General features: G+C 52.9%; 1 protein-coding gene across 1 annotated transcript; it reads right to left on the bottom strand.

Moving 5' to 3' along the window:
• Positions 1–20,056: 20,056 nt before the first annotated feature.
• Positions 20,057–76,747, bottom strand: LOC141976832 (maestro heat-like repeat-containing protein family member 7). Its single transcript, XM_074937996.1, has 6 exons — positions 76,672–76,747; positions 57,081–57,190; positions 55,821–55,970; positions 55,356–55,510; positions 54,849–54,975; positions 20,057–20,197 (listed from the first exon to the last, which is right to left on the bottom strand). Exons 1-6 carry the CDS (start codon positions 76,745–76,747, stop codon positions 20,057–20,059), a joined length of 759 nt encoding a protein of 252 aa, XP_074794097.1.
• Between the last annotated feature and the right edge of the window lie 65,933 nt (positions 76,748–142,680).

Here is a 142,680-nt window from a genome sequence, read left to right on the forward strand (position 1 = left end):
AGCAAAAGAGGAGCAAAAGATCTGTCAATCCCATCCCAGAAAAGAAAACCAGTGTTAAAGAAAGACTTTAAAATAACAGGACAGTTTAGGAACTCCCTGCAAAAGGACAGGCTAAACCAAAGCAGTTTGGCTTATCAAATTGCAAATGGTGTTCCCAAGGGGACCACTGAGACAGAGATAATGGAAACTGTAATCAGGGCAGTTTGCCCAGGATTGCGCTTCAGGAGCTAGCTGGAGTGAAAAACTAAGCTGAGCCTGCCAAAATTGTGTACCCCCTTTCCCAGATCATTGATGAATATGTTGAACAGCACTGGTCCCAGTACAGATCCCTGGGGACCTTGCTATTTACCTCTCTCCACTCCGAAAACTGACCATTTATTTATTTAGTAGACTAAATCTGCGATGCACAATCCTTCACAGTTAACAGAGATAATAATGTGCTAACCTACATCTCCACCGCTGCCAGGCTGAACCCCATAGTGCACCGGTGGGTTGCAGAATTAGCTGACTTTAACTTCATACAGTAGAAAACCTGAGTTATGAACATCAGAGTTATGAACTGACCAGCCAACCATGCACCTTATTTGGAACCTGAAGTACACAATCAGGCAGCAGCAACAGAGAGAGAAAAAACAAATACAGTACAGTAGTGTATTAAACATAAACTGCTAAAAAAATAAAGGGAAAGCAGGATTTTTCTTCTGCATAGTAAAGTTTCAAAGCTCTATTAAGTCAATGCTCAGTTGTAAACTTTTGAAAGAACAACCATAACATTTTGTTCAGCATTACGAACATTTCAGAGTTACGAACAACCTCCTTTCCCAAGGTGTTCGTAACTCTGAGGTTCTACTGTAGTTAAATATCATCTAGGGAAATCTAATGCTTTATCAGGAATTCCCCTTGATAGTGACAGGATGCACAGAAGAGACGAACACAGGTGTTGTTAAAGCAGTCAAACTCCTTGGATATACAAACTGATGGCAAGGTGTCCAGGTTAGTAGTTATTACTACCAATCCTTTGGCAGTAGAAGTCTCCTTCATGGGCATTACATCCACCATAAAACTTATTCCAGGAGAAGACATTTTGGCAACTCAGAAGAAAGATCCAGCTATTGCTAAAATGCTTCAGTATAAGTTTTTGGGGCACAAACCAAATAACCAAGAGAACACAGGAGGATGTTGTACATCGAACATTGTGTCACTAGAGTTTGTATGTGCACCAAGCAAAAGAAACCTCACCAGTGTACCAGATTTCATCTAACTACCATAGTTACAACAAGTACCGGGGGTAGCCGTGTTAGTCTGTATCCACAAAAACAACAAGGAGTCTGGTGGCACCTTACTTACTTAGTTACAACAGAAGCATTTGTACTTGTACCATAGGCTTCTTCCATCTAGGAAGAAGCAAAGAAAGATAGGAATACATCTGAGCCTCGGTGGATCACTTTACTTGGTTTGTCAAAGTCTACCCTACCACCAAAAAGTCAGGAAAGACAGTGACAGACAAGATCTTCAATTAGTTTGTTTTAAGATTTGATTTCCCCAAAAGAATCCATCATCAATAAGGAGCAGAGTTTGAAAATAGTTTTTTTTTTTTCCAAAGGGTAGAGTACTACAGTAAGATTTAAACTTCTCCCATAACCCCATACCACCCACAGGGCAATGGGCAAGTCGAAAGGCTGAATCAAATTCTGCTGGCTACATTGATAACCTTGCCAGAAGAACAAAAATCAGACTGGAAGGACTCCCTTAATAAGACCATAAGACCATCTATGCCTATAACTGTACACAAAATGATGCTACGAGTTCCCACCCTTCTATTTATTATCTTGAAGATAATCACATTTGTCTATTGTCATTGCATTTGGTCAACCTGTGAACTCTGAATCTGCACCTAGGAACCATAAAGAATATGCTGAGACACAGAAACAGCAATTGAAAGACGTTTATGAACTGGCCTCAATATGTTCTCAAAACTCTGCTATTCGTGGTACGAATCATTATGGTCAGAAAGCGTACGGTGCTGCCCTCTGGCCGGGGGACAGGAGTACTTGTCAGGAAGGGGACCAGGCAAACTAACATCCTATTGGGAAGATAAAATTCATGTTAGAAGATGAAAGGAAAGGGGAGAGTTCACAGAGTAAAGGCAGAAGGTGGAGAAGGAGGTGGTAGAGTTTGTCACCACAAGTTTTTGCTTCTCTGGGTTTTCTTGCCCTTGGAGATGACACTGTGCTGCACAGCGCCACGGCAGAAGATGCAGAGATCAAGGGAAATAAGCAAAACTGGAATCTAAGGGCGAGTCTCTGCTAGAAGCGCTACAGCGGCACAGAGGCACCGATGCAGCTGCTCCACTGTGGCGCGTCTGGTGAAGATGCTCTATGCTGATGGGAGAGCGCTCTCCTGTCAGCGTAATAAGTCCACCCCTGCGAGAGGCAGTAGCTATGTCGGCGGGAGAGCACTGTCTACACAGGGGGTTAAGGTCGGTATAACTATGTCACTGAGAGGGTGTGGATTAATCACACCCCTGAGTGACGTAAGTGATACTGAAGGAGGCTGTAGTGTAGACCAAGCCTCTCTAAGGACAGAATTTGGACTCCAGTGATTGTGATCGTGAGAGCGAAGACAAACAACATGGTACCCATGGCGTGGTGACTCTGAATTCAGAGGCAGAAACATTCCTTCCACGGCTGGGAAATGGGGGTGTTGTTGATCTTGTAAACTTGAAGACAGATGACTAGTCTGATGTGACATCCACATCAGCCAATGAAAGACATGAATGGCTAAATGTGACCATGGACCCGGAAACCATCAGTGCACAAGAAGACAGATCTCGAGAACAACCCATTGTCACATGAGGTCCTCTGACTAGAGAGGGAAGAGCCCCCCAGACACTGACCTATGAACCTACTCATCAGTGTCTAATTCCAGCTACTGGTGAATGCACCATGGCTTTATCCTTGTGTTTACATGCTGTACCTAGTACCTATTCCTGTATCTTCTCCTGCATTCTCTCCAAGATTAATGTAAATGAAGAGACATTGGCTTCTGGTTTCGATATTGCTCTACAAAAGGGGTCAATAGCGCTACATAGTTAGTTTTATGTTTCTTGAGTAGATGTTTTTTATGTCTAATGACTTTGTGTTACATGGTTATACCGCTTACCACGTGGGAGCTGGTATCTCATAAGATCTGAGGATTTCTGGGGATTTAAACTGTTCAGAACTGGCGATTTGGTTGGGCAATGGAACAAGCCTTGACACAGACATTTCCTGCTTAATGTGAATTAAACCAAAGAGATATGCAAAAGTTTCCAGATCTGATGAAAAAGGAGCAAGACAAAAGCTCATCTGAGACCAAAAGCACGAGCTTGTGGAAGTCGTAGGTGTCTGCTAATAAGCCAAATGGCTGGACGGAATGTTTTATATTTTGTTAATGGGAATATCTGGGGGATATTATATTTCCACAGGAGGAGTGTAGCACTGATACGGGAATGTCAGGGTTCTACATACCTGCATCCTGTATCTCTAAGGCTGTGCCCTGTCCCTTTAAGGGTTTGGAGATCTGCTAGCGAGGCTAAAGAGGAACAGTGGGGATGCAAGCTGCACCCCCAGGAGGGTTTCTGTCGTTCTCCGGGGGACCCAGCGGGTTGCAGCTTGCGTTTGTTTGGGGAGTTGGACATTAAGTTTAATAAAATTCCATTTTTAAAACCATCCCTGGTCTGCAGTGTAACACATGCTCTGACCACCAGACCCCTACAGTCCCAGATCCAGCAGAGTTGGGGGTAACAGCTTGCACCCAGATTCTGGTCTGGTCAGATTGGTGGAATTAACACAGCTCATCCCCCCAGTTCCCCTGGGTGTCCCCTGTGCAGCACAGAGACGTGGGCAGCAGTTTATGGGGATGTGGTTTGTTGGGAGTGGCAGGGACCTTGGTTTGCTCTCAGTGAGCATCGCAGGCTCCCTGTGCCTGCAGCCCCCTGCTCAGTTCCTCATTTGAGCTCCTGGGGCATCAGGCTCCATGGAGCTGGGGACTGGGGTATTTGGAGCAGCACTGAGGGGTCCCTCACTGTCCCATCATGTGGTGTGAGCTCACTGCCCTTTTTCTCCATGAGTGCCAGCTTGGGCGAGGGTCTGAGGCCAGCACTTGTGTCAGTGGGGCAGGATCGGAGACAAGGGTGAGTTGGCTGTTCAGGCAGCATGAGAGGCTGGGAGCTGAGTACCAAAGGGGCCAGAGGGCTGGGGGAACATTTGTATTAATAATGGGGAGCTGAGTCAGGGAAAAGAGGAGCTGAGACCTGAACCTTCACTCCAAAATGGAAACAATATCCTGGACCCTGATCAGGTTGCCCGGGGTCAAGCCAGAGTCACCCATCGCCTGCAAAGGCAACAGGGCTAGATTCTGATCTCAGCTCCCCTCAGGTCATTCTGGAGTCCCTGACGGCTGCAGTTAGATCAGGGGCTACATTCGCATCTTTCATCCCAGAGTAAATAAAAATAAATATTGCAACCTAGTCAGGGTAATTGGATATTCGACCTTGTTTTGACCGATTAAAATGTGACTAGGGTTGCCAGGTACCCAATTTCCAACCAGAAAGTCTTTTCAAAAAGGGGACTTGGCAGTGTCCAGTCAGATGTACTGACCAGACACCAATAGTCTGGTTACTGCGGGCGGGAAGGGAGAGGTGCTGGGTCATCAACCCGAGCCAGACCCCGCTCAGCTGGGGCCGCCTCCTACCTGCATCTGGGCAGGCAGGAGACTTCATGTCAGGCTGCAGCTCCGTGACAGAGGGATCCCAGTGGGAGTGGAGAAGGGAAGTGGAGAGGAGAGGAGCCAGCTACAAGGAAGGGGGAGGAGAGAGAGCAGCGAGGGGGGGGATGGGCAGGAGAGGAGCAAACAGGGGTAGGGGCTTGAGGGAAAGGATGGGGCAGGGGCGGGGTCTTGTGAAAAGCGGTGGGAAAGGGGCAGGGACTTTGGGAAAGAGGCAGGGAAGGAAGGTCCGGTTGTCTGCAAATAGAAAGTTGGCAACCCTAAATGTGACCCATGCTGGGGCGTGGTTTAAGATGTATCAGATGCCCCCAAAACACAAAATTCAGCAAATTGTGAAAGTGGCTTCTTCAGCTAAACCCCCGTCCTGGTTATCAGTGGACGTGAAAGCAGAAATAACAAATGATAATATTAAACAACTAGGAAATGGGGAACTTCATCTCAATAGGTGCAACTGAGGAGTTAGGAATTGTAGACACTTGATAAGAAAAATCTAACAATATCAATGAAAAATCGATGGCATTTTAGGATAAGGACAATAAGGAGTTCTTGAAACATATGGAAAACAAAATATCCTAGCAATCAGTTTTAGTGCAGTTGGAGATGAGGATGGTACAACTGTAAATCATGATGCAGAAAAAGGAGAAGTGTTACAAATATTTCTGTTCTGTATTTGGGAAGCAGTGGAATGACGTATCCATATCCTACAGTAATAGTGAAATACTTTCTATTCCAGCTGCACCTAGCGAGGATGTTAAACATCAACTATTAGAATGCAACACTTTTGAAAGGTATAACAAGATGCATTGGCTGGAAGTTGAAGCCAAACAAATTCAGACTGAAAATACAGCAACAATTTGTTAAGAGAGAGAGTAATTAACACTGGAACAATGGACCAGAGGACATACTGGATTCTCCATCCGAAGACAGCCGACCTGACAAACTTTGGATTGGATACCACACAGTCATTTTACAAGGATGAACATGGGGGTGTAGGATGTTCCCCCGAGGTACAGAGCATCACCCCCCACCCCACACCAGCTCGTGCTGCCATGGCTCAGCAGTGTTGGGAAGAACAATTCTGCCCCCGATGGCCTGAGGGGCAGCTCCATAGGTAGGGGCAGGAGCCACCCAGGGGATATATAGGGCAGAGAATGCTCTGGAAATTCTGGGAGGATTCTGGGGGCTCTTCAGAGACTGGGGTGCTGGGAGACACTCCCTCCCACCCAGGCTGAGGAGAGGTGATGGAGGGGGGGTGGAGAAAAATCCTCCTGGTGACCCAGCAGAGCCCAGGAGAGCTGGGGAGAAGGTCCGAGGGGGCAGATGGGATCCAGGACAGTAGGGTCCATCCCTACAGAGATGGGATCAGCTACTGGGGAGGGGGTGAGAGCTGGGGGAGGGAGCCGGGTGATGTATAAAGTGGGGGACCCTACTGCAGGGACTGAGACAACAGAGAACTGAAGCTCCAGAGAGAGACCAGGACAGACACCCCGGGGTTGGGGGAGCAGTAAATGACTTTATTTCAGTGCCAGGGGCCAGACCTCATGTCCCCATGCACAGGGGGCCAGTCACTCTATCTCAGGAGCTGGGATTCTGCAGGATGGGGTGCTGGGGAGCCTTGCCCTGCTGGGAGATAACATCTCTGAGCCACCCCTTCTGGCTGGGACCCTGCTCTGCTTTGGGGGAAACAATTCCCCTGTACACAGAGGCTCCTGGCTCTTTTCTCCCCTGGGGGTTGGGGTCCTGGCTCCCAGCCCCGCCTGGCAATGCGGAGGGAGGGATTGCAGGGTTCTCGGGTGCTCTGTGTGCGGGACAGGTTGTGTGCTGGAATCCCTGCACTGCAATGGCAGTGTCGGTGCCCATCCAGGAAGGGCTGTCTCCGGCTCTTCTTTGCCCCATCCCATTCCCAAGTGGGTGCTGGGTCGTGCTCACACATTGGCCGAGGTGGCTGTTTTCCCTGGAGGTGACAGATTGGCTGCATGTGCACGGAGAGCCACATGTTGGGCTGGACGGTGCCGGGCTCAGGCCAGCAGATCCCTTCTGGTATCAGATTTCAGAGTAGCAGCCGTGTCAGTCGGTATCTGCAAAAAGAAAAGGAGGACTTGTGGCACCTTAGAGACTAACCAATTTATTTGAGCATAAGCTTTCGTGAGCTACAGCTCACTTCATCGGATGCTTATGCTTAAATAAATTGGTTAGTCTCTAAGGTGCCACAAGTACTCCTTTTCTTTTTTCTCGTATCAGAGTGATTCCTGAGTCTGGGGAGAAATGGCCCCGGCATTAACATGTCCCCGAGGTGTCTCCTGTCCCCTTCTCCCTGCACCCAGATCCCCTGCCCCACGCTCCCCCCAGCAGACAGGACACTGGGCTGAACAGACCCAGTATGGCCATTCTTATGATCAGGGAATCTCGCTCTGCTCCACCCCCCTAGTCTGACATTGGCTCCGGGGCATACTCAGGGATCCGGCTCATCCCCTGAGGTTGGGAAGCAAATGCTCTGGCTAAGGAAGCACTAACGGCCTTCCCTCATCTTCTCAGGTCATATCCCCAGCAGGGAGCAGGAGGAGCAGGGAATCTGGCAGGGAAGGGGTTATTTATTGAGGGGGCCCTATACAGCGCCCAGCCCCCCACACCCCACCCTGGGCTTCCCACAGACATAGGCAGCACCTTCCCTGCACGGGGCTCTGCTACGGCCCTGCTTCCCCACCTCCTGGGGCCCTGGCAGGTGCTCCCTTAGCTGGTGACACAGGGGCTGGTGTGCTTGGTGCCGGGGGTCGAGAGTTTGCTCCCAAGGGTCCAGCTGTTGAGTTGGGAGCACCATGGAATAAATGTGAGATTCCCTGAAGCAGGGATTTCCTGGGGGAAGGGAGAGTGGCTTTTCTGCCCTGTGGAGACCTCCAAGCAGATAGGGCTCTTTCCCTAGGGAGATCTTTGTCTCTGCATGGCTGGATCCAGGCTCCCCTGTAAGCACAGAGAGACGGCGGGTTAGAGGGGCCAGTGTCACCCCACAGGCCCAAGCCCCCTGACTGGGATGGGATTGAGGGGAGGGGAGGACAAGACAGCTGCCCAGGGTGGGTAGGTTTCCAGGGGCTGAAGAGGTGGGAGCTGCTGACCAGAAAGAGACCTAGTGTCTGTGTGCACTGCCCCCCATCCCTCCACCCGCCACCACAGACCTACCCACCTGGGGCACTCAGAGTGGGGTAGGGCCAGGCATTGGGGTGGCTCCAGCTCACAGTGGGAAGGGGCATCTCTGGACATCACACACCCTTCATAGCAGCCTCAGTGTGTGCAGGGGACACCCTGGTCTGACTCCTCCCCCCACTGACAGGTGGTACAGGAGCTGGGCCAGCTGCCCAAGGGTTATGTGCAGATGAGGTACCCCCATGTTCAGAGGGGCTTGGCAGACTTGGGGGGCCTTGGGGCCTTGGGGCCTTGTCCTGGGGTGGGGGAAGGGATAAGAGAGGGGGGTCATGTCACCTGGAGTCTCCTTCCAGCAGTAACCAGCCTCGGCCATGATCAGCACCAGGGCCAGCAGAACCCCGGAGACCAGACCCAGACGGAGGATGTTGCCCCAGGTGAAATCCAGGCGCCTCGTGAGGGCTGTGGAGTTCTTGGAAGTATCAGGGCTGGATTCTGAACTCAGCTCCTCCAGGGTTAATCCAGAGTCACCCTCTGACAGCAATGGGTTGAGGGCCGGATTCTGATCCATTACCCCTGGATCTAGCTACCCATCTAGCTATTTAATGAAGGATAGATGGAAGAGGCCAGCTGGGCAGCCTCTGAGCCCCAACTCCTCTTTGCGCCCCCAGAACAGGAACAGACCTGAAAGACCTCTCTGCTCTGCAGCTAACCCTGGGGTCAGGGATCCCGCCTCCGCCTCCCTCAGATCTAGAGTTGCCCCTTTCATCTGTGATTCCACAGAGTCCCCATCCCATAAGAACATAAGAGTGGCCATACTATGTAAGACCAAAGGTCCATCTAGCCCAGTAACCTGTCTTCGGACAGTGGCCAATGCCAGGTGCCCCGGAAGGAATGAACAGAACAGGTAATCAACAAGTGACCCATCCCATGTCACCCATTCCCAGCTTCTGGCAAACAGAGGCTAGGGACACTATTCCTGCCCATCTTGGCTAATAGCCATGGATGGGACTATCCTCCATCAATTTATCTAGGGGGTTTCTTGGAACCCTGTTATAGTCTTGGACTTCACAACATCGTCTGGCAAAGAGTTCCACAGGTTGGCTGTGTGTTGTGTGAAGAAGTACCTTCCTTTCGTTTGCTTTAAACCCGCTGCCTACTAATTTCATTTGGTGACCCCTGGTTCTTGTGTTATGAGAAGGAGTAAATAACACTGCCTTATTTACTTTCTCCGCACCAGTCATGATTTTACAGACCTCTACCACCACCCTCCCCCCCGTTAGTTGTCTCTTTTCCAAGCTGAAAAGTCCCTGTCTTATTAATCTTCATATGGAACTGTTCCATGCCCCCCAATCATTTTTATTGCCCTTTTCTGTACCTTTTCCAATTCCAGCATATCTTTTTTGATATGGGGCAATGACATCTGCACACAGTATTCAAGATGTGGGCATACCATGGATTTATAGAGGGGCAATATGATATTTTCTGTCTTATTATCTATCCCTTTCTTAATGATTCCCTAAATTCTGTTCACATTTTTGACTGCCGCTGCACATTGAGTGGATATTTTCAAAGAACTATCCACAGTGACTCTACGATCTCTTTCCTGAATGATAACAGTTAATTTAGACCCCACCATTTTATATGTATAGTTTGGATTATGTTTTCCAATGAGCATTACTTTGCATTTCTCAACATGGAATTTCATCTGCCATTTTGTTGCCCAGACACCCAGTTTTGTGAGATCCCTTTGTAACTCTTAATGGTCCGCTTGGGACTTAACTATCTTGAGTCGTTTTGTGTCATCTTCAAATTTTGCCACCTCACTGTTTACCCCTTTTCCCAAATCATTGATGAATATGTTGAATAATATTGGTCCCAGTACACATCCCTGGGAGACACCACTATTTACTCTCTCCATTCTGATAATTGACCATTTATTCCTACCCTTTGTTTCCTATCTCTTAACCAGTTACTGATCCAGGAGAGGACCTTCCCTCTTATGCCATGAGAACTTACTTTGCTTAAAAGCCTTTGGTGAGGGAACTTGTGAAAGGCTTTCTCAAAATCTAATTACACTATACCCACTGGATCACCCTTGTCCACATGCTTGTGGACCCCTTCAAAGCATTGTAGTAGATTCCTGAGGCATGATTTCCCCACTCAGGTACCTGTCCGTGTGGTCCCCGGGCTGATTGGATATGGTGATGTTTCAAGCCCAGTGAGGTTGTTTCCACCTGTAGGTTTAGAATGAGAGCCTGTCAGGGCAGGGGATGAAATGGGCAATCAGGGGGAGCTAAGAGGTAGAAAAAGCGACTCAGCAATTGGGCCCCTCCCCCCTCGACTCAGTCTTTATGGTCACTCTAACCTCCAGGGGGTTAGTGGATTTGATCAGCTGGGGAAGGGACTGGTTCTGCAGCTGCTGGCCCTGACTTCTCTGGGCATACTCTGATAGGGAGCATCCCCCTGGGAAAAGCCTCACTGTTCTGCAGCTTGCCCTGGGGGCAGGGTTCCCCCTTCCCTCTGCCTTACATCAACAGCTGCTGCTGCAGCTTCCCCCGGCTGCATGACAAATCCACTGATTTCCTGATCCCACACTGGGCATCCCCTCTGTAAGGCCCCAGGCAGATCCTGGCTGTGAGCATCTCCTTGGGGCATAGACTCTGTGAAGGCTGGGCTGGTTACAGGGCTGAGAGCGGGGACTCCAAACCAGGCCCCTCACCTCTCACCACCAGCTCCACATGGTCACTGGGATCTGACCAGATGAAGGCTTGTGATGTGCTGCCATAACGTCAGGTGTAGCTCCTGCTGTCATCCTGTATAACACTGCGAATGGGAAACGCAGTCATGTCTGCAGGACTTTCCATGTGATGCAGCGTGGCGTGGTCTCCTCCTTTGTACAGAACAACCCTCAGCCCTGGTACCTACACTCACGCTGGATGGTCACGGTGCACCCCATGGCCATTAGCTCCCTGGGGCTCACAGAGATGGAGGGTTTGGGATAGAACTCTGCATGCACAAAGACACAGGACTTCTATGGGGGAGACATATACCCTTGCTCCTCAGTCTGTCTGTCTGTCATTTGATCTCTCTGTGCCCAGCCCCAGGGCATTCAGCTGCCTCCCCTTGTCTAATATTCCCTGCATTATAAACCCAGCAACAGCACAGGTCTGTGGAGTTCTTGGAAGTATCTGGGCTGGATTCTGATCTCAGTTCTGCCAGTATAAATCTGGAGTTACCTCGTGACTGCAGTGGGGTCAGAGATGGATTCTGATCCATTGCCCCATATCTATCTATCTCTCTACCTACCTACCTACCTACCTATTGATCTATTAATGAATGCAACTCTGACAAGGTAGGAGCTGGCTGGGCAGCCCCTAAGTCCCGACTCCCCTATGCATCCCCAGATCAGAAGCAGCCAAGGAAAGCATCCCCCTATGAAAGGCCTCCCTGCTCTGCGGCACTCCCAGGGGCAGGGATCCTCCCTCTCCCCCCCAAATCTATAAGGTACCCCATTAATCTGTGATTCCACAAAGTCCCCATTGAGGCCCCACTTTACCTGTGTGTGTAGTCCCCGGGCTGGCTGGAGTCGATGATGTTTCAAGCCCACTGGAGTAGTTTCTACCTGTGTGAGTACAATGAGAGTCTGTTGGGGCAGGAGGTGAAATGGGCACCCAGGGGGAGTGACAAGATGGAAACAATGACTCAGCAATTGAGACTCTCCCTGCCACAGCTCAGGATTTATGGTCCCTGTAATATTCAGGGGGGTTAGTGGATATTATCAGCTGGGGAGGGTGCCGTGCCGGTGCTGCAGTCGCTGGGCCCTGACTTCTATGTGTGTCCCCAGAGAAGAAGCATCCCCCTGGGAAGCTCTGCAGCTCTCCATGGGGGCAGGGATCCCCCTTCTCTCCCCCAGATCTATAAGGTACCCCATTAATCTGTGATTCCAGAGAGTTCCCATCAAGGCCCCACTTTACCTGTGTGTGTGGTCCCCAGGCTGGCTGGAGTCAGTGATGTTTCAAGCCCACTGGAGTTGTTTCTTCCTGTGGGATTAGAATGAGAGTCTGTTGGGGCAGGGGGTGAAATGGGCACCCAGGGGGAGTGACAAGGTGGAAACAATGACTCAGCAATTGGGACTCTCCCCCCACAGCTCAAGATTTATGGTCACTGTAATCTCCAGGGAGGGTGCAGTGCCGATGCTGTAGTCACCGGGGCCTGACTTCTGTGTGTGTCCCCAGAGAAGGAGCATCCTCCTGGGAAGCTCTGCAGCTCCCCCTGGGGGAAGGGTTCCCCCCTGCCTCTGCCAGATCAACAGCTATTGCTCCCCCTTCATTGGACAAGTCACCCATCATATTATCTCATGCCTAGCTAGGCATCCCCTTGGATCCAGGGATAAGGAAATGTTGTTAGCCTCATTGGATGTGTGATGCATTTGAACGCATTGCTCAGAGTGTTCAATCTGTTTATGTGAAATTGCAGTTATAGGTTCTTATGTAAGCAGGCTCTGAATGAGCTTTCCCAACACCTAGTGATGAGCTGGGGAGAAGACATCAGGAACTGACCATGTTTGAATAGACACACCCACTCTGCCTAGGTGAGCAACATGATGGGGCTGCTTTGCCCAAATGATCACTTTTATCTGGTGTTGGATTGCAAATCGCTTTGTTATTGAGGAGGCCGAGGTAATAAAGTGTGGTTATCCTTTTGTGAATCAAAGGGAGCAGAACTGGCCTTGGTATGCCATGCATGAGGGGGTCACTCTCAAGTTAACTGCACTCAATAAGCAGGAGGTAGGGGTGCCAAAGGCCAGTGGAGATGTGAGAGGGTATTTGTGCCCATCTGGCTTTACGTGCCATTTGACTCTGCACTGTTTAATAACAGAGCTTCTTAAGGCCCAGTTGAGAGTCTCTTGGTTTGGATCACTCGAGCTGACATCACTGATAGCCCAGTCTAAATATGAAGCCTTAGGTCCGTTGTGGGACAGTGTCTCTGGTGAACGAGGTTGCCTCGCTAACTGCTGGAATCACTGAGCATTGGAATTGCTGAGAGCTGAGTTAAGTGGTGGAACTTCAAAACATCCCAGAGGTTGCAGTGGAGAGGGCCGTGGCAGGGTGACTGGTGGCAGAGCGCCGGAGAGTGGCAGAGGGAACACTGGGGGGTGGCTGGCGGTGCAGTCAATGAAGGTGGAGTGGCCGGCTATGGAGTGAACAAAGGCAGACAGTGATGCAGAGTGAACAGCGGCACAGCGACGGCTGCCGAATCACTGCTCAGTGCTGCCCCCCCCGCTTCCCCCGGGGTGGGAGGTTAACTCACGCAAACACACCTCCAAACACTGGGTTTTCACTGACCAAGGACAACTGTGAGTGGGGTGCGGTGGAGGGAGAGAGGACTGGCGTGTTAAAGGGACATTTGTTTGTCGGACTGTCACACTGCAAGGTGAGAGACTGAGGAAACGGATGCTGCCAATGTACTCTGGGGTGGGTGTTTTATTCATGGTCAGATGTTTTCAAATCATGCTTGTGGTGTTTTCCCAAGTAATGCCAGGTTCCTTTCCCCTTTTATTCAAAGTTTTCTCTTCTATACATGTACTTAGTGCTTGTGAGAGGAGAAGTACTGGCTCTTAGAGGTACCAAGTGGGGGGTGTAATTTTTTTCAGATTACTGGGTGTGGACTCGAGCTGGTTCTGTGTTGTGTTGTCAAAAGGAACCCAGCCCTGGTTGCTGCTGACTCCCCCCGGCAGAAGGGTTACACCTAAGCAGTTGCTTATGTTGAATTTGCAGTTATATGGGGTTACGTTTTTTCTCTATGCAGTGCAGAATCAGTCACTGTGCGCACATGTCTGTGTTTCTAATCCATTACTATGCTAGGCCCACAATACACAGTGTGACTAGAGGCCAGCAGCACTGTATGTAATATTCCCTAAGAGATGTGGTCACCTTAAGATGAACCTAATTCGCTCCGTCAGTGTGGTGGTGTGATCCCTCCTTCTAGGGTTTTGGAAAATTGTGATTCTTTTCCTCTGGTGTTTTGAGAAAGACTTGATAGTGATCAACGGGGCTTTTGGTTTTGCTCAGTGATGATTTGGTCTGAGAGAAGCTAGATTAAGGGCTGAGCCTTCGTTATTGTTGGACAGAATTGCTGTCCAGACAGTGCAGAAACGGCAGCAGGAGCTGGAGCTCTGCACTACCCAGTGAAATCACTGAGGGTTTGTCTACAGACTCAGGCTTGTGCTTCGGCCCTAACAATGGCTGTGTAGACATTCCTACTCAGGCTCCGAAACCTGGGCTCCAGTCCCAGTAGGAACAACTACATGGCTATTTTTTGTACCATAATGAGAGCCCCAGTCTGTAGACCTGGGCTTTGAGATTTGTGGCTGCTGGTATTTTTTGCAATGTAGCCATAACCTAAGAGCTGAGAACACTTGGGGCTGGACCAGTGCAGAAACTTCAGAAGGTGACAGCAGTGTGCAGTGGCAGAGTGGGCAGTGACCAGAGTGGGCAGAGGTATCATTTGATTTTCCTGCATTCCTCCCCTAAGGCTGGAGCTGAATGCACCTAACGGCACCCCTAGACCCTAGGACTTCACTTATGGTGGACAGAAACTAAGAGTGCAGTGTCATGGACAGAAAGGGGAGTGGTGTGTTAACAGGACATTTGTCCGCTGGTCTTTCAGAAAGGGGGAAACTGAGGCAAAGCCACTGCTCCACCTGGGGCCAGGGATTTACTTGTTGTTTGCATACGTTTGAGTCATTGTTGTCATGTTTTCTCAAATTAATGCCATTCTTCCTTCTCCCCTTAATAAAATATTTCTTTTGTCGCACACAGACTCAGTGCTTGCAAGACAGGAAGTATTGCTTCTTAGAAACACCCAGGGCTGGTGTTTAGTTTTCCCGGATTTCTGGGTGGGAGCTCAAGCCAGTGTTGTGTTGTAATTTTGAGAGGAACCCCTATATATTGAAGCCAGAGCTGGAACTGGAAGAAGGGTTACATATGTATTGCAGAGGAGTTTAATCTCCTCCTTTCTACAGAACAACCCTTATGCCCTGGCACCAACTCTTTCAGAGGATGGTCACAGCTCCTCCCAGGGCCATCATCCGCCCTGGGGCTCACAGAGATGGTGGGTTTTGCATAGAGCTCTGCATGCACAAAGACACAGGACTTCAAAGCGGGAGACACAAACCCTGTCCCTCAATCTGTCCTTCTGTCCCACAGAGGGGTATTCTGGTGCCTCCCCTTGTCTAATGTCCCCTTGGTAATAAATCCAGTGACAACACAGGTCTGTGGAGTTCTTGGAACTGGCGGTCTTGGGTTCTGATCTCATCTCCCCCAGGGTAAAACGAGAGAAACCCGCTGAGTGCAATGGGGTGAGGGCCAGATTCTGATACATTACCCTGAATCTATCTATCTATCTATCTATCTCTCTATCTATCTATCTATCTATCTAATGAACACAGTTCAGATAAGGCAGCTGCTGGCTGGGGAGCCTCCTCTGTGCAGCCTTAGATCAGGGTAAGCCTGGGGAATTTAGGAAAGACCTCCCTGCTCTGCAGCTAGCCCCTCCATCCCAAATCTAAAGGTGCTCCTTTAATCTGAGATTCCACAGAGTCCCCATCCCAGCCCCGGTACCTGTCCATGTGGTCCCTGGGCTGGATGGAGCTGGTGATGTTTCAAGCCCAGTGGGGTGGCAGCTTGGGAAAGACAGGGCCGCACCTTCCTGGGGGCCACCGACTCAGCCGTGCCCTGTGCCATCCTGCTGGAACTGGCCACGGCCTTGGACGCGAAGCTGCTGAAGGCCAAGGAGCAGGTGAGAGCTTCCCAGGTTGGGGGTTCTACTCTTGTCTTGGGGAAAGGAATGGAGTCTAGTGTGTAAAACCGGGGGGGATGGGAGCCAGGACTCCTGGGTTCTATCTCTGGCTCTGGGAGGGGAATGGGGTCTAGTGGTTAGAGCATGGGAGCTGGGAGCCAGGACTCCTGGGTTCTATCCCGAGCTCTGCTGCTGTCCTGGGTGCAGTCCCCTCACCTGTCCAGCAGTGCCAGGTGTTGAGTGAGCCCCGTGTTTCTCCCCAGGGCTCTGAGGTGACGCTGCAGCTGCTGTTCCTGGACAGCAAGGAGGCCTTCGGGGAGTGGAGTGAGAGGGATTCCCTGTACGGGGCTGTCCATGGCCAAGGCTCAGCACCAGCCGGGCACCAGCCAGCTCCAGGCTATGGTGAGAGCCGCCCGCCTGCCCCTCTGGGGAGTTCTGCCTGGGGGATCTTTCAGGCTGAAGGGAGATGGTGGGGGTGCCTCTCCGGGGTAGGCAGGGGGCTCAATCTGTCTGCACTGGATCTTGTACCAATCCCTACCTCAGATCCTCCTGGGGTGACTGGGCCCCTACAGATTTAACCCCTCGTTGCCTCCTTGCAGAGCCTGTTTATCTTGCTGGACCTGCTGGGGGCCCACCACCCGACCATCCAGAACCACTTCCCCTTCACCGCCTCCTGGTTCGACCGGCTCGTTGGCATCGATAGCAAACCTTCCTTTCTTCCAGGGGTGGGAGGGGGCTTGCCCCCCCAGGCACCTGTAGTGGGACAGCTACTTCCTCTCCCCCCCACCCAAGTCCTGATGGTCCTGCGTCTGTCTGACAATGAATAAAGGTGCCTGGATTCTAGCCCCAACTCTGGGAGGGGAGTGGGGTCTAGTGGTTAGAGCAGGGGGGCTGGGAACCAGGACTCCTGGGTTCTATCCCCAGCTGTGGGACAGAGCTGGGAGTTGGGGATTCAGTCCCCAGGGCTGTTGACCTGGCATCTTTCACCAACACTTTATTTCCCTCAAACACGACTTGTCAGGTTTGAAATCCCCCCTCCCTCCCCGGCAGCGTCTCCATGTCCTCAGGGAGCTCTGTTGTGAGCAGCCAGGTGTAGCCCCCTGTGGGGCTCGTTCTGCCGTGCCCCCAGCCTGGCAGGTCCCAGGAACCAGCCCATTCCTCACTCTCTTCTCTGTGTCGCCCAGAGAAGCGTCTGCACCGGGTGGGCCTGCTGCAGTCCCACCCCCGGGAGCAGACGTACTTCCAGAGGGAGCCTGTCTATGGGCCTGTCGAAGTGGACCACGTCCCCTTCCTTCGCAAAGGTACCTGTCCTGCCCCTCGCTACCGGGCGTCCAGGCGCAGAGCAGTGTGGGATGGACAGCTGGGGAGGCCTCCCCGGGGGAGCCAGGGCAGAATGTGTGCAGACAAAGCATGGTGAGACTCCCCCAGGCTCCCACACAAGCCTGACCTCATGAGTGGAGCAAGGGACTGAGACCTGGGTTCAGATCCTGGCTTTGCCACTGCCCTGCTGGGTGACTTTGCTGCTCTCTTCCTCAGTTTCCCCATCTGTGAAGTGGGGGGAATCACTCTGACCCCCTTTGTAAAGTGCTTTGGGATCCCCTGAGGACAAGGGCTATGCAAGAGCTAGGTGTTATTTACAGGGGTAACATGCTTTATAGATGATGTTTGCCTGCCTGGCACGCTTCACCCCAGAGGTGACTGCATTTTGAACTTAGGCTCTGGGATCCTTGGGGGTGAAGGACTTTATAAACACATCATTGCTATCTAGTCACTTGGCCCTGACTCGCTTGATGTCTCTGGCCAATCTGGTTCCCATAATGCACCTGGCCAGCTGCTCGTTGCAAGGTCAGGGGAGCACATGGCTCCTAGATGTAAAGTCAGGTCGTGCCTGAGGGCCTGGCTCCATCTACTGAGACAGTGTGTGGGTTTAGAATGTCACACGTCGCCCTCTAGTGGCTGGGCCACATGGGGATAATAGTCTACTACTGCTGACAATAGTGGAATTACTCTTGTAGCTCCAGCAGTAGAGGCTGGTGCTTGCAGTGATGCAGATCCTGGGTTGGATCCCTGCTGACTATCCATGTATCTATCTGGCCGTAGGAGTGCCGGTGCTGCACCTCATCGCCACCCCCTTCCCGTGGGTCTGGCACACGATGGAGGACACGGAGCAGAACCTGCACCCCCCGACTGTGGAGAACCTCTGCAAGATCCTGGCTGCCTTCCTGGCTGAGGGAACCAACTTCCTGTGGCTGTGACTACCCAGAGCCTCCCCAGGCGAGGGAACCAACCCCTCCCTGGGCCTTACAGGATCCTTTACCCTTCCTGGGCCGAGCTCCATGGGGCCAGCAGCCAAAACACCCTAGGGACCAGGCAAAGTGGCTTGGGGGGCCCGCGCTGTGGCCGCCCCTCAGGGTCTTGGGGAGGTGTTACAATGCTGGGAGGATGGGAAGGGAGATTGTGCTGAGTCTTTTCCGGGGCTGCAGCAGGGCTGTGGCTGGCCCAGAAGTGAAACCTCTTGCTTGAACCCCTTGAGCCCCTTCCTGGGCTTTACATGCCCTCCAGAGCTCCAGCCGCCAGGGCCTGGACTAGCCTCTTCCCAACGGGGAGTCTGGATCCCAGCTGGTCGCGTCCCCCGGGGTCCACGGCTCAGAAGCAGGAATAACTAGGCTGAACCTGGACTGTGCCAGGGGCAGGACACCGGGGGTTGCGGGGGGGCCAGACCTGCACTCTCTGCAGCACGGCCTCCAGCTGCCAGCCCACCAGGGGTTGCTCCTGTTTACGGGGCCCGTCCAGCCCTGGGGTGCTGGGCTCCCAGCCTTGCTCGGGGGCTGCTCCACAGCGACTCTCGTAACAAAGAGCTGCCCTGTCAGTGCTGCTGCCCCCTTCCCACATGCTGGGCAGCCCTGGGCACTGTGGGGCTGGGACACTGCTCCTGGCATGGCTGTTCCCTCCGCACCGGCCACTCCTGACAGTCTCCAGCTGCAGCCCCAGCTCCCATCAGCAGGTGCAAACCCCAGCTCCCCTCCCCTTCCTTCAGCTCAGGGCTGCCGGGCCTGACTGTGTGTGACCCATGCGGAACCAACGCCCCCTTGGTTTCGCTCCAACTCCTCCCTCTGGATTGAGAGGCAGCACAGCCTGGTGGGCAGAGCACTTGACTGCACCCATGGGATCTGTTCCACGCTCTGCCACTAACTGGCCCTGTGAGTTTGGGTAAAACCCTTTTCCCCTCCCTGTGCCTCAGTTTCCCCTTCCATCCTTTGTCTAATTAGACTGTGAGCTCTTTAGGGCAGGGACTGTCTGTCTCATGTTCTGTGTGTATAGCACCTAGCCCAAGGGGGCTTCTTAGTGCTAATCTGACAGACCATAATCACACCCTCTCAGCTCACCCAGCCCAGCCCAGCGGCAGGGTGGTGGTGGTTATGGTTTAACAGGAGATGAACTGATTCCCGGCGCTTCAACTTTTCATGTGTTAGAAGCTGGTTTATTTTCACTTCTCAGTAGCTCCCAAGCAAAGCAAGCGCTAAGCTGCAGGGGCGCTGGGTTAAAGGCAAATTGCACTTGAATTAAAAACCCCTTTGTGGAACTCTGTGACCCACCCGACAGGTACTTCCCAGGCACCTGCTGTGTGAAGATCCAAACACTTTGCCCCCCTCAGTGAGAGAGGCTCGCGGGAATGGATTGTCGGGGCGAAAGGGTCAAGGGCTGAAAGCTTTGAGAGCCAGACCCTGCGGGGGCCAGGCAGAGCCGAGTGTCAGGGCTTGGGGACACTTGGGTTCCCTTTGTGGGGGGGTTAAATAGAGACCGATTTCTGGGGGATTCCAGATGAAATCTTTGTTGTAGATCTCAGGGGAGCTGGGGGCAGAGGCGGATTTGACTCTGGAATTGATAATTGCTCAGACATTTCACACGGGAATGGAGGCGACGTTTCCTGAGCTGCCCAGGGATTGGCAGGGCCATCGCCACAGAGCTCGGCTGAGACTTGGCCCCACCCCCCTGGACGCTGTAAGACCCTGGGCCTGGCTGTGGGTGGACCCGGGCTAAGCTGACATGCCCATTGCGGGCGGAAGCGAGGGGCTAGGCCTGGCATCTGCCAAAGGAAGCAGCCTGGGGGAGGCAGGTGGCTCCCAGGTGCCATTAGAAATCTGAGCCCCCGGGGGGGGCAGCAGAGCCCAGGGGAGATGGGAGCATAACCCCAACTCTCAGAGCCCTGCTCTCCGGGCCCTAGGAGGCAGCAGGTGGGCGAGAAGCGGGAGGCTGCCCCCTGCTGGGGGGCAGAGGTGCTGCTCGAGCAGGCAGAAGCTGTGGGCGGGGTCAGCGATGGGTGCAGGGGCTGCCCTGAGGCTGCAGGGACTCAGGCTTCAAACTCAGGCCACTGGCTTATGGCCTCGTAGAGGGCGTCCCCAGGGCACTGGGTTGACTTCACGTCGCGATGCCCCTTCAGGGTGTAGCTTTCGCTCAGGAAGCCCCCGGAGACAGCACATTGGATCAGGCTCTTGGCAACGGTCAGGGTGGTGTTGTCAGGGGCTGTTTCTGCAGGACACCAGCAGCCCCCTGTTAATTTCACACCCGCCCCTGGCCCCTCTCTGCTGCTCAGGGGATGTGAATGTGGCCTGAGTAAATAAACACTCTCTAGCCACGTTCTTGATTGGCCATGTCAGTGTCTCCCGCCCCCCCCCCACCATTGTGTTTGGTAATGCGTCTCCCCGCCTCCACACACACATTTGCTTCGCCACGCTCCCCCTCCCCCTCCCTTTCCTGACCCTGTGCCCCAGCCCAGTGCCCCACCGTGGTGGAACCAAGAGCAGCTGTGAACTTCCTAGTTCCCCTGGGGGCCTAGCAGGGAAATCCGTACAGACGGGACCCACGTACTGGAGAAGCTGCCCAGGAAGCTGATTCCCAGTGACTTATTTTTCCAGTTCTTGGCATGGGCCCCCATGGTGCTCCAACCTCTGCCCTCCTAGACTCTGTCATCTTCGCCGATCAGGAAGCTGCAGGCAGAGCGCAGTGTGAGACCTGCACAGGCATGTCGGCCGCACCCTCCCCTCCCCATCGCTCTTGGCAGCTCCCCCAGGGTCATCGCTGGCCCGGCCCGGGTTTGAACCTGGGACCATCAGAGCTAGAAGCTCAATCCTCTGCCATGGAGCTAAAGACCCACTGAGGAAAAGGACTGGAATGGAGGGGCCCGAACCTGTATTGCACTGTTTGGCCATTAGGTGGCGCTGTGTGTAACACCCCTTTGGAAGGCACCGAGGGCCCCACCTGGACGGAGCTGGGGGTGGAGTGAGGGCTGTAGCGGGCCCAGATGTGGGGCAGGAGAACAGCACTGGGAGCCGCTGCCCTGCTGGAAATTCCCAGCTGGGTTTCCATCTCCTGACATCACCAACTCAAAACATTTCACGGAGCAAAATCTCTGGCCAGGTTTTCGTTGCGGGGCGTCAGGCCAGCTGCAGGGAAACGTGCCAATAACGCTGGCATGGGGCGGTGTCACAGAGGCCTTTGCTGGCCCCCACCCCACCCCATTGCCACGGCTCCAGCCCCACACACAAATGCTGTAGGAGTGTAACTGTACCAGGCTAGTTAACACATTACAGCCCCGGTGGGGGTACAATCCTCGGTGCTTACGGTGACAGCACTGCCGAGAACACATGTTAAACCAATCAGCGAACCCACCCGCCTGCTAATGGGCTTACCAGGGATCCCTCCCCTGACTCCAGCCAGGGCTCCAGCCGGGGTGCAGCCCGTCAAAGCCACCCACGGGCTTTTCAGTGCTTCCAAGCTCAGCACAGCTTCTGCTGCGAACATGACCCCTGGGAATCTGTGAGTGCCGCAGGCCGGTCCCTCGATCTGGGAACAGGTCATTCGCAGCCAGTGTCTCGCTCCCCAGGGCGTCGCTTCGAAAGGCTGGGGCCAGAGGTGGGAATTTGCATCCCCGCCTTGGCTGGTCGGTCATTTTACAAGTGTCCTGTGATGGTCCTGACCCTTCCCAGGGTTTGCTGGAGTCATGTCTCCCCCAGAGGAATCACGTCCCATTCCCCCAGACTCCAGACCCATTTACATTTGTAATACAATGAACTCCGGAAATACTCACACTTCGTCCAACCTGCTTTGTGCAGGGTCTGGGAGGAAACTGCTGTCTGTGGCCCATCTCCCCCTACAGAAGTGGGTGGAACCAAGTGCTGTCCGGCACCCTTGGGGAACCCATTGACTTAGTGCCTGGACATGTTTCTCCTCTGCCTGGCATTTCTGCTATGGCCTGTCACAATGTCACGTTTTGACGTTACATTGAAGAAGCATTCTGCCATCACGCCAGCACCCGGCCTTCACAAACCCGCCCAGTCGGCTGGCAGTCTCCTGCCCCAGTTCTCTCTAGAGTCCCTGGGCCGATCTCTCCCACGCCCCTCCTGACTCAGGGTACCCCCAAACCTTTTCCTTCCAGCATGCAGTTCATTTTCTTAACTTCTGACACGGCTCAGCTGCATTATTAACGATGAGGCTTGTCCTGCTCCATCACATCCTCCGGGTCCTCCTTGCACTCAGCCGACTTCCCTGGTGCTCCCAGTGTCTCCGCAGCCAATTGCTCCTGTGCTGGCCGATGAGCACTTCCACCATCCTCCGCCCGTTTCTGACAACCCCACGTCTGCACCGTCTCCTCAGCTCCTTCCCATCGCCCGCCTTCCCCTTTCCTTGTGGCGCTCGCCAGCCGCTCGTTGACTTCCCCATTCTGCGGCTTCCCTTTCTGAGCATTTTCTGTCACTTTCTTAAGCTTCTGATTAAAAGCCTCTCGCACCTGATGCTGAGCTGCCGCCCCAGGTCACACTTTCCCCTCCACTCTCTGGTCAGCCTCAGAGACAAGCAGCGCACACGTGTGATCCCACGGGCCGGCCAGACGCAGTGCGGCCCCAGAACCTGCATGCATAACAGCACATTTCTTTACAAACAATCCAAGCCCTCCTTTACTATTTCGGCCATTCTTTGCCCGCATTTTACTTTTGATGGAGTTAACGTTTTGCTGGATCTAGTCTTACATCTCTTTTTCAAACTTTTCCCCTCCCCTGTAGGCCCCTAGACCGTCCCAGCCAGAGTCTCCACACACGGCTAGGTCTTTACTCCCGACACAGAGGTTGTGACCCTGCCCGGTCCGGTTCCAGCCGGTAAACTTGGGTTGGAGGATCCCCCAGGGAAGCAGATTTATTACCAATTCAGCTTCGATCTTACTTCCTGCTTAAAGAGACCTCAAGGACCCAAGCCCCGGCCAGTATTTATTAGTTATTAGTACAGCTCTCAAACAGAAAGGCAGATCCATTACCAAGTCTGCTGAACCAAATTTTGCAGCCGTTGACGTAAACGACAGACTGATCCCCGTGATGTCTTTTGCCACGGCTTGCATACAGCCTTGCATTGGGAAAGAGGAAGAGATAAGCTGGAACTAAGTTACCTATAAGTAGTCCAAGCTGTATGCAAGCCGTGGCAAAAGACATCACGGGGATCAGTCTGTCGCCTGCAAAATTTGTGTCTGGTAAATATCATAGACTTCCCAGCACACAATCACACATCTGCTGCTTAAGCATAAACTTTTACCATCACTATGTTATTTATACATTTCCATTTGTTTGTGGTTAGTACATTTCTCGCACAGTTGCGTGGCAACGCAAATAACAGGGCGCTAGGCTACAAATTTTAGCAAACTGGCATTTTTCACAGCCTGTGAGAGTTTAGCAGCATTCCCAAAGCATCTTGGGAGTCTGGGTCACCAGTTGGCCTGAGGTCTGATAGTAATTTGGCCTCTACCAGTCAACAAACCTTTGTACTGGTATAATGGCATCCCCATGGATGGGGTGGGGGGGTGTTGTAATGTTTTAAGTAGACCGGTCCAGTTAAAGTCCTCAGGCTTTTGCATACAGACATGGGCGGCCTGTGGAGTGACCTTGGTTGAGTCACGTCCCCCTTGTGTGCCTCAGTTTCCCCATCTATAAAGTGGGGATAATGATGCCAACTTCCTTTGTGAAGGGCGTTGAGATCTGCTGGAGAAAGGGGCTAGCTCAGGGCCAGGTGTTATAACTGGGGAGCAAGAGGGTCTGTCGCTGCCCCAGGCAGGTCGTGGAAGCTTCGTGGAGCGGAGAGATGGTGGCAGCCATGGGTAGCAGAGGGCGCTGTGCTGGCCTCCAGTGGGGCAGGTTGGTGGCAGAAGGGGAGGTCTCTCCAGAATCCAGCAACGCACCCAACAGCCACGTGCCCTGATGCCTGACCCCATTGTCATCACCCCCAGCACGGCCCCCAGCACCTCTCTCATGTGTGTCGGGGGGGGAGGGGATTTCTGCTTGGGCTGCCCCGACGCGCTGGTGCTTAAACTCCAAAAGGAAGCTTACAAGCAGTGGAAATTTGGACAGATGACTAGGGAGGAGTATAAAAATATTGCTTGGGTATGCAGGGGTGTAATCAGGAAGGCCAAGGCACAACTGGAGTTGCAGCTAGCAAGGGATGTGAAGGGTAAGAAGAAGGGTTTCTACGGGAATGTTAGCAACAAGAAGAAGGTCAGGGAATGTGTGGGCCCCTTCCTGAAAGTGGGAGGCAGCCTAGTGACACATGATGTGCAAGAAGGTGAAGTACTCAATGCTTTATTTGCCTCAGTCTTCACAGACAAGGTCAGCTCCCAGACTGCTGCACTGGGCAACACAGTATGGGGAGGAGGTGAGCAGTGCTCAGTGCTGAAAGAACAGGTTAAGTACTATTTAGAAAAGCGGGACGTGCACAAGCCCATGGGTCCAGATCTAATGCATCCAAGGGTGCTGAGGGACTTGGCTGATGTGATTGCAGAGACATTGGCCATTATCTTTGAAAACGCATGGTGATCGGGGGAGGTCCCGGACGATTGGAAAAAGACAAATATAGTGCCCATCTTTAAAAAAGGGAAAAAAGAGAACCCGGGGAATTACAGACTGGTCAGCCTCACTTCAGTCCCCAGCAAAATCTTGGAGCAGGTCCACAAGGGATCCATTTTGAACCACTTGGAGAAGAGGAAGGTGATAAGGACCAGTCAACGTGGATTCACCAAGGGCAAGTCATGCCTTCTATGATGAGATAACTAGCTCTGTGGATATGGGGAAAGTGGTGGTTGTGATAAATCTTGACTTTAGCAAAGCTTTTGATACGGTCTCCCAAAGTATTACTGCCAGCAAGTTAAAAAAGTATGGATTGGATGAATGGACTATAAGGTGGATAGAAAGCTGGCTAGATTGTCAGGCTCAATGGGTAGTGATCAACAGCTTGATGTCTAGCTGGAAGCCGGTATCAAGCGGTGTGCCCCAGGGGTCGGTCCTGGGGCCGGTTTTGTTCAACATCTTTATCAATGATCTGGATAATGGGATTAATTGCACCTTCAGCAAACTCACAGATGACACTAAGCTGGGGGAAGAGGTAGATACACTGGAGGGTAGGGATAGGGTCCAGAGTGACCTAGACAAATTGGAGGATTGGGCCAAAAGAAATCTGATGAGGTTCAACAAGGACAAGTGCAGAGTCCTGCACTTAGGACGGAAGAATCCCAGGCACTGCTACAGGCTGGGGACCGATTGGCTAAGCGGCAGTTCTGCAGAAAAGGACCTGGGGATTACAGTGGACGAGAAGCTGGATATGAGTAGCAGAGCGCCCTTGTTGCCAAGAAGGCCAAAGGCATATTGGGCTGCATTAGTAGGAGTGTTGCCAGCAGATCGAGGGAAGGGATTATTCCCCTCTATTCGGCACTGGTGAGGCCACATCTGGAGTATTGCGTCCAGTTTTGATCCCCCCACTACAGAAGGGATGTGGACAAATTGGAGACAGTCCAGCAGAGGGCAATGAAAATGATTGAAAATGAAAACAGGGCACATGACGCACGAGGAGAGGCTGAAGGAACTGGGGTTATTTAGTCTGCAGAAGAGAAAAATGAGTGGGGATTTGATAGCAGCCTTCAACTACCTGAAGTGGGGCTCCAAAGAGGATGGAGCTCGGCTGTTCTCAGTGGTGGCAGATGACAGAACAAGGAGCAATGGTCTCAAGTTGCAGTGCGGGAAATCTAGGTTGGATATTAGGAAACACTCTTTCACTAGGAGGTTGGTGAAGCACTGGAATGGGTTAACTAGGGAGGTGGTGGAATCTCCATCCTTAGAAGTTTTTAAGGCCTGGCTTGACAACGCCCTGGCTGGGATGATTTAGTTCGGGTTAGTCCTGCTTTGAGCAGGGGGTTGGACTAGATGACCTCCTGAGGTCTCTTCCAACCCTGATATTCTGTGATTCTATGAAATGCAAGTGGTGCAAAATAATGGTGAGATGGCACCCTGGTGATGCAAATCCAAGGCAGCATCCACGCTGGGGCGGTCAATCTGAGCCAGGGGTGGTGGGTTTTGTGATATGGTGAGATATCCAGGTAGGGATTTCCTATCCCTTTTCCAGGGCTGGGATAGAACCCAGGAGTCCTGGCTCCCAGCCCCCCATTCTAACCACTAGACCCCACTGTCATGGGGCCCCCTGGCGATGCTCTGGAACTGCTCCAGACCAAGCCAGTCATGACTCTGGGGAAGTCTCCTTTCTGTGAGCAGCCGGTCTTCAAGACACACAGCTCACACAACTTCCACCTTCCTGGGTCTGACCTCGGAGCATTCAGCATCCTCTGCCCCTCTGTGCACTTCCTGGGGAAGTCAGAGGGTCCTGCCCCACAACTTCGCAGTCAGATGTGACTCTCAGCCAGCCAGTAAAACAGAGGTTTATTAGACGACAGGAACATGATCTAACACAGAGCTTGTAGGTGCAGAGAACAGAACCCCTCAGCTGGATCCATTTTGGGCGGCAGTGAGCCAGAGAACCACATCTGCACTTCACTCAATGTCTCCAGCCCCCGCCCTCCTCTGGGCTTTCTCCCTTTCCCAGGCCAGGAGGTCACCGGATTCCTTTGTTCTCCAACCCTTTCGCTCTCACCTTGCAGGGGGGAAGGGCCCAGGCCATCAGTTGCCAGGAAACAGGGTTTCAGCCATTCTCTGTGTCCAGACCCCTGCACACTCCTGCCCTCTAGGGCTCTGCAATCATCATACACCCTTATCCCACCATCTAGATATTTAAGAACTGCCTAGGGGAAACTGAGGCACCCCCACAATATTCAGAGGAAACATTAAGAACAGTCCCGCTTCAACACACCTACTCCCCTTCCAGGGCTGGTGATGGAACCCAAGGGTCCCAAGCTGCCGGGTGCTTTGGCCATGGGGTGTAAAACGGTCCCGTCTCTACTTCCTCTCCCACCGCTGCAACGGTGCAGAAGCTGCTTTAATAGCAGCCTCCCCCCGACCCCCCCCCACCACGCCCAACTGAGTCCCAGGCCTTGCTAACGCTCAGTGCCACGGCAGCCCCAGGAGATGATTGCTGCGGGGGTCTCGGCCCAGGGGGAGGCAGTGACTCCTAGAAGCAGGGAGAGCAGCAGCACTGTAGATCAGGGAGGTCTGGCAATGCCAGTGGCTGTCTGGGGTCTGGCAGCCCTGGCACTCAGAGCAGATTGTCAAAGGCCAAACCCTCTCACCACCGGCTCTGTCGCTCCCCCTTGCTTTCGGTCTGTCTTAGGCACCATCCTGGCCCTCATCCCCCTGGCATTCGAGCACTGCCCAACCTCGATTGCATTTATTCTAACTGCCCCCTGCAGGGCAGGGCCTGGCTGCTACCCCCACTGTACAGACAGGGAACCGCTGCAGAGAGAGAATAAGGGACTTGCTCGAAGACAAACAGAGCATCTGTGGCAGAGGTGGGAAATGAACATGGGTCTCCTGGGTCCCAGGATGGCACCTTCTCTTCCAACCTCCTGCCCCCTTCGTCCCTGGTTCAGTGGGAGCTGTGGGAGCTCTCTGGGGCACAGGAGCTGGCTGGTGCCCAGATGGAGCTACGTTGCCTATTGCACAGATCTCGCTTTTCCCGAACATTGAAGATGCTGCTTCAACCATACCAGGGCCCATCAGGATCCTTGCAGCTGGTCTGTGCTAAATTGTGAACTGTGCCCTGGCCTCCCCAAGCAGGACAATGGGAGAGGGTGGGGCTGGCCCAAGGCCCTGCTGGATTACGGCTCATGCATACGGAGTACCAGTGCTACAGAGCTCTGTGCCAGGACGGCGCTTTGTGGGGGGTTCGCAGCTCCTCTCTCCAAGGCTGTGTGGGAGCAGCCGCTGCAGAGAATCCCAGGCCTGATTCCCCCCACGCTGGGTCTCCTGAATGGCCCGTGCCCTGGGGGGCTCCATTCCTCACCCAGTGTCTCCTGCTGACTCTCCAGCAGCTGCACGGCAGGTGTCCGAAGACACCACTAGTCCTCTCCAGAGCTCAGGGGGACTGGCCTGGCATCGGACTGTCCTGGCTAAATGGAACAATGGCTCCGGGCAGCCGGAGAATGCCTGTTCCCCCGGCAACCTCAGTGCCATTCCCTCTGAAAGTGATGGTGTCAACGAAGGTGCTGGAGGTGGTCAGGCCTCGTGGTTGGAGCTGGACTCAGGAGGCCGGGGCGTGGGTGGAGCGAGGCTGGAGCGAGAGCAGGGCTGGAGCAGGACCAGGAGCAGGGCTGGAGCAGCCTAAGACTGTTGCCAATGTCAGGCAGGAGCGAGATCTTGGCCCTGGAGTCCTGTTGAGCAGACTGAGCTGCTGCTGTGAGACTGAAATACTTGCTCCGGGAGTCACGGGCCTGTTCCTGGCTTGTGGATTGGCGGGAGCCCGGCACAGGAGGGACTCAGGCCTGACACATGGCTCCAGGGGGCAGTTGGCTCCCGGCCTCGCTGGGCAGTGACAGGCCAGGTGCAGGGGGCCAGGCGCAGCACCGGGGAGGACATTGGGGAGGCAGGAGCACTGAGGTGGGGCTGAGCGGGCAGGTGCTGAGGAGTTGCGGCCGGCTGGCCAGCAGGGAGGAGGAGCAGCACCCAGCTGTGGAGGGCCTGGCTGAAGTGGCACTTTGTGATCTGTTGCAGGCGGGAGCTGGCTCCCCACATCCGAACGCTCTGCAGCGCAGGCGGATTCACATCTAAACCCAGATCTGGCTCCCAATTCACAGCTGGCCCCTCCCCCCGATCTGGAGTGGCTGAGACTCCAGCGCTCTGTGGAAGAGGCCAACAAATGCCAGCTCCTGGGGTGGGCTTCCCCCAGAGACAATCCCATGCTGGGAAGGGAGGTTCCAAGAGCCGGCAGCTCCACCACTCACACTCCCAGCTTCCTGGGATGAGCCAGGAGCAGAGCTCCGGGTAGCACGCAAAGCCTGGATCAGCACCCCCAGGCCTGCGAGGGACCCGCACTGTCTGGGGGTGTTTGATTTCACAAGAGAGGGGGGTTTCCCACAGACTCTTCAACTCCCTCACCTCTCATGCTTGTTCCCATTTGCCTTTCAGCACCCCCACATGGCCCATGTTGGCCACCAGCTACCTCCTGGTCTGGGCACTTACCTGGCCCCATCATGCCAGTGGCTGAGCACATGGGTGTTGTTGTATTTAGGCTCTCAACCTCCCCTGCAGAGCAGGGACCTGCTCTCTCTAGTTAGCAGGGACCTGCTCTCCCTACTTACTGTTATGCCAGGCACCCCAGGACATTATCACCAGCCCGTTCCCAGTCTTGGCATGGTAGTACATTTCCTTCCCAGTCCCCGTCCCCTGGCATTAATCCCGGGACTCCGCACTGGGGATGTGCACCTGGCAGCACGCAGCCTCCTGAGAACACACAGGCCAGGGTGCAGGGCGAGGGCTCCCAGCGAGAAATGGCAGGAGGGCAATGCTGGGAACCCCCAGGCCGTCTTCAGCTCAAGCATGAGGGCACCCCAGCATCCTGGAGAGCATGAATCTAGCTTCAGCTCAGCCTTTATGTCCCCCCATTCTCTGTGCTAGATGGTTGGTCTCCCGGAGGGACGAAAGTGCCCATCAGGAGTTCCTGGCTTATCCAACGTCAGTTTCCCGCTCTTGTGAAAAGAACAGTGACTTCGCCTACACAAGATCTGGTGTTCTTCAGGCTGGGCTGGGCCTGTACACGTTCCCCTGTAGGGGTGTGTGCACCCAGGGCCCGTGAGTCGCAGACGTTTGCCAACGAACATTTGCCAACAGACGTTTGCCCCCTGCTCTCCCCGTGTGCTCAGGGACCACCATCAAAAGGGCACGTCTGCCACCTCCCTCTCAAGTCCTTCGCACCTGCATACTGCCAGGGGAACCTCCCCATTTCTACTGAGGCCTCAGGGACAGGGTTTATGATGAACCGGCTGGAGTTGATCTCCCGCCTCTCCCCCCACGCCGCGTGTTGCACCCCTACGGCTAGCTGGGGTTCCAAACTGACGCTCCCCGGTTTGAGCCCCTGCCTAGCCAGGCCCTGTTCCCTCCCCCCAGGCAGTTGTTGGCCCTGATCTCCTGCAGGCAGCCATGACACACAGGTGCTTGGGGGCTTGAGAGAAGGGCTATCACCAGCTGAATGACCCCTGCCTGTACGGTGGGGACTGAGGTGCCCCACAAGTCCTGTGCTATGCTGAGTCTGGGGAGATGGGCAGGTTCAGCCTCATTAGAAGGGATCGGCCAGACAGAAAGGCAGAATCGGGTCCCTGCACAGAGCCCCTCTACTACCTGCCTGTGTCCTAACCACCAGGACAGTGGCCAATCCCACCTTCAGGTCAGGTTCCAGTGTCGGGCCCTGTCCATACCCACAGCGTGTGGCAACCAGCATGCGCTGATAGACTCCGGTACATGCAGTAAGTTCACAGACACTAGAAACTGCCTAACACCAGGCTGGGGGCTGGGGATGTGTAGGGTACAGAGCACAGCACCCCCTAAGGCCGGGCGGGAGGGCTGGGAAATGCATATGATACAGAGCACAACGCCCTCTAACACCTGGCAGGGGGGCTGAGAGATGGGGGGTGTAGGGTACAGAGCACAGCACCCCCTAAGGCCGGGCAGGAGGGCTGGGAAATGCATATGATACAGAGCACAGCGCCCTCTAACACCAGGCGGGGGGCTGAGAGATGGGGGGTGTAGGGTACAGAGCACAGCGCCCCCTAACCCCGGTCAGTGGGCCTGGAAGCTGGGGGAATATGTAGGATCCGGAGCACAGCATCCCCTAACACCAGGCTGGGGGGCAGGGAGAGGGGGGATATGTGGGGTACAGAGCACAGCACCCCCTCACACCAGGACACGAGGTCTCGTCCGTCTCAGGGCGGAAATGATCACACCCTTCGAATGGGGGATCTGCCACGGGCACTGGCAGGAGTGCGCTGCTTTACATTAAGCTTCTTTGGCTGATGGGCGAACCTCACCCCGCCCTGCGTTTCGAGTGTGAACAGCTGTCGATGGAAACCCAGACGGCAGAGATGGAGCAGGACTAACCAGGATCACTGAGTCTTGCTCTCACCCCGTGTCTACACTGTACAAGGGTGGGAAATAGCAGGTGCCTTTTCTTGCCCTGATACGATTTTGGAGATGCCGACGCTAGCGACAGCTTTCTCCCTGTGTGGGTTGTGGGATCCAGGGGAGCCGTCTGTGTGCTCTGTACAGGACAAGGCGTATAGATCGTTTATACCTCAATGTATCACTGTAAATACAGTTATTTAATATATCAAATAAAAGCAGAACAATACATCAAAAAGCATCAAAATGAAACAGAGGATTGCTATGTACAGGGGGGATTGCTATGTACAGGGGGGATTGCACGTGACTAGTTAACTGCTCGAGAGCTTTCATCACCGTGTACTTTCTGACAGGTTTCCGCGCCCTGTGTAGGGTTTACGTCCCGCCCTCCATCCCCATTTCCGGTCGTGTACGTTTTTGGCGCCGTCGGCCCTTTTGAACATTTCTTTTGTATTGTTTTCTGTGTTTGGCCGGGGGAAGGTTGCGTTCTTGTGTTTTGACATATTTAGAGAAAAAGTATGAACAAGTAGAAAGAAAGGCTGTAAGGGGTTCGCGGCTCCCTCCCTGTCCAACAGGGTGGGAGACCACGCCCCTTGCTACGATACTTCTGGGGTACCTTGGTTCAGGGGAAAATTAGCCCAGTGTTAATGGTTCAGGCCTGCAGTCAGGCCGAGCAATGGTAGAGAGTCTGTTTGCTAGGGCCCTCATTCAGGGCAGGGCTGCAGTCGAGTAGGGGCTCTGGCCTACAGTCAGGCAGGCAGAGCAGCAGATGGTCCATTTGCCTGGCCCTTGATCAGGGCGGGGCAGCAATCAAGTAGGGGGGCTCTGGCCTACAGTCCGGCAGAGCCGTCGCCGTCTAGGGGAGGTTAGCTCTCTGGTGGGAGAGTCAGCACAACCATCTGGCGTCCTGATTCAGGCGGGTGCCAGACCAATCAGGCCTCCTGACAACCAGGTGGGGAGCCTGCCACTCCTGACGGTGGGGTGGCGGTGGTAGGGGAACCCAGGCCTTCCCGCTCCACTGCGTCCCCACCCAGGGCCCTAAACAGCAGCGGAGTGGTCTGCCACTGGGTCAGAGGAGAAAATCCGATCGCAACACGCTGGCCGGCTTGTAGTCAGTAACACAGCTGAACCCAATTCGGCTGCCCTGGGCTCCTTCCTACACACCCATTCCGTGGGTACAGGGGTTCCAGGGTTGTTGTTCGCTTCGCTGGGGTAGACGGCTAGTGGCAGCCCCACCAGCTGCTTGGAGTCCCCGGCGTCTGGCAGCTCCGGCAGCCCCTCTGGCTCTCTGTCAGGATAGCGCTCTCCATTAGGGGAGCAGGGAAGAGACGTCCTGCTCCTCCAGCAGCTCTCCCCCAACTCAGCTGAAGGGGCGGCCTTTTATAGTTCCGCTTCCTGTCCCGCCCCTCTGCTTCCGGCAGGGTGGCATGCGGTGGGAGACAAGCCTGCTTTCTGCAACCCTCCTGCCCCCAACAACCCACTTCAGCGAGTCCCAAAATCAAATCCACTTACCAGGGGCCTCCTCTCCTCTTTGCGCTTCGCCAACATCCGGGGTAGAAAAGAGCTCCTGGCCGCATGCATCTCTGACCTCCGAGTCATCTTCTGCCTCTGGGTCCCCCTCCACATCCTCCTCCAAGATTTCCTCCTCCTGGCTCAGTCCACTCTCGACTGACACGCGAGCCACCCAAGTATCCACAGTGGTGTTCGCAATGGAGGTGGGGTCGCCGCGGAGTATCATGTCCAGCTCTTTGGAGAACCGGCAGCTCATAGGCGCAGCACCGGAGTGGCGGTTTGCCTCCTGCACCCTGTGGTCGGCGTTCCCCAGCTCCTTCACTTTGATCCTGAACTGCCGTGTGTCCCGGTCATCGCCCCTTTTTGTCACGCATCGTGAAATCTGTCCGTAGGTGTAATGATGCTGGTTCTGGTGGGACCCAACTGAGAGTGCCAGTTCAGGACAAACTGCTTCAAGCAGGGCAGTTACAGCCGAAGGCTGGGGGTTTTCCACCTCTAAGGCAAACCAAACCAGCCAAACAGAGCAGACTTTGGTCTCACCCCACTGGCTCACCACAAGTCACACAAGCAATTCCCTTAGACGCTCCAGTTTCCCAGTATCACCAATTGTTATGGGGACAAATGGTTATGAAAACCAATACCCCAGGAAAAGAAAAAAGGCTCTCTTGATCCCAAAGGACCAAGCCCAAGACCCAGGTCAATATACAAATCAGATCTTGTCCCAAATCACGCTGTTGCCAATCCTTTAGACTCTAAAATCTAAAGGTTTGTTCATAAAAGGAAGAAGCTATAGATGAGAGGTAGAATTGGTGAAATGGAATCAATGACATACAGTCATGGCCAAGTTCTTGGTTCAGGCTTGCGGCAGTGACAGAATAAACTGCAGGTTCAAATCAAGTCTCTGGAGAACATACTCAGCTGGGATGCATCTTTCAGTTCTTCTTTCAAAGCTTCAGTGTAGCAAAGTCCCTCCAGAGGGATGAAGCAGGACTGAAGACAAGATGGAGGAGCTGCAGCAGCTTTTTATATTCTCTTGCCATGTGGTCTTTTTTTCTTTGTCCCAAGACAAGCTGTCCATCACGTGGCCTGGAAAAACCTCCGAGTTCTGTCCATAGGCAGGTTCCTGCACACTGTGCTGAGTCCCAAGGCTTCTCTGCCTTCTCTCAATGGGTCAACTGTGTAGCTGATGGTCCTTAATCGGCCATCAAGCAGGCTACGCATTGCATCCGATGAAGTGAGCTGTAGCTCACGAAAGCTTATCCTCAAATAAATTTGTTAGTCTCTAAGGGCCACAAGTCCTCCTTTTGAACTTGTCTGGGGTGGCACCCAGAAGCATAGTACAAGTTTGAACCACAGACAGTATAGAGTCAATACTTATAACTTAAAATACAAAAATGACACAAGCATATAGAGAGCATAATCATAACCAGCAAACCATAACCTTGCCTTAGACACCTTATTTGACCCCCCTTTATACAAGATTTGGTGCCACTACAGGACCTTGGTTGCAACAATGATCTATATGGTCCCAGTTCAAGTCAATAACGTCACAGTTGGTATCATAATTGCTACATCCGGAGTGAAGCTGGGACTGTACAGCCTCCTCTCCCCAAATGCTGATGAGGTCCAGCAGCTCGGCATAGCTCCAAGCAGGTGGATCGCCTGGTGCGTGGAGCAGGCCTGGCCACCTGGAAAGATGCGCTGCACGCATCACCGAGCAAACAGGAAGGGGACTTTCAAAATGGCAAAGGAGTTTACCGAGTGGGGATGATGGATGGTCACCTGAGGGCCGGGCAGTAGAGTTCAAACCGATGACCAGAGAGGCGAGAGCAGGCATTGTGGGACACCTCCCGGAGGCCAATCGCAGCGCCGTAATCGACCTCGGTGTCTACACTGGCACCGCAGCCCTGTAGCCCCGGTGCAGAAAGTTTTTTAAACTGGGCAGTGCTTTTTTTAAAGCTCTGCAACTGCCCTGTTTCCGCGCCCTGAGTGGCATGGCCGTGCGTACACCTCACCAGTTGCAGCGCAGAAAGCTGCTTTACCGCACTGCAACTTGCCAGCGTAGACAGGACCTAAGGAAACAGTGCCATGACTTTAAACCTCCTGTTTACCGGAAAAAAACAAGGATGTGTTTTGGAGTGGAATAAAAATGTACATTTTAAAAATGCTGTAACAGTTTTAACACACGATGAAAGTTATATTAAGCTTATTAAACATTTTAGATTTTTGTTGCATTATCAGAATGCTTTTGTTCTTAAATGTTTGCAGCCCACGGGCTGAGACATAAATACATGTTTCTGTGTTTGTTTTGGGTCTAGAAGCTGTATTAAAAGTAATGCTTTATAAAAACAAAAAGGCTTTTTCATTTGTACTTTGTGTTTCTAAGAAGACAAAAAGCATTTTAGTAATAAGTTTGACAGGGGCATTTTTGAATTAGCCAGTTTGTTTTCAAAAGATGTCTAGCTACCATTAAGCAAAAGCCAGGGCCGTAACGTTAATTAAAGGAAAGAGGCATGTAGATTTCAAAGCCTCCTGGTTACAGAAATGGGAATGGCCAGATCACCATTTACAAAATCTTTTTATTAACTCTTTAAATAAACTTACTATATAAAAGAATACAAAAAGAGACCCAAACCAAAACAGTTTTACCTTTAAATTGTAAAGAAAGCTTTAAAAATCAGGGTACTGTTAAAACCTTCATGTTGTTAAGGTTTGGATTTAGACAAAAAAGAAGAAAAAGCAGCTGATGTGAAAAAGTTCTGACAGAGATAAGGGGCTTGTTCTGTTCCCAACATACACACACATACGTTCTTCTTCTTTTCTCATGTTTTTTTGAAATGTAAACCAGGACAAACAAGTTTGCTTTAGGCCTGTTATATAAAATCTGCATGAAGCAGGATTTAAAAATAGCTGCCTTCCCCTGTTTAGCTCGCATGTCCTGTGACCAAAGTTGTTTCACTGTAAAGATGGCCAGAACATGTATGAATTTAAAACAAACAAGAACCCACAGCAGATTGCTTTTCAAAAGACACCCTTTGAACTTATTAAGAGTGTAAAATAAAGAAGCATCTCGGGGTTAAAACCACAAGCAGTTTACAAAAGTAATTTGTTAAAGTTAAATTAAGTTTTTATTGACTTAGGGATTTTAGTATGATTGTTTGTTGCATTGTTGCATTATCAGACTGTCTTTGCTTCTAAATGTTTGCAGTCCGTGTGCTGAGACCCAGGTACAAGCTCTTTTTTAACTGTTTAAATGGACTTAATATATCAAAGAATGCAAAAAGAGAAAGTTGGGGGTTTTTTTGTTGTTACCTTGAAATTGTAAAGAAAGCTTTAAAAATCAGGGTACAGTTAAAAACCTCACGTTTTGAAAGTATGGATTTCTACAAAACACAAGAAAAAGCAGCTTATGTGAACCAGTTAGCTTTTTTTTTTAAACCAGAGATAAGGTATTTGTCGCCCCCCTTCCCGCCCCCCCCCCCGCCCGCCCCAAACACATTTTTCTTTTCTAGTGATTTTTTAAGTGTAAACCAAAGGCCAAATTTGACCTATTTGAAGCAGGCCCTTCTGTTTTTAAATTTCTTTTGCAGCAAAGGCAGAGGATCAAAACTAAATGTAAACCTAAAGGGCTGCCAAGTTTTACTGAACACTAGTAAGATCAACACCTGTTTACAGGAACGTTAATGGTAAAGAGAAAGCAATATTACCATTCACAATCTATTTAACACATTTGTAACCCTTGAAATGAACTCCCTTGTTCTGTAGTGAAATAAAGAGGCCCCTTTGTAACACGAACTGGTTTAAACTCTTCAGAAGGTGTCGACACTGCCCACGTTAAATCGCTGCCGCGACAACGCTTTAAGGTGGCAGTGTCCTCGCGGCTCCAGCTCAGGAGGGTGTTTTTTCACACCCCTGAGCGGTGCAAGTTTCAGCGCTGTAAGTGGCAGTGTAGACAAGCCCTAATTAAACTGTGAAATTTTAAAATAGGGAACACTCTCTAAAAACCCCTAAATTTATTTTTGTTGTTTGTCAGCCCCAGTGGGAAAAGTCCCATAAAATTTAAAAGGCCTTAAAGCCAATGGGGTTATCTATCTATCTATCTATCTATCTATCTATCTAGTGGGAAAGGTGCTTGGGGCCTGTTTTTTTAGCTAAGAATAAGGCAGTTAAAGGGGGTGGGTAGTGAGGGGAGGGGCGGGGAGGGGAGGGAGAGGGCTCTTGTTTAAAAATCTTGGGTTGATAGGATTGGTTCAGGAAAATGCATTCTATGATGCAGCTGTAGAACAGTTTCTGATTGGTCCGCCCGAGAGGCAGAGATAACCATGCTGGGGGCTGTGAGCCTTGGGAGCTCCCTCTTTTCCCGGGGGCAGTCGCAAGGGAAGAATTAGTAGGGGAAGCAAAAGTGGATGGGAACCTGGGAGGCAGTGACCATGAGATGGTCGAGTTCAGGATCCTGACACAAGGAAGAAAGGAAAGCAGCAGAATATGGACCCTGGACTTGAGAAAAGCAGACTTTGACTCCCTCAGGGAACTGATGGGCAAGATCCCCTGGAAGAATAACATGAGGGGGAAAGGAGTCCAGGAGAGCTGGCTGTATTTTAAAGAATCCTTATTGAGGCTACAGGGACAAACCGTCCCGATGTGTAGAAAGAATAGTAAATATGGCAGGCGACCAGCTTGGCTTAACAGTGAAATCCTTGCTCATCTTAAATACAAAAAAGAAGCTTACAAGAAGTGGAAGATTGGACAAATGACCAGGGAGGAGTACAAAAATATTGCTTGGGCATGCAGGAGTGAAATCAGGAAGGCCAAATCACACCTGGAGTTGCAGCTAGCAAGAGATGTTAAGAGTAACAAGAAGGGTTTCTTCAGGTATGTTAGCAACAAGAAGAAAGTCAAGGAAAGTGTGGGCCCCTTATTGAATGAGGGAGGCAACCTAGTGACAAAGGATGTGGAAAAAGCTAATGTACTCAATGCTTTTTTTGCCTCTGTCTTCACGAACAAGGTCAGCTCCTAGACTACTGCACTGGGCAGCACAGCATGGGGAGGAGGTGACCAGCCCTCTGTGGAGAAAGAAGTGGTTCCGGACTATTTAGCAAAGCTGGACGAGCACACGTCCATGGGGCTGGATGCGTTGCACCCGAGAGTCCTAAAGGTGTTGGCGGATGTGATTGCAGAGCCATTGGCTATTATCTTTGAAAACTCATGGCGATCGGGGGAAGTCCCGGACGACAGGAAAAAGGCTAATGTAGTGTCCATCTTTAAAAAAGGGAAGAAGGAGGATCCTGGGAACTACAGGCCAGTCAGCCTCACCTCAGTCCCTGGAAAAATCGTGGAGCACGTCCTCAAGGAATCAATTCTGAAGCACTTAGAGGAGAGGAAAGGAAAGTGATCAGGAACAGTCAGCATGGATTCACCAAGGGCAAGTCATGCCTGACTAATCTAATTGCCTTCTATGAGGCGATAACTGGCTCTGTGGATGAGGGGAAAGCGGTGGACGTGTTGTTCCTTGACTTTAGCAAAGCTTTTGACACTGTCTCTCACAATATTCGTGCCAGCAAGTTAAAGAAGTATGGGCTGGATGAATGGACTATAATGTGGATAGAAAGCTGGCTAGATTGTCGGGCTCAATGGGTAGTCCTCAATGGCTCCATGTCTAGTTGGCAGCCGGTATCAAGTGGAGTGCCCCAAGGGTGGGTCCTGGGGCCGGTTTTGTTCAATATCTTCATAAATGATCTGGAGGATGGTGTGGATTGCACCCTCAGCAAGTCTGCAGATGAGACTAAACTGGGAGGAGAGGTAGATACGCTGGAGGGTAGGGATAGGATACAGAGGGCCCTAGACAAATTGGAGGATTGGGCCAAAAGAAATCTGATGAGGTTCAGCAAGGAGAAGTGCAGAGTCCTGCACTTAGGACGGAAGAACCCAATGCACCGCTACAGACTAGGGACTGAATGGCTAGGCAGCAGTTCTGCAGAAAAGGACCTAGGGGTGACAGTGGACAAGAAGCTGGATATGAGTCAACAGTGTGCCCTTGTTGCCAAGAAGGCCAATGGCATTTTGGGATGTATAAGTAGGGGCATTGCCAGCAGATCGAGGGACGTGATCGTTCCCCTCTATTCGACATTGGTGAGGCCTCATCTGGAGTACTGTGTCCAGTTTTGGGCTCCACACTACAAGAAGGATGTGGAAAAATTGGAAAGAGTCCAGCGGAGGGCAACAAAAATGATTAGGGGACTGGAACACATGACTTTTGAGGAGAGGCTGAGGGAACTGGGGATGTTTAGTCTACGGAAGAGAAGAATGAGGGGGGATTTGATAGCTGCTTTCAACTACCTGAAAGGGGGTTCCAAAGAGGATGGCTCTAGACTGTTCTCAGTGATAGCAGATGACAGAACAAGGAGTAATGGTCTCAAGTTGCAGTGGGGGAGATTTAGGTTGGATATTAGGAAAAACTTTTTCACTAGGAGGGTGGTGAAACACTGGAATGTGTTACCTAGGGAGGTGGTGGAATCTCCTTCCTTAGAAGTTTTTAAGGTCAGGCTTGACAAAGCCCTGGCTGGGATGATTTAATTGGGGATCGGTCCTCCTTTGAGCAGGGGATTGGACTAGATGACCTCCTCAGGTCCCTTCCAACCCTGATATTCTATGATTCTATGATTCTATGAAGGGTACGTTCTCTTCCGCCTCCCCTCCGCCCCTCCTGCAGCTCGCTATACTTTCCTTGCATAATGACAGGTTTCAGAGTAGCAGCTGTGTTAGTCTGTATTCGCAAAAAGAAAAGGAGGACTTGTGGCACCTTAGAGACCAATATATTTATTTGAGCAAAAGCTTTCATGGGCTACAGCTCACTTCATCGGATGCTCATGAAAGCTTATGCTCAGATAAATTTGTTAGTCTCTAAGGTGCAACAAGAACTCCTTTTCTTTATACTTTCCTTGTCTCACTAACCAAAAAGGATCTCTTCCTGTTTTCTGTACTCTCCTTCTCTGAGCCCTGGTCTACACTAGGACTTTAGGTCGAATTTAGCAGCGTTAAATAGATGTAAACCTGCACCCGTCCACACGATGAAGCCCTTTATTTCGACTTAAAGGGCTCTTAAAATTGATTTCCGTACTCCACCCCTGACAAGTGGATTAGCGCTTAAATTGGCCTTGCCGGGTCGAATTTGGGGTACTGTGGACACAATTCGACGGTATTGGCCTCCGGGAGCTATCCCAGAGTGCTCCATTGTGACCGCTCTGGACAGCACTCTCAACTCAGATGCACTGGCCAGGTAGACAGGAAAAGAACTGCGAACTTTTGAATCTCATTTCCTGTTTGGCCAGCGTGGGAAGCTGCAGGTGACCATGCAGAGCTCATCAGCAGAGGTGACCATGATGGAGTCCCAGAATCGCAAAAGAGCTCCAGCATGGACTGAACGGGAGGTACGGGATCTGATCGCTGTATGGGGAGAGGAATCCGTGCTATCAGAACTCCGTTCCAGTTTTCGAAATGCCAAAACCTTTGTCAAAATCTCCCAGGGCATGAAGGACAGAGGCCATAACAGGGACCCGAAGCAGTGCCGCGTGAAACTGAAGGAGCTGAGGCAAGCCTACCAGAAAACCAGAGAGGTCAACGGCCGCTCCGGGTCAGAGCCCCAAACATGCCGCTTCTATGATGAGCTGCATGCCATTTTAGGGGGTTCAGCCACCACTACCCCAGCCGTGTTCTTTGACTCCTTCAATGGAGATGGAGGCAATACGGAAACAGGTTTTGGGGACGAAGAAGATGATGATGATGATGAGGTTGTAGATAGCCCACAGCAAGCAAGCGGAGAAACCGGTTTTCCCGACAGCCAGGAAATGTTTCTCACCCTGGACCTGGAGCCAGTACCCCCCGAACCCATCCAAGGCTGCCTCCTGGACCCAGCAGGCGGAGAAGGGACCTCCGGTGAGTGTACCTTTTAAAATACTATACATGGTTTAAAAGCAAGCATGTGAAAGGATTAATTTGCCCTGGCATTCGCGGCTCTCCTGGATGTACTCCCAAAGCCTTTGCAAAAGGTTTCTGGGGAGGGCAGCCTTATTGCGTCCTTCATGGTAGGACACTTTACCACTCCAGGCCAGTAACACGTACTCAGGAATCATTGTACAACAAAGCATTGCAGTGTATGTTTGCTGGCGTTCAAACAACATCCGTTCTTTATCTCTCTGTGTTATCCTCAGGAGAGTGAGATATCATTCATGGTCACGTGGTTGAAATAGGGTGCTTTTCTTCAGGGGACACTCAGAGGAGCCCGTTCCTGCTGGGCTGTTTGCCTGTGGCTGAACAGATATGTTCCCTGCTGTTAGCCACGGGGAGGGGGGAGGGTTGAGGGGGTAGCCACGTGGTGGGGGGAGGCAAAATGCGACCTTGTAACGAAAGCACATGTGCTATGTATGTAATGTTAACAGCAAGGTTTACCCTGAAAGACTGTAGCCACTGTTTTCTAAAATGTGTCTTTTTGAATACCGCTGTCCCTTTTTTTTTCTCCACCAGCTGCTTGTGTTTCTATGATCACAGGATCTTCTCCTTCCCAGAGGCTAGTGAAGATTAGAAAGAAAAAAAAATCGCACTCATGATGAAATGTTCTCTGAGCTCATGCGGTCCTCCCACACTGACAGAGCACAGACGAATGCGTGGAGGCAAATAATGTCAGAGTGCAGGAAAGCACAAAATGACCGGGAGGAGAGGTGGCGGGCTGAAGAGAGTAAGTGGCAGGCTGAAGAGAGTAAGTGGCGGGCTGAAGACAGGGCTGAAGCTCAAATGTGGCAGCAGCGTGATGAGAGGAGGCAGGATTCAATGCTGAGGCTGCTGGAGGATCAAACCAGTATGCTCCAGTGTATGGTTGAGCTGCAGCAAAGGCAGCTGGAGCACAGACTGCCACTACAGCCCCTGTGCAACCAACCGCCCTCCTCCCCCAGTTCCTTAGCCTCCACACCCAGACGCTCAAGAACACGGTGGGGGGGCCACCGGCCAACCAGCCACTCCACCACAGAGGATTGCCCCAAAAAAAGAAGGCTGGCATTCAATAAATTTTAAAGTTGTAAACTTTTAAAGTGTGTGCCTAAAGTGCTGTGTGGCATTTTCCTTCCCTCCTCCACCACCCCTCCTGGGCTACCTTGGTAGTCATCCCCCTATTTGTGTGATGAATGAATAAAGAATGCATGAATGTGAAGCAACAATGACTTTATTGCCTCTGCAAGTGGTGATCGAAGGGAGGAGGGGAGGGTGGTTAGCTTACAGGGAAGTAGAGTGAACCAAGGGGTGGGGGGTTTCATCAAGGAGAAACAAAGAGAACTTTCACACCGTAGCCTGGCCAGTCATGAAACTGGTTTTCAAAGCTTCTCTGATGCGTACCGCGCCCTCCTGTGCTCTTCTAACTGCCCTGGTGTCTGGCTGCCCGTAACCAGCAGCCAGGCAATTTGCCTCAACCTCCCACCCCGCCATAAACGTCTCCCCCTTACTCTCACAGATATTGTGGAGCACACAGCAAGCAGTAATAACAGTGGGAATATTGGTTTCGCTGAGGTCTAAGTGAGTCAGTAAACTGCGCCAGCGCGCCTTTAAACGTCCAAATGCACATTCTACCACCATTCTGCACTTGCTCAGCCTGTAGCTGAACAGCTCCTGACTACTGTCCAGGCTGCCTGTGTACGGCTTCATGAGCCAATGCATAAAGGGGTAGGCTGGGTCCCCAAGGATACATATAGGCATTTCAACGTCCCCAACAGTTATTTTCTGGTCTGGGAATAAAGTCCCTTCCTGCAGCTTTTGAAACAGACCAGAGTTCCTGAAGATGTGAGCGTCATGTACCTTTCCCGGCCATCCCATGTTGATGTTGGTGAAACGTCCCTTGTGATCCACCAGAGCTTGCAGCGCTATTGAAAAGTACCCCTTGCGGTTTATGTACTCGCCAGCTTGGTGCTCCGGTGCCAAGATAGGGATATGGGTTCCGTCTATGGCCCCACCACAGTTTGGGAATCCCATTGCAGCAAAGCCATCCACTATGACCTGCACTTTTCCCAGGGTCACTACCCTTGATATTAGCAGATCTTTGATTGCGTGGGCTACTTGCATCACAGCAGCCCCCACAGTAGATTTGCCCACTCCAAATTGATTCCCAACTGACCGGTAGCTGTCTGGCGTTGCAAGCTTCCACAGGGCTGTCGCCACTCGCTTCTCAACTGTGAGGGCTGCTCTCATCTTGGTATTCATGCGCTTCAGGGCAGGGGAAAGCAAGTCACAAAGTTTCATGAAAGTGCCCTTACGCATGCGAAAGTTTCGCAGCCACTGGGAATCGTCCCAGACCTGCAACACTATGCGGTCCCACCAGTCTGTGCTTGTTTCCTGAGCACAGAATCGGCGTTCCACAGCATGAACCTGCCCCATTAGCACCATGATGCATGCATTGGCACGGCCCATGCTTTCAGAGAAATCTGTGTCCATGTCCTGATCACTCACACGACCGTGCTGACGTCGCCTCCTCGCCCGGTATCGCTCTGCCAGGTTCTGGTGCTGCATATAGTGCTGGATAATGCGTGTGGTGTTTAATGTGCTCCTAATTGCCAAAGTGAGCTGAGCGGCCTCCATGCTTCCCTTGGTATGGCGTCCGCACAGAAAAAAGGCGCGGAACGATTGTCTGCCATTGCTGTGACGGAGGGAGGGGCTACTGACGACACGGCTTACAGGGTTGGCTTCAGGGAGCTAAAATCGGCAAAGGGGGTGGCTTTACATCAAGGAGTATTTCAGGCAGGACTTCACGGAGGGTTCCAATAAGAAATGGTGCACCTAAGTTATTGTTCTTATTGGAACAAGGAGGTTAGTCTGGCCTCTGATTGATACATGGCTAGATTTACCTCGCTGCACCGTCTCTGTGAGTGACTGCAGTGTGACCTAGAGGAATGAGTCCCTTATAAAAGGCCGGGCCTCCAGCTCAGATGGGAGAGAGCTGCCAGATGAGCAGCACGTCTCTTCCCCGCTGTGGAAGCACAGACCTAACGGAGAGTGCTATCCTGACAGAGACCCAGAGGGGTTGCCAGATACCAGGGACACTGAGAAGCTGTTGGGGTTGCCACTCACTGTCCTCCCCCAAAGCTCGTTGTTGCCAGCGGGGAAAGGGCTGGGGGGAGTCCTCCTCTCTGGCCCCTATCCCGGAGCAGCCTGCCTGCACCCCAACTCATCCCCAGCCCTGCCCCACTCCAGAGCCCACACCCCCAGCCAGAGCTTTCACCTCTCCACCACACCCTCAACCCTCACCCTGAGCCCCTCCAACACCCCAAACACCTTATCCCCAGTCCTAGCCAGAGCCCTCATCCCTCCATACTCCAACCCTCTGCCCCAGCCCTGAGCCCCCTCCAACACCACAAACCCCTCATCTCCAGCCCTAGACAGAGCCCTCATCCCCCCATACCCCAACCCTCTGCCCCAGCCCTGAGCCTCTTCCAACACCACAAACCCCTCATCTCCAGCCCTAGACAGAGCCCTCATCTCATAGAATCATAGAATATCAGGGTTGGAAGGGACCTCAGGAGGTCATCTAGTCCAACCCCCTGCTCAAAGCAGGACCAATCCCCAATTAAATCATCCCAGCCAGGGCTTTGTCAAGCCTGACCTTAAAAACTTCTAAGGAAGGAGATTCTACCACCTCCCTAGGTAACACATTCCAGTGTTTCACCACCCTCTTGGTGAAAAAGTTTTTCCTAATATCCAACCTAAACCTCCCCCACTGCAACTTGAGACCATTACTCCTTGTCCTGTCCTCTTCTACCACTGAGAATAGTCTAGAACCATCCTCTCTGGAACCACCTCTCAGGTAGTTGAAAGCAGCTATCAAATCCCCCCTCATTCTTCTCTTCTGCAGACTAAACAATCCCAGTTCCCTCAGCCTCTCCTCATAAGTCATGTGTTCCAGACCCCTAATCATTTTTGTTGCCCTTTGCTGGACTCTCTCCAATTTATCCACATCCTTCTTGTAGTGTGGGGCCCAAAACTGGACACAGTACTCCAGATGAGGCCTCACCAATGTCGAATAGAGGGGAACGATCACGTCCCTCGATCTGCTCGCTATGCCCCTACTTATAAATCCCAAAATGCCATTGGCCTTCTTGGCAACAAGGGCACACTGCTGACTCATTTCCAGCTTCTTGTCCACTGTCACCCCTAGGTCCTTTTCTGCAGAACTGCTGCCTAGCCATTCAGTCCCTAGTCTGTAGCGGTGCATTGTGTTCTTCCTTCCTAAGTGCAGGACCCTGCACTTATCCTTATTGAACCTCATCAGATTTCTTTTGGCCCAATCCTCCAATTTGTCTAGGTCCCTCTGTATCCTATCCCTGCCGTCCAGCATATCTACCACTCCTCCTAGTTTAGTATCATCCACAAATTTGCTGAGGGTGCAATCCACACCATCCTCCAGATCATTTATGAAGATATTGAACAAAACCGGTCCCAGGACCGACCCCTGGGGCACTCCACTTGACACCGGCTGCCACTCCCTACATTCCAACCCTCTGCCCCAGCCCTGAGCCCCCTCCAACACCACAAACCCCTCATCTCCAGCCCTAGACAGAGCTCTCATCCCCCCATACCCCAACCCTCTGCCCCAGCCCTGAGCCCCCTCCAACACCACAAACCCCTCATCTCCAGCCCTAGACAGAGCCCTCATCCCCCCACACCCCAACCCTCTGCCCCAGCCCTGAGCCCCTTCCAACACCACAAACCCCTCATCTCCAGCCCTAAACAGAGCCCTCATCTCCCTACATTCCAACCCTCTGCCCCAGCCCTGAGCCTCTCTAACCCCCCAAACCTCCCAGCCCCAAACAGAACCCTTACCCCCTACACCCCGACTCTTGCCCTGAGCACCTCCCAAACCCCTCAGCCCTGCACCCCCTCCCTCTGCACCCCCTCCCATCTCCAAACTCCCTCCCAGAGCCTGCAGCCTGCACCCCAATACTCTGCCTAAGCCTAGGGCCTGCACCCCAGACGTCCTTCCTCACCCAAACTCCCACCTGGAGCCTTGGGGAGGTGGGGGGCCAAGTAGGGGCGGGTTCTGGGCACCACCAAAATTTCTACAAACCTGCCACCCCTGAACCCATGTACACACAGAATGGGTGTGTAGCAAGGAGCCTAGGGCAGCTGAATCGGTTCAGCTGTGTTACTGACTACAAGCCGGCCAGTGTGTTGCTGTCGGATTTTCCCCACTGACGCAGTGGCGGACCGCTCCACGGCTGTTAGGGCCCTGGGTTGGGACGCAGTGGAGTGAGGGGGCCTGAGTTCCCCTACCACCGCCACCCCACCGTCAGGAGTAGCAGCCTCCCCACTTGGTTGTCAGGAGGCCTGATTGGTCTGGCACCCGCCTGAATCAGGACGCCAGACGGTTGTGCTGACTCTCCCACCAGAGAGCTAACCTCCCCCAGGCTGCGACAGCTCCGCCGGACTGTAGGCCAGAGCCCCCCTACTTGATTGCTGCCCCGCCCTGATGAAGGGCCAGGCAAATGGACCTTCTGCTGCTCTGCCTGCCTGACTGTAGGCCACAGCCCCTACTCGACAGCAGCCCTGTCCTGAATGAGGGCCCCGGGCAAACAGACTCTCTACCGTTGGTCGGCCGGACTGCAGGCCAGAGCCATGAACACTGAGCTATTTCCCCTGAACCAAGGTACCCCGGAAGTATCGTAGCGAGGGGCATGGTCTCCCACCCAGACAGATGGGGAGGGAGCCGCGAACCCCCTACAGCCTCTCTTTCTACTTGTTCATACTTTTTCTCTAAATATGTCAAAACACAGCACGCTGTTAGGGCCCTGGGCGGGGACGCAGTGGAGCGGGAGGACCTGGGTTCCCCTATCCCCGCCACCGCACCGTCAGGAGTGGCAGCCTACTTGATCGCTGCCCCGCCCTGATCAAGGGCCAGGCAAATGGACCTTCTGCTGCTCTGCCTGCCTGACTGTAGCACAAGCACGCAACCTTCCCCCGGCCAAACACAGAAAAATAATACAAAATAAATGTTCAGAAGGGCCGATGGTGCCAAAAATGTACACGACCGGAAACGGGGACGGAGGGCGGGATGTAAACTCTACACGGGGCATGGAAACCTGTCAAAAAGTACATGGTGATAAAAGCTATTGAGCGGTTAACTACTCACGTGGCTGGGCAGGGCAGGCGGCCAATGGGGAGAAGGCCATGGTCCGGCACGATGTGTTCCACCCTGCTCCAGGCGGGCTCTGGTGCACCAAACCCCCAGAGTAGGGAGGCTGGCTTTTACTCAGGGAGCTGGGCAGCTTCAATGACTGGGTTCTCCCTTGTATGCATCAGTCTCATCCTGTGCAAGAGTGTCCGTAGGCTGGTGCGGGCTGGACGATGTTTCTTGCAGGCATTGAGGATGAGCATTGTCTGCAAAGCCAGGCACCTGACAGAGGACTTGCTGTCCTGCTGCAAGCCTTTGAGGACTAAGATTGAAAGGAAGGAAATGGAGGTCAGAGCCATGGTGCTCTGGAAAGCCCTGGCACACCAAGCCAGGGCTGTACCTCTCAGCCCGTGACAAGAAGGCAGCAGGCTGGGAGGCGGGAGGCAGGGGACTAGCAGGAACAACCACCAACCCTCACTTAACATCCCCACTGCCCTCCATAGCTGGGGGAGCAAAAAAGACACAGGCAAGAAGTCACAATGAACCCCATTCACTCACTATTTCCAGGACTTCCCCGTCCCTGCAGGATCTCATGGCCTCATCCCTGCCTGTATTTACACTCCCCCTTCCCCCCAGTGCACAGATGGGCACTCAAGCCCAGAGAGGGGGAGATTCACAAAGGGGGCTTGGGCATTGTTAGGCTACGCCTAACTTCCGGTGCCCTGCTGCCCTCCAGGAAATGCCGAGGAGGGAGCTCAGCCATTCTCTAGCTCTGGTTAGGGCCCAGCTGTGAAACTGCTCTGGGAGTGAGGAGCCTGAGCTATGTCACCCCCCCTCCCGTCCCCCTTTTCCCCAAATGTGGGGAAATGTGGAGGAGACGCTGCTCTGCCCTGCGCTGGCCCAGGGGTCCGGGCATGCAGCAGGGAGGTAGATGACCGGACGTCACCTCAGTCTCCTTTGGAGCAGTGGCTTGACACCAGGCACCCCACCTGGAGGTGACTGCAACAAACCCTGGGCTAGTGAGTGCAAGGGGGGGAGGCAGGACCCCACCCTTGCTGTGTTGCGGGGGCGGGGGGGGGGCAATCGTCTGCGAAGGCCAGCCAGCTCAGGCCCAGTTTGGGGATTTGCCAGGCCACAGCTCTGAGGTCAGGGCTAAGTGCCTGGGCACATGCCAACCACCAGACACCACAGGGTGAGGGGGAAGCTGATTGGGGGTTTGGGGATCTACATTTTGCAACCCTTTGTGGCTCTCGCCCAAGATCACATTGCTGGCGTCGGAGATTGAACCCAGCCCGTGGCCCTGGGCCATTCGTCCCTCTAGCGCTCAGTGCTCAAGGCAGATACCACTCACCATTGCAGATGGCCTCCAACTTCTCCTGGCTCTGCTGGTCCAGCTGCCGGGCAGTGAGCCCTACACACACAAACAGCTCATTACATCCCTGCGTCCCCAGAGAGGGTGTCAAAGCCTCTGTCACCCTCCAAGCAGTGGGGCTTTCCCCTGCCCCTTGTTGTCCAGGACGCACTCCTGAGTCCCCAGGGGAAAGGGCGAGTCCCCAGGAATGGCTGTGGGGCTGGTTGCCAAAGGAGAGCATAGCGCCTTGAGGTTCCACTACCAAGAGCCCATGGTGGCGTGGGGGGAGTGGGGGATGGGGACTGCATGGGGAGCAGTGGAGTTCGAGGGGGCCCATCAGCCGATCAGGGCAGTTTGGGGTGAGCTTGCTCCTGCGGGTTTCTGACACCCCTGAGCCTTCATTCGGCAATCAGGAGCCCAGGGGTTACTTCTCGCTGCCGGCAGGGACTGAGGAGAGCCTGGGACTGGATCCAGCCCCTCTGCTTAAGGGACCCCTCTGCTCTGTGGTTACCTAGAAACCTGATGGCCGCTTCTCGAATGGGAGCCTGCGGGTTTTCCACAAAGGCCATGGCCTGGCAGAGGAAGGTTTCTGCCCTCCCCTTGTAGCACGCCACCTAGGAGCCAGAACAAGGGAGCACAAGGTTATTAAAGGCCTTTCCATCCTGCAGGCCAGGTTCCAGATCTGTGGAGTGTCCTGCTTTCAGCCCTCTTTCCTGTGCCGGGGGGATCACGCAGAGGGACTACAGCCAGGGCCAGGTGTGGTCCCGGGGCTGGGGCTCGGTGTGGGCACGGAGCCGGGCAATGGAGGGCTCCCTCACCAGGCAGTCACAGCCTCGCCAAAGCTCCTTCTTCTGGACGAGAGCACCGAGCTGGCTCCACCTGAGGAATTCCAGAGCACTCCTGAGGGTGTCCCAACACACCTGTAAAACAAGAGGGGTCGGGGCGAGCCGGCCACGGTTACGGGAGCTGGAAGCCAGGGCCGTCCCTCGGCATACGCGGCTGCATAGGGGATTATGAAATTTGGGGCACCAAATTGCCCTAAATTTCATGGTGCCCCTAGGCGGCTGCATGCTGCACATGCAGCAGCCCCAGCCCCAGCGACCCGCCCTATACCTCGGCCAGCCCCGCCGCGGGCTGCGCCCACTACAAAGGGCAGGGCCGTCCCTGGGGGGGCCTGGACAACTCCCTCCGCCCTGCCTCTTCCCCTTCCCCCCTGCTCCGTCCCCAGCCCGCCCCCATTCCACCTCTTCTCTGCAAGCCTCTTCCCCCAGTGACCCCACATTCACTGGCAGTGGCAGGAAGTGGAGCAACCCGGTCCCAGCCCGCTCTACTCCAAAGGATTGCCCCCCGCACTCACCGGCGGTGGGAAGCGGAGTGCCGCAGCTGGGAGCTGGCAGAGTAGAGCGGACTGGGGCCAGGCTGCTCCGCTTCCCGCTGCTGTCAGTGAGTGTGTGTGTGGGAGGGATCCCTTTCCCCAAAGCCCCTCCCTCGAGCGACACAGCTGGAGCCGGGGCAAGGGAAGCAGAGCGGGCTACTCCCAGCTCTCCTCTAATCCCCCAGGACACTCTGGCCTGTGGGCCCCCCAAAAGTGGCCCCACACAGCTCCTGCCTCCCAGACCCTGGTCGGGGGGAGGGGGAGGCCTGGGACCCCACACAGCCCCACTGCGGGAGGGCTGGATAGGGCACCCAAATGGCTAGGGACAGCCCAGCTGGAAGCCACTAACATAGTTACTGGAGGCCGTGTGTGCTGAACGGTTCCCGGCCCGCGGCTGCTTGTGGAAGGGCGGAGGTGTGGCTAAGGCAATGGCTGGAGACCTGACTCAATTCCCAGCTCTTCCTGCAGGAACTCAGGCAAGTTGCTTCGGCCCAGGGCTACAAAGGGATTTAGGTGCCTAATGCCCATGGGCATTCAATACTTTTGAGGCACTAGGCCTCACACTGTGCCTTAGTTCCCCACCTCCTGGGGGGTAGGAGGGTGAATTCATTACTGCTGGGAGCATTTGGCTCCCAAGTGATGGGGACCATGAGAGCGAGCGTGGGCACAGGCACCTGGGGCAGGGCGGACGGGGGGCTTGGGCATGTCATGGCTAGTAAGACCTGACCGGGCTGCTTGGCCAAGGGCACATTGGGTCTTGGGCACCATCCAGAGGCTGGGTAGCTCTGCTCCGGGTAGAGACCATGGCCAGGGTTGTGCTCTTCCCACCAGCACAGCCAGGGGAATGTGCAGAGGCCAGTGGCTGTAGGAGAGGTGAGCTGACCCCTCCGCCCACCCATTCTCTCAGCCTGGCTGCAGCGGGGGAGTGTTGGGCTCAGAGGAGGCAGGGAAGACTCAGCAGTTGAGTGAGGCGCCATGGTCATGGAGCTACTGGACTCAACGTTCAAGTGATTTTGAGCACCTGATTGTCACAGCACTGAGCACCTGCCCTCTGCCGGCCAGACCCTTGAAAGGGGGGTGTCACATGTTGCCCCCCCCAACAAATTACTGGTCACTCTGTAACGATCTCAGCTGCAGGCTCCAGCTCGTGGCCTCACCTGGGACACATTGGGACGCTCATCATGCAGCAGGAGGAGCAGCGGGACCAGGCTCCGGAGGACGAGCTCCTTCATCTTCCTCCTGCTGGGCCCCCTTACAAGCTCCAGCAGGTGTTTAAAGAGGGCGATGGAGAGCACCCGGAGTTTGCTGGACTCCTGCAAGAGAGGATGTGGGGAGGAGACGCTGTGACGGTCAAGCTCACCCAGCAGGGTGAGCGCTCACTGTGACAGAGATGTCTGCCCTGCAGGGGGTATTGCTAACTCACCCCCAGTCACAGGCACAGCTGGGGGCCAGAGTCTCATGGGCATAGCGCCACTGAAGGCAATAGAGATGCAGGTTTCCACCAGCTCAGGGGCTGGCCTGGTATCTTCTTGGCCAGAAAACCTGTTCTGTTCCCCCCGGGCCCCACAGGGTTTTCGTTTAAAGGCTCACCCCAGGGCGAGATCCTGCATCTTCAGTCTGGGCTGCCCTGTCCCTTCGGTCAGCTGGGGATCCAGGAGACCCTGGGAACAGCTTTAGCTGGGCCTGTGCCACTACTAAATAAAGAGCGGCCGGGTCCCAGCAGAGTTCGGGAGGGCTGAGGGTACGATTTAGCCTTGTGAGAGCTGGGGAGGTGGGTGGTCCCAGGAGCCCCCACTGGGATGTTACCCCTGGAAGGCAGTAATGGATGGGTCCCTTTCTCCCGCCCACTTTGCTGGCTCTCGCCGTGCAGTGGGGGACTGAACATCAGTCTGGTGAACACGCTGGCGGGGGCTCGTTTGTGGTTCCAAAAGGCCTGGGGAGAACTAGCCCCTCCTTTGATGCTGCCCTGCCATGAGAATGAAGGGGAGAGGAAAGGGTGGTAGCTGCAGAACCTACAGATGGAGCCGTTTCCTTATGGAGCTGACAGGCCAGCTGTGGGATTCCTGGCCAGGGAGGGGAGGGGCAGGATTTTCACCAGGGTACCATCACTTGTTACCCTGGAAGCCAGCAGGAGCATTGCGGCACCCTGTGCTGCAGAGGCCCCCTCGCTGCATTCAGTCTCAGGAATGCATGTCCTTCCCTCAAGGGGAGCCTCGTCCCCAGGCTGCCCTGATCCTTGTCAGCAGGCCTGCAGGACACCAGGGTTCCCACCCTTACTGCCATATGCTCTGATGGAGAATGGGCTAGCAGAAGAAGGCGGGAATGGGTTCATGTCATTTACGACAATCCTTTTTCTGGCTAGGGCCATAGCATAGGTCCCGCTAGCCCACCCGCCAGCCCCCATTCATACGTCTGTGGCTTGAAGGGTCTCCCGCGGGCCGCCAGGCCTTACATCATGAAAGAAAGGCAGGAGTTTCTCAGCCACTTGCACAGCCACGGGGCTGGCGCTCTGCCTGTCCATGCCAGCGAGGATGTCTCTCAGCACCGTGATGGCATTGGAGATGATGTCCCTGTCTGCCTCGTGTAGCCGCTCCACGATGACTGGGAGTTGGCGCTGGAGTTTCCCTATCTGTGTGAAAGGAGGAGCTGCTTTACGAAACACCCTCCGGTGACCCAACAAGCCATTTCCAAAACAACGTCTGCCTCCCCTGCAGACAGAGCCACGGGAACTAGGAGTGCAGGGCGTGCTGCAGCACTCCAAGGTTTTACACGGGGCTCTGCTCCTGGCCCCACACACAAGGTCCCAGCTGCCGGCCCTGCGCCAACTCCCAGCTGTGGCCCCAGCCTCGGCCCCCTTGCCCCATCCATCTCCCGCCCCCCTGGAGCCATGGCCCTGCTCCTGACCCCAGCTCTAGGGGTGGTGGGGTGTGTGGACAGGTGTAAGGGGGTGCTCAGCACCTACACTATCAAAAGTCTTCTAGCGCCCCGCCTCCAGATGACATGTTAGAGCCTCAAAGCCCTTGCACAGCCCCAGCTAGGATCGCAGGCAGCGGGGCCGACTACCTGCAACATAAGCAGCTGCTTCCTTGTACCCCCGATCCCAGGGGGTGGTATTTATTAGGAGGTATCATCTGTGGAAACTTCTCTGCACAACACCTTGACCCCAAACAAATCAAGTGTATTCTTCTTATAAGGGTTAGAATAGCACCTCCAGCGCCTATCTGCAATCAGGGCGTGTGCTGGGGCCTTTCCAGGCACAGAAAGAGACATTCCCTGGCCTAGAGCTTACAGGCTAGACACACAAAGGAAGGATTTCTATCCCCATTGTACAGACATGGAACTCAGGCACAGAGAGGCGACGTGACTCACCCATGGTCACCCAGGGAGTCTGGCAGAGTCCGAAACTGAACTTGGGTTCTCCTGAGTCCCGGGCCTTACAGCCCAGCCTCGGCGAGGGAGCCGATTTTGTACACGAGTTCTAGGCTTGGTCTGTTACTAAAAGCCAGATTCAATCATTTCTGTATTTAGCTTTTGAACTGTTCAAAGACAGCCCCAGAAAACCTCAACCGGGATCAGGGGGAAAAGTGTCCAATACAGGCTTACCGATTCCGGAAGGAAAAATAAAACACAAGCAAGTGAAAACCAGGCTGAGGACATGGAACAATGGGAATGGTGGATAACAAAGAGAATTACAGTCATGCCCTCTCCATGTCTGATCGATTCATCGTCCGGCTTTAATAAACCGGACTGACCTGCTATTCTCAGGGGAAGTAAATTATCATTAGGGAGAGTTGCCTTCAGATTGTCTCCTCTTTGACCAGGCTGCCAGATCTGTGTATTTAAGTCCCAAGGGTTTTCTCTGCCTTCACTATACTGTGTCTATCACACTTGGTATGAGGTCTGAGCAGCAAAAGGCCCTTCTCGAGCTCTTCAGAGGAACGAGTGCTGCGGGACAGAGCTGTGACGTCAACAGTTAAAACCTACGAGGCTCAAAAAGGGGATTCGTAGGAAAAAATGGTTCCAATTGAAGCAAAATGGCTCTTTCCGGGGGTCCCGGATCACTGGTGTCACCAGCAATCCCTGGAGCTCTAGAGTCCACAGCTCTGCTGCTACTCTAGTGCTAGGGTTCTTTGGATCACACACCCAGAGACGCACCCTGCAGGAGCCAGGCCCTGCCCTGCAGAACAACAGACAAAAGCCAGGCAGGGACTTGCCCAAGGTCACCCAGCAGGTCAGTGGCAGAGCCAGGACTAGAAACCAGGGCTCCTGACTCCAGGCCACGGCCAGGTCCCCTGGGAAGCTTTCAATGACCCCAGCCCTGCATCAGCTCCCTGATGAAGGAGTTGCCAAGACTTTGAAGGAAAGAGCTCAAATTCAGAGGGATCATGGTAAATTGGAGGACTGGGCTATAGACAACAAAATGAAACTCACCCAAGACAAAAGTGAGGTGCTACATTTAGAGAAGAAAAAGCAAATGCACAGAAACAGAATGGGGGATAACCGGTTGTACTGCTGAGAAGGATCTTGGAACTGCGGTGGATCACAGCCTCAGCATGAGTCAGCAAAGCGATGCTGTTGCAAAAAAAAAAAAAAGAAAAAAAAGCAAATGCAATCTTAGGTTGCATTAACAGAGGTATAGCCTGCAAGTCATGGGAGGTGATAGTACCACTCTACTCAGTGCTGGTTAGGCCTCAGCTGGAGTACGGTGTCCAGTTTTGGTCACCAATGTCTACAAAAGATGTGGAGAAACTGTAATGGATCCAGAGGCGAGTGACAAAGATGATCAGAGGGATGGAACACAAGCCATACGAGCAAAGATTGAAGGAACTGGCTATGTTTAGTTTGGAAAAGAGGAGATTAAGGGGGGACGTGCTAATGGTCTTCAGATTCTTCGAAGGCTGCCAAAAAAAAGATGGCGAAAAGTTGTTCTCTCTTGCCACAGAGGGCAGGACAAGAGGGGATGGGTTCAAAAGACAGCACTGCAGATTTAGATTAAATCTCAGGAAAACCTTCCTAACTGTAAGAAGAGTAGGACAATGGGACAGACGACTAGGGAGCTTGTGGAAGCCCCTTTGCTGGAGGTTTATAGAAGGAGGCTGGAGCCATCTGTCTCGGCTGGGATAGACACAACAAATCCTGCATCTTGGCAGGGGGCTGGACAATCTGACCTTGCGATCCCTTCTCACCCTGCGGTTCTATGAGAGCTGTCCCAGAGCACCAGGAGAGGGTTTCGGCGTGTTCTGCCTCGACCATAGCGCTGGCTAGAGTCACGCTCTCTCTCTTCGGCCCAATGGCGATACCCAGTGGGAGACTGAGAGACACCCTGAGGCCGTGGAGGGGAAACACGGCGCTCCTTCCCTTGCTGCAGGGGCTGGAACTTACGGCCAAGGGGGCGACGCCAACCTCTTGCTGAGAGACATCGTGATGAGGGTGCAGCGGTCGCTCCTGCAGCGTGTTGAGCAGCTCCCGTAGGACCTTTCCTGCGGTCTTGGGGTGGGATGTCAGCACCCTCCACATCTCCACAGCAACGCTGCAAAGGGAGAGAGCCGATTTCACCTGGCCAGAGCCCCGCCAGCCTCCTGCACCCACCGCCACCCGCACCCTGCTGGGTCTCCCGCCACCGGCCGGCCCTTTGTTGCCCTCCTGCTGCAGCAAGGGCCCCCACTGCCTGGGGCAGGCTGCATGGGGGCCGGGTCTGAGTGTCAGCCCCGGGGGAGGCCGAGGGCTGCCATCTGGGGTTTTGCAGGCTGGCCTGTCTCCACGGCATGTCAGCCTGCAAAACCCTCCAGAAGAAGCAGAAGCTCTGCAGGGAGCAGGAGGTCTCTGGAAGGTTCTGCACGCCCCTGACCCTGGCAGCGGGACCAGTCCGGGGGAGCCGGAGCGCAAGCGGCAGCAGCCCCAGCCCCGTACCTGTCACATGACAGCGAGCAGCCCAGCAGGGTTGTGACCACCTCCTCGCTGTACTGGTGGCCCAGCACGACAAGGGCCTTGAGCAGCTGCTGCTGGGCCAGCGGCTCGCTGATGGAGTCCAGGTTGTGGTATATGCTCGTCACAGCCTCCGACACCTGGAAGAGAAATGGGGAGATGGGGGCTTTGGCTTCCTCGCGCTGCTATTGATCTGGGGTGCCAGGGAGCTGCCGTACCTGAGAGTCATCTGCCCTCCCACATCCTCTTCTCCAGCTCCAGGCCTAGAACACAGGGCCAATTCCCGGCCTATCGATTCATAGACTGCAAGACCACAAGCGGCCATGGAGATCACCTAGACTGAACCCCCCGCATTGCACAGGACCTGCCCCCCAGTAATGCCGAGCGCCCAGAGACAGAGTCTCCCACGGATGGGCTCCCCCAGCAGGCTGTTCTCACTGCAACTCTTACCCTCTCCAAGCTTGGGCTGGGGACCCACAGGATCACATGCAGCATGTGCCTGGCCGCCACCGAGTCATGGACGCTGGTGTCTTTCATGCCCTCGATAGCCGTGAGGAGGAAGTCCATGCGCTCGGAGGGGTTGAAGTACTTCCCAAACATCTGAAAAAAACCTGCCAGTGAAACCCCTTTTGCTGCCCAGTGCGGTTCCAGTCGGACCGAGCAGCCAGGAGTGGACCAGCCAGGAGTGCAGGCAAAGCCCGCTCTGCCGGGACAGGGCTGGGTTACTGCACCTGGGATGCACAGTACCCAGCCAGCAATCAGGAGCTGTCGTACATGGCAGAGGCCGGTGTGGCAGTGCACGGGGGCACAATACTGCACAGCACGGATACACTCTCTAGTGCTCAGCAGGGGCTGGCACTGGTGCGTGGACGCAATGATGCCTTGGAGAGCATTAATCTCTGGGGAAGCTCCCACCACACCTGACAAGGAGCTGGGATCAGGTTTGGATGAGACCCAGTGCATCTTGGGATGTGGCACAGAAGGAGGCATATTGGCCCTCCATAGTAGAAGCCTTGCCAGCAGATCGAGAGAAGTGATTATTCCCCTCTATTCGGCACTGGTGAGGTCACATCTGGCCCCCCAAGGATGTGGAGAAATCGGAGAGAGTCCAGCAGAGGGTAACGAAAATGATTAGGGGGCTGAAGCACATGAATTATGAGGAGAGACTGAGGGAAGTGGGCTTATTTAGTCTGCAGAAGAGAAGAGTGAGGGGGGATTTGATAGCAGCCTTCAACTACCTGCTGGGGTCGGGGGCCGGGGGGGCGGGTTCCAAAGAGGCTGGAGCTCGGCTGTTCTCAGTGGTGGCAGGTGACAGAACAAGCATCAATGGTCTCAAGTTGCAGTGGGGGAGGTCCAGGTTGGATATGAGGAAACACTATTTCACTAGGAGGGTGGTGAAGCACTGGAAAGGGTTACCTAAGGAGGTGGGGAATCTCCATCCTTCGAGATTTTTAAGGTCAGGCTTGACAAAGCCCTGGCTGGGATGATTTAGTTGGGGTTGGTCCTGCTATGAGAAGGGGGTTGGATTAGATACCTCCTGAGGTCTATGATTCTATGAGGTGGAGTGGGCCATAGGCAGGGCTCCGGCCCAGCTGGATGGGGTCAGTCACACGCCTGGGTCTGTCCCTTCCCCCTGACTCCCAGGGTGTTAATTTCTCTCTCCTGAGGACTCTGGGCACAACAAACCCCGGAAGCATTGAAAGTAGTTACCATGGCGATATTGCTGGTGTTGGTGAACCAGGTGACCCAGAAGGTGTTCTCCGCTCGCCACTCCCTGAAGACCTGCATATACTCTGCACTCTGCTTTGCCAGCGTGGTGCCTGAAGCAGGGAGGGGAAAGAGACAGCAGGCAATAGAAATCAGAGGTTAGCTTTGGAAACGGGAGTTTTGCAAGGAAGTTTACAGACAAGTACGTCTAAGAAACATACTGTAAATTCAGGCCAATAAACTCCCCCCACCCCCGAACAAAACTAAACAAACTAACCCCCCTGGAAGAGTCAAAATAAACCAGGCAGAAGTGCAGCAGCAGTGTGAGGCTCTCCAGTGGATTGCACTGAATGCAGCATGTAGGATTACCAGCCCTGTGGGCAGGTAGCACATCTGGGCATTTGGCCCAAGGAGCTACTGCCCTCGGAGACCAGGAGGCCAGAGGATCTGAACTGGTGGAGCCAAGGGAGACAGCGAGGTACATAGAGGAGACTTTTAGGGATGCAGTAGAGTGGTCCCACCCCCAGTCTGACAGCCTCTGTGCTGCTGAGGAGGGTGAAAGTTTCTGGGAAGGAGAACATCGAGCTGGAGCAGAGGGAGACGATCCCATAGTTGGGACCCACCTGCCAGATGAAGTCAGGATATCCTCTCACACTGAGGCTGCCCCTCCTGAGGCGGGAAGCCCAGTTACAAAGAAAAGCCAGGTAATAGTAATGGGGGATTCAATCAATAAACATATAAGCAGTTGGGTTTGTGATGAGTGGGAGAACCGCATGGTAAATTGCCTGCCTGGTGCAAAGGTTGCAGCTCTCACGAGACATCCAAACAAACTTATGTGCAGTGCTGTGGTATGTAAGCTAATGTTTAAATCGGCCTCTGTACGAGATAGCGAATGTGACAGTGAATTTTATAAAAGTCTCCAGATGTGATCCCTGGCAAGCCTGACTTCAGCACCAGGCAAATTGTTGAAATGATAGGAAAGAAGAGAATTATCAGACACATAGGTGAACACAATTTGTTGGGGCAGAGTCAACATGGCTTTTGTAAAGGGAAGTCATGCCTCACCAATCCAACCAAAGTAAGCTGTCATGGGATAAGAGGGAAGGTTCTCTCATGGGTCAGTGGTTAAAAGATAGGAAGCAAACAAGAGGGATAAATGGTCAGTTTTCACAGTGGAGAGAGGTAAAGAGCGGGGCACCCCAAGGATCTGTGTTGACACCAGTGTAGTTCAACATAGTCATCAATGATCCAGAAAAAGGGGTAACCAGTGAGGTAGCAAAATTTGCAGATGATACAAAATGACTCAAGATAGTTAAATCCAAAGCAGACTGCGAAGAGCTACAAAGGGATCTCACAAAACTGGGGGACTGGGCAACAAAATGGCAGATGACATTCAATATTGATAAATGCAAACTGGACACCACAATCCCAACTATACATGCACAATTATGGGGTTTAAATTACCACTCAAGAAAGAGATTTTGGAGTCATCGTAAAGAGTTCTCCGAAAACATCCGCTCACCGTGCAGTGGCAGTTAAAAAAGCCAAGAGAATGTTGGGAACCATTAGGAAAGGGATAGATAATAAACCCGAAAAATGTCAGAATGCCTCGATACAAATCCAATGTGCGCGCCCACACCTTGAATACCGCGTGTAGTTCTGGTCGCCCCATCTCAAAACAGATATACCAGAATTGTAAAAGGTGCAGAGAAGGGCGACAAAAATGATTAGGGGTATGGAAGAGCTTCCATTTGAGGAAAGATTAAAAAGACTGGGGCAAGTCTACACTTAAACCACTCTATTGCCATAGCTGCACCGGCGCTGTAGCATTGAAGAGAAGATGGTCCTCTGCCAACAAGCTCTGAATCCACCTCCCGGAGAGGCGCTAGCTATGTCAGTGGGAGGGGTGCTTCTGCCAACAGGGGTGTGGATTTTTCACAGCCCTGAGCAATGGAGTGATAACAATATAGGTCTGCAGTGTAGACCTGGGACCATTTAGTTTAGAACAGAGCTGACTAAGGGGGGAGATGACAGAGGTCTATAAAATCATGACTGGTGTGGAGAAAGTGAATAGGGAAGTGTTATTTACCCCTGCACATAACACGGGAACTAGGGGTCACTTTCTGAAATTAATAGGCAGCAAGTTAAAAGCAAAGAAAAGAAGGTATCTCTGCACACAATGCACAGGCAACCTGTGGAAATTGTTGCCGTGGGATGTTGTGAAGCCTAAAAGGATAATTGGGTTCAAGATAATTAGGCCATGCAACCCCAGACTCTGCATGTCCCTAAACCTCTGACTACCAGAAGCTGGGACTGGATGAGAGGGGATGGATCACTCCAAATTTCCCTTTTCAGTTCATTCTCTCTGAAGCATGAGGCACTGGCCGTTATCAGAAGACCCAATACTGGGCTAGATGAACTGAGCTGAGTCAGTATGTCCATTCTTATGTGAGTTATGAAGAGTAGAATATGGACAGGGGAAGCTAAAGACATCAGGGGAAACTCCATGGCTTGAAGGACTATGGATACTAAGGAGGTTTTTTCAAAAAGTGTATTAGGAACAAAAGAAATCCTAGCAATGGTGTAGGCTCATTACTAGATGGAGACTGTTTAAAAGGATGTAGAAAAGGCAGAAGTGTTCAATAAATATGTTTCCCATGTTTGGAAACCCCATGTCAATGTATTTAGGAAGGACAAGGGTCTCCAGTGCTCTTACGTTTTTGCCACAGCAGGAAGGCGTAGAGGTGGTGAAGTCCCTCCATAGCCGATCAGCAGATCTCCTGCTCCTGCTCAGCACAGAGCAGAGTGAGACAGCCCACCAGCTGGCCCAGGACTCTGAACTCCTCCAGTCCCTGATGGAGAGAGGGAGCAAGGGGAGTCACTCGCCCCTGCAGGCCCAGCGCAGCATGTCCCCCTGGCATTGCACTAGCAAGGGGCTAGAACCGGGCGAGGCAGAGCCCAGCGCAGAGAGACTGGGGACAATGAGAGCAGGAGGAGCCATGGGGCCCATCACCAGGGACTGAGGGAAGCTAAGCAGGGACGGGAAGTCTGGGTAGCAAAGTCAGCAAACGTTGCCCTCGAGTGGGGACCTGGGTAAGGAATGAACTAACGTCCAGTCTCCATCTCAAGGGCAAGCTCCTAATCCCAGCCCCTTCTCCCATCCCCCTCCCTCCACTGACCTCAGGTCCAGGAGCGTGAGGTCACCTTGGACTCCTCTTCTCTGCATTCCGCCTCTCTCACTCCATCCTGGAGCTCCCCACAACCCCCACTTTCTGCGCCGCACCCAGCCTGCCGGCTCTCTCCTGCCGGTTCTCTCCTGCAGCCTCCCCCTCTAGCCTCCCCCTCCTGCCAGACCTTCCCTTGCCCCTCCTGCAGCCCCTGCGCTCGCTCCCTGCTCTTCCCCACGTCGTCGCACCAAGCCCCTTGCCCTCCTCTCCTGGGGTCTGCACGGCCTCCCCTGACCCACTCCCCATTGCTCTGGCTCCTTTGGCCCCTCCCATCCCTTTCACTGTGTCCCCTTCCACCTCCCTCCTTCTCTTCTGCTGCCCCAGCCTCTGGGGGCATATCATCCAAGCGCCCCCCTCCAGCTGCTGGAGGGGAGGCCCTGCCACAGGGGGGATGGAGCAGCTGGAGCAGCTCAATGGCCCTGAGCACCCAGAGCAGGGGGTGTTCATCTGGCAGCCTGGCAGGAGCTGATGCCAAAGCATCCCGGGGGCAACTGACAAAGGGGCTGAACAGACACCTGGGTTCAGAGGGTGCTCTCAGGGCGATCCTGTGTAAATCCGCTGACCCTGCGGAGCAGACTTTGGTCCTAGGGGAACAGCGGGGAGAGTCCTTGGAGATAGAATTATGGGGCTCCACCCAAGGCCCACTGGAGTCAGAGGACAGACCGTCCACATCAGGGCTCATTAGATTGGACTCCTACCGAGGATCTTGCTGAGTCACTATTCCAGGCCCGGGTTTTCCCTGCCAGGGAGCGCTGCACCGCGAGGCTGCTCAGTGCAGTTAGGAGACGGCCAGAGTCACAGGCTGCTCACCTTGAATTGGTGTTGACCAGAGATGAATTTGGTCAGCCAGGTGATTCTTCCCACTGCCCTCAGCCGCACATGCACCTCCTTGGATGCGGTCCAGGGGAGCAGGACCTGAGAGAAACAGATTGGGACAAATTGCGAAGGAGAAGTACCAAAAAATAGCACAAGCACACAGAGTGAAAATCAGAAAGGCTAAGGCAAAAATGAGTTCTAACTGGCAAGGGACATCTGAGTATCTGAATATCTGAATATACTGATACTGAGTATCTGAATATACTGAATATTCAGAATATTCAGTATCTGAATATTCAGTAGACTGAATATCTGCCGAGGACATTTCCCTCTTTTTGGAGCACAAACCACCCACAGAATCGACTTCCTGTGGCCCCAGAACTAGAACATTGGGGGAATCTAGCTCTGGGCTGTGGCCAGTATTGGTGGGGCCCATGGTGAACACAAATGAATCCCGGGCTCAGATGAGGCTCAGTGGAGAACACGGCAGATCCCGCACTCCTCCACTTCCGCCCCATGCAGACGTTTTTCAGATATAGCGGGGGCACTTGGTCCTCCAGCCCAAGAACCTTTTTATAGAACATACTCTGAGGAGCAGTAGTCCCATGCTTGGGATTAAATGGAGCCTTGGTCCCAGAGCCCCACCCCAGCTACAGGACTCGTCCCCTTCCTGCCCCCATGCCTCCACACCTCCACGATGTTTTGCAGCACCACAAGGTTGGGCTTCTCATCCTCACACACCAAGGCCTTCAGCAGCTCATCCATGGTGTTCAGAGTCTGTGTGCAGAGCAGAGGAGAAACCACAGCAAGTGGCGTTATCCAGCCAGGCCACGAACCAATGCCCTGGCGTGTGACACTCCCCAGGCCACGGCAGCCCCTCCTATTCCAGCTCACCCACTCACTTGTACCTGCAGGGGACCTACTGCAAACTCCTCCTGGCAACAGGACCCCACCCGCTTTTGCTGTCCCCAGGGAGGACACTGCACACAGTCTAATGCATTAGAAGAGTCAGGAAGGACTCCGCATTTGAGGGGGAGGGGAGATTTCCAGCCAAGCTTCACTTCCCCTGGCCTGTGTGCATCTCAAGCAGCCGATCTCAGGCCTGTGCCCCCAGCCATGCACTGGGGATGAATGTGCTTGGGAAGGGAGTGTCTGTTCCCCACTAATTGCCGGTGCCTGTGAAGGATAAATGCCTACTACTGCTACCCTATGAGGGAGTTACTCCTTTATCTGCGGCGGTGGGGCTTGTGCTTTGGTACTGCGGGTCCTGAGCTGAAGCGCTGCCAAGGAGCTGTGATCATTACACTCTTATGCCAGCGCCAGGTAACCCAGGGGGCAGGGACACAAGTGACTTGCAGGATTCCCCCTCGGTTTGGGGCAGCTCCTCATGGCTAGTTTCGGGCTTACGTTGTTGTATAGAGCAGCCTCCACGCCCTGGTTGGTCTCTGCTGGAGGCAGGGAGAAGGTGCTGGAAAAGCAGACCTTGAGCAGGCTGGATAGCTCCATTCCCCGCAGCAGTGGCTTCAGTTTGCTAAGAGAAGAGACACGCGCGGATTGGAGGGCTGAGGCGAGACTGATGCACTGATGTTGGCCTCAGGCTCCCAGGATATGCTGGGCAGGCTTCTGGGAAGCTCAGAGCAGGGCGCCAGCGGCACTGAGAGAGAGCCCCCCATGGCGCAGGCTGTGCCACGTGCCAGGGCTCAGCCTGCCCAGCCTCTGAGCCGCAGGGAGTCGCTGAGCTGCCGGTGTGATGCAGCTGGCACAGCTGGCGGCGACTCCGGTGGCTCCCTCCAGCAGTGCCCAACTGCCCCTCTCCCCCCGGAGCCATCGCCTGCGGGTCCCAGAGGGGACCGGTCCAACCCCCTCGCTCCCTCCCCCACATCTTCACACGGCCACTTGGAGAGGTCGCCAGGCACCGAAGGATCCTCCACCACCAACCCACGGGTGCCAGCGCACATGCACCAGCACCATGGCCTGGTGCCACGTGCCCGGGGGAATCAGAAGACGGGGGAGGAGCAGAGGGGGCAATGCCCTGGAGAACTGGCCATGCCAAGAGGCTGGCGTGTCTGGCTGCACACAGCACTAGCTGGGGCTGCGCGGGCAGGCCGGGTACCTCAGCTCCATGATGGCGAGCATTGCTTGCTGACGCATCCCGCTGGTCAGGGAGTCGACGGACTCAAGATCAATCAGCTCCTGGGGAGACAATGTGGGGAAGTGCCAGCCGGGCTCCGAGCTCCGGTAATGCTGCGACTGGGGAGCAAAGCGCAGGGCCTGCAACACGTGGCCTTCGCAGACAGGTCGTCCTACTGTGGGCTTGACGGTGTGCAGGGCTCCAGCTGGGGAGCACAGTGCAGGGCCTGTGGTCAGTGCCCCAGCGTCACGCGCCAGTGCACTGCAAAGGCTCCATCAGCATTAGCACCCAGGGACTCCACCTGAGATCAGGCTCCTTGTGCCAGGTGCTGCACACACACAGTGAGAGCCAGTCCCTGCCCCAGAGAACTCACGAGCTAACTGGACGAGACAAGGCATGGGAGGGAAACTGAGGCACAGAGGGGGAAGTGATTTGCCCAAAGGTCTCACTGAGGAACTGAGCCCCAGCCCACTGGACCACCCACCAGCACACGCTGTCCCACGTTCAGGGAAGGGAGGTAAGCTCCGGAAAGCTTTCTGCAGCGCCGCAGAGCAAAGACTTTCCAAATCTACGGAGCAGATTTGTTGCTAGTTCCCTAGTGGGCACTGACTGCGCAGTGCTGGGGCTCTGTGCAGGGAGACTGGTGTATACAGAGCGACCCGGTGACTTGGGAAGCTGGGCTCAAGGGAACAATCTACGTTTCAATACAGTGACATGTTCAGGACCAAAGAACGCAGGCCACACTCACAGCATGGGGGGCTCTAACCTGGGAAGCGGTGACTCTGGAAAAGACTTGGCAGGCATGGTAATCAGCTGCACAGGAGCGCCCAGTGCGAGGCTGGGGCCAAAAAGGATTATGCCAGCCTGGGCTGTACAAACAGGGCAATCTCCAGTTGTTAGAGAGGTTATTTTCCCTCGGTATTTGGCACTGGTGTGACCTCTGCTGGGATCCTCTGTCCAGGTCTGGTGCCCACAATTCAAGGAGAATGTTGATAAATTGGAGAGGGGTCAGAGAAGAGCCACAAGAGTGACTGAAGGACTGGGAAACATGCCTTATAGTGAGAGACTCCAGAAATCAATCAGTTCAGCTTCACAAAGAGAAGGTTACAGGGTGCCTTGATGACAGTCTGTAAGTACCTACACAGGGAGCAAATGCTTGAAAATGGGCTCTTCAGTCTAACAGACAAACGTCCAACACGATCCAGCGATTGGCAGTTGAAGGTAGACAAATCTGCAGAGCTCTCCAGGCCAATCACTAAACCCGCCAAGTAACATAGCCCGAGTGTGTGTTTTACTCACCTTTATCTTCTCCACAAGGAGGGCTTTGCCGAGAAAAGCTGACAGGTTTCTGTCTGGGTGCCTCCTGAGGACGGCCCTGCTGATGGTGATGACACGATCCAAGAATTCAAGTTTCTTGGCCTCCTCCTATGCCCCGCAGAGATTAGACAAAAACAGGAAGGTTAGCGTGGAAAGGAGCTGCCAGTGGGAGAGATGTCAGAAAGCTTCCCCCCAGCACTGCTCAGGCTTTGATATGCCGAAGGCCAGAAGGCCATTCATCTCCCAACAGGAGTGACTATGCGGGGAGGGCAGGGCAGCTCTGTGTGAAACCAGACCAGAGAGGGAGCAGATCTCACGGGGTAGGTGTCCAAAGAGGAACTGCAAGATGGGGGCGAAGCAGCCAGACAGTCTTACTGGGGGGCTTGATAGAGTGGGAGGAACATCTGGGTGTGACACCCTGACACCCCAATATTCGCCACTGTCATCTAATTAGGATATGTTTGGTACCAAGTATGTCTTGTAAGGTATCAGTCTAAAAGTCTTTCTCTGCTAGACATTCATGTCTCATTGGATTGCATGTGCTATCGTTGGATGTGACGTTCTGAAGCTCAGCTGTGTATGTGTTCCTGAAAAACACTGTGAGGTTCAAAACAGCCTTTCAGGTAGAACAGCAAAAAAGCCAAACACTGGCTCCTGGAGGAAATGCACAAGCATTAGGGCTACCCCAGGAACTGCGTGCAATAGAAACCTCCCCGAGATAACGCGACACAACGGGACCTGTTGGACCCAGGTCACAGGAAAAGAGTTTTCCAGCAGGTGGGAAGAGAAGATAAAAGGGGAACAATGACATCGCGGGGGGGACGGGATGGGACCTCAGACTCCCTGCAATAAGATACCTGGAAACACCTGAGAGACAAAGATTGAACCATGAGAAGTGATGGTCCCAGGCTAGAGAAAGAGATTCCTAGCCTGTGCAAGAAAACCTGGGAAATCCAAGCTGCAAAACCAAGGCAGCTTCTGCCTTAAGAATCTGCCAACCTGTTTATCACTCAGGGAGAATTTGCTAATGTCTATCCTATCTATCTGGTGTGTAAAGCTTCGTTTGTGTGTTTTCTTTATTTACTACGGTAATCTGCTTTGTTCTGTTTGCTATCTCTTATAACCGCTTAAAATCTACCTCTTGTAGTTAATCATCTTGTTTCTTGTTTACACCACAACCCAGTTTGTAGTATAAATTAGTAAGTGGGAGGAGGGGCAAAGAGTTGTTCATACCTCTCTCCACATCGAGGGAGGGGGCGAATGTCATAAAACCTTTGGGTCTGTACTCCAAAGGAGGTGGGCACCAGAGAACTGGGACAAGGCCCTTCAGCTGAGTCTTCCCAGAGCTGATCTCAGTGTCTGTGTCTTTCTGCAGCTGGGTGTGGCCCTGCCTGTGTGTATGGCTGGAAGAGGCTTGTGAGCCGAGCCCAACAAGACAAGGTAACGGGGGCCCAGGCTGGCAGAAGAGGCGGGCTCAGTGATAAGCCAGTACATCAGGTGGCACCTCAAAGGGGGGCAACCCATCACGCTGGGGACTGGCCAAATCCAGTGGGCACAAGTGGGCAAGGGGCATGGTGGGTGCCTTGTGTAACTCCAGACAGGATGTTTTTAAGATGCTGTAGTTTAAACAGGAATTATTTGGGGGCAGGTCTCTGGCCTGTGTTATACAGGAGGTCACAGTGGTCCCGTCTGGCCTTAGAATCCATGCCTCATCTGGAGAAGGACGGATGGTGCTTGTGGACAGGGCAGTAGCTGAGAGATCAGAGGAGGGCTCTTGGTACCTGTTCCTTGCCCTTGAGAAAGGCGTTGATGTACTCTAGGGTCTCTTTCTCCTGCGAGTCTGGCCCCATAAAGCAGGAGGCATTCCCCCGTGATGGTGAATCTGATCAAAGATAGAGAAGTGGTAATACCTGAGGCTGCCAAGCTGCAGGCTGGGTGAGAGAGATCTTAGCAGAAACCCTTGCCCCCCGCTCCCACCCCAGCAGGGTAGCAGCCCCGATGCACAACAGGGTCTGGCACAGCCATCCCTGGTTTCCCCAACTCTTTGCTGCTCAGCCCAGCAAAGATCCAGTCAGAGCCCTGGTTCCCAGCTGCTACCCCACTTCCCTGCCGCACCCAGCATGCAGGCTGAGCCTGGGGACTTGGGGAGCGCCACACCTGGAAGGAGGCATGATGTCAGGCTATGAGTGGTGTCCCCACTCTCTGGGCCATTGCTGAAGGGGGCAGAGGGACTGGCAGTGAATCGGTCTGCTCCCAGCTGCGGGAGAGGGAGGAGCTACCCAGTCTGCACAGGATACGGGGACCCAGGGCCTCCCCGTTCTGCTTCCTCTGACTGCCTCTCCTGCCATCCACAGCCACGGGGTGTAACCTGGGCAAGCCCTGGGCTCCCATCAACAACCCCGCCACCCAAATGCCCTGTGCTGTGCCATGCGTCACCCCCCTGCAAAGGAGCCAGCAGATGAGGCTGCAACATCAGGGGGCATCTCATGCTTTGGCCGGCGCCCTGCAATCCTAGGCTGAACAACCCACCGTGCACAGAGCATCCCCTTCAACCATTGGAAAATATCTTCCGACCCTGCAGTGTGATGGATGGGGGTGAGCAATTCAGTCAGTCTCCACCTGATGCTTCTGCTGCCGCCCCTAATGCCCCGATCAGATGTAGGGGCTGCAGCTGCTGCCAGCAGGAGGGGCCATTCCCCCCTGCCTGGGTTTTCCTGTCTCTCCATCTCATGGCAGTCCAGAGTTGTACAAAGGTGATGGAGTCTTCTCCCGCCACTGACACCCTGGTCTTGCAACCCCAACCGCAATGCAGGGCCATGGCCTCTGTCATTTTTGCAGCCCCCTCCGCCCACCCAGGAGGCACCCACTCACCAGCATGGAAGGGCTGAGGCACACACAGCTCCTGCTGCTGCTGTGGGCTCTTCTGTGGACTCTTCCCTGGAGGAGGTCTCGTCTCCTCCCAGGCACGGATGGGCTTCAAGGGGACCTTGCGGACTGCCTCAGCCATCCTGCAAGAAGCCAGGACAAGGCATTGCTTGTGAGGGGTGAGAGGCAACTGCCCCGTTCAGCATCAGGGCCAGTCCACGTACTGCCGTTCCACCAGCGCCTACAGCTGCCAGCTGAGATCAGGGCCCTGGTGCCCCAGGTGCTGCAGACAATCCCTGGGCCGTAGGGCTCAGACTCTAACTAGCCAAGGCAGCCAGCAGGGAAACAAGCCAGTGGATGGCCTCAAAGTCACCCAGGCAGTCAGCAGTACAGGCAGGATTAGAACCCAGGTCTTCCGACTCCCAGGCCCATCCCACAGGCCAAACGGCCTCCCCCGGCTCACTCCCGCCTCTCCTTCTGCTGGTTCACAAACTGCCCAGCAGACAGGCTGCATCCAACCACTTAGGATTCTTCCTGCCCAGGGAAATTACCCTGATCCCTTCCCCCAGGAATCTTGGGTCCGTGGCAGGTCCCAGGTGGGGGAGGCAAGCGGGGTGGGGGAGCGGGGGACGGGCTGGTGAGCAGCAGGAGTTGCTCTGACACCACCGTGAAGGGGAAGGAGCAGAAGGTGGGAGAGCGGCAGGCAGGCAGGCTGTGCTGGGGCAGAGCTTTGTGGCGAATTCGCAGCTCGTCTCTCCAAGGCCTGTGTGGCAGCAGCTGCTGCAGAGAATCCCAGGCCTGATTCCCCCCACGCTGGGTCTCCTGAATGGTCCCTGCCCTGGGGGGCTCCATTCCTCACCCAGTGTCTCCTGCTGACTCTCCAGCAGCCGCACGGCAGGTGTCCTAAGGCACCTCTAGTCCTCTCCAGAGCTCAGGGGGACTGTCCTGGCATCGGACTGTCCTGGTGAATGGACCAATGGCTCCGGGCAGTCGGAGAATGCCTGTTCCCCTGGCAACCTCAGTGCCATTCCCTCTGGAAGTGATGGTGTCAGCAAAGGTGCTGGAGGTGGTCAGGCCCCGTGGTTGGAGCTGGACTCAGGAGGCGAGGGCGTGGGTGGAGCGAGGCTGGAGCGAGAGCAGGGCTGGAGTAGGACGAGGGGCAGGGCCACCAGCTACCTCCCGGTCTGGGCACTTACCTGGCCCCACCATGCCAGTGGCTGAGCACACATGTGTTGTGGTGTTTAGGCTCTCAACCCCCCCGCAGAGCAAGGACCTGCTCTCCCTCATCTGATCTCACGCAGAAGACTTACAGAGGAGCGGGGAACTGAACACAGCTCTCCTGGGTCCCAGCCCAATGCCTCATCTAATATCCTGTGCCACCTTCCCGTGCCTTCCCACCAGCCCTGCCAAACCCTCCTCCTTGTTTCCGTCCCCTCCGGGCTCGACTGGTGCGACCCCTTCTGTCGAGCCGCCCCAGACTCCCTCCTGTGCGCATGCCACTGCCCACTTCCTCACTGGCACCAGTCTAGAGGGCCGGCACCGGGGCACTTGGCAGATGTGCGCCGCCCAGCCAGGAGCTCGGGGAAGGCTCGGTGTGGTTGGCGATGCAATGGAAAAGCAGAGGTGGGCACTAGAAGATTCTCCTACCTGGAGTCAGGAGTGGGCAGAAGCCTGCGCGTAAACGGGTCACCCACTTTCTGCTGCCGGTGGCGGAGCTGGAACTGCTGGCTCAGCGTTCCCCAGCGGCACGTGCCAGCTCTCGCTCTGCCAGAGCCAAGCCTGGCAGTGAGGGGATGAGGCTGTGCCAGCCAGCAGGGGCGTGTCACAATGGGCAGGCAGACGAGTCACAGACCAGCCAGTGTGTGACTCCCCAGCCATGGAATGCCCCAGCCCAGACTTGCTCTGGCCTCGCCAAGGCTTTAGAGCCTGTCCTTCCCCACCGGGGTCATGGGAGGGACCTTCTGCTCCCCACAGTCACAGACGTTAGGCCGGAAGGGACCGCTGGGCTCCTCTAGTCCCAGCTCCTGCAGACCCCAGGCCAGAGCCCCTCCCTGCGTCCATGCTATTGGAGCCAGGGGGTCTCTGGATCCCCGAGTTGGAGAATCAGTTCCATCCCAGTTCCTCCTTCTCGTGACAGTGCCGAACAGGGATTCATGAACTCTCCCCACTCATAGCTCCCAGCCCACACAGAAGGCTCTTTCCACTTTCCCAAGCTGCCGGGTGCTTTGGCCCTGGGGTGTAAAATGGTCCCATCTCTGCTTCCTCTCCCACCGCTGCAACGACGCAGAAGCTGCTTTAATAGCAGCCCCCTCCCCCCCGCCCGCCCAACTGAGTCTCAGATCTTGCTAATGCTCAGTGCCATGACAGCCCCAGGAGATGATTGCTGTGGTGTGTGAGGAAGTGGGACTGTTCTTAATGTTTCCTCTGAATAGTGTGGGGGTGCCTCAGTTTCCCCTAGGCAGTTCTTAAGTCTCTAGGTGGTGGGGTAAGGGTGTATGATCATTGCAGAGCCCTAGAGGGCAGGTATGTGCAGGGGTCTGGACACAGAGAATGGCCAACACCCTGTTTCCTGGGTGTTGATGGCCTGGCCCTTCCCCCCTGCAAGGTGAGAGCTAAAAGGGTTGGAGAACAAAGGAATCAGGTGACCTCCTGGCCCAGGAAAGGGACAAAGCCCAGAGGAGGAGGGGCTGGAGAGAGTTTCAGTTGAGGCTGGCTGGGGACATGGAGTGAAGTACAGACTTGGTTGTCTGGCTCACTACCTCCCAAAATGGACTCAGCTGAGGGGTCCTGTTCTCTGCACCTACATGCTCTGTGTTAGACCATGTTCCTGTCATCTAATAAACCTTCTGTTTTACTGGCTGGCTGATAGTCACGTCTGATGGCGGAGTTGGGGTGCAGGACTCTCTGGCTTCCCCAGGAGCCTGCCTGGGCGGACTCGCTGTGGGAAGCTCACGGAGGGGCAGAGGATGCTGAATGCTCCGAGGTCAGACCCAGGAAGGTGGAAGCTGTGGGAGCTGTTTGCCCTGCAGACAGGCTGCTCACAGAAAGGAGACTTCCCCAGAGTCCTGACTGACTTCGTAGGGAGCAGTTCCAGAGCATCGCCCGGGGACTCCGTGACACGGGGGTCTCGGCCCAGGGGGAGGCAGTGACTCCTAGAAGCAGGGAAAGCAGCAGCACCGTAGATCAGGGAGATCTGGCAATGCCAGTGGCTGCCTGGGGTCTGGCACCCCAGGCACTCAGAGCAGATTGTCAAAGGCCAAACCCCTCTCACCACCGGCTCTGTAGCTCCCCCTTGCTTTCGGTCTGTCTTAGGCACCATCCTGGCCCTCATCCCCCTGGCATCCGAGCACTACCCAACCTCACTAGCATTTATTCTAACTGCCCCCTGCAGGGCAGGGCCTGGCTGCTACCCCCACTGTACAGACAGGGAACTACAGCACAGAGGGAAGAAGGGACTTGCTCGAAGACAAACAGAGCATCTGTGGCAGAGGTGGGAAATGAACATGGGTCTCCTGGGTCCCGGGCTGGCACCTTCTCGTTCAACCTCCTGCCCCCTTCGTCCCTGGTTCAGTGGGAGCTGTGGGAGCTCTCTGGGGCACAGGAGCTGGCTGGTGCCCAGATGGAGCTACGTTGCCTATTGCACAGATCTCGCTCTTCCCGAACATTGAAAATGCTGCTCCAACCATACCAGGGCCCGCCAGGATCCTTGCAGCTGGTCCGTGCTAAATTGTGAACTGTGCCCTGGCCTCAAAGAGTGGGGCAATGGGAGAGGGTGGGGCTGGCCCAAGGCCCTGCTGGATTGCGGCTCACGCATACGGGGTCCCAGTGCTACAGAGCTCTGTGCCGGGGCAGAGCTTTGTGGGGGTTTCACAGCTCCTCTCTCCAAGGCCTGTGTGGGAGCAGCCGCTGCAGAGAATCCCAGGCCTGATTCCCCCCACGCTGGGTCTCCTGAATGGCCCCTGCCCTGGGGGGCTCCATTCCTCACCCAGTGTCTCCTGCTGACTCCCCAGCAGCTGCACGGCAGGAGTCCTAAGGCACCTCTAGTCCTCTCCAGAGCTCAGGGGGACTGTCCTGGCATCGGACTGTCCTGGTGAATGGAACAATGGCTCCGGGCATCCGGAGAATGCCTGTTCCCCCGGCAACCTCAGTGTCTGGGCACTTACCTGGCCCCATCATGCCAGTGGCTTAGCACACAGGTGTTGTGGTATTTAGGCTCTCAACGCCCCCTCCGCAGAGCAGGGACGTGCTCTCCCTCGTTAGCTGAGGCCCGGAGCGACAGGGACTCACCTGATATCACGCAGAAGACTTACAGAGGAGCGGGGAACTGAACACAGCTCTCCTGGGTCCCAGCCCAATGCCTCATCTAACCACCTGTGCCGCCTTCCCGTGCCGTGCCACCAGCCCTGCCAAACCCTCATAGAATCATAGAATATCAGGGTTGGAAGGGACCCCAGAAGGTCATCTAGTCCAACCCCCTGCTCGAAGCAGGACCAATTCCCAGTTTAATCATCCCAGCCAGGGCTTTGTCAAGCCTGACCTTAAAAACCTCTAAGGAAGGAGATCCTCCTTGTCTCCGTCCCCTCTGGGTTCAACTGGTGCGACCCCTTCTGTCGAGCCGCCCCAGACTCCCTCCTGTGCGCATGCCGCTGCCCACTTCCTCACTGGCACCAGGCTAGACGGCTGGCACCGGGGCACTTTGCAGACGTGCGCCACCCAGCCAGGAGCTCGGGGAATCCTCGGGGTGGTTGGCGATGCAATGGAAAAGCAGAGGTGGGCAATAGAAGATTCTCCTACCTGGAGTCAGGAGTGGGCAGAAGCCTGCGTGTAAATGGGCCACCCACTTTCTGCTGCCGGTGGCGGAGCTGGAGCTGCTTGTCTCAGCGTTCCCCAGCGGCACGTGCCAGCTCTCGCTCTGCCAGAGCCAAGCCTGGCAGTGAGGGGATGAGGCTGTGCCAGCCAGCAGGGGCGTGTCACAATGGGCAGGCAGACGAGTCACAGACCAGCCAGTGTGTGACTCCCCAGCCATGGAATGCCCCAGCCCAGACTTGCTCTGGCCTCGCCAAGGCTTTAGAGCCTGTCCTTCCCCACCAGGGTCATGGGAGGGACCTTCCGTTGTTATACCAATAAAATAAAAACCAGCAGGATCTCATTAAAGGGAAAAAGGCAAAACACCATATTTATTGTGAATACAGAAAGAATCATAGTTAGCAGTTAGTTATAGCTATAACATTCCATTCAATCTCATATTTAGTCACACATTCATTCCTACAAACACACACACACAGGTTCTGCAAGGTTGTTATCATAGTTACCAGCCTTAGAGTTGCTCATGCCAAGCCACTGGCCAGGTGGCCTGGACATGAGGAGGGAGCAGGGCCTTGTCAGATGCTCATCTGATGCTCCTGGAAGTTGGTTTGCAGAATCAGACCCCAAAGTTCTCACTTTTTAGAGTCTATTTTTATTGGAATTTCTTCCTATGCCAGTCTATGGGAATTGCTTCATCATGCTGTTGCTGAATCAATCAGCAGATAGCACATTCCTGACGGCTCCGTGCTGCTAGATGTTATCTTGTTCTTTGGTTCTCCCATTCTTGAGGCTGTTGGGTGGATTCCAGTCTGCCCTCCGGGGGTCCTCTGGTTCCATCCCGGTTCCCCCTTCTTGTAACAGTGCAGAACGGGGATTCCTGAACTCTCCCCACCCCCAGCTCCCAGCCCACAGGGGAGGCTCTTTCCACTTTCCCAAGCTGCCGGGTGCTTTGGCCATGGGGTGTAAAATGATCCCATCTCTGCTTCCTCTCCCATCGCTGCAACGACGCAGAAGCTGCTTTAGTAGGAGATGCTGCCAGCTGCAGGGTGAGAGGGGGGAATGGCTGTGGGGAGACAGATGGGTCTCCCTCAGCTGCGGACGCTTCTATATGTGCTGTTCCCCTCCCCACACACCCTGCTGTGGGGGAGGTTGGAGAGGGGCTGCTCAAGGACCGGCCTAGAACAGGACACCTCCTCCCAGTTCTGAACATAGGAGAAGCCCGGCCCACTGGACTCAGTGCCAGGGTCCCAGGGATGCCGATGGGCTGTGGGTCAGGGACTCAGGGTGAGATTCTTGAGAGTTCAGACCCAACGTGATCTCAGCGTGCTGAGCGCTGGGGGAATTAGGCCTGAACACAGTCAGTCTTAGGGTTGCCAGGCATCCAGTTTTCTCTTTCGAAAAGAGACCCTGGCGGCTCCGGTCAGCACTGCCAACTGGGCCGTTAAAAGTCTGGTTGGCGGCAGGGGGATGAGGAGGGGGCCTGCAGCAGCTCTCTCTGTGGAGCTCGGGGGCGGTGCGAGCCCCCGCTGGCAGGGGGTGGATCCCAGTGGAGGGGCTGGGAAAGGCATTCGGCTGCAGGCTGGGGCCGGCGGGGTTAACCCCCGGCAGCAGCCTCTGCGGTGGCCAGGGGTTCCCTGCAGAGCAGGCACTGTGGCCTTTAGGAAGTGCCTTCAGCCCCCTCCCTACCCGGCCCACTGCTCCCCAGCTGTTGGGAGCTGAGAGAGGAGGGGTCAGCCACCTGTCCTGGGTCCCACAACCTGCGCCCTGTGGGGCTACTGTGCTGGGTTCAACTCGGGACCATGCGGCCAGCAGGTAAGGGGCTGTGGGCAGGTCACTCTCCTCCCGGGGATGAATGGGCTGCGTGGAAGCATGGGGTAAAATTGGGCTGCTCTGCTTGGGAACTGGTCCGAACAGAGTCGGACAGCAGCTGAGTGTGGAGGCCCCAGTCAGCAGCCGGGCTGTGGGGGAGAATGAAGGAGAGGGGTTGGGGGCCACTGCAAATGGCAGGAGGCGGAGGGGGGGCCTGCATCAGCTCTCTCCCTCGAGCTGCTGTGATTTGCACTATGCTGGGGGAGCAGCGAGCCAGGGGCAGCAGTGGGGTGGGTGTGTCACTAGCGGGGAATTCTCTCACCCCCCCATTCCAGAGAACAGGAAAAACTTTTGTCCTCACCGAGCCAGGTGTCCAGGATTCATGGCTGTTAGAGCAGCCTCTGACACCCGGGAAATGCCAGGGCAGTGCTGGTGTGGCTGCTATTTAAGGGGCCACCTGACATCAATGCCTCCCAGACCCCCACAAACCACACCAGCCAGAGCCACCCAGAGCCTGCACTCCAAGCCCCCTCCCGGGCCCCAACCCCCTGCAACAACTCAGAGCCCCCTCACACACCCATACTCCCTCCTGGAGCCTGCACCCCACATTCCCTCCCACACCCGAATTCCTTCCAGGACTCCACACCCCCCTCCCACACTCTGAACCCCTTGGCCCCAACCTAGAGCCCCCTCATACACCCCAAGCCCTTCATACGCAGCCCCACCCCAGACCCCGCACCACAGCTGGAGCCCTCATCTTTCCCCCCACACCGCAACCCCCTGCTCCAGCCCAGAGCTCCCTCCTTCGCTCCGAAACCCTTGGCCCCAGGCTGGAGCACCCTCCTACACCCTGAGCCCCTCGTCCCTAGCCCCATCCCAGAGCCCACACCTCCAGCCGGATCCCTCACTCCCCCACAAACGCCAATCCCCTGCCCCAGCCCTGGTGAAAGTGAGCGAGGGTGGGGAAGAGTGAGAGACCGGGGGAGGGGGGATGGAGTGAGTGCGGGTGGGGCCGTGGGGAAGGGATGGGGTAGGGGGAGGGGCTTCGGGGCAGCGGCGGGGCAAGGATGTTCAATTTTCTGAAACTAGAAAGTTGGCAACCCTAGTCACTCACCTTCCTGAGATGGTGGATCCTCAGGGCTGGGGCCAGTGATCGGGATCAGCTTCTGGCCTGGGCAAAAAACACAGACAACATCAGGGACGTTCAGCGGTTCAGTGGCCAGCCAAGCAGAGATCATCCCAGAGACGCAGCTGCTACAAATCCCTAGACCACGTCTCTCCAGATGAGCCTCAGACACACTGGGCCAGATCCCATCCAGTGTAAATTGGCCCCGCTCTACTGGAGTCAATGGGCCAGATCTCTAGCTCGTGCAGATCAGCCCCGCTGCATTGACATCAGTGATCCAGATTCCCAGCTGGTGTAATCATAGTTAATAATCATAATACACTAGCACCTGACGGTCAAATCCAGGTCAGGTCTCATTGAGCTGGTAGCTTTACAGACAGGATAAATGTCAATCCCTGCCCACAACGATCATGAGTGGATGAGAAAGAGAAACTGGCCAAGAGGTGGGGTTGGAAAATGGAGTTAGAAATCTAATAAGAACATAAAAACAGCCAGACTTGATCAGACCAATGGTCCATCTAGCCCAGTATCCTGTCTTCTGATCGGGGCCAATGCCGGGTGCTTCAGAGGGAATGAGCAGAACAGGACAATTAATGAGTGATCCATCCCCTGTCATCCAGTCCCAGCTACTGGCAGTCAGAGGTTTAGAAACATCCAGATCATGGCTAATAGCCATTGATGGACCTAACCTCCGGGAACTTATCTCATACTTTTTTTCAACCCAGTTATCCTTTTGGCCTTCACAACCTCCCTGGAACAAGTTCCACAGGTTGACTGTATGTTGTGTGGAGAAATACTTTATGTTTGTTTTGAATCTGCTGTCTATTAATTTCATCTTGTGACCCCTAGTTCTACTGTTATGTGAAGGGATAATAACACTTCCTTACTCACTTTCCTCACACCATTCATGACTTTATAGACCTTCTAACACATTGATGAGGCCTGATTTCCCTTTATAAAAGCTGTGTTGATTCTCCCCTACATATTGTGTTCATCTATGTGTCTGATAATTCTGTTCTTTACTATAGTTTCAACCATTTGGCCTAGTACCGAAGTCAGGCTTACCACCTTGTAAGTGCCAGGATCGCCTTCAGAGCCTTTTTTAAAAAATCAGCATTATATTAGCTACCCTCCAGTCATCTGGTCCAGAGGCTGATTTAAGCAATAGGGTACATATCACAGCTAGTAATTCTGCAGTTTCATATTTGTATTTCTTCAGAACTTTTGGGTGAAGACCATCTGGTCCTGGGGACTTATTACTGTTTAATTTATCCATTTTATCCAAAGCCTCATCAATTGACACCTTGATCTGGGACAGACCCTCAGATTTAACAGGCTGTGCACAATCCCAGTCCAGCTCGGTAATGATCACAGCTCACCACCTGCCTCGCCATGAACAGGTTCCTGTGGCAGAAGCCAAAAAAATTTTAAAATGTCTGACACCAGCCAGCTGTTCCCTTCCCTCTCCTCACATTGTGTAGGAGTCCAACAACTCACCTGGTACATTCAAGGTCCGGGGGAGACTGAGATGAGAATTGTTCACCTGGTTCTGGTTGATCCTGTACTGGTACATACATCTAAACTGGCCTGAGCTCCGCACAGAGATGTCATGTCAATACAGGCAGTGACCGGCCTGACGTGGTCAATTGGCTTGAGATTTGTTTGCCATCCTGACAGAAAATAACGAGAGCAGCTACATTGTTGGGATGAAGGGAACACTGAGCCAAGACGGGGTCCCCCGCCTGAGCTGAAGAGGTGCTCAGGGACAGTGTAGGAGATGGGAAGTCACCTGCAACAAAAAGAATAGATTGAAATATGCCTCTGAGAGGAGACGAAGGGCTTGTCTTCACTGCAGCATTAACTCAAGTTATATCTCCGATGTGCCTGTAACTTGAATCCCATCCACATAAAAATCCCTTAACTCAAGTGTGGTGGTGCTGTTACCTGGAGCTGGCCCGTCCAAGAGGGGGTACAGGGAAAACTCAAGTGAAATCAACTTATCAGTTGTCAACCCAACCCCTCTGTAGCGTGGATCCAGGCATGTGCCACTTGCGTGTCACCAGTCCTCCGGTGCCCTCCCACCGTTCCCCTAGAGTGCCCAGAAAGGACAGAGAAGCTCTCCCACAATTCATCGCTCAGAGCGACGGGACAGGCCCCCAGAATCCACAGCCCCACGTGCGAGCGAGTGCAGAGCCAGCGGGGACACAGCAGTGTGGCTGTTCTCGCAGGAGTTCGGCTAACTCGCGGGGAGTCACCAGAGGTGGATAACTTAACTCTGCCAGGCAGGGAACTAGGCATCCGTGATGAATTAGATGAGAAACACGCTTGGCTGACGGAACGAGCTGTCTCTCTTCTCATTGAAATTAAAACAAATATGGTGCAAAGCAGGAGATTTAAGACTAATTCAGTCTAGTGCAGTACCCTGGTCTCATTAATACACACCTGTATTAGCTCCAAGCCTGCCAAGATTTACAGATGGAAAGTTTGTTAGATATGTATCCCAGTGACATTGGGCCAGATTCCCGGCTGCTGTAAATCGGCACCACTCCATTGGAGTCAGCAGAGCTATGCTGATTTATACCTGCTGAGGATCTGGCCCAAGTGTGCTTCATTTCCAGTCATGTTTATGGTGTGGCACTGTGAGAAGTCCAATTTACTGTTTGATTAAGAGGATTTCAGGCAGCAATCATGCAAGAGGCATTCCCCACCCATCCCCCTCCTACACCTTCCCATCTGCCCTCCTGTTGCCATTGTCAGGAGTTTCACTCCTTTCTGTGTCTCCCCTTCTTCCACGTCTCTTATGCTCTCACTCATCAGGGGAGCTGCAGGGCTCCTGGCCTGTGATCCCAGCACCTGCACCAGACAGCAAGAGAGCGGTGAGTGGCAGTCCCCGCGGCTCTGACAATACACACAGCTACTCTGGGGCAAAGTTAACGTTGATAGTTAAGCAAATAAAAGCCAGAAAACCCCAAGTTAAGGAGATTGCAAGATTTGTAGGCCCCAATCCTTCAACAGGACACATGGATTTGATTGAAAGATCAGTCACTTAATTGGCCCTAACCCTGCCATTGGAGCCCCCACACCAGTGCAGATACCGTTGCAATTGAGACAATATCAATACAAATATAACAATACAGGGGCTGAGCCTCGATTGGTGGAAATGGGCACACGGCACCGACATCAGCATGGACTTCCACCAGCTGGGGACTGGCTCACCACGGGGTGGGGAGCAGAGGAACTGGATGGGCTGTGGGCTCTAGCAGTGTGTCTGGGAGCAGCCCTGACGTGCGTCTGTGGCCAGAGGGGCCCTCCCCCACTAAGGCAAGATGGAAATGACTCTCAGATGCTTCTCTTGTGAGGCTCAGGATGGGCTGTGTCTTGGAGTGTCAGACACGCTGGTTCCCCAGAGACAGCCCTCCCCCATATGACAGGCACAGGGTCCCCCAGGTGTGAGGGGGCAGGGCCCCCTGGATGTGACAGACACAGGATCCCCAGGTGTGATAGGGGCAGGGTCCCCCATGTGTGATGGGGCAGGGCCCCTCAGATGTGACAGGGGCAGGGCCACCTGTATGACAGGCACATGGTCCCCCCGGTGTGACAGGGGAAGGACCCCCCTGGATGTGACAGACACAGGATCCCCCAGGTATGAGAGGCGCAGGGTCTCCCCCATGTGACAGATGCAGGACACCACCGCCCCCCTCCATGCAGATATGACAGGCACAGGGTCTCCCCCATGTGATAGATGCAGGGTCCCCCAGGAGTAACAGGGGCAGGGCCTCCTGGATGTGACAGGCACAGGGTCCCCCAGGTGTGACAGAGCCAGGTTAAAGGAACACCCTGCCTCTCACACTGATTTTTCTCACAGTCTAGCCCTGTGGATACACCCAGAGCCCCAAAGGGCAAAGACAGAGCAGAGACACAGAGACTTCTGGGCAAAGGGTTCCTTGTTCTTTGCAAACAACCCTCAACTCAGACAAACTCACAATACTGAACATACATCTTAGAGGATATTATCCATAAAGAGTAATGTGTAAGATAGCTACAGAGAGCGAGTAACTTGTCACGACTCATAATCATTGTGAGGTGTTTGTACGGGTAATATTTAAGGAATAATGAATTTATTTCCAGACTTGGAGTAGAAACTAGTCACCAGGGGAGAATATGTCTCTGTAATGGCCCATTCAGATAAGGGGAGCCTACTTTATTAGCTAGGAAAGGTAACTTAATCAGTGTAGACCCGGGTTTGTCGTTTATGATTTTGTTCTCTGGTATAACCATTTGTTGCCATTACTTTCTCTTGTTTCTAGTTCAATCTTTATCCTTTCTTAAATAACCCTGCCTGGGTTTTATTGTAAGTGCTCATGAGAGCTGTGTGGTTTAAAGGCATGGGTGGTTAAGGTAAAACCAGTAAATTGGGGTACCTTGCTCCTGTGGGGGGCAGAGGCTCTGGAATTTCTGTGAGTAGCCAGTGACAGGGGCTAGGTATCACCAGGGAATGAATCACAGGGACTCAGGGTCTGGGCTGCACCTACTGTTGGATATTAGGAAAAACTTTTTCACTAGGAGGGCGGTGAAACACTGGAATGCGTTACCTAGGGAGGTGGTGGAATCTCCTTCCTTAGAAGTTTTTAAGGTCAGGCTTGACAAAGCCCTGGCTGGGATGATTTAGTTGGGGATTGGTCCTGCTTTGAGCAGGGGGTTGGACTAGATATGTCCTGAGGTCCCTTCCAACCCTGATATTCTATGATTCTATGATACCCCAGAGGAGGGGTCTCTGTGTCACAGGAGCAGCCTCGCTCCGGGTCTGTGTTGTTAAAAATACTCCTCAGTGCCGTGGTACAAAGGGCTACGAGCTGCTAGCAAAGCCGGGCCCGGCAGGGGCAGTGGGAGCAACTCTGCACTGGAGATACCTCTGGTAATACAGTGACCACAGCCCAGGGGCGGCCTGCGGCCGGGTCTCTGTGTTTGTGCATTGCACCAGCAGCACGTGTCTCCAGAGTCGCACCAACTCGCTTCCTGACCACAGCTCAGGCTGGGCTTATTTATAGGTGGCTTGTGGCTCTGCTCTTTCTTCCTGCGATTTCTACTCATGTTATATTTTCTCTTCTCAACCCTGACAGTCAGTGCCCTGCTGTCCCAGAGCTGGGCTCCCAGCCACCCACCCACCCAGCTCTGCCGGTGCGCCTCGGATTCTGGCTTCACATTCTCAGGCCTCCTCCACTGGAGATCCTCAGTCTTGGAATGAAACACACTTGGCAGCGCAGCTGTTACTGCTGGTGTGTGGTTTGGCCCTGGCAATCAATGTGTGTAAAGTGCAGTGTCCCCTGTGTGTGTCTTTCAATGCTTAACACAATGACTGGGACCCAAAAATCCACAGTCAAAGGGCCTGTTTTTTGAAAACAAAACCTGAACTCCAAGTCCTGCCAGTTCAGAGGAGACCTCTAAAGTGACTCCAGCACCCCCGGTGTCCATCAATCTGCAGCTGACAAAACCCGCTAACAACTAAACACCATCGGGAGGGGTTCTGGTGAGAGCATTGCTATTAGTCAGCACGCAATCTAGCTCCAAAGCTAGGGGGTAAATCTTGGCCCCACTAAAATCAACAGGAGTTTTGCCCTTGACTTCAATAGGCTCAGGATTTGACCCAAGTGTGACCCAACTGTGATTGCTCCATATTGGGGGCACTGTATTCCCAGCTGGCCTCTGAGGCTTCATCGTAGTGTGGCCCTTTGGAAACTGATGGCAGGTCTCAGGGCCATGCGTATCAGTTTCTTATTGGAGGAGAATTCAGAGATGTCGACTTTGTACGGAGCCTTAGTGCAGCTTGCTAAGTTACACTCTATGCATCAGTCCTGGAACAGAGATGGCCATAAATGGTACACAGACAAACCCTTCTTTCAGGGATCTCAGCTCAACACCAGTGCCTGGTTTCCAGGGACCAGCTCCGCTCCAAGAATCAAATATGTAGAAAGATAAAGGCAAAGGGAAAACTCTCCTGCCACTTGCCACAGCTCACCCCAAAGTAACGTGCATCATAAAGCTGACAACAATATAGCACATCCTCAATGACTGCGGACAGCTTGCATGCAAAAGAACTTGTCAGACTATGTAGTGTCACTACCTGGTGACTGCTGCCAAAACAGCATCGTGAAAATAACTCTGGTTTTAGATTCCATATTTTGATCCTACAGTGAAAATTTCTCAGCATCTCCCCTGTTAACACCCAGCCCCAAATTTCTATTTATTTACAAAACATGAGCCCCAACCCCCCAAATCAAAGCAAAGAACCCACCTTCCAGCTAAAGCAGGTGCCGTAACTCTGAGAGTCCCTGTCTTTGATACAATGCCAGCTCAGTCGCACCCCTCTGCCATCACATGGCAGTAGGTTAGATGCATTTGTAAGGGGTAGCATCTGCTGCATGTGTATGTTCTATTACAGGCATCAAAATGTCCTGCTTTCTCTCCACTCTCCCCCCTCACTCTCTCCATAGACATCCATCTGGGTCAGGCGCTGCCTCTCCAGAGATGAATCCCCATTAGACTTGCTTTGCTGCAATCTAGGGGCACATCTGATACAGCCCTGCCAGTGTATTATAACCCCAGCTGCCCTGGTTACGGACGAGGTGGCAGTGACTTTCCCACACTGCACAATCAGGTGTGACGCGGTGCAGTCAGAACTAGCGGCAGGAGTAGCTTCCTACACAGCTTTGTTGTAAATCTTGTTTTCAGGGGGTTGTAGCTTCGCTCAGAATTCGGCGGTGGGGGTGAAAATTACCAGGCTTGGTCGCTGCCCAGAGATAAAAGTTTGAGCAAAAACAGCTGATCTGCTTTGGAGTGGGAGGAAAATGGAAAAATGCTCATTCCCCAATGATCAAACCATTCTCGTTGCCGTTATTCGAGCTGCCCCATAGACACAGGGCCAGGGTTTCCACAGTGCTCTGCTCCCAGGGAGGCACCTGAGTGGGGTTCATTGCGGGGACTGGCCCCAAATGTCTGGCCTCTGAGCTGCAGTTTGGTCTGGAAACAGTCACCTCTCCAGTTTCCAATTCCACAGCCCAAGAGCTCAGCCCAGAGGAGCTAACGTGATCCAATATCACAGCTTATGGCCTGGGCGTTGGGCTCCAGCAAAGGGGCCCAAAGGCCTCAAGGCGTTGACATGGCTCGGTCACGCTCCAATATTAAACAGTGACCGAGTCACATCAGCATGTTAACGCGTTAGGCCCATACAGTCCCCGAAAGTAACACGCCACTTCGGGCACCCTGGGTAAGCGGCTGTAGCAGTGAAGCTTGCTTCTTCCAGGTCTTCCGTCAGACAGCGTTGTGGCCTACAGACAGCTTGATTCTCCCCTGCCACCCCCGCCTTTAAAAGATCACAAAAGTGTGTGGTGGGCAGCATAGCCCACCCCCTCGCTATTTTGTTCACCAATTAGGCCTTGTTCTCCCCCCCTTCACAGCTGCTGCTTCTCCTTCCCCGCTGCTGGAGTCCCAGCAATGCTGCCTGCTCTGCAGACTATGCACGGAGTCGGGGGCAGAGGCAGAGGCAAGGCGTGGAACTCCAGCAGCAGGGAAGATGAAGCAGCCCCATGAGGAGGGGAGGGGCTCAGTCAGCAGCCAGCCACCTTGCTGCTTCCTCCCTTCCCCGCTCTGCATGGACACAGGGAGAGTGCCACTGCCAGGGGGAGTGCGGCCTCCTCCTTGCTAGGCATCCTCACCAGCGGTGTGCTGAGAAATGCGGGGGGGGGGGGGACATGACTCCCCCAGAACATTTCATTTGTGCTCCCCCATGAGCCACAGTTGTATGTCACCTCTGTAAGTAATGCACATTGGAAAACACAATCACAATTCTACATGCAAAATGATGGGGTCTATATTAGCTGTGATCACTCAAGAAAGAGATCTTGGAGTCATTGTGGGTAGTTCTCTAAAACATCTGCTCAATGTGCAGCAGCAGTCACAAAAGCTAAGGGAATGTTAGGAGCCATTAGGAAAGGGATAGAAAATATCACAATGCCACTATATAAATCCATGATATGACCACATCTTGAACACTGCATGCACTTCTGGTTGCCCCACCTCAAAAAAGATATATTAGAATTGGAAAAAGTGCAGAGAAGGGCAACAAAATTGAATAAGGGTATGGAACAGCTTCCATATGCGGGGAGATTAAAAAGAGTGGGATTTTTCATCTCGGAAAAGAGAAGAGTAAGATGGGACATGATAGAGGTCTATAAAATTATGAATGATGTGGAGAAAGTGAATAAGGAAGTGTTATTTATTCCTTTACATAACACAAGAACCAAGAATCACCCAATGAAATTAATAGGCAGCAAGTTTAAAACAAACAAAAGGAAGTATTTCTTCATAAAGCGCACAGTCAATCTTTGGAACTTGTTGCCAGGGGATGCTGTGAAGGCCAAAACTATTACAGGGTTAAAAAAAAAAAAAACACAGATACATTACTGGAGGATAGGTCTATCAATGGCTATTGGCCAAGATAGTTTGGGATGCAATCCCATGCACTGGGTGTCCCTAGCCGCTTCTTCCCAGAAGCTGGGAGTGGATGACAAGGGATGGATCGATCGTTGATTGCCTGTTCTGTTCATTCCCTTTGAAGGACCTGGCATTGGCCACTGTCAGAAGACACGATACTGGGCTAGATGGACCATTGGCCTCACCCAGTATGACTGTTCTCATATTCTTATCCAACAGGCCTGATTTCTGACACACCAATTTTGATTAATTAATTTCCCATCCCACACATCTCCTGTTTATCAAGCATGCTCTTAATACAGACCTTGAATTCTATCACTAGGCCTTTTTATTTGGCTTAATTCAATCTTCCTGTGTCCCCTTTTCAGCTTTTCCCATCAGCCTGTCTTGTGGCACTACATAAACGTTTATCCTCTTTCCCAAAGTTGGGCCTATAGTAGGATAAATTGGTAGGCCCAGTGATTACTGAAGGGATCTGATCCTGGATCAAACCAGCCCTTCTGAATGCAGCTCCCAGTCTTTGGGGTTCTCTGAGGCTGTGGGGTCTGATACAGAAGAAATCCAGTCTATATGGAAATTGCAATGCTGGGAGTTCAGCTCAGAGGGGCTGATCTGATCCAGCATCAGACCCCAAAGGCTGGGAGCTAGGCTCAGAAGGGCTGGTCTGACCCAGTACCCAAACCCCCAACACTCAGAGCTTGGGGACAGCAGAGAGCCTGCCCAGCACCTGTGAGAGAAGAGCTGGGAGAGCAACTTCCACCTGCACAAGGGAGCGAGTGTCCCCCTGGCCACAGCCAGGCCCATAGCAGACACAGCCCCACCTTAGCAAAGAGTCTGTGGCTTTTCATACGTTAATCTTAGGGCCAAGATCCAGACTAGAGAGCGCCTGCCGCTTCTCTGCTCTCTGCTTCTTGCAGATCAGAAGGGGAGAGGTCAGATGAGAGAGACACGGCTCACTGAGACGCTGAGGAGCAGAGACAGACAGGCCTTCCCTGCTGCATCGCCAGACCATACTGTTATCACCTTGTCCCCTGAGCATCCCAACGCTGGGTCTCTGGCTTCTCTGTGAGTATGGCCAGCACTGGCCGGGTTTAGCTGGAAGGGTGAGATCACGGGGCAGAGGATTGTTTGCTTAATTAGGCTCCAATCCTGTGAGGTTCTGAGCCCTCTGGTAACGTGCTGTGTGGACCTGAAAGTGCCAACACTGCCCGGGATGGGATCAGAGCTTGCCACCTCGCACCGAAGCTTCCAAGGGATTTAATAATAGCAACTGCATGTTTAATTACCACCACCTGACTCAGGGTTAAGGACGATAGAAATCGCTGGTTAGATTCCAGCTCTGAACCTCAGCAACGAGGTTGTTGCGTCACCCCGAAATGCTCTGTCGTTTTCCAAGGGCTGCACCCTGGCCCTGAGCCCGCACACACCACCCTGCACTCACACCCCAAGGCTGCCAGCGTGTGGGTGTGTTTGCCATCTTCACACCCACAGCATGTCACATGGGGGTGCAGATGTCTGTGTGCACAACGGATTTGCACCATCCCACTCGCTGCACACACAAAAGGTACTAGCCCGTGCGAGCTGGCTGGGCTGGACACAGAAGGGGATGCCCATTTTCACACTGGGATGCTGTTTTGCACACTCGGATTCAGGTGTAAATCTTGGCATGCATGAAATCACTGGCTCAAGATGACAGACATTTTGTCTGATGAAACCTAAACTGGAGATGACGTCCAGGAAGGGAAAATGCTACATGTTCACCTCGCACACGGGCGCAAACAGCAGAAATGCCACATACTCGGCCAAATGTGATTAAATTTTAGGGGGTAACGATGGGATTTCCCTGGGATCTGAAAAGCCCAGCTGAAATTAATTAAAATATTCTCTGATTCTACTATTCTATGAAAATAGCAGTTAATCATTAATCACTGTGATCATTACCAGTACCAGAAGGCTGGTCCATGGTTGGGACTTTAGAGGCGAGGGATGAATTCCCTGCTCTGCCACAAACTTCCTGGGTGACCCTGGGCCAGTCACTTAGCCGCTCCGTACAAAGGGGATACCAGCTCTGCCTGCTGCATGGGGGGTTCTATGAATTGCTCATGGCTCTTTGCTGATATTTATGGTGAATGCAAAATATGCTGAGCTAAAGATCTGATGATCAGGAGACAAACCTGTGTTCAGCCTCCCACTGACTCGCCTAGCTGTGTTTCCCCAGCGTGTATGTGCTCATGGGCCTGATCCTGCAGACTGTATTGCTGGTATAGGCCCTGACGCCTGCCCAGAGTCTATTCAAGTCAAGGGATGCCCATACGAGTGGAAGGGATGGATCATCGGCCTGCAGGATCAGGGCCATGGACATGTCAGCCCTGACCCTGCTCTCACTGCAATGAACGAGAGAGCTCTCAGTGACCCCAATCGTGCAGGATCTGGCCCATAACACGGCATGGGGCCAGGGTCAGCTGTTGGCCTAACCCATCTCCAGCGAGTCTCTGGCATGCTCACACCAGCCTTCAGCCATGGGTCTGGGGTCCAGCGAGCTCTACATGCTGGTACAGGGAGCCATTCCTTATCCGCACTGAGACTGAAACGCACCAGCTAACCCCGGACTTCTCCCCGGGCAAATAACAAGTTATGGACTGTGGGTCAGATCCCCGGCTGGTGTAAATGCACCTGGCTCCATTGCTCCAAAAGGGGCAGATCCCTAGCTGGGATCCTCTAGGGGCCGATCCACACTGGGAGCTGGACACCGAGCTGCACTTTGTGCTTGTGAAAATCCCCCACTGTGCTGAGAGGAAATTGGCTCCAGGGAGCTTAATTGGCTCTTTCTGGGCTCTGAGCTGACATCTTGGGGAGGGAGTTCCCCTCCTGGGAGTCAGGAGTCCCACAGCCCTCGTTCCCGGGGCTGCAAGGGATCATTGAGGCCAACTTCAGCCCTCGCTCAGCTTCTCTGCGCCAGTCCCTTTTAACCCAGGCCGGCCATCTAGGATGACCAGATAGCAAGTGTGAAAAATGGGGACACTTTTTTTCCCCCGGTCGGGGGGCAGGGGGAGTATATTGGCCTATATAAAACAAAGCTCCAGATATCAGGATGGTCCTGGTCTCATCAATTTCCCAGCACGCACACAAACCCACAAGAAAATATTTCTATCGATAATAATAGAAATTTGCAGTTAAGCAAAGTAGGTGAAATACCATGTGAGACGTTATTAAAGGCTGATTTAAGGATATTTACTGTGTATATTTTGACATAAGATTATGACAATTTGTGTTTTAATGGTTATGAAGCTTTAACCTTTTGAATCTCAATGTCTACTGTCATTAAATAATTATTGTCTGACCCCCCCGTTGTAATTTCCTCCACTGTGAAATATAAATCAATAAATATAAAAATGTTGCCGAAACCCCATGATTTTAACCAATAGTGAACATTTAAATTGATAAGAAATGTTAAAAAAACCTTTAAAATCAATATCGACATTATGTGTCAAAATTATAATAAAAATTGAATTCTGAGAAGCCTATTTATAACCCTGCGGGAGCCACCAGGGGACATCATCCAGAAACAGACACAGCATATGTTATGGGGTCAGTCATGTGACTCAGTCACACCCCCAAGTGATGTCCCAGGACCCCCATTGTGATCTGCCCATGGGCAACTAAGCATACAGAGAGGGATGGGACATGGGGTGCTCTGGATCCAGCACCCTGGCAATTAGATGGAGGCAAACGCTCAACAGGGGCCTCTCCCAGGGCACGGGGGCAGTGTGGGGAGAGGGCACAGTGTCACCCCCACATGGCTAGAAAAGGGACAAGGGGATTGTCCGGTGGCGGGGGGGAAGGGGGGTGATTGCTTCTTTATGAAGAGCCCTGGAGAGCCCTGCTGGGGAAATGGAACAAACTGGGGAATGGGATGAATTCTCGAGGGGGAGGGCAGGAGCAGATGGTACTCATGCATGAGGGGACATGGAGGCCACCATTATGAGGATGGCCACCGCTTCCATTGGAAACAATGGGAAGCTGCACTGCCATGTCAGTGATACCTTAGGGTATGAGAGGGAGGGTGCCCCAAGTAAAGATGGCCACCACTTCCCATTGTTTCTAAGGGGAATGAAGCCACAGTCTTCAATCCTGCAGGCCACAAAAAGAAAGAGTGGCCATTTTTACCTAGGGCAACCTCTCTGCCACATCAGGGACATGGGTGGCCATCTTCTCTGAGGGCAGCTTATGGCTTCACTTCCATTTGAAAACAAGGAGGAAATTGGACATCTATGCCATGGGCAGCCTCCCAAGGCTTTATGGAAATGATAACCATTACCCAGAGGGCAGCCTACATCTTCAGTCCTAGCGGAAACAATGGAAAATGGCAGCCATCTTTACTAGGGGCAACCTGCCTAGGGGCAACTTCCATTTCACATTCCAAGGCCATAGTGTCATGGCAGCCATCTTCCCCATGGGCAGCTTCAGGCTTTTTCTATAATGGCATTAAAGTCTCAGGCTTGCCTCTAGACAGATAGCTGCCATGTTGCTATACCCTTGGGATGTGAAAGGGAAGCTGCCCTTAGTAAAGATGGCTGCCATTTGTGAGCGCAGGACATGCAGGGAGGAATTTCCAAAGGGGCTTGAGTGTCTGAGGCGCTGACTGCCATGAAAGCCCAGGAGTGAGCGGTGCCTGACTCCTTTGGGGCCTTTTCAACACCTAACCCTAAAATAATGTTGTTATTGTGGAAACAGCTCCATTTTTAGGGGCTTTATCTGGAGAACCTCTTTCTCAAAGGGCCTCAGATTTCCTTCACACACTCTGCCTCAGCCACTCCCCCAGGCTTCCACTTTTCAGGTGGATTTGACTTGTCTTGTGGATTTTAGGCAAAGTTTAAAATTCTGCTTTAAACAGAAACTTTGTTGCTGCAATAACTATGGGAAGCCACCATTGCTCTGTAATTCTCTCTCTGGGCTCGCCTGGGAGTTGGGCTCAGGGGGGCTGGTCTAGTCCAGTATCAAACCCCAAAGGTGGAGAGTTGTGTTCAGATGGGCTGGTCTGATCCAGTATCAAACTCCAAAGGTAGAGAGTTGGGCTCAGAGGGGCTGGTCTGATAGGGTATCAACCCCTCAATCCTCAGCATTTGGGAACAACAGAGAAACTGCCCAACCCATGAGAGAGGAGCTGTGCAAACAACCTCCCCCTCTCACCAGGGAGTGAGGTCCCTGGCCATTGCGAGGCCGGTAGCAGACACGGCCCCGTCTCTCACAGGGGCTGTGGCTTTTCTTCTCTCTGAACCTTGGGGAGCACGTGGCAGATCAGAGAGCACCTGCAGCTTCTCTGGTCCCTGCAGATCAGCAGCGGAGAGGCCAGATCAGAGAGCCACGGCATTTCTCTCACTGAGACACTAAGGAGCAGAGCCTGAGAGATGGCGCCTGGATCCCCGAGAGGCAGATGCTGCTGTGGCATTGACAGCCTGTGGGGTTATCACGGCTTCTCCCCATGATCCTGCCGCTGGGCCTATGGCTTCTCTGTGAGTATGGGCACAACGGGCCTGGTTGGGTTTTAGGAGAAGGCTGAGATGAGACAGGCAGAGAATTGTTTGCTTAAATAGTCCTGAGAGGCATGTTCCAGGTGGGCTATTAGACTAGCATCACTGCCCTAGACCCGACAGAGGCCTATGCCAACCCCCCACCCCGCTCACACACCCCTGGTCTCCAGTACATCCCTAGCACTGCCACACACTGTCACTTTTCCCTGCTTATTGTTTTCTATATCAGGGGATTTAAAGCACTTTCAACCCTTCCAGCAAAATCCACATATTTTAGCAGCTGCAATGTCTGTGCGATCTCAGGCCCTAGCACGGACCCAACACTGAATATTGCCAGGGCCGTTTTAAATCACTCATTCACCTGATCCACACGTGGGGGAAAGGTGAGAGTTCAGGGAAGAGCTACAGGAATGATGCGAGGTCTGGAACAGCTGCCTGACAGTGAGAGGCTGACGGAGCTCAGTCTGGTTAGCTGGTGGGAGAGAAAGTTAAAAGGTGACTAGATTACAGCATAGAAGCCCCTCTGCAGGGAGATTTCTGACAGCAGAGGTAGATTTCTTGAATCGATCAGACAAAGGCTGAATGAGAGCCAACGGCTGGAAAGTGAAGTCAGACTAATTCAAACTGGAATAAGGCCCACGTAGGGAGTGTGGCTCATTTACCACTGGATCAGATTAATAAGGGAAGCAGTTAGATTGTCTGTCACTTGGAGTTATTAAATGAGGAGTGGATGTGTCTCTAAGAGATGCTGTCTAGCTCAAACACAGGTGCTTGCCTAGATGCAGGAATCATCTTGTCAGGTTCTCTGTAGAGTCCTTTGCAGGAAGTCAGAACCAGATGATCACAATAGTCCCTTTTGGCCTGAGAATCCATGAGCCTAGGGACCCCTTTACTCAGCAGTGCAGTTTGGTGGGTGAGAAGCCGTTGCAAGGGAGAGGGATTAGTTGGAAGAGTGCGATTAACAAATGCAGTTTATTGCACAGGAGAGATTTAAAGGAGGGGATTCCGCTGCTGTCACCATCCTGTGTCTGTATGTTGCCTTGCTGGGAGAATGTCCATTGATTTTAAACTGAATTAAGTGTTCTACAGCACATCTGTCTGCGCTACTAACAGGAATGTGGTGTCTTTTATTTAAAAGGTTGGCTTGCTGCAAGCCAGGAAATTTGTAGCTCTCCAGGTGAGTGTTGGCTACATTAGAAGAAGAGAAGGTGCCTAAGAAGGAGTGCAGTGGGCTGGGAGTGAGGACTCGGCGAGGGGAGTGGGGTCTAGTGGGTTAGAGCAGATCACTGCGGGGTCAGGACTCCTGGGTTCCATTTTTAACTCTGACACACAAAGCCCAAACCTGCTTCCTGTGGCAGAATTCCTTGTAACTTCATTGGGAACAAGATCAGAACAAATCCTCTGTTGGTGTAAACAGGTGCATCTCCACTGAAGTCAAAGGAGCTGCATCCATTTACACCAACTGAGAATTTGTTCCATCAAGTTAAAGCACCTAATTTAAACCAATGAGGGCCAAATCCAGTGGCCGTGTCGACAGCACTGTGACACATGAGGGGCGTGAGGTGGCCAGTAAGAGGTGATAGATCAAACCTTGCCGAGCAGTGGAAATTGCACCCATTTGGTATTCAGTGGGGACTGAATTCAGCCACTGGCGTAAGCGGGTGCCTGTCCTGCTTAGACCAGAGCTGGGTTTGACCCTGAGGACTCAGAGTATTGGGGTCGGTGCAGCATCAGTGTAAGTGTCTTGGGGCCTGACTCCCCTTTCTTGGGTGGGACTTCACTGGCTTGAGGGGAGTTACTGCTGATTTACACCAGTGTGGGTGGAGAGACAGGCTATTTGGGGGGTGGGGGTGGCTGCTTTTCCTTGCACACAGCCTGGAGATGATTGCCCAAATGGGGGCAAATAGCAATCTCTGCCCCTCTGCCTGTCTTATTATGTTATGTCTTGTTATTCACGCCTAAGTTAATTGTATCCAATTTGCAAATTAATTCCAATTCAGCAATCTCTCTTTGGTCAAACTGGACAGTCTCTACGTAAAAGAATAAATGGACACAAATCAGATGTCAAGAATTATAACATTCATAATCCAGTCAGAGAACACTTCAATCTCCCTGGTCACGCGATTACAGACATGAAACTTGCGATATTACAACAGAAAAACTTCAGAAACAGACTCCAAAGAGAGATTGCTGAATTGGAGTTAATTTGCAAATTGGATACAATTAACTTAGGCTTGAATAGAGACTGGGAATGGTTGATTCATTATAAAAAGTAACCTATTTCCCTTGTTTATTCCTCCCCCCCCCCCCATTCCTCAGACGTTCTTGTTAAACCCTGGATTTGTGCTGGAAATGGCCCACCTTGATTATCATACACATTGTAAGGAGAGTGATCACTTTAGATAAGCTATTACCAGCAGGAGAGTGGGGTGGGGGGAGAGAAAACCTTTTGTAGTGATAAACACCCATTTTTTCATGGTCTGTGTGTATAAAAACATCTTCTGTATTTTCAACAGTATGCATCCGATGAAGTGAGCTGTAGCTCATGAAAGCTTATGTTCAAATAAATTGGTTAGTTTCTAAGGTGCCACGAGTACTCCTTTTCTTTTTGCGAACTTTTAGGTCTGTAATCGAGTGACCAAAGAGATTGAAGTGTTCTCCGACTGGTTATTGAATGTTATAATTCTTGACGTCTGATTTGTTCTGATATGTTCTGTTTGCAGTCATGTAACCCAGAAAGATGAGTTTTAGTTCTGATGACAGCAGGATTTCTGCAGCATTTATATTTTTATATTAACTTAGATTATTTTCATTCATTGTAAGTCTAGTTTGAGCAGAGCGAGCGCGTGTCCATCTCCCCGTCCTGGGAAGCTCTTGCCCAGCTGCAGTGTAGATGGACCCAGTGAGACGATACAGTCTCAGCTCACCAGCAGCCTCCCCATTGTCAGGTCTATTGTAGGCAGCGTGACAATGGAGAGTTTCACGGCAGGCTCTGGAGGATACTGAGGTAGCTTTGTGGATGTTTATGGGGATTCTTCCCAAGTGTAGGGACAAGAGAGAGTTAATGAGTGTTTGTACTGCGAGGAGAAAGAGCCAGAGGAGAGTGAGAGATGAAGCGGAAGAGGGAGGGAGGGGATGAGCGACTAGAAGCTGGGATGAGATGAGTAGATGAGAAACTTCTGTGTCTGTGAAAGGGAGAAGAAGGAGAAACCTGTAGGATGTGGGGAGGAAGGAAGCAGTGGGAAGGTCACATCATATTGTGCCAGCTTTCCCTCTAAATACCTTATTGAGACCCTGTGCAGAGAGAAGAGGAGGCGGGAGTGGGAAAATCTGAGGAGGGTGACTAAAGGGCTGGGGTTGTGGGCGTGGCTGTTGATCTGACAGGAGAGGTGCAGGTGCTTGACTAGGAAGACGGCAGAACTGATGGAGGACAGAACAAATTTGTAGTGGAGGAAACCTGCCTGGGGACGAGATTGCCACCAGAGACGCTCAGCAGCGCGAGACCAGGAGGACGCCCCGTGTGCTCATTACCATAATGGCAAAAGCTCCATGTATTTTAAATTTGTGTAGCTCTGATAAGCTCCCAACTGACCTGGCTGCACTAACGATGGGAATTTATATTTTATTGCACAGGGGCGCTGGCTGCAAGTCAGGAAATCTGCCGCTCTCCCGGTGAGTGTCGGTGCCGTGTAACAACGTTAATTATAGAACAGAGAGGCCCAATCCTCAGGCACACTAAGGCCTCTTAATAGGACTTGGGCAGTGTAAGGAGGCTAACAGAGGGAGTAAATTCACACTCACTTTACCCGTGGATGGGGCTTTAGTGTAAATGAGAAGCAGGCCCTGTGTGTCTGGCGGGTGGGGCAGAGCACCAGGAATCAGGTCTCATGGGGGACACTTTGGATATTGCCACTGACTGTAAAAAAGCCTGGTGCTGATTCATTGGGCCCGACTCCTTGTGACTTCAGTGGGAGAAGAGTCAGACCCACGGGATGAGCGTGGGGGCCTCGAATCCAATGGGAGTGTAAATGGCAGCACACGGGATCGGGTGTAAATTGATCTGAAAATAGATGAAAGGTTGTACGCGGCAGAGCAGTGGAATTTGCACCAATTTGGCATCAGGTGAGGACCAAGTTCGGCCACTGGCATAATGGGAGCAATTCCCACTGAACTCAAGTGGAGTTCCACATGCTTCAGTAATGCCCTGCTTGGTGCGTACATGCCGCACTCCGGGCCTGGTCCACAGAGGGTGTGAGTGTGTCAGAGCCTCACTCACTTATGCTTTCAGCTCTGGAAGTCCTGGGGGTTCTGGCCATGATGACGGGTGTGTAAATGGGGGTTCAGCTGGGTTTCAGACCCAGAGTTCCTTGGAACACAGGGCATGAGTTTTTATATCTTAAACTGAAGCCCAAGTCACAGACCCTCCACCCTCTGTGGAATGGCCCAGAGAGGACACACACATCCCAGAAGGTCCCACAAGTCCTCTGATAAAAACAAACTTCTCCTGAGCATTGGAGGCCCCCAGCAGTTTGACTCCCGGATGAGCCCCACTTACAAGATGGACACTACCTTGGTCAACACTCCAGGGGCTGAGCTCATCTCTCTCACCCATTTTACAGATGGCAATGACCTCACTCGAGGCGTGCCCCCCTGCAATCAGAGGTGTGATTAGAGCATGTGTAGACACACCTGGGCTAGTTCAGATAACAACAGCAGTAACAACACGGCAGCCTGAGACACTGGGTTCACCCTCGAGCAGTGACCCCATTCTGCCGTGGCTTCACTCCTATGGCTACTCAAGCTAGTGCAACCAAAGCCAACGCGAGTCTGCTCCACGTACTGCAGCCACAACTTGGGATTGCAATGTGCAAAGTGCCAGGCAGGGAGAACCAGACCCCAGGGACACGGCTGCCGGTGGGGATAAGTCATCAAGTGAAGGCTAGTGACTCCACCCAGCTGCTTTCCCAGGTTGTGTCCTGCCAGTCCCCTTCCCAAGGTGAAGGCTCTGGAGTAAACAGGCGTAGCCCTGTTGGAGTCAGGGCAGCTTTGCCAATTTACCCCCAATGAGGAGCTGGCCCAAGAGGGATAAAAGCAGAAGAGCTGGAGGGAGCTGACGGGGTTGTAAAGCAGGAGGGGGCAGCTCCCCCTGAGTTACGTGGGGCATCTGGGTTTGAATTTACAAATCCGGCTCGTGAGAGTGAGACCCTTCTTCCCCATGGCATAAAGCCCCAGGCTGAGGTGAGCCCAGTCCAGGGTGACACACAAGGGCCTGGCTAGTCTCTGCCATAATTCAAATGTCAGCTCCATGAGAGAGGAGCCATTTCACCAAATAATGTTTCCTCCCCATGAAGGTGACCTCCCTGCCCCGACACTGATCCTGAACAAGGGCCCTACCCCCCAAGGGGACACCATCACACTGCTGTGCTTCGTCCCTATGGACACCTCAGTGATGCGCGTCATCTTCTGTAGGGACGGCAAGGAAATTTTAATGCTGCCCAAGGACAGAAACAAATTCATCTTTGAGTCAGCCCAGCCCGTGTCTCCAGAGAGCCCAGGGGAGTATTTCTGCCGCTACCAGCACAAGGACGACAGGAACCAAGAGAAGACTTCTCTCCCCAGTGCCCGCCGGTACCTGAGTGCGCCAGGGAACACGCTGAACGAAGGGAGGGCTGCTTAGCACAGGGGGCGGGCAGTGGGGGCGCAGTGGGAGTAGCCAGTGGCAACTAGAGTAAAAGTTTCAAGACTTCCATCTCTTGTGCTGAAGTCTCCATTCCTGAAGTCCAGCTCAACGCTAATTGTTTTGTTTTATTTTATTTAATGGTTGAACAAGATTCCACCAGCCCTTTCTGAGTTTTATGCAGGTGAAGAACAGGTTTAACCTGTTCAAAAAATTGATCAATCCTTAAATGAGAAATTTGTCATGTGCATTGTCAGGAATGTCCATATGGACTTTGCTTGAAGTTCAGAGCAGATGGGGGTAAACTAACCGGGTTGTGACCATTTGAAAAACACCCCGGGCACATTCACAGCAGGAAATGATGCTAAATTATAAACTACTTGTGGCTGCATCTCTAAGTTCTGGGCACACATTATCCAGACCCATATTCTGCAATTCTCCCCTATCTAATGACCTTGGTCAAAACCCTGAGTTAAAATCCCTTCCATCTTTTCTTGGTGCTGGGAAAGAGGAAGTTCAAAATCTGCCTTTGAATATTGCAGCTCTGGCCCATCTCTCTCGTTTATGTTCTGGGGCTTATTTCATTAGAGACTCCATGGTAAGGGAACAGGTGCTCAGGCAGGGAACTCATTTAATATGTGGTGGATTCTCCATGGCTTGAAGTCTCTAAAGCAAGACTCGATGTCTCTTTCTAAAAGACATGTTCTAGCACAACAGAAGTTGCGGGCTTGAGATACAGAAATCGCTTCTGTTATGCAGGAGGTCAAATCATCAAGTCCCTTCTGGCCTTTAATGTCTATGAATCTATTAATAGATAGAGCTAAAATATTTTAGTCCTAGTACCAACTAGATCCTAACTCCTTTGAATGCAAGAGAAAAGCTTCCATTGATTTCAGTGAGAGCAGAGTTAGCCCCTTATATATATGTCTCTGCCCAGTATCATGTGGAAGAAATTTAGGTTTTGTATATTTTACTTTGTGAGGCTGGGCACAAGGTGAAAAAGGCATATCAATTACTCAGAGTCTGATCCAAAGCCCACTGAAGTCAATAGGAGTTTTGGGACCCAGTTCAGTAGGGTTCCAATTAGTATCTGTTTTCCGGACAATGTATTCCTAATGTCCAGTTCACACCACCAGTTGCATAGCCTGTGAATTCAGCACATTAGGGTTTCTCAAATCAGCTTCAATTTTTCAGTGACTCCCTTAGTTTACCAGTGGTTTTCCTGGTCACATGCTTGAAAGCTTAAAGGACTAATCAAGCAAGGTGCTGAGCAGCTGCAAATCTCAGTAGGCCCAACTGGAGCTGGGGGAAACCAGCACCTCATGCGGATTTGGGCTCTGAGTTCATCTTTCCTCGCCTGGACTTTGGTGGAACTCTACAGATTCAGACCAACTGAGAAGCTGGTCCGTTTTCTACTTTCTGAGTAACAGTAAAGCGTTAAAGTAGAGCTGCTAGAGCCCTCTGGTCTGCATGTGGCACAAGGCGTTCTTTTATTTATTTGATCATTGATTTTTTTGGTGTCCCCATATGATGATTTCAAACAGTCACATGTGATGACTCTACAATTTGTGGGATCCTGGGAGAATTTAAAATCCCACCTTTGTGTTGAGATAAAGAAAGCTCTTTTGCCTGTAAAAGTGGTGTTTTAACAACTCTTTTGATTTTTACTCAGGTCAGTGGAAAATAAGGAAAATTAATTTACTGATTACAAAGAGATCTTTGGGGGCGGAAGGAAAGCTCAGTGGTTTGAGCATTGGCCTCCTAAACCCAGGGTTGTGAGTTCAATCCTTGAGGGGGCCATTTAGGGATCTGGGGCAAATTTGGGGATTGGTCCTGCTTTGAGCAGGGGATTGGACTAAATGATTTCCTGAGATTCTATGATCTCAGAAAAGATATATTGGACTTAGTTCAGAAAAGGGCAACAAAAATGATTAGGGGTATGGAACAGCTTCCGTATGAGGAGAGATTAATAAGACTGGGACTTTTCAGCTTGGAAAATAGACGACTAAAGGGGGATATGATTGAGGTGTATACAATCATGACTGATGTAGGGAAAGCAGATAAGGAAGTGTTATTTATTCCTTCTCATAACACAACAAGTAGGGGCCACCAAATGAAATTAATAGGCAGCAGGTTTAAAACAAACAAAAGGAAGTACTTTTGGGGGGGAGGGATAGCTCAGTGGTTTGAGCATTGGCCTGCTAAACCCAGGGTTGTGAGTTCAATCCTTGAGGGGGCCATTTAAGGATCTGGGGCAAAAGTTGGGGATTGGTCCTGCTTTGAGCAGGGGCTTGGACTAGATGACCTCTTGAGGTCCCTTCCAACCCTGAGATTCTCTGATTCTTTGTTTGTTTGCTTGCCCTAAACTGGAGGACGTAAACCTTTTTGGTGTAAAATGTCAGATTGGGTGCTTGAATGTGTGTGTTAATAATTAAGCTGCAGAATTCAGCTCTAGCTCTGAATTTTTTTACATATTTGTGGTTTTCAAATTTTAATAGATTTTTAGCTTAGATCTTTTATCAAGTGCTCAACAATTTTGTTGTTTAACCATTTACTCCATTCATGATCAGAAGATCTTACGATCATTTTCCTCAAAGTGACATGATCCATGGAGGCTGATTGATATTTTGGGACTTCCAGTAGACAGCCAGCAATGTACAGTTATAGATTGAATGATTCTTCTGGATTTCTTCCAATTTCTTCATGACATTTACTATATTGAGTAAATAATCTGTCATAAAAAGATGACCTAATCAATCCTGATTGGACAAAACTCTATGGACAGTGCCGTGGAATTGTCAAAGTACTCCAGAGGAAGCGGGGCCATGAATCTTTAGAAGTGGAGGCAGATGGTGTCCCTGCCTAAACCATCAACTCCAAAAGCCATGTGACATCATGCCCTATGCTTCCTCCCCTACTGAATGGCCATCAAATGGGTGATTGCCCTGTGATGTTACCAGCATATACATAGAGAAGTTAAATAAAAACATCAGTACTCTTGTTGGAAGGTTAAAGCATAATACGATGATTATTTCTTAGAATTCAGAATGACACCACCAAACCCAGAGAGAGACAAAGCAGGCTGCTCCCTAAGGAAGCGAGACACACCTCACACAACTTTACTCTGGGCTGGCTCTTACAATCCAGACTGTCACAAATCATATGACTTCCCTCGGAACCCACAAGCCCACAAGCACTACTAGGAACTAGCTCACAAATTAAAGTGATAGACCTCAATTCTGCCACAGTTTTCAATACACCTCAGAACCCAACATCTAAGACATGTCATAGATAAGGCTGCGAGATTGTCATGAAGGTCACGGAAGTTACCGCCGTGACTTCTGCAGCGCCCGGTGTGGGTGGCTCCAGGGCTGCCCGAGCAGCTCAGGCAGCCCCTGGGCCAGACACAACAGCTGCTGCTGGGCAGGCTTGGGTCACTGCCCCCTTCCCCCCTTCCCCCGACCCCCGCAGCAACAGTAGTTTGGGTGTGGAGGGGGCTCAGGGCTCAGGGTTGGGGCACAGGAGAGGGTAAGGGCTCCGGGCTTACCTTGTGGGGGCTCCCCAGAAGCAACAACATGTCCCTCCCTCTCTCAGCGCTTAGCTCTGTGCTCTACTTCCGCCCACAGGCGCCGCCTCCACAGCTCCTATTAGCCGTAGTTCCCAGCCAATGGGAGCTGCGGAGCTGATAGCCTGCGGAGCGAGGAGCTTAGGGAGGGACATGTCACCACTTCCAAGAAGCCGGGTAGGGAGCCTGTCAGCCCCGCCAATCCCCCCCACATCACCAGCGGGGGTCCCGGGCTGCTCCCACCTGAGCACCCGCGGAGCCCCCACAGACCACCCCCCCAGCACTCATGGCACCCCCTGGGCTGCCCCTCAGCACTCGCAGTGCCCCCCAGGCCATCCCCCCCCAGCACCTCCCTCCCCCCTGCACATCCAGGGGGAATATGTTTATATAGCATTATCTTAGCTGTTAGGTTTAGTACATTGACATGACACAAAGTTTCAGGGGTTTTTTGGGAGGCGGGGGCATATACACCTGAAATTTTGTGTGATGTCAATGTTCCTTAAGTCAGACATTGAGGAATAGAATCTAAGATTTATGGGGTGATTTTACGAAGCCTGTGTCCTAGAAAGAAACCCCAGTCTATTGCTTTCACGCCCACGTACTTCTGTGGTAATTTCTGACATTTTGCTCCTGATTTATATACGGGTTTCAGATTATTGAAGGGAACCATAATCTACTGTACATCTACCCTACAGATGTACTTGGGGCCAGCAACTCTGGAGGGGAAGCTTCTGCCAAAGGTAACCAGTTTTCTTTAGTTCTGTGTGATTTCTCTGTAAGAAGGGGGAAGCCTTGCACTGAGATTAGACAATTTTGGCCTGTCCTAATTGGGAGCAGCCCCAGGGAGACAGCCTAACCCAGTGGTGAGTGTGTTACAAGTTTCTCTCACTGCCTAGCCACAGAGGCTGTGGCTTGTTACAGCCGACGATGCCAGAGGCTTGGTTCTTTAGTTCATGAAATGGCAGCTGATGTTTTCAGCTCTGGAGGTCCCCAGTTCAGTCCCCAATGTATCAGCCCAGATTCCAGTTGCCGGCGTGTCTCAGAAAGGGCCCCAAGGGTGCAGAGCAGGGGGCTGACACCAGCTGACCAGGTGCTAGGGCAGGATACCAGGGGGCAAAGAGGAAGCAGTGAGGAAGATCCTTGCAGGAGCGGAGCCAGGAAGGGTTACATGAGACCTCTAACCAGTAGGGCTGGGGTCAGTCAAAGGCCTCCCCCTGGCTTGTCCAGGATGCATCGTTGCTGGGTGAAATGCCCCCAACACACACCCCATGTACGTGGTGTGGGTGAGAAGCACTCAACAAAGACCCGTCCAGCCAGGCGGGGAGTGGGCCTTGTCCTGTGCATTTGCTCCCACTCTCAGCCCCATGGCGCGTGATCTCTCACCCTGCTCTCTCCCATGTTCCAGCGCCTGCTGTTCTGCTCTGGGTCTGGATCCTGCGCTCCACCCTGGTCCTGCTCCTCATGACGTCTGCCCCGATCATCACCTGCAACGTGGAGAAAAGAGCTGTCACTCAGCCTGACCCGGAGCCACAGGAGAGGCCTGCAGGGAATGGCAGGGGAGAGCCCCCATATGCTGAGAGGAATGGCAGGGAGGAGGAGTAAGAAGAGGAATTTGGAGGTTCTGGGGGCCCATGACAGTCCCTGGGGGCACCCGGGGCTGTGAGGCACTTCACTACCAGCTGCCCCTGGCATGATCAAGCCTTATCTGTGCCCACCAGGGATCAGCTCTCCGATTCCCCCGGCTACAGGCCACACAAGCCGTGCCCTCTAGGCCTCGCAGGGTGATCTCTCTCCAGGTTGGCAATAGGCACACTCCAGCCCCCAGCCCTCCGAGCATCCCCCTGCAGCACCCAGCCCCTGTCCCACAGGGCACTCACAGCAGTCACAGATCCGCTGCTGCCAAAGGAACAGGGCCCCCAGGTGACCAGCTCCAACTCCAATCACCACCCCGATCAACGCACAGCTCTAGATCCCTTCATAGTGACACCAAGGACAAGTGATTTCACAGAGTGTAGAGATTCGAGGAGTAGCAAAGAGAAGGGTTGGAAAGAAATGGTTCCATGGCCAATCAAATCAAACCACCTTGACTAGAGCCTAGACTCACTGAACGAGATATTTTTATGTCTGGTAGAGCAACGCTCACCCCACAGTCCTTCCAGGGTTTTACTCCAGGCTTGGCTGTGATCTCCTGTTCCTGAGACAAACACTGCCAGCCATCTCCTGGGTGAAAGGGAGCTCTTGTCCCTTCTCCTCTTTCTTTCTAGGTTCAGACCATTGTCTCTCCCCAGAGGAGGTCTCTCTTCGCAGACTTACCCTCGGGGTCCTTTGTCCTAGGCTTGGTCTACACTATCAGTGTATGTCAGTCTAACTACATCGATCAAGGGTGGGGAAAATCCACATCCCTGAGCTACGCAGTTATACTGACCTATCCCACAGTGCAGACAGCACTGTGTCGACAGGAGGGCTTCTCCCTTTGGCCTAGCTACCACCTCTCATGGAGGTGGAGTACCTACGCTGAGTTCTCTCATAGGTAGCGTCTTCACTAAGCAGCACTGTAAGTGTAGCCAAGCCCTTTGTAGATTCTCAGGCCCGCACCTGGCCCAGACAGTGAATATAGCCTGTCTCCACGGCTGGGCTTTGTTCTGTGTGCTGATTGGCTCAGCTGAAGGGATTGCCATGGCGCAGGAGATGAGCTTTTCTTCAACGCTTCTGGAGCCTAATCTCTTACTTTTCACATCTCTCTTAAGCTATGTCCCATACAAACACCTTGCAGCAATGATGATGCCCAGTGGGCTACGGGCTCTTGGTAGAGACCTCTCAGGCCACCCTTTGGTGAGCTATTGTGCATATATCTGTCCCAGGGGATCCCATAAAACTCTATGCACCCCTCTGCCCTCCGTCAGTTGGCACCAAGAAGTTCCTGGGTCACCGGGGCAGACCAGAGGGCGGCTGGGATTAGAGAAGGGTCTGTGGGCTGCATAATTGTGCAGCGATGTGTCCATGAGACTCGGGGCCGGGGGAGTAACTCACTAATGAGAATAGATGGGGGGGGGTAACTGATAAACATGGGGCAACAAGAAGTAGCTCCAAGAAGCAGCCCGCAGGCGCTCCTCTGTGGTGAGATCTGAACTTTATCTGAGGGCGTGTCTTCACTGGCAACGTTAAAGCGCTCTAAAAAACCCACCTCCACGAGGGGAATAGCACGGAGGAGCACGGCTCCCAGCGTTGGTGCACTGTCTACACTGGCACTTTACAGCGCTGAAACTTGCAGTGCTCAGGGGGGTGTTTTTTCACACCCCTGAGTGAGAAACTTGCAGCGCTGTAAAGTGCCAGTGTAGACAAGCCCTTAAAGACAGAGCCCTGAACGGTGAGTGTGACTGAGCGCCTTTCTTAAAGGGACAGTGCACTGTTTCTGAGATTTCCCCAGCAGCCAGCTCACATTGTCTGTCTCTCTCTCTCTCTCTCTCTCTCACACACACACACAGTCTCTTTCACACTCACCTCCCAACACATACTCGTATTATTGTTGTTGTTACTTCTTCGTACTTCCTGTAATGCACATATATTCTCTGTAATTTTATTCTTTCAAAGTATGTGATTTTAGTGTTTTGACTGGTTTGTGCATTTCATATTTTTCATTTCTCTTACACTTAAATTTAATTCTTTGAGTAGTGAGTTCTAAAATGTCTAACCTGTCCTGGCTGGAGTAATTATCCCTATGGTAACTTTTTAAAAATATGTATTATATCTAGTTTTTTGTTTCTACTGATGGCACACATAGGCACATACCTCGGTGCACATAACAAAATTTATTCTGCACATGGGTGGAAAAAATTAGAGGGAACATTGCTATGGCAGCTCCCGCTCTCTGTGCCCATGTCCTGGAAAGACTGCGAGGAGACTATGTAAAATGGCCCTCCCGCACACACCCCAGTCCCTGCTCGTCAGTCACACTGCTCTGTGTGTGTGTGTAACTACAGAGGAACCCCACGGCTTGCAGCAGTGTCATTCTGGGATCATGCTCCTGTCCCCAGGACAGAGTCTGGCCCCGTGTGTGAGCAGTGACACATTCACTTCAAAAGGGTTTAATTTTCATTCCTGCAGGGCCTGGCTTGGGGAGAGGGAGCCGGATCCAGCAGGAGAGAGCTGTGGGCCTGTCCCAAAGGGTGCTGTTTGCTTGCCCTCCCTGGGGCTGTGTGTCTATAAATGCTGCCAGGGCTGAGGGGATGGGGTTGGGTTTTGGGGAGGAGACACTCCTGTGCTGGGAACAGGGACCACAGCCTGCAACCACAGCCCACGCTCCGTGCTCATCTCAAGCACAGCGCGGCGCTCTGTTTAGAACTAGGCTTGGAAGGATGAGATTGTTATTGGTAAATATCAGTAAACATCAAGTTCCCTGCATGCACACAAACCCACAAGAAAATATTTCCATCGATAATAATCATACATTTGCAGATAAGCAAAGTAAGAGAAATGCTGCTCGAGACATTGTTAGAGGTTGATTTTGGGATATTTACTGTATATTTTGACATGTGATTATGCCAATTTTTGTCTTAATGGTTATAAAGCTTTAACTTTTTGCATTTCAACATCTACTGCCATTAAATAATTATTGTCTGACCCCCGCTTTAATTCCCTCCACTGTGAAATATAAATCAATAAATATAAAAACGTTGCGAAAACCCATGATTTTAACCAATAGTGGACATTTAAACCGATAACAAAAATTTAAAAACCCTTAAAAATCAACATTGACATTGTCAAAATTATAAAGAAAAAAAATTAAAACTTGAGTTCTACGAAGCCTATTTATAACCCAGGGCTGGGATCTGCGGGAGCCACCCTGGGGCATCCTCCAGAAACAGACACAGCACATGTTATGGGGTCAGTCATGTGACTCAGCCACACACACACCCCAACTGATGTCCCAGCACTTCCATTGTGATCTGCCCATGTGATTTCAAACACCACATTTATCTCTGGCCTTTCCTCCTTGTTCTGGTGGCAGCAGCTAGGGAGCAATTGCCGTAGCATGTCTTTCACCCGCCAGGACTCACAACCACCTCTCGAGAATGGGAATCTTGCAGGAGGCTTCCCCAACACTAGCATGATTACAGGCTTCAGCACTGTCTTCAGCAGATCAAAGGACAGCTGGTGACACCAGAGCCCTTTTAACTGATGGCCTGGCTGACTGGTTAAGGCGATGGACTGCTAATCCTTTGTGCTCTGTATGGCTGCATTCGAACCCCCCTTGTGGTCATTGGCCTTTGCTTCTTATCTCGGCCATGGCCGGGTTATTCCTCCATTGCTCTTCCGGTCCTTCCTGCCAAAGCAACTCTTACAGTAAACAGCAGAAGAAAAACTTCCAACAAAACGGATGCCGTAGCATGGCTTGTACTAAGTGGAACTTGAATCCTGCTTGAAAGACTGGGACTGTCAAGGCTGATTCCCCACTCTGGCACAAGGTGGGGGCCCGCTAGGATTCAAAAAATTAATACTGGCCACTCCAGGCTTGTATTAAACTCCCAAGGTTACAGCTTCTCTCTGACCTTGGATGGATAGATGCTGCCACCACCCAAGTGCAGAAGCCCGTTGAGAGCCCAGGAAGGCGCACTTGTGAATTCCTTCCTGTGGGTACCCTCGAGCCCTTTCACCCCACCCACTCCGGAGAAGAGCTGAGAAAGAAAACAAAGGAAATTAGTTGTTGCCCCCAGCTAATTAAACAACCTGCACAAACCTCTTAGGACACCAAGAACTCAATCCTGCTCTTAAAAAAGGTAAAATTTATTAGAAACCAAAAGAAAGAAAATACACCTGGAACTTAGGCTTTTGCTAGATTTTAAAAGAGCAATTCCAAAAAGTAAGCACCCAAAATAGCTTTCTTGGGGGTTCAGCTTAAAGGTTTCAAGCAAACAAAAGCACCTGGGGTTAGCACAGAGGAGTCCACTAGCCATAAGAAATTAACAGAAATAAACCTAATTGTGTCTTTCTAAACATTCCTGATCTACTTACACATCTGGGGGTTCCAGATAAGTCGTTCTAGGTATGATCTGATGCTCTATGATCATATCTGGCTTAAAGCTTCTCATAGCGTAACTGCTCCCCGTCCCCCTCTTTCCTGGAGAACAACATCAGACGTTTTTTCCCCATTTTAAAAAGTTCTAGCCTTCCCATTGGCTCTTTTGGTCAGGTGCCCACTCCCTTTCCTTTACCTGGGGGACTTTTTAAGCCTTTACAGGTAAAGCAAGCAGAGAACAGCCACCAAGAGGGACTTCATAGCTAACTGGCTGGCTGGGTGTCCGTAAAAAGGAGCTCCCCCCACCTTCATTTATCACAGGGACTCTTACTAGATATCTCTGCACCACCGCAGGCTTTAACGGCCATGTCTTCTATTCCTGACTTTGGCTGATCAAAGGACAGCTGGTGGCAATGGGGTCCTTTCGCATGATGAGTTAGCCAAGTCATTAAAGCAATGGACTGGTAATCTCGTGTGTTCTGAATGTGTGGGTACAAATCTGTCCTTTGTTTTGACTCCATGTTTTGGCTGTGATGGCTATGGGGTCCTTCCTCCATTCCTCTTCTGCCCCTTCCTGCCAAAGCAACTCTTACAGTGACCAAACGAAGAACAGCTCCCAACAAAGTGGTTGCTTTTTTTGTCAGTGGGGACTCATGCATGAATCCTCTACACCCTGCCATGCCTCGTAATGTGCATTTGCCTCCCCCAGGTATTTCCCCAGAACCCCATGTAACTTTGTTTGTCTGGCGAGCTGTTTGAAATAGTCCTTTGAAGCTCATAATGCGTCTGGAGGTTTACACTGGCCACGCCTCCCGCCTAGAGGAATTTTGGACAACCCCCAATAATACAGAAACTTTGCATTTTTAATACAATGGACTCCAAAGTGACTTACACTTAATTCAGGTAGGTTCGCCCAGGATGTGCCAGGAAATTGCCATATCTGTCCCGCACCCTAAACGCTAAAATTCCCTGAGAGGGGTGCTCGTATCCCACAATGCACTGCAAAAAGCCCACACAAGACAACGTGCCTGATGGCGGCATGAGGGATGCTGGGATGACGACCCCGGAGCCACACACCTCTTGCCGATGCAGCCTGTTGCTGTGGAAACGCCCAGCGCTGGCAAAGGTGATTAAGTGTGCACACGCGCTAGTGCCCTGGCAGTGCTGGCGCCAGCAGTGTTCCCATGAACACTTTTTGTGTATCAACAGAAGGGGGCAGAGCAGACGGCGTGCAGGAAAATACTGCTCACTGAAGATGAAGCGAGGAGGAGAGAAGAGGTGTTGTGTAGTCTAGGACAGATGTGTACAGTCCAAAGGCTGTTCTGTTCCTTGTGCTTCTCCTGAGATGACTCCCTGCACAAGAGGAGATGCTCCCCTGCTGGCCTGTTCTAGCATCATAGAATATCAGGGTTGGAAGGGACCTCAGGAGGCCATCTAGTCCAACCCCCTGCTCAAAGCAGGGCCAATCCCCACTTTTTGCCCCAGATCCCTAAATGGCTCCCTCAAGGATTGAACTCACAATCCTGGGTTTAGCAGACCAATGCTCAAACTACTGAGCTATCCCTCCCCCCCAGCTGAGTGAATGCAGCTCCCCAGAAGGGAAACAAGCCCCATCACTTCGTGTCTTTAGTGCACTCTCTGAGAGGAGCCATACGTTTGCCTCGGCTCAATTCAGCTGCAGTGTAGCACTCCCAAGGGAACCAGAAAAGGCTTGAAGCTCTTGTTTGTTCTGTGGATACTAAGTTTAACAAGACTCCACTATTCAAACTGCCCCTGCTCCGGGAGTGTAAGATTTGGTGAGCCCAGACAGGAGAGGCTGAATTGCAATGATCTGACCTCTCCAAGAGATGAACCCACCAAACTGCTGCAGACTGCTCCAGAGAAAGCTGCCAGGGAAGATTTCATTGGTTGCAAGCGCTATGGCTGGGAGAGAGTTAAAAGACCAGTAGTGGAGGTAGGAGGACTCTGATACCAGCTAAAGGATGAGCATTTAAGAGAAGTCTGTGACTCCCTGGGCATTTCTGGGACACATCACAGTGAAACTGCAGCCAAAAGCTCTTTGACCTTACCCAAATATATAAGAATTCATTTCAATAGTGAAGAGCCAAACCCGCTGGAAAATCAGGGATTGTCTTACATTGCTGGCATTAGGAGAGAAGATTTTACAAGCCATTGCTACAGCAAAAGAGGAGCAAAAGATCTGTCAATCCCATCCCAGAAAAGAAAACCAGTGTTAAAGAAAGACTTTAAAATAACAGGACAGTTTAGGAACTCCCTGCAAAAGGACAGGCTAAACCAAAGCAGTTTGGCTTATCAAATTGCAAATGGTGTTCCCAAGGGGACCACTGAGACAGAGATAATGGAAACTGTAATCAGGGCAGTTTGCCCAGGATTGAGCTTCAGAAGCTAGCTGGAGTGAAAAACGAAGCTGAGCCTGCCAGAATTGTGTACCCCCTTTCCCAGATCATTGATGAATACGTTGAACAGCACCGGTCCCAGTACAGATCCCTGGGGACCTTGCTATTTACCTCTCTCCACTCCGAAAACTGACCACTTATTTATTTAGTAGACTAAATCTGCGATGCACAGTCCTTCACAGTTAACAGAGATAATAATCTGCTAACCTACATCTCCATCACTGCCAGGCTGAACCCCATAGTGCACCGGTGGGCTGCAGAATTAGCTGACTTTAACTTCATAGGGTAGAAAACCTGAGTTATGAACATCAGAGTTATGAACTGACCAGCCAACCATGCACCTTATTTGGAACCTGAAGTACACAATCAGGCAGCAACAGAGAGAGAAAACCAAATAACCAAGAGAACACAGGAGGATGTTGTACATCGAACATTGTGTCACTAGAGTTTGTATGTGCACCAAGCAAAAGAAACCTCACCAGCGTACCAGATTTCATCTAACTACCATAGTTACAACAAGTACCAGGGGGTAGCCGTGTTAGTCTGTATCCACAAAAACAACAAGGAGTCTGGTGGCACCTTACTTACTTAGTTACAACAGAAGCATTTGTACTTGTAGCCATAGGCTTCTTCCATCTAGGAAGAAGCAAAGAAAGATATGAATACATCTGAGCCTTTACTTGGATCACTTTACTTGGTTTGTCAAAGTCTACCCTACCACCAAAAACTCAGGAAAGACAGTGACAGACAAGATCTTCAATTAGTTTGTTTTAAGATTTGATTTCCCCAAAAGAATCCATCATCAATAAGGAGCAGAGTTTGAAAATAGTTTTTTTTTTCCAAAGGGTAGAGTACTACAGTAAGATTTAAACTTCTCCCATAACCCTATACCACCCACAGGGCAATGGGCAAGTCGAAAGGCTGAATCAAATTCTGCTGGCTACATTGATAACCTTGCCAGAAGAACAAAAATCAGACTGGAAGGACTCCCTTTATAAGACCATAAGACCATCTATGCCTATAACTGTACACAAAATGATGCTACGAGTTCCCACCCTTCTATTTATTATCTTGAAGATAATCACATTTGTCTATTGTCATTGCATTTGGTCTACCTATGAACTCTGAATCTGCACCTAGGAACCATAAAGAATATGCTGAGACTCAGAAACAGCAATTGAAAGAAGTTTATGAACTGGCCTCAATATGTTCTCAAAACTCTGCTATTCGTGGTAAGAATCATTATGGTCAGAAAGCGTACGGTGCTGCCCTCTGGCCAGGGGACAGGAGTACTTGTCAGGAAGGGGACCAGGCAAACTAACATCCTATTGGGAAGATAAAATTCATGTTAGAAGATGAAAGGAAAGGGGAGAGTTCACAGAGTAAAGGCAGAAGGTGGAGAAGGAGGTGGTAGAGTTTGTCACCACAAGTTTTTGCTTCTCTGGGTTTTCTTGCCCTTGGAGATGACACTGTGCTGCACAGCGCCACGGCAGAAGATGCAGAGATCAAGGGAAATAAGCAAAACTGGAATCTAAGGGCGAGTCTCTGCTAGAAGCGCACAGAGGCACCGATGCAGCTGCTCCACTGTGGCGCGTCTGGTGAAGATGCTCTATGCTGATGGGAGAGCGCTCTCCTGTCAGCGTAATAAGTCCACCCCTGTGAGAGGCAGTAGCTATGTCGGCGGGAGAGCACTGTCTACACAGGGGGTTAAGGTCGGTATAACTATGTCACTCAGAGGGTGTGGATTAATCACACCCCTGAGCGACATAAGTGATACTGAAGGAGGCTGTAGTGTAGACCAAGCCTCTCTAAGGACAGAATTTGGACTCCAGTGATTGTGATCGTGAGAGCGAAGACAAACAACATGGTACCCATGGCATGGCGACTCTGCATTCAGAGGCAGAAACGTTCCTTCCACGACTGGGAAATGGGGGTGTTGTTGATCTTGTAAACTTGAAGACAGATGACTAGTCTGATGTGACATCCACATCAGCCAATGAAAGACATGAATGGCAAAATGTGACCATGGACCCGGAAACCATCGGTGCACAAGAGGACAGATCTCGAGAACAACCCATTGTCACATGAGGTCCTCTGACTAGAGAGGGAAGAGCCCCCCAGACACTGACCTATGAACCTACTCATCAGTGTCTAATTCCAGCTACTGGTGAATGCACCATGGCTTTATCCTTGTGTTTACATGCTGTACCTAGTACCTATTCCTGTATCTTCTCCTGCATTCTCTCCGTGATTAATGTAAATGAAGAGACATTGGCTTCTGGTTTGGATATTGCTCTACAAAAGGGGTCGATAGCGCTACATAGTTAGTTTTATGTTTCTTGAGTAGATGTTTTTTATGTCTAATGACTTTGTGTTACATGGTTATACCGCTTACCATGTGGGAGCTGGTATCTCATAAGATCTGAGGATCTCTGGGGATTTAAACTGTTCAGAACTGGCTATTTGGTTGGTCAATGGAACAAGCCTTGACACAGACATTTCCTGCTTAATGTGAATTAAACCAAAGAGAGATGCAAAAGTTTCCAGATCTGATGAAAAAGGAGCAAGACAAAAGCTCATCTGAGACCGAAAGCACGAGCTTGTAGAAGTCGTAGGTGTCTGCTAATAAGCCAAATGGCTGGACGGAATGTTTTATATTTTGTTAATGGGAATATTTGGGGGATATTGTATTTCCACAGGAGGAGTGTAGCACTGATACGGGAATGTCAGGGTTCTACATACCTGCATCCTGTATCTCTAAGGCTGTGCCCTGTCCCTTTAAGGGTTTGGAGATCTGCTAGTGAGGCTAAAGAGGAACAGTGGGGATGCAAGCTGCACCCCCAGGAGGGTTTCTGTTGTTCTCCGGGGGACCCAGCGGGAGAGTTGTTTGTTTGTTTGGGGAGCTGGACATTAAGTTTAATAAAATTCCATTTTTAAAACCATCCCTGGTCTGGCAGTGTAACACATGCTCTGACCACCAGACCCCTACAGTCCCAGATCCAGCAGAGTTGGGGGTAACAGCTTGCACCCAGATTCTGGTCTGGTCAGATTGGTGGAATTAACACAGCTCATCCCCCCAGTTCCCCTGGGTGTCCCCTGTGCAGCACAGAGACGTGGGCAGCAGTTTATGGGGATGTGGTTTGTTGGGAGTGGCAGGGACCTTGGTTTGCTCTCACTGAGCATCACAGGCTCCCTGTGCCTGCAGCCCCCTGCTCAGTTCCTCATTTGAGCTCCTGGGGCATCAGGCTCCGTGGAGCTGGGGACTGGGGTATTTGGAGCAGCACTGAGGGGTCCCTCGCTGTCCCATCATGTGGTGTGAGCTCACTGCCTTTTTTCTCCATGAGTGCCAGCTTGGGCGAGGGTCTGAGGCCAGCACTCGTGTCAGTGGGGCAGGATCGGAGACAAGGGTGAGTTGGCTGTTCAGGCAGCGTGGGAGGCTGGGTGCTGAGTACCAAAGGGGCCAGAGGGCTGGGGGAACGTTTGTATTAGTAATGGGGAGCTGAGTCAGGGAAAAGAGGAGCTGAGACCCGAACCTTCACTCCAAAATGGAAACAATATCCTGCACCCTGATCAGGTTGCCCGGGGTCAAGCCAGAGTCACCCATCGCCTGCAAAGGCAACAGGGCTAGATTCTGATCTCAGCTCCCCTCAGGTTTCAGAGTAACAGCCGTGTTAGTCTGTATTCGCAAAAAGAAAAGGAGGACTTGTGGCACCTTAGAGACTAACCAATTTATTTGAGCATAAGCTTTCGTGAGCTACAGCTCACTTCATCGGATGCTTATGCTCAGATAAATTGGTTAGTCTCTAAGGTGCCACAAGTACTCCTTTTCTTTTAGCTCCCCTCAGGTCATTCTGGAGTCCCTGACAGCTGCAGTTAGATCAGGGGCTACATTCGCATCTTTCATCCCAGAGTAAATAAAAATAAATATTGCAACCTAGTCAGGGTAATTGGATATTCGACCTTGTTTTGACCGATTAAAATGTGACTAGGGTTGCCAGGTACCCAATTTTCAACCAGAAAGTCTGGTCAAAATGGGGACTTGGCAGTGTCCAGTCAGATGTACTGACCAGACACCAATAGTCTGGTTACTGCGGGCGGGAAGGGAGAGGTGCCGGGTCATCAACCCGAGCCAGACCCCGCTCAGCTGGGGCCGCCTCCTACCTGCATCTGGGCAGGCAGGAGACTTCATGTCAGGCTGCAGCTCCCTGACAGAGGGATCCCAGTGGGAGTGGAGAAGGGAAGTGGAGAGGAGAGGAGCCAGCTACAAGGAAGGGGGAGGAGAGAGAACAGCGGGGGGTGGGGTGGGGAGGAGAGGAGCGAACAGGGGTAGGGGCTTGAGGGAAAGGATGGGGCAGGGGCGGGGTCTTGTGAAAAGCGGCGGGAAAGGGGCAGGGACTTTGGGAAAGAGGCAGGGAAGGAAGGTCCGGTTGTCTGCAAATAGAAAGTTGGCAACTCTAAATGTGACCAATGCTGGAGCGTGGTTTAAGATGTATCAGATGCCCCCAAAACACAAAATTCAGCAAATTGTGAAAGTGGCTTCTTCAGCTAAACCCCCATCCTGGTTATCAGTGGACGTGAAAGCAGAAATAACAAATGATAATATTAAACAACTAGGAAATGGGGAACTTCATCTCAATAGGTGCAACTGAGGAGTTAGGAATTGTAGACACTTGATAAGAAAAATCTAACAATATCAATGAAAAATCGATGGCATTTTAGGATAAGGACAATAAGGAGTTCTTGAAACATATGGAAAACAAAATATCCTAGCAATCAGTTTTAGTGCAGTTGGAGATGAGGATGGTACAACTGTAAATCATGATGCAGAAAAAGGAGAAGTGTTACAAATATTTCTGTTCTGTATTTGGGAAGCAGTGGAATGACGTATCCATATCCTACAGTAATAGTGAAATACTTTCTATTCCAGTTGCACCTAGCGAGGATGTTAAACATCAACTATTAGAATGCAATATTTTTGAAAGGTATAACAAGATGCATTGGCTGGAAGTTGAAGCCAAACAAATTCAGACTGAAAATACAGCAACAATTTGTTAAGAGAGAGAGTAATTAACACTGGAACAATGGACCAAAGGACATACTGGATTCCCCATCCGAAGACAGCTGACCTGACAAACTTTGGATTGGATACCACACAGTCATTTTACAAGGATGAACATGGGGGTGTAGGATGTTCCCCCGAGGTACAGAGCATCACCCCCCACACACACCAGCTCGTGCTGCCATGGCTCAGCAGGGTTGGGAAGAACAATTCTGCCCCCGATGGCCTGAGGGGCAGCTCCATAGGTAGGGGCAGGAGCCACCCAGGGGATATATAGGGCAGAGAATGCTCTGGAAATTCTGGGAGGATTCTGGGGGCTCTTCAGAGACTGGGGTGCTCGGAGACACTCCCCCCCCCAGGCTGAGGAGGGGTGATGGAGGCGGGGGGGGGAGTGTCTCCGAGCACCCCAGGGGTGGAGAAAAATCCTCCTGGTGACCCAATAGGGCCCAGGAGAGCTGGGAAGAAGGTCCGAGGGGGCAGATGGAATCCAGGACAGTCGGGTCCATCCCTACAGAGATGGGATCAGCTACTGGGGAGGGGGTGAGAGCTGGGGGAGGGAGCCGGGTGATGTATACAGTGGGGGACCCTACTGCAGGGACTGAGGCAACAGAGAACTGAAGCTCCAGAGAGAGACCAGGACAGACACCCCAGGGTTGGGGGAGCAGTAAATGACTTTATTTCAGTGCCAGGGGCCAGACCTCATGTCTCCATGCACAGGGGGCCGGTCACTCTATCTCAGGAGCTGGGATTCTGCAGGATGGGGTGCTGGGGAGCCTTGCCCTGCTAGGAGATAACATCTCTGAGCCACCCCTTCTGGCTGGGACCCTGCTCTGCTTTGGGGGAGACAATTCCCCTGTACACAGAGGCTCCTGGCTCTTTTCTCCCCTGGGGGTTGGGGTCCTGGCTCCCAGCCCAGCCTGGCAATGCGGAGGGAGGGATTGCAGGGTTCTGGGGTGCTCTGTGTGCGGGACAGGTTGTGTGCTGGGATCCCTGCACTGCAATGGCAGTGTCGGTGCCCATCCAGGAAGGGCTGTCTCCGTCTCTTCTTTGCCCCATCCCATTCCCAAGTGGGTGCTGGGTCGTGCTCACACATTGGCCGAGGTGACTGTTTTCCCTGGAGGTGACAGATTGGCTGCATGTGCACGGAGAGCCACATGTTGGGCTGGACGGTGCCGGGCTCAGGCCAGCAGATCCCTTCTGGTATCAGATTTCAGAGTAGCAGCGTGTCAGTCGGTAGCTGCAAAAATAAAAGGAGGACTTGTGGCACCTTAAAGACTAACCAATTTATTTGAGCATAAGCTTTCGTGAGCTACAGCTCACTTCATCGGATGCTTATGCTTAAAGAAATTGGTTAGTCTCTAAGGTGCCACAAGTACTCCTTTTCTTTTTTCTGGTATCAGAGCGATTCCTGAGTCTGGGGAGAAATGGCCCCGGCATTAACATGTCCCCGAGGTGTCTCCTGTCCCCATCTCCCTGCACCCAGATCCCCGCCCCACGCTCCCCCCAGCAGACAGGACACTGGGCTGAACAGACCCAGTATGGCCATTCTTATGATCAGGGAATCTCGCTCTGCTCCACCCCCCTAGTCTGACATTGGCTCCGGGGCATACTCAGGGATCCGGCTCATCCCCTGAGGTCGGGAAGCAAATGCTCTGGCTAAGGAAGCACTAACGGCCTTCCCTCATCTTCTCAGGTCATATCCCCAGCAGGGAGCAGGAGGAGCAGGGAATCTGGCAGGGAAGGGGTTATTTATTGAGGGGGCCCTATACAGCGCCCAGCCCCCCACACCCCACCCTGGGCTTCCCACAGACATAGGCAGCACCTTCCCTGCACGGGGCTCTGCTACGGCCCTGCTTCCCCACCCCCTGGGGCCCCGGCAGGTGCTCCCTTAGCTGGTGACACAGGGGCTGGTGTGCTTGGTGCCGGGGGTCGAGAGTTTTCTCCCAGGGGTCCAGCTGTTGAGTTGGGAGCACCATGGAATAAATGTGAGCTTCCCTGAAGCAGGGATTTCCTGGGGGAAGGGAGAGTGGCTTTTCTGCCCTGTGGAGCCCTCCAAGCAGATAGGGCTCTTCCCCTAGGGAGATCTTCATCTCTGCAATGCTGGATCCAGGCTCCCCTGTAAGCACAGAGAGACGGCGGGTTAGAGGGGCCAGTGTCACCCCACAGGCCCAAGCCCCCTGACTGGGATGGGATTGAGGGGAGGGGAGGACAAGACAGCTGCCCAGGGTGGGTAGGTTTCCAGGGGCTGGAGAGGTGGGAGGTGCTGGCCAGAAAGAGACCTAGTGTCTGTGTGCACTGTCCCCCACCTCCCCCCACCTGCCACCACAGACCTACGCACCTGGGGCACTCAGAGTGGGGTAGGGCTAGGCATTGGGTTGGCTCCAGCTCACAGTGGGAAGGGGCATCTCTGGACATCACACACCCTTCATAGCAGCCTCAGTGTGTGCAGGGGACACCCTGGTCTGACTCCTCCCCCCACTGACAGGTGGTACAGGAGCTGGGCCAGCTGCCCAAGGGTTATGTGCAGATGAGGTACCCCCATGTTCAGAGGGGCTTGGCAGACTTGGGGGGCCTTGTCCTGGGGTGGGGGAAGGGATAAGAGAGGGGGGTCATGTCACCTGGAGTCTCCTTCCAGCAGTAACCAGTCTCGGCCATGATCAGCACCAGGGCCAGCAGAACCCCAGAGACCAGACCCAGACAGAGGATGTTGCCCCAGGTGAAATCCAGGCGCCTCGTGAGGGCTGTGAAAGGACAGCACAGGTCTGTGGAGTTCTTGGAAGTATCAGGGCTGGATTCTGAACTCAGCTCCTCCAGGGTTAATCCAGAGTCACCCTCTGACAGCAATGGGTTGAGGGCTGGATTCTGATCCATTACCCCTGGATCTAGCTACCCATCTAGCTATTTAATGAAGGATAGATGGAAGAGGCCAGCTGGGCAGCCTCTGAGCCCCAACGCCTCTGTGCGCCCCCAGAACAGGAACAGACCTGAAAGACCTCTCTGCTCTGCAGCTAACCCTGGGGTCAGGGATCCCACCTCCGCCTCCCTCAGATCTAGAGTTGCCCCTTTAATCCGTGATTCCACAGAGTCCCCATCCCATAAGAACATAAGAGTGGCCATACTATGTAAGACCAAAGGTCCATCTAGCTCAGTAACCTGTCTTCGGACAGTGGCCAATGCACAGAACAGGTAATCAACAAGTGACCCATCCCATGTCACCCATTCCCAGCTTCTGGCAAACAGAGGCTAGGGACACCATTCCTGCCCATCTTGGCTAAGAGCCATGGATGGGCCTATCCTCCATCAATTTATCTAGGGGTTTTTTTGGAACCCTGTTATAGTCTTGGCCTTCACAACATCGTCTGGCAAAGAGTTCCACAGGTTGGCTGTGTGCTGTGTGAAGAAGTACTTCCTTTCATTTGCTTTAAACCCGCTGCCTACTAATTTCATTTAGTGACCCCTGGTTCTTGTGTTATGAGAAGGAGTAAATAACACTGCCTTATTTACTTTCTCCGCACCAGTCATGATTTTACAGACCTCTACCACCCCCCCACCCCCCGTTAGTTGTCTCTTTTCCAAGCTGAAAAGTCCCTGTCTTATTAATCTTCCCTCATATGGAACTGTTACATGCCCCCCAATCATTTTTGTTGCCCTTTTCTGTACCTTTTCCAATTCCAGCATATCTTTTTTGATATGGGGCAATGACGTCTGCACACAGTATTCAAGATGTGGGCATACCATGGATTTATAGAGGGGCAATATGATATTTTCTGTCTTATTATCTATCCCTTTCTTAATGATTCCCTAAATTCTGTTCACATTTTTGACTGCCGCTGCACATTGAGTGGATATTTTCAAAGAACTATCCACAATGACTCTACGATCTCTTTCCTGAATGATAACAGCTAATTTAGACCCCACCATTTTATATGTATAGTTTGGATTATGTTTTCCAATGAGCATTACTTTGCATTTCTCAACATGGAATTTCATCTTCCATTTTGTTGCCCAGACACCCAGTTTTGTGAGATCCCTTTGTAACTCTTAATGGTCCGCTTGGGACTTAACTATCTTGAGTCGTTTTGTGTCATCTTCAAATTTTGCCACCTCACTGTTTACCCCTTTTCCCAAATCATTTATGAATATGTTGAATAATATTGGTCCCAGTACACATCCCTGGGAGACACCACTAATTACTCTCTCCATTCTGATAATTGACCATTTATTCCTACCCTTTGTTTCCTACCTCTTAACCAGTTACTGATCCAGGAGAGGACCTTCCCTCTTATCCCATGAGAACTTACTTTGCTTAAAAGCCTTTGGTGAGGGAACTTGTGAAAGGCTTTCTCAAAATCTAATTACACTATACCCACTGGATCACCCTTGTCCACATGCTTGTGGACCCCTTCAAAGCATTGTAGTAGATTCCTGAGGCATGATTTCCCCACTCAGGTACCTGTCCGTGTGGTCCCCGGGCTGATTGGATATGGTGATGTTTCAAGCCCAGTGAGGTTGTTTCCACCTGTAGGTTTAGAATGAGAGCCTGTCAGGGCAGGGGATGAAATGGGCAATCAGGGGGAGCTAAGAGGTAGAAAAAGCGACTCAGCAATTGGGCCCCTCCCCCCTCGACTCAGCCTTTATGGTCACTCTAACCTCCAGGGGGTTAGTGGATTTGATCAGCTGGGGAAGGGACTGGTTCTGCAGCTGCTGGCCCTGACTTCTCTGGGCATACTCTGATAGGGAGCATCCCCCTGGGAAAAGCCTCACTGTTCTGCAGCTTGCCCTGGGGGCAGGGTTCCCCCTTCCCTCTGCCTTACATCAACAGCTGCTGCTGCAGCTTCCCCCGGCTGCATGACAAATCCACTGATTTCCTGATCCCACACTGGGCATCCCCTCTGTAAGGCCCCAGGCAGATCCTGGCTGTGAGCATCTCCTTGGGGCATAGACTCTGTGAAGGCTGGGCTGGTTACAGGGCTGAGAGCGGGGACTCCAAACCAGGCCCCTCACCTCTCACCACCAGCTCCGCAGGGTCACTGGGATCTGACCAGATGAAGGCTTGTGATGTGCTGCCATAACGTCAGGTGTAGCTCCTGTTGTCATCCTGTATAACACTGCGGATGGGAAACGCAGTCATGTCTGCAGGACTTTCCATGTGATGCAGCGTGGCGTGGTCTCCTCCTTTGTACAGAACAACCCTCAGCCCTGGTACCTACACTCACACTGGATGGTCACGGTGCACCCCATGGCCATTAGCTCCCTGGGGCTCACAGAGATGGAGGGTTTGGGATAGAACTCTGCATGCACAAAGACACAGGACTTCTATGGGGGAGACATATACCCTTGCTCCTCAGTCTGTCTGTCTGTCATTTGATCTCTCTGTGCCCAGCCCCAGGGCATTCAGCTGCCTCCCCTTGTCTAATGTTCCCTGCATTATAAACCCAGCAACAGCACAGGTCTGTGGAGTTCTTGGAAGCATCTGGGCTGGATTCTGATCTCAGTTCTGCCAGTATAAATCTGGAGTTACCTCGTGACTGCAGTGGGGTCAGAGATGGGTTCTGATCCATTGCCCCATATCTATCTATCTCTCTACCTACCTACCTACCTACCTATTGATCTATTAATGAATGCAACACTGACAAGGTAGGAGCTGGCTGGGCAGCCCCTAAGTCCCGACTCCTCTGTGCATCCCCAGATCAGAAGCAGCCAAGGAAAGCATCCCCCTATGAAAGGCCTCCCTGCTCTGCGGCACTCCCAGGGGCAGGGATCCTCCCTCTCCCCCCACAAATCTATAAGGTACCCCATTAATCTGTGATTCCACAAAGTCCCCATTGAGGCCCCACTTTACCTGTGTGTGGGGTCCCCAGGCTGGCTGGAGTCGATGATGTTTCAAGCCCACTGGAGTAGTTTCTACCTGTGTGAGTACAATGAGAGTCTGTTGGGGTAGGAGGTGAAATGGGCGCCCAGGGGGAGTGACAAGATGGAAACAATGACTCAGCAATTGGGACTCTCCCCCCCACAGCTCAGGATTTATGGTCCCTGTAATATTCAGGGGGGTTAGTGCATATTATCAGCTGGGGAGAGTGACATGCCGGTGCTGCAGTCGCTGGGCCCTGACTTCTCTGTGTGTCCCCAGAGAAGGAGCATCCCCCTGGGAAGCTCTGCAGCTCTCCATGGGGGCAGGGATCCCCCTTCTCTCCCCCAGATCTATAAGGTACCCCTTTAATCTGTGATTCCAGAGAGTCCCCATCAAGGCCCCACTTTACCTGTGTGTGTGGTCCCCAGGCTGGCTGGAGTCGGTGATGTTTCAAGCCCACTGGAGTTGTTTCTTCCTGTGGGATTAGAATGAGAGTCTGTTGGGGCAGGGGGTGAAATGGGCACCCAGGGGGAGTGACAAGGTGGAAACAATGACTCAGCAATTGGGACTCTCCCCCCACAGCTCAAGATTTATGGTCACTGTAATCTCCAGGGAGGGTGCAGTGCCGATGCTGTAGTCACCGGGGCCTGACTTCTATGTGTGTCCCCAGAGAAGGAGCATCCTCCTGGGAAGCTCTGCAGCTCCCCCTGGGGGAAGGGTTCCCCCCTGCCTCTGCCAAATCAACAGCTATTGCTCCCCCTTCATTGGACAAGTCACCCATCATATTATCTCATGCCTAGCTAGGCATCCCCTTGGATCCAGGGATAAGGAAATGTTGTTAGCCTCATTGGATGTGTGATGCATTTGAACGCATTGCGCAGAGTGTTCAATTTGTTTATGTGAAATTGCAGTTATAGGTTCTTATGTAAGCAGGCTCTGAATGAGCTTTCCCAACACCTAGTGATGAGCTGGGGAGAAGACATCAGGAACTGACCATGTTTGAATAGTCACACCCACTCTGCCTAGGTGAGCAACATGATGGGGCTGCTTTGCCCAAATGATCACTTTTGTCTGGTGTTGGATTGCAAATCGCTTTGTTATTGAGGAGGCAGAGGTAATAAAGTGTGGTTATCCTTTTGTGAATCAAAGGGAGCAGAACTGGCCTTGGTATGCCATGCATGAGGGGGTCACTCTCAAGTTAACTGCACTCAATAAGCAGGAGGTAGGGGTGCCAAAGGCCAGTGGAGATGTGAGAGGGTATTTGTGCCCATCTGGCTTTACGTGCCATTTGACTCTGCACTGTTTAATAACAGAGCTTCTTAAGGCCCAGTTGAGAGTCTCTTGGTTTGGATCACTCGAGCTGACATCACTGATAGCCCAGTCTAAATATGAAGCCTTAGGTCCGTTGTGGGACAGTGTCTCTGGTGAACGAGGTTGCCTCGCTAACTGCTGGAATCACTGAGCATTGGAATTGCTGAGAGCTGAGTTAAGTGGTGGAACTTCAAAACATCCCAGAGGTTGCAGTGGAGAGGGCCGTGGCAGGGTGACTGGTGGCAGAGCGCCGGAGAGTGGCAGAGGGAACACTGGGGGGTGGCTGGCGGTGCAGTCAATGAAGGTGGAGTGGCCGGCTATGGAGTGAACAAAGGCAGACAGTGATGCAGAGTGAACAGCGGCACAGCGACGGCTGCTGAATCACTGCTCAGTGCTGCCCCCCCCCTGCTTCCCCCGGGGTGGGAGGTTAACTCACGCAAACACACCTCCAAACACTGGGTTTTCACTGACCAAGGACAACTGTGAGTGGGGTGCGGTGGAGGGAGAGAGGACTGGCGTGTTAAAGGGACATTTGTTTGTCGGACTGTCACACTGCAAGGTGAGAGACTGAGGAAATGGATGCTGCCAATGTACTCTGGGGTGGGTGTTTTATTCATGGTCAGATGTTTTCAAATCATGCTTGTGGTGTTTTCCCAAGTAATGCCAGGTTCCTTTCCCCTTTTATTCAAAGTTTTCTCTTCTATACATGTACTTAGTGCTTGTGAGAGGAGAAGTACTGGCTCTTAGAGGTACCAAGTGGGGGGTGTAATTTTTTTCAGATTACTGGGTGGGGACTCGAGCTGGTTCTGTGTTGTGTTGTCAAAAGGAACCCAGCCCTGGTTGCTGCTGACTCCCCCCGGCAGAAGGGTTACACCTAAGCAGTTGCTTTTGTTGAATTTGCAGTTATAAAGGGGTTACGTTTTTTCTCTATGCAGTGCAGAATCAGTCACTGTGCGCACATGTCTGTGTTTCTAATCCGTGACTATGCTAGGCCCACAATACACAGTGTGACTAGAGGCCAGCAGCACTGTATGTAATATTCTCTAAGAGATGTGGTCACCTTAAGATGAACCTAATTCGTTCCGTCAGTGTGGTGGTGTGATCCCTCCTTCTAGGGTTTTGGAAAATCGTGATTCTTTTCCTCTGGTGTTTTGAGAAACACTTGATAGTGATCAACAGGGCTTTTGGTTTTGCTCAGTGATGATTTGGTCTGAGAGAAGCTAGATTAAGGGCTGAGCCTTCGTTATTGTTGGACAGAATTGCTGTCCAGACAGTGCAGAAACAGCAGCAGCAGCTGGAGCTCTGCACTACCCAGTGAAATCACTGAGGGTTTGTCTACAGACTCAGGCTTGTGCTTCGGCCCTAACAATGGCTGTGTAGACATTCCTACTCAGGCTCCGAAAACTGGGCTCCAGTCCCAGTAGGAACAACTACATGGCTATTTTTTGTACCATAATGAGAGCCCCAGTCTGTAGACCTGGGCTTTGAGATTTGTGGCTGCTGGTATTTTTTGCAATGTAGCCATAACCTAAGAGCTGAGAACACTTGGGGCTGGACCAGTGCAGAAACTTCAGAAGGTGACAGCAGTGTGCAGTGGCAGAGTGGGCAGTGACCGGAGTGGGCAGAGGCATCATTTGATTTTCCTGCATTCCTCCCCTAAGGCTGGAGCTGAATGCACCTAACGGCACCCCTAGACCCTAGGACTTCACTTGTGGTGGACAGCAAACTAAGAGTGCGGTGTCATGGACAGAAAGGGGAGTGGTGTGTTAACGGGACATTTGTCCGCTGGTCTTTCAGAAAGGGGGACACTGAGGCAAAGCCACTGCTCCACTTGGGGCCAGGGATTTACTTGTTGTTTGCATACGTTTGAGTCATTGTTGTCATGTTTTCTCAAATTAATGCCATTCTTCCTTCTCTCCTTAATAAAATATTTCTTTTGTCGCACACAGACTCAGTGCTTGCAAGACAGGAAGTATTGCTTCTTAGAAACACCCAGGGCTGGTGTTTAGTTTTCCCGGATTTCTGGGTGGGAGCTCAAGCCAGTGTTGTGTTGTAATTTTGAGAGGAACCCCTATATATTGAAGCCAGAGCTGGAACTGGAAGAAGGGTTACATATGTATTGCAGAGGAGTTTAATCTCCTCCTTTGTACAGAACAACCCTTATGCCCTGGCACCGACTCTTTCAGAGGATGGTCACAGCTCCTCCCAGGGCCATCATCCGCCCTGGGGCTGACAGAGATGGTGGGTTTTGCACAGAGCTCTGCATGCACAAAGACACAGGACTTCAAAGTGGGAGACACAAACCCTGCCCCTCAGTCTGTCATTCTGTCCCACAGAGGGGTATTCTGGTGCCTCCCCTTGTCTAATGTCCCCTTGGTAATAAATCCAGTGACAACACAGGTCTGTGGAGTTCTTGGAACTGGCGGTCTCGGGTTCTGATCTCATCTCCCCAAAAGTAAAACGAGAGAAACCCGCTGACTGCAATGGGGTGAGGGCCAGATTCTGATACATTACCCTGAATCTATCTATCTATCTATCTATCTATCTATCTATCTATCTATCTAATGAACACAGTTCTGATAAGGCAGCTGCTGGCTGGGGAGCCTCCTCTGTACAGCCTCAGATCAGGGTAAGCCTGGGGAATTTAGGAAAGACCTCCCTGCTCTGCAGCTAGCCCCTCCATCCCAAATCTAAAGGTGCTCCTTTAATCTGAGATTCCACAGAGTCCCCATCCCAGCCCCGGTACCTGTCCATGTGGTCCCTGGGCTGGATGGAGCTGGTGATGTTTCAAGCCCGGTGGGGTGGCAGCTTGGGAAAGACAGGGCCGCACCTTCCTGGGGGCCACCAACTCAGCCGTGCCCTGTGCCATCCTGCTGGAACTGGCCACGGCCTTGGACGCGAAGCTGCTGAAGGCCAAGGAGATTGGGGATTGGTCCTGCTTTGAGCAGGGGGTTGGACTAGATGAGCTCCTGAGGTCCCTTCCAACCCTGATATTCTATGATTCTATGATTCTAAGGAGCAGGTGAGAGCTTCCCAGGTTGGGGGTTCTACTCTTGTCTTGGGGAAAGGAATGGAGTCTAGTGTGTAAAACCGGGGGGGATGGGAGCCAGGACTCCTGGGTTCTATCTCTGGCTCTCGGAGGGGAATGGGGTCTAGTGGTTAGAGCAGGGGAGCTGGGAGCCAGGACTCCTGGGTTCTATCCCGAGCTCTGCTGCTGTCCTGGGTGCAGTCCCCTCACCTGTCCAGCAGTGCCAGGTGTTGAGCGAGCCCCGTGTCTCTCCCCAGGGCTCTGAGGTGACGCTGCAGCTGCTGTTCCTGGACAGAAGGAGGCCTTCGGGGAGTGGAGTGAGAGGGATTCCCTGTACGGGGCTGTCCATGGCCAAGGCTCAGCACCAGCCGGGCACCAGCCAGCTCCAGGCTATGGTGAGAGCCGCCCGCCTGCCCCTCTGGGGAGTTCTGCCTGGGGGATCTTTCAGGCTGAAGGGAGATGGTGGGGGTGCCTGTCCGGGGTAGGCGGGGGGCTCAATCTGTCTGCACTGGATCTTGTACCAATCCCTACCTCAGATCCTCCTGGGGTGATTTAACCCCTTGTTGCCTCCTTGCAGAGCCTGTTTATCTTGCTGGACCTGCTGGGGGCCCACCACCCGACCATCCAGAACCACTTCCCCTTCACCGCCTCCTGGTTCGACCGGCTCGTTGGCATCAATACCAAACCTTCCTTTCTTCCAGGGGTGGGAGGGGGCTTGCCCCCCCAGGCACCTGTAGTGGGACAGCTACTTCCTCCCCCCACCCCCCCCAAGTCCTGATGGTCCTGCGTCTGTCTGACAATGAATAAAGGTGCCTGGGTTCTAGCCCCAGCTCTGGGAGGGGAGTGGGGTCTAGTGGTTAGAGCAGGGGGGCTGGGAAACAGGACTCCTGGGCTCTATCCCCAGCTGTGCGCAAGAGCTGGGAGTTGGGGATTCAGTCCCCAGGGCTGTTGACCTGGCATCTTTCACCAACACTTTATTTCCCTCAAACACGACTTGTCAGGTTTGAAATCCCCCCTCCCTCCCTGGCAGCGTCTCCATGTCCTCAGGGAGCTCTGTTGTGAGCGGCCAGGTGTGGCCCCCTGTGGGGCTCGTTCTGCCACGCCCCCAGCCTGGCAGGTCCCAGGAACCAGCCCATTCCTCACTCTCTTCTCTGTGTCGCCCAGAGAAGCGTCTCCACCGGCTGGGCCTGCTGCAGTCCCACCCCCGGGAGCAGACGTACTTCCAGTGGGAGCCTGCCTATGGGCCTGTCGAAGTGGACCACGTCCCCTTCCTTCGCAAAGGTACCTGTCCTGCCCCATGCTACCGGACATCCAGGCGCAGAGCAGTGTGGGATGGACAGCTGGGGAGGCCTCCCCGGGGGAGCCAGGGCAGAATGTGTGCAGACAAAGTGTGGTGAGACTCCCCCAGGCTCCCACACAAGCCTGGCCTCATGAGTGGAGCAAGGGACTGAGACCTGGGTTCAGATCCTGGCTTTGCCACTGCCCTGCTGGGTGACTTTGCCGCTGTCTTCCTCAGTTTCCCCATCTGTGAAGTGGGGGGAATCATTCTGACCCCCTTTGTAAAGTGCTTTGGGATCCCCTGAGGACAAGGGCTATGCAAGAGCTAGGTGTTATTTACAGGGGTAACATGCTTTATAGATGATGTTTGCCTGCCTGGCACGCTTCACCCCAGAGGTGACTGCATTTTGAACTTAGGCTCTGGGATCCTTGGGGGTGAAAGACTTTATAAACACATCATTGCTATCTAGCCACTTGGCCCTGACTCACTTGATGTCTCTGGCCAATCTGGTTCCCATAATGCACCTGGCCAGCTGCTCGTTGCTAGGTCAGGGGAGCACATGGCTCCTAGATGTAAGGTCAGGTCGTGCCTGAGGGCCTGGCTCCATCTCCTGAGACAGTGTGCGCATTTAGAATGTCGCACGTCGCCCGCTAGTGGCTGGGCCACATGGGGATAATAGTCTACTACTGCTGACAATAGTGGAATTACTCTTGTAGCTCCAGCAGTAGAGGCTGGTGCTTGCAGTGATGCAGATCCTGGGTTGGATCCCTGCTGACTATCCATGTATCTATCTGGCCGTAGGAGTGCTGGTGCTGCACCTCATCGCCCCCCCTTCCCGTGGGTCTGGCACACGATGGAGGACACGGAGCAGAACCTGCACCCCCCAACTGTGGAGAACCTCTGCAAGATCCTGGCTGCCTTCCTGGCGAAGTACCTGTGGCTGTGACTACCCAGAGCCTCCCCTGATGAAGGGACCCACCCCTCCCTGGGCTTTACAGGATCCTTTACCCTTCCTGGGCCGAGCTCCATGGGGCAAGCGGCCAAAACACCCTAGGGACCAGGCAAGGTGGTTTTTGGGGCCCGGGCTGTGGCAGCCCCGCAGGGGCTTGGGGAGGTGTTACAATGCTGGGAGGTTGGGAAGGGAGATTGTTCTGAGTCTGTTCCGGGGCTGCAGCAGGTCTGTGGCCAGCCCAGAAGTGAAACCTCTTGCTTGAGCCCCTTGAGCTTGGGCCTTCCTGGGCTTTACATGCCCTCCAGAGCTCCAGCCGCCAGGGCCTGGACTAGCATCTTCCCAGCGGGGGGCCTGGATCCCAGCTGGTCGCGTCCCCCGGGATCCACGGCTCAGAAGCAGGAATAACTGGGCTGAACCTGGACTGTGCCAGGGGCAGGACACCGGGGGCTGCGGGGGGGCCAGACCTGCACTCTCTGCAGCGCGGCCTCCAGCTGCCAGCCCACCAGGGGTTGCTCCTGTTTATGGGGCCCGTCCAGCCCTGAGGTGCTGGGCTCCCAGCCTCGCTCGGGGGCTGCTCCACAGCGACTCTCGTAACAAAGAGCTGCCCCGTCAGTGCTGCTGCCCCCTTCCCACATGCCGGGCAGCCCTGGGCACTGTGGGGCTGGGACACTGCTCCTGGCATGGCTGTTCCCTCCGCTCCGGCCCCTCCTGCCAGTCTCCAGCCGCAGCCCCAGCTCCCATCAGCAGGCGCAAACCCCAGCTGCCCTCCCCTTCCTTCAGCTCAGGGCTGCCGGGCCTGACTGTGTGTGAGCCATGCGGAACCAGCGCCCCCTTGGTTTCGCTCCACCTCCTCCCTCTGGATTGAGAGGCAGCACAGCCTAGTGGGCAGAGCACTTGACTGCAGCCATGGGATCTGTTCCACGCTCTGCCACTAACTGGCCCTGTGAGTTTGGATAAAACCCTTTTCCCCTCCCTGTGCCTCAGTTTCCCCTCCCATCCTTTGTCTAATTAGACAGTGAGCTCTTTAGGGCAGGGACTGTCTGTCTCATGTTCTGTGTGTATAGCACCTAGCCCAAGGGGGCCTCTTAGTGCTAATCTGAAAGACCATAATCACACCCTATCAGCTCACCCAGCCCAGCCCAGCGGCAGGGTGGTGGTGGTTACGGTTTAACAGGAGATGAGATGATTCCCGGCGCTTCAACTTTTCATGTGCTAGAAGCTGGTTTATTTTCACTGCTCAGTAGCTCCCAAGCAAAGCAAGCGCTAAGCCACAGGGGCGCTGGGTTAAAGGCAAATTGCACTTGAATTAAAAACCCCTTTGTGGGACTCTGTGACCCACCCGACGGGTACTTCCCAGGCACCTGCTGTGTGAAGATCCAAACACTTTGCCCCCCTCGGTGAGAGAGGCTCGCGGGAATGGATTGTTGGGGCGAAAGGGTCCAGGGCTGAAAGCTTTGAGAGCCAGACCCTGCGGGGGCCAGGCAGAGCCGAGTGTCAGGGTTCGGGGACACTTGGGTTCCCTTTGTGGGGGGGTTAAATAGCGACCGATTTCTGGGGGATTCCAGATGAAATCTTTGCTGCAGATCTCAGGGGGGCTGGGGGCAGAGGCGGATTTGACTCTGGAATTGATAATTGCTCAGACGTTTCACACGGGAATGGAGGCGACGTTTCCTGAGCTGCCCAGGGATTGGCAGGGCCGTCGCCACAGAGCTCGGCTGAGGCTTGGCCCCACCCCCCTGGACGCTGTAAGACCCTGGGCCTGGCTGTGTGTGGACCCAGGCTAACCTGACATGCCCGTTGCGGACGGGAGCGAGGGGCTAGGCCTGGCATCTGCCGAAGGAAGCAGCCTGGGGGAGGCAGGTGGCTCCCAGGTGCCATTAGAAATCTGAGCCACGGCGGGGGGAGGGAGGGCAGCAGAGCCCAGGGGAGACGGGAGTGTAACCCCAACTCTCAGAGCCCTGCTCTCCGGGCCCTAGGAGGCAGCAGGTGGGCGAGAAGCGGGAGGCTGCCCCCTGCTGGGGGGCAGAGGTGCTGCTCGAGCAGGCAGAAGCTGTGGGCGGGGTCAGCGATGGGTGCAGGGGCTGCCCCGAGGCTGCAGGGACTCAGGCTTCAAACTCAGGCCACTGGCTTATGGCCTCGTAGAGGGCGTCCCCCAGGGCATTGGGTTGACTTCACATCGCGATGCCCCTTCAGGGTGTAGCTTTCGCTCAGGAAGCCCCCGGAGACAGCACATTGGATCAGGCTCTTGGCAACGGTCAGGGTGGTGTTGTCAGGGGCTGTTTCTGCAGGACACCAGCAGCCCCCTGTTAATTTCACACCCGCCCCTGGCCCCTCTCTGCTGCTCAGGGGATGTGAATGTGGCCTGAGTAAATAAACACTCTCTAGCCACGTTCTTGATTGGCCATGTCAGTGTCTCCCCCCCACCATTGTGTTTGGTAATGCGTCTCCCCGCCTCCACACACACATTTGCTTCGCCATGCTCCCCCTCCCCCTCCCTTTCCTGACCCTGTGCCCCAGCCCAGTGCCCCACCGTGGTGGAACCAAGAGCAGCTGTGAACTTCCTAGTTCCCCTGGGGGCCTAGCAGGGAAATCCGTACAGACGGGAACCACGTACTGGAGAAGCTGCCCAGGAAGCTGATTCCCAGTGACTTATTTTTCCAGTTCTTGGCATGGGCCCCCATGGTGCTCCAACCTCTGCCCTCCTAGACTCTGTCATCTTCGCCGATCAGGAAGCTGCAGGCAGAGCGCAGTGTGAGACCTGCACAGGCATGTCGGCCGCACCCTCCCCTCCCCATCGCTCTTGGCAGCTCCCCCAGGGTCGTGGCTGGCCCGGCCCGGGTTTGAACCTGGGACCATCAGAGCTAGAAGCTCAATCCTCTGCCATGGAGCTAAAGACCCACTGAGGAAAAGGACTGGAATGGAGGGGCCCTAACCTGTATTGCACTGTTTGGCCATTAGGTGGCGCTGTGTGTAACGCCCCTTATGGAAGGCACCAAGGGCCCCACCTGGACAGAGCTGGGGGTGGAGTGAGGGCTGTAGCGGGCCCAGATGTGGGGCAGGAGAACAGCACTGGGAGCCTCTGCCCTGCTGGAAATTCCCAGCTGGGATTCCATCTCCTGACATCACCATCTCAAAACATTTCACGGAGCAAAATCTGTGGCCAGGTTTTCGTTGCGGGGCGTCAGGCCGGCTGCAGGGAAACGTGTCAATAACGCCGGCATGGGGCGGTGTCACAGAGGCCTTTGCTGGCCCCCACCCCACCCCATTGCCACGGCTCCAGCCCCCCACACAAATGCTGTAGGAGTGTAACTGTACCAGGCTAGTTAACACATTACAGCCCCGGTGGGGGTACAATCCTCGGTGCTTACGGTGACAGCACTGCCAAGAACACATGTTAAACCAATCAGCGAACCCACCCGCCTGCTAATGGGCTTACCAGGGATCCCTCCCCTGACTCCAGCCAGGGCTCCGGCCGGGGTGCAGCCCGTCAAAGCCACCCACGGGCTTTTCAGTGCTTCCAAGCTCAGCACAGCTTCTGCTGCGAACATGACCCCTGGGAATCTGTGAGTGCTGCAGGCCGGTACCTCGATCTGGGAACAGGTCATTCGCAGCCAGCGTCTCACTCCCCAGGGCATCGCTTCGAAAGGGTGGAGGCAGAGGTGGGAATTTGCATCCCCGCCTTGGCTGGTCGGTCGTTTTACAAGTGTCTTGTGATGGTCCTGACCCTTCCCAGGGTTTGCTGGAGTCACGTCTCCCCCAGAAGAATCACGTCCCATCCCCCCAGACTCCAGACCCATTTGCATTTGTAATACAATGAACTCCGGAATTACCCACACTTCGTCCAACCTGCTTTGTGCAGGGTCTGGGAGGGAACTGCCGTCTCTGGCCCATTTCTCCGGACAGAAATGGGTGGAACCAAGTGCTGTCTGGCACCCTTGGGGAACCCATTGACTTAATGCCTGGACAGGTTTCTCCTCTGCCTGGCATTTCTGCTATGGCCTGTCACAATGTCACGTTTTGACGTTGCATTTAAGAAGCATTCTGCCATCACGCCAGCACCCGGCCTTCACAAACCCGCCCGGTCGGCTGGCAGCCTCCTACCCCAGTTCTCTCTAGAGCCCCTGGGCCGATCTCTCCCACGCCCCTCCTTACTCGGGGTGCCCCCAAACCTTTTCCTTCCAGCACGCAGTTCATTTTCTTAACTTCCGACACGGCTCAGCTGCATTATTAACGATGAGGCTTGTCCTGCTCCATCACATCCTCTGGGTCCTCCTTGCACTCAACCGGCTTCCCCGGTGCTCCCAGTGTCACCGCAGCCAATTGCTCCTGTGCTGGCCGATGAGCACTTCCACCGTCCTCCGCCCGTTTCTGACAACCCCACGTCTGCACCGTCTCCTCAGCTCCTTCCCCTCGCCCGCCTTCCCCTTTCCTTGCGGCGCTCGCCAGCCGCCCCTTGACTTCCCCATTCTGCGGCTTCCCTTTCTGAGCATTTTCTGTCACTTCCTTAAGCTTCTGATTAAAAGCCTCGTGCGCCCGATGCTGAGCTGCCGCCCCGGGTCACGCTTTCCCCTCCACTATCTGGTCAGCCTCAGAGACAAGCAGCGCACACGTGTGATCCCACGGGCCGGCCGGACGCAGTGCGGCCCCAGATCCTCCATGCATAACAGCACATTTCTTTACAAACAATCCAAGCCCTCCTTTACCATTTCGGCCATTCTTCGCCCGCATTTTACTCTTGAGGGAGTTAACCTTTTGCTGGATCTAGTCTTACATCTCTACTTCAAACTTTTCCCCTCCCCTGTAGGCCCCTAGACCGTCCCAGCCAGAGTCTCCACACACGGCTAGGTCTTTACTCCCGACTCAGAGGTTGTGACCCTGCCCGGTCCGGTTCCCGCCGGTAAACTTGGGTTGGAGGATCCCCCAGGGAAGCAGATTTATTACCAATTCAGCTTCGATCTTACTTCCTGCTTAAAGAGACCTCAAGGACCCAAGCCCCGGCCAGTATTTATTAGTTGTTAGTACAGCGCTCAAACAGAAAGGCAGATGCATTACCAAGTCTGCTGAACCAAATTTTGCAGCCGTTGACGTAAACGACAGACTGATCCCCGTGATGTCTTTTGCCACGGCTTGCATACAGCCTTGCATTGGGAAAGAGGAAGAGATAAGCTGGAACTAAGTTACCTATAAGTAGTCCAAGCTGTATGCAAGCCGTGGCAAAAGACATCACGGGGATCAGTCTGTCGCCTGCAAAATTTGTGTCTGGTAAATATCATAGACTTCCCAGCAGAGAGTTTAGCAGCATTCCCAAAGCATCTTGGGAGTCTGGGTCACCAGTTGGCCTGAGGTCTGACAGTAATTTGGCCTCTACCAGTCAACAAACCTTTGTACTGGTATAACGGCATCCCCATGGATGGGGTGGGGGGTGTTGTAATGTTTTAAGTAGACCGGTCCAGTTAAAGTCCTCAGGCTTTTGCATACAGACATGGGCGGCCTGTGGAGTGACCTTGGTTGAGTCACGTCCCCCTTGTGTGCCTCAGTTTCACCATCTATAAAGTGGGGATAGTGATGCCAACTTCCTTTGTGAAGGGCATTGAGATCTGCTGGAGAAAGGGGCTAGCTCAGGGCCAGGTGTTATAACTGGGGAGCAAGAGGGTCTGTCGCTGCCCCAGGCAGGTCGTGGGAGCTTCGTGGAGCGGAGAGATGGTGGCAGCCATGGGTAGCAGAGGGCGCTGTGCTGGCCTCCAGTGGGGCAGGTTGGTGGTAGAAGGGGAGGTCTCTCCAGAATCCAGCAACGCACCCAACAGCCACGTGCCCTGATGCCTGACCCCATTGTCATCGCCCCCAGCACGGTCCCCAGCACCTCTCTCATGTGTGTCGGCGGGGAGGGGATTTCTGCTTGGCTGCCCCTACGCGCTGGTGCTTAAACTCCAAAAGGAAGCTTACAAGCAGTGGAAATTTGGACAGATGACTAGGGAGGAGTATAAAAATATTGCTTGGGTATGCAGGGGTGTAATCAGGAAGGCCAAGGCACAACTGGAGTTGCAGCTAGCAAGGGATGTGAAGGGTAAGAAGAAGGGTTTCTACGGGTATGTTAGCAACAAGAAGAAGGTCAGGGAATGTGTGGGCCCCTTCCTGAAAGTGGGAGGCAGCCTAGTGACACATGATGTGCAAGAAGGTGAAGTACTCAATGCTTTATTTGCCTCAGTCTTCACAGACAAGGTCAGCTCCCAGACTGCTGCACTGGGCAACACAGTATGGGGAGGAGGTGAGCAGTGCTCAGTGCTGAAAGAACAGGTTAAGGACTATTTAGAAAAGCGGGACGTGCACAAGCCCATGGGTCCAGATCTAATGCATCCAAGGTTGCTGAGGGACTTGGCTGATGTGATTGCAGAGACATTGGCCATTATCTTTGAAAACTCATGGTGATCGGGGGAGGTCGCGGACCATTGGAAAAAGACAAATATAGTGCCCATCTTTAAAAAAGGGGAAAAAGAGAACCCGGGGAATTACAGACTGGTCAGCCTCACTTCAGTCCCTGGCAAAATCATGGAGCAGGTCCACAAGGGATCCATTTTGAACCACTTGGAGAAGAGGAAGGTGATAAGGACCAGTCAACGTGCATTCACCAAGGGCAAGTCATGCCTTCTATGATGAGATAACTAGCTCTGTGGATATGGGGAAAGTGGTGGTTGTGATACATCTTGACTTTAGCAAAGCTTTTGATATGGTCTCCCAAAGTATTACTGCCAGCAAGTTAAAAAAGTATGGATTGGATGAATGGACTATAAGGTGGATAGAAAGCTGGCTAGATTGTCGGGCTCAATGGGTATTGATCAACAGCTTGATGTCTAGCTGGAAGCCAGTATCAAGCGGAGTGCCCCAGGGGTGGGTCCTGGGGCCGGTTTTGTTCAACATCTTTATCAATGATCTGGATAATGGGATTAATTGCACCTTCAGCAAACTCACAGATGACACTAAGCTGGGGGAAGAGGTAGATACACTGGAGGGTAGGGATAGGGTCCAGAGTGACCTAGACAAATTGGAGGATTGGGCCAAAAGAAATCTGATGAGGTTCAACAAGGACAAGTGCAGAGTCCTGTACTTAGGACGGAAGAATCCCAGGCACTGCTACAGGCTGGGGACCGATTGGCTAAGCGGCAGTTCTGCAGAAAAGGACCTGGGGATTACAGTGGACGAGAAGCTGGATATGAGTAGCAGAGCGCCCTTGTTGCCAAGAAGGCCAAAGGCATATTGGGCTGCATTAGTAGGAGTGTTGCCAGCAGATTGAGGGAAGAGATTATTCCCCTCTATTCGGCACTGGTGAGGCCACATCTGGAGTATTGCATCCAGTTTTGATCCCCCCACTACAGAAGGGATGTGGACAAATTGGAGAGAGTCCAGCAGAGGGCAATGAAAATGATTGAAAATGAAAACGGAGCACATGACGCACGAGGAGAGGCTGAGGGACCTGGGGTTATTTAGTCTGCAGAAGAGAAAAATGAGGGGGGATTTGATAGCAGCCTTCAACTACCTGAAGGGGGGCTCCAAAGAGGATGGAGCTCGGCTGTTCTCAGTGGTGGCAGATGACAGAACAAGGAGCAATGGTCTCAAGTTGCAGTGCGGGAGATCTAGGTTGGATATTAGGAAAAACTCTTTCACTAGGAGGTTGGTGAAGCACTGGAATGGGTTAACTAGGGAGGTGGTGGAATCTCCATCCTTAGAAGTTTTTAAGGCCTGGCTTGACAACGCCCTGGCTGGGATGATTTAGTTCGGGTTGGTCCTGCTTTGAGCAGGGGGTTGGACTAGATGACCTCCTGAGGTCTCTTCCAACCCTGATATTCTGTGATTCTATGAAATGCAAGTGGTGCAAAATAATGGCGAGATGGCACCCTGGTGATGCAAATCCAAGGCAGCATCCACACTGGGGCGGTCAATCTGAGCCAGGGGTGGTGGGTTTTGTGATATGGTGACATATCCAGGTAGGGATTTCCTATCCCTTTTCCAGGGCTGGGATAGAACCCAGGAGTCCTGGCTCCCAGCCCCCCATTCTAACCACTAGACCCCACTGTCATGGGGCCCCCTGGCGATGCTCTGGAACTGCTCCAGACGAAGCCAGTCAGGACTCTGGGGAAGTCTCCTTTCTGTGAGCAGCCGGTCTTCAGGACACACAGCTCACACAACGTCCACCTTCCTGGGTCTGACCTCGGAGCATTCAGCATCCTCTGCCCCTCTGTGCGCTTCCCACGGCGAGTCCACCAAGATGGAGTCCTGGGGAAGCCAGAGGGTCCTGCCCCACAACTTCGCAGTCAGACGTGACTCTCAGCCAGCCAGTAAAACAGAGGTTTATTAGACGAGAGGAACATGATCTAACACAGAGCTTGTAGGTGCAGAGAACAGGACCCCTCAGCTGGATCCATTCGGGGCGGCAGTGAGCCAGAGAACCACGTCTGCACTTCACTCAATGTCCCCAGCCAGCCCCAAAGTGAAACTATCTCCAGCCCCCGCCCTCCTCTGGGCTTTATCCCTTTCCCAGGCCAGGAGGTCACCGGATTCCTTTGTTCTCCAACCCTTTCGCTCTCACCTTGCAGGGGGGAAGGGCCCAGGCCATCAGTTGCCAGGAAACAGGGTGTCGGCCATTCTCTGTGTCCAGACCCCTGCACACTCCTGCCCTCTAGGGCTCTGCAATCATCATACACCCTTATCCCACCATCTAGAGACTTAAGAACTGCCTAGGGGAAACTGAGGCACCCCCACAATATTCAGAGGAAACATTAAGAACAGTCCCGCTTCATCACACCTACTCCCCTCCCAGGGCTGGTGATGGAACCCAAGGGTCCCAAGCTGCCGGGTGCTTTGGCCATGGGGTGTAAAACGGTCCCGTCTCTGCTTCCTCTCCCACCGCTGCAACGGTGCAGAAGCTGCTTTAATAGCAGCCTCTCCCAGCCCCCCCCAACACGCCCAACTGAGTCCCAGGCCTTGCTAACGCTCAGTGCCACGGCAGCCCCAGGAGATGATTGCTGCGGGGGTGTCAGCCCAGGGGGAGGCAGTGACTCCTAGAAGCAGGGAGAGCAGCAGCACCGTAGATCAGGGAGGTCTGGCAATGCCAGTGGCTGTCTGGGGTCTGGCAGCCCTGGCACTCAGAGCAGATTGTCAAAGGCCAAACCCTCTCACCACCGGCTCTGTAGCTCCCCCTTGCTTTCGGTCTGTCTTAGGCACCATCCTGGCCCTCATCCCCCTGGCATTCGAGCACTGCCCAACCTTGATTGCATTTATTCTAACTGCCCCCTGCAGGGCAGGGCCTGGCTGCTACCCCCACTGTACAGACAGGGAACCACTGCAGAGAGAGAATAAGGGACTTGCTCGAAGACAAACCGAGCATCTGTGGCAGAGCTGGGAAATGAACATGGGTCTCCTGGGTCCCAGGATGGCACCTTCTCGTTCAACCTCCTGCCCCCTTCGTCCCTGGTTCTGTGGGAGCTGTGGGAGCTCTCTGGGGCACAGGAGCTGGCTGGTGCCCAGATGGAGCTACGTTGCCTATTCCACAGATCTCGCTTTTCCCGAACATTGAAAATGCTGCTCCAACCATACCAGAGCCTGCCAGGATCCTTGCAGCTGGTCCATGCTAAATTGCGAACTGTGCCCTGGCCTCCCAGAGCGGGACAATGGGAGAGGGTGGGGCTGGCCCAAGGCCCTGCTGCATTGCGGTTCACGTGTACGGAGTCCCAGTGCTACAGAGCTCTGTGCCGGGACGGCGCTTTCTGGGGGTTTTGCAGCTCGTCTCTCCAAGGCTGTGTGGGAGCAGCCGCTGCAGAGAATCCCAGGCCTGATTCCCCCTACGCTGGGTCTCCTGAATGGCCCCTGCCCTGGGGGGCTCCATTCCTCACCCAGTGTCTCCTGCTGACTCTCCAGCAGCTGCACGGCAGGTGTCCTAAGGCACCTCTAGTCCTCTCCAGAGGTCAGGGGGACTGGCCTGGCATCGGACTGTCCTGGTGAATGGAACAATGGCTCCGGGCAGTCGGAGAATGCCTGTTCCCCCGGCAACCTCAGTGCCATTCCCTCTGGAAGTGATGGTGTCAGCGAAGGTGCTGGAGGTCGTCAGGCCTCCTGGTTGGAGCTGGACTCAGGAGGCCGGGGCGTGGGTGGAGCGAGGCTGGAGCGAGAGCAGGGCTGGAGCAGGATGAGGGGCAGGGCTGGAGCAGCCTAAGACTGTTGCCAATGTCAGGCAGGAGCGAGTTCCTGGGCCTGGAGTCCTGTTGAGCAGACTGAGCTGCTGCTGTGAGACTGAAATACTTGCTCCGGGAGTCACGGGCCTGTTCCTGGCTTGTGGATTGGTGGGAGCCCGGCACAGGAGGGACTCAGGGCCTGACACATGGCTCCAGGGGGGCGCTTGGCTCCCGGCCCCGCTGGGCACTGACAGGCCAGGTGCAGGGGGCCAGGCGCAGCACCAGGGAGGACATTGGGGAGGCAGGAGCACTGAGGTGGGGCTGAGGGGGCAGGTGCTGAGGAGCTGCGGCCAGCTGGCCAGCAGGGAGCAGGAGCAGCACCCAGCTGTGGAGGGCCCAGCTGCAGCTCCACACAGGGAGCTGCCAGAGCCTGGCAGGCAGCTGGCTGAAGTGGCACTTTGTGATCTGTTGCAGGCGGGAGCTGGCTCCCCACATCCGAACGCTCTGCAGCGCCGGCGAATTCACATCTAAACCCAGATCTGGCTCCCAATTCGCAGCTGGCCCCTCCCCCCAATCTGGAGTTGCTGAGACTCCAGCACTCTGTGGAAGAGGCCAACAAATGCCAGCTCCTGGGGTGGGCTTCCCCCAGAGACAATCCCATGCTGGGAAGGGAGGTTCCAAGAGCCGGCAGCTCCACCACTCACACTCCCAGCTTCCTGGGATGAGCCAGGAGCAGAACTCCGGGTAGCACGCAAAGCCTGGATCAGCACCCCCAGGCCTGCGAGGGACCCGCACTGTCTGGGGGTGTTTGATTTCACAAGAGAGGGGGGTTTCCCACAGACTCTTCAACTCCCTCACCTCTCATGCTTGTTCCCATTTGCCTTTCAGCACCCCCACATGGCCCATGTTGACCACCAGCTACCTCCTGGTCTGGGCACTTACCTGGCCCCATCATGCCAGTGGCTGAGCACATGGGTGTTGTCATATTTAGGCTCTCAACCTCCCCGGCAGAGCAGGGACCTGCTCTCTCTAGTTAGCAGGGACCTGCTCTCCCTACTTACTGATATGCCAGGCACCCCAGGGCATTATCACCAGCCCGTTCCCAGTCTTGGCATGGCAGTACATTTCCTTCCCAGTCCCCGTCCCCTGGCATTAACCCAGGGACTCCGCACTGGGGATGTGCACCTGGCAGCAGGCAGCCTCCTGAGAACACACAGGCCAGGGTGCAGGGCGAGGGCTCCCAGAGAGAAACGGCAGGATGGCAATGCTGGGAACCCCCAGGCCATCTTCAGCTCAAGCATGAGGGCACCCCAGCATCCTGGAGAGCATGAATCTAGCTTCAGCTCAGCCTTTATGTCCCCCCGTTCTCTGTGCTAGATGGGTTGGGCTCCCGGAGGGACGAAAGTGCCCATCAGGAGTTCCTGGCTTATCCAACGTCAGTTTCCGCTCTTGTGAAAAAAACGGTGACTTCGCCTACACAGGAGCTGGTGTTCTTCAGGCTGGGCTGGGCCTGTACACGTTCCCCTGTAGGGGTGTGTGCACCCAGGGCCCGTGAGTCGCAGAAGTTTGCCAACGAACATTTGCCAACAGACGTTTGCCCCCTGCTCTCCCCGTGTGCTCAGGGACCGCCATCAAAAGGGCACGTCTGCCACCTCCCTCTCAAGTCCTTCGCACCTGCATACTGCCAGGGGAACATCCCCATTTCTACTGAGGCCTCAGGGACAGGATTTATGATGAACCGGCTGGAGTTGATCTTCCCCCCTGCCCCCCCCACCCGCATGTTGCACCCCTACGGCTAGCTGGGGATCCAAACTGACGCTCCCCGGTTTGAGCCCCTGCCTACCCAGGCCCTGTTCCCTCCCCACAGGCAGTTGTTGACCCTGAACTCCTGCAGGCAGCCATGACACACAGGTGCTTGGGGGCTTGAGAGAAGTGCTATCACCAGCTGAATGACCCCTGCCTGTACGGTGGGGACTGAGGTGCCCCCCAAGTCCTGTGCTATGCTGAGTCTGGGGAGATGGGCAGGTTCAGTCTCATTAGAAGGGATCGGCCAGACAGAAAGGCAGAATCGGGTCCCCGCACAGAGCCCCTCTACTACCTGCCTGTGTCCTAACCACCAGGACAGTGGCCAATCCCACCTTCAGGTCAGGTTCCAGCATCGGGCCCTGTCCATACCCACAGCGTGTGGTACCCAGCATGCGCTGATAGACTCCGGTACATGCAGTAAGTTCACAGACACTAGAAACTGCCTAACACCAGGCTGGGGATGTGTAGGGTACAGAGCACAGCACCCCTTAAGGCCAGGCAGTAGGGCTGGGAAATGCATATGATACAGAGCACAGCGCCCTCTGACACCTGGCAGGGGGGCTGAGAGATGGGAGGTGTAGGGTACAGAGCACAGCGCTCCCTAACGCCGGCCAGGGGGCCTGGAAGCTGGGGGAATATGTAGGATCCGGAGCACAGCATCCCCTAACACCAGGCTGGGGGGCAGGGAGAGGGGGGATATGTGGGGTACAGAGCACAGCGCCCCCTCACACCAGGACACGAGGTCTCATCCGTCTCAGGGCAGAAATGATCACACCCTTCGAATGGGGGATCTGCCACGGGCACTGGCAGGAGCGCGCTGCTTTACATTAAGCTTCTTTGGCTGATGGGCGAACCTCACCCCGTCCTGCGTTTCGAGTGTGAACAGCTGTCGATGGAAACCCAGACGGCAGAGATGGAGCAGGACTAACCGGGGTCACTGAGTCTCGCCCTCACCCCGTGTCTACACTGTACAAGGGTGGGAAATAGCAGGTGCCTTTTCTTGCCCTGATACGATTTTGGAGATGCCGACGCTTGCGACAGCTTTCTCCCTGTGTGGGTTGTGGGATCCAGGGGAGCCATCTGTGTGCTCTGTACAGGACAAGGCGGTTAGATCGTTTATACCTCAATGTATCACTGTAAATACAGTTATTTAATATATCAAATAAAAGCAGAACAATACATCAAAAAGCATCAAAATGAAACAGAGGATTGCTATGTACAGGGGGGATTGCTATGTACATGGGGGATTGCTATGTACAGAGGGGTTTGCACGTGACTAGTTAACTGCTCGAGAGCTTTCATCACTGTGTACTTTCTGACAGGTTTCCACGCCCTGTGTAGGGTTTACGTCCCGCCCTCCGTCCCCGTTTCCGGTCGTGTATGTTTTTGGCACCGTCAGCCCTTTTGAACATTTCTTTTGTATTGTTTTCTGTGTTTGGCCGGGGGAAGTTTGCGTTCTTGTGTTTTGACATATTTAGAGAAAAAGTATGAACAAGTAGAAAGAAAGGCTGTAAGGGGTTCGCGGCTCCCTCCCCGTCCATCAGGGTGGGAGACCACGCCCCTCGCTACGATACTTTCGGGGTACCTTGGTTCAGGGGAAAATTAGCCCAGTGTTCATGGTTCTGGCCTGCAGTCAGGCCGACCAACGGTAGAGAGTCTGTTTGCCCGGGGCCCTCATTCAGGGCAGGGCTGCAGTCAAGTAGGGGCTCTGACCTACAGTCAAGCAGGCAGAGCAGCAGAAGGTCCATTTGCCTGGCCCTTGATCAGGGCGGGGCAGCAATCAAGCAGGGGGGCTCTGGCCTACAGTCCGGCAGAGCCGTCGCCGTCTAGGGGAGGTTAGCTCTCTGGTGGGAGAGTCAGCACAACCGTCTGGCGTCCTGATTCAGGCGGGTGCCAGACCAATCAGGCCTCCTGACAACCAGGTGGGGAGCCTGCCACTCCTGACGGTGGCGTGGCGGTGGTAGGGGAACCCAGGCCCTCTCGCTCCACTGCGTCCCCACCCAGGGCCCTAAACAGCAGCGGAGTGGTCTGCCACTGGGTCAGCGGGGAAAATCCGATCACAACACGCTGGCCGGCTTGTAGTCAGTAACACAGCTGAACCCGATTCGGCTGCCCTGGGCTCCTTCCTACACACCCATTCCGTGGGTACAGGGGTTCCAGGGTTGTTGTTCGCTTCGCTGGGGTAGACGGCTAGTGGCAGCCCCACCAGCTCCTTGGAGTCCCCGGCGTCTGGCAGCACCGGCAGCCCCTCTGGCTCTCTGTCAGGATAGCGCTCTCCATCAGGGGAGCAGGGAAGAGACGTCCTGCTCCTCCAGCAGCTCTCCCCCAACTCAGCTGCAGGGGCGGCCTTTTATAGTTCCGCTTCCTGTCCCGCCCCTCTGCTTCCGGCAGGGTGGCATGCGGTGGGAGACAAGCCTGCTTTCTGCAACCCTCCTGCCCCCAACAACCCACTTCAGCGAGTCCCAAAATCAAATCCACTTACCAGGGGCCTCCTCTCCTCTTTGCGCTTCGCCAACATCCGGGGTAGAAAAGAGCTCCTGGCCGCATGCATCTCTGACCTCCGAGTCATCTTCTGCCTCTGGGTCCCCCTCCACATCCTCGTCCAAGATTTCCTCCTCCTGGCTCGGTCCACTCTCAACTGACACGCGAGCCACCAAAGTATCCACAGTGGTGTTCGCAATGGAGGTGGGGTCACCGCGGAGTATAATGTCCAGCTCTTTGGAGAACCGGCAGCTCATAGGCGCAGCACCGGAGTGGCGTTTGCCTCCCGCGCCCTGTGGTCGGCGTTCCGCAGCTCCTTCACTTTGATCCTAAACTGCCGTGTGTCCCGGTCATCGCCCCTTTCTGTCACGCATCGTGAAATCTGTCCGTAGGTGTAATGATGCTGGTTCTGGCGGGACCCAACTGAGAGTGCCAGTTCAGGACAAACTGCTTCAAGCAGGGCAGTTACAGCCGAAGGCTGGGGGGTTTCCACCTCTAAGGCAAACCAAACCAGGCAAACAGAGCAGACTTTGGTCTCACCCCACTGGCTCACCACAAGTCACATAAGCAATTCCCTTAGACACTCCAGTTTCCCAGTATCCCCAACGGTACCACTTGTTATGGGGACAAATGGTTATGAAAACCAAGACCCCAGGAAAAGAAAAAAGGCTCTCTTGATCCCAAAGGACCAAGCCCCAGACCCAGGTCAATATACAAATCAGATCTTATCCCAAATCACGCTGTTGCCAATCCTTTAGACTCTAAAATCTAAAGGTTTAGTCATAAAAGGAAAAAGATACAGATGAGAGCTAGAATTGGTGAAATGGAATCAATGACATACAGTCATGGCCAAGTTCTTGGTTCAGGCTTGAGGCAGCGATCAAATAAACTGCAGGTTCAAATCAAGTCTCTGGAGAACATCCACAGCTGGGATGGGTCATTCGGTCCTTTGTACAGAGCTTCCATCTGTAGCAAAGTCCCTCCAGAGGGATGAAGCAGGATTGAAGACCAGATGGAGGAGCTGCAGCAGCTTTTAATATTCTCTTGCCATGTGGTCTTTCTTTCTTTGTCCCAAAGACAAGCTGTCCATCACATGGCCTGGCAAAACCTCTGAGTTCTGGCTTTAGGCAGGTCCCTGCGCACCTTGCTGAGTCCCAAGGCTTGTCTGCCTTCTCTCAATGGGTCAACTGTGTAGCTGATGGTCCTTAATCGGCCATCAAGCAGGCTAGGCATTGCATCCGATGAAGTGAGCTGTAGCTCACGAAAGCTTATGTTCAAATAAATTTGTTCGTCTCTAAGGTGCCACAAGTCCTCCTTTTCAACTTGTCTGGGGTGTCACCCAGAAACATAGTACAAGTTTGAACTACAGACAGTATAGAGCCAATACTTATAACTTAAAATACAAAAATGATACAAGCGTATAGACAGCATAATCATAACCAGAAAACCGTAACCTTGCCTTAGACACCTTATTTGACCCCCTTTATACAAGATTTGGTGCCACTATAGGACCTTGGTTGCAACAATCTTCTATATGGTCCCAGTTCATAGAATCATAGAATATCAGGGTTGGAAGGGACCTCAGGAGGTCATCTAGTCCAACCCCCTGCTCAAAGCAGGACCGATCCCCGACTAAATCATCCCAGCCAGGGATTTGTCAAACCTGACCTTAAAAACTTCTAGGGAAGGAGATTCCACCACCTCCCTAGGTAATGCATTCCAGTGTTTCACCACCCTCATAGTGAAAAAGTTTTTCCTAATATCCAACCTAAATCTCCCCCAATGCAACTTGAGACCATTACTCCTTGTTCTGTCATCTGCTAAGTCAATAACATCACGGTAGGTATAATAATTTCTACGTCCGGAGTGCAGCTGGGACTGCACAGCCTCCTCTCCCCAAATGCTGATGAGGTCTAGCAGCTCGGCATAGCTCCAAGCAGGGGTGTTGCCTTGTCTGTGGAGCAGGCCTGGCCACCTGGAAAGATGTACTGAGACCACTGCACGCATCACCGAGCAAACAGGAAGGGGACTTTCAAAATGGCAAAGGAGTTTACGGAGTGGGGATGATGGATGGTCACCTGAGGGCCGGGCAGTAGAGTTCAAACCGATGACCAGAGAGGCGAGAGCAGGCATTGTGGGACACCTCCCGGAGGCCAATCGCAGCGCCGTAATCGACCTCGGTGTCTAGACTGGCACCGCAGCCCTGTAGCCCCGGTGCAGAAAGTTTTTTAAACTGGGCAGTGCTTTTTTTAAAGCGCTGCAACTGCCCTGTTTCCGCGCCCTGAGTGGCGTGGCCGTGCGTACACCTCACCAGTTGCAGCGCAGAAAGCTGCTTTACCGCGCAGCAACTTGCCAGCGTAGATAGGACCTAAGGAAACAGTGCCATGACTTTAAACCTCCTGTTTACCGGAAAAAAACAAGGCTGTGTTTTGGAGTGGAGTAAAAATGCACCTTTTAAAAATGCTGTAACAGTTTTAACACATGATGAAAGTTATATTAAGCTTATTAAACATTTTAGATTTTTGTTGCATTATCAGACTGCTTTTGTTCTTAAATGTTTGCAGCCCACGGGCTGAGACATAGATACATGCTTCTGTGTTTGTTTTGGGTCTAGAAGCTGTAGTAAAAGTAATGCTTTATAAAAACAAAAAGGTTTTTTCATTTGTACTTCGTGTTTCTAAGAAGACAAAAAGCATTTTAGTAATAAGTTAGACAGGGTCATTTTTGAATTAGTCAGTTTGTTTTCAAAAGATGTCTAGCTACCATTAAGCAAAAGCCAGGGCCGTAAAGTTAATTAAAGGAAAGAGGCATGTAGATTTCAAAGCCTCCTGGTTACAGAAATGGGAATGGCCACATCACCATTTACAAAATCTTTTTATTAACTGTTTAAATAAACTTACTATATAAAAGAATACAAAAAGAGACCCAAACCAAAACAGCTTTACCTTTAAATTGTAAAGAAAGCTTTAAAAATCAGGGTGCAGTTAAAACCCTCATGTTTTTAAAGTATGGCTTTAGACAAAAAAGAAGAAAAAGCAGCTGATGTGAAAAAGTTCTGACAGAGATAAGGGGCTTGTTCTGTTACCAACATACACACACATACGTTCTTCTTCTTTTCTCATGTTTTTTTGAAATGTAAACCAGGACACACAAGTTTGCTTTAGGCCTGTTATAGAAAATCTGCATGGAGCAGGATTTAAAAATAGCTGCCTTCCCCTGTTTAGCTCGCATGTCCTGTGACCAAAGTTGTTTCACTGTAAAGATGGCCAGAACATGTATGAATTTAAAACAAACAAGAACCCACAGCAGATTGCTTTTCAAAAGACATTCTTTGAACTTATTAAGAGTGTAAAATAAAGAAGCATCTCAGGGTTAAAACCACAGGCAGTTTACAAAAGTAATTTGTTAAAGTTAAATTAAGTTTTTATTGACTTAGGGATTTTAGTATGATTTTTTGTTGCATTATCAGACTGTCTTTGTTTCTAAATGTTTGCAGTCCGTGTGCTGAGACCCAGGTACAAGCTCTTTTTTAACTGTTTAAATGGACTTAATATATCAAAGAATGCAAAAAGAGAAAGTCAATTGACCAGAGTACAAAAATCTAGCGTTAGTTTCTTTTTAAAGCATTTGCCTACGAGTACTTTTGTATGATTTCTTGAATATGTGACCAAGCAATGCAGTGGCTCCTGCCCCTTATGAAAATTCCTAATGAATTTAAGAAACCTTTCCAGAGGTTTTTTAAACTCCTGATAGAATTGAATGCTAATTTTTATCCTGGCTACCAAATTTTGTAGGCTGTGTTTTTTAAAAACCTACAAAAAGGCTCACACTCTTTATTAAACCCCTTACATCTTTAGCATGATGTCTATAGAACCCCAAT

Source organism: Natator depressus, chromosome 23, assembly GCF_965152275.1.
Source record: "Natator depressus isolate rNatDep1 chromosome 23, rNatDep2.hap1, whole genome shotgun sequence".
NCBI classification, from domain to species: domain Eukaryota; kingdom Metazoa; phylum Chordata; order Testudines; family Cheloniidae; genus Natator; species Natator depressus.

Coding starts and splice junctions, on each gene's coding strand:
- LOC141976832 (XM_074937996.1), bottom strand. CDS start 76,747: ATGTACCAGTACAGGATCAACCAGAACCAGGTGAACAATTCTCATCTC. Junction 55,971..57,080: donor ACACCAGCAATATCGCCATG/GTAACTACTTTC, acceptor GGTTTTTTTCAG/ATGTTTGGGAAGTACTTCAA. Junction 20,198..54,848: donor ACGATGTCTCTCAGCAAGAG/GTTGGCGTCGCC, acceptor ACCGTTGCCAAG/AGCCTGATCCAATGTGCTGT.